This window comes from Lichenostomus cassidix, chromosome 4A, assembly GCF_008360975.1.
Source record: "Lichenostomus cassidix isolate B80296 chromosome 4A, HeHo_3.0, whole genome shotgun sequence".
Taxonomy (NCBI): Eukaryota; Metazoa; Chordata; class Aves; order Passeriformes; family Meliphagidae; genus Lichenostomus; species Lichenostomus cassidix.
The window spans coordinates 317686-454251 of NC_139485.1; the positions used below are offsets into that span (position 1 = coordinate 317686).

Here is a 136566-nt window from a genome sequence, read left to right on the forward strand (position 1 = left end):
GAAGGACATCCTGCCTGCTCCCTGTTTGCTCCCTGGGGTAAAAATAGCCCTGCCTGTCTGCTGCAGCCTGGTTTGTGCTTGACATCTTGCAGGGCCTCAATTTAAACAATGAGGGACCTCAGATCACAACCTGTCACCAAATAAAGGACAAACCTCAGCTGAGCTGGGCTGTATGTCCATTGGCAGTGTCCTGCCCCTGGGAGGCTGCTTGGGAGTATGGCCATCAGGGACAGCATGGAATGGGGCTTTCTCATAGGTGGATGGCTGTCTCCACAGGAGGATGGAATTCCCAGACCCAGACTGGTTCCAGGGCTGTGGCTATGTCAGGGTTGGGTCTGGATTCAGCATTGCTGTTACACACAGGAAGGGCCTTGCCCCCAGGTCTCTGCTCCCATGTTTTGGAGCTGCCGGGTTTTAAGCCCTTGCAATTTCCCAGTGAAGGAAATCCCTTGGGCACCCTGATCTTTAGCACTCCTTTGAGTGCTTGGGGGAGCACCTGGGGAGGGGGGTACCTGGCTGGGAAATGAAGGTGATTTTTCTGTACTGTGTTCCTGTGGGCTCACATAAACCCATGAGGGAGAAGGGCAGAATTCAACCCTACCACCAGAAAGGGCTGTTGCTTGGATACTCTGCCAAGCACCCTCTGGGCTCTTTAGGGGTGGGAAAAATTTGCTTTTCCTTCTCCAGTGCTTCCTCTCCATTAGCATCAAGCTTCAGCAGTGTGCTGGCACTATGAGCTTTGGCTGCTCCTGTCTGGGATACTCCTGTGAATTCCTGCTAAAGCTGAGCTGGAGGGGACTTACTGGCAGAGCCCAGGGACGTGGACACAAGGTGACAGCAGACATCTTGCTGGGTGAGGGCTGCCTTTGGTCAATGTTTATTCAGCACAGATTATTTTGTCCATTAATTGCTGGTGCATAACCAAGGCACACCCAGCATCAGCTGTATCCCACACAAGAGACCTCAGGTGATGCTGATGGACCTGACACATCACATATTGAGCACACCCAGCCTGGTCCCTCTTGCCCCTGGTGATTCTGGTGCACACTTTAGGCATGCCTTCCTGGTCTAGGACTCCTCTTCGCTCTCCCCCATCTTCTGGTGCTGAGGATGGTGTCAAGGGCCATGCTGAAGTGTGGGGACAGACTCCCAATCACCTCTGCCTCAGAGCAATCCCTCGCTGTCGTCAGAGTGCCACTCCAGTGTCCCTGAAGCAGTATACCCCAGGTGTGCCCAGCTCTGGGGGCAGATGCCCCTCAGGGACAAGCTTAGGAGGAAGGACATGGTGATGCCAGGAGGGAGACACCAGCTCGTGCTGCCTGTTGGACACCTCAGTACAGCCAGGACATGGCACCAGCTTCTAGCCCTGTGCTGCTGCCCCATCCTCCGGCTCTGCTCCAGCCATTCCTTACATTGTAACTTTCAGTCTTTTAATTAAATGTCCATGAAACACCAATTTGAGATGCTTAATTTTAAGTGAGAGCAAATTAATTTTATGGGCCTTGGCCACGTCTGTTTAATTTCTGAGTTAATGCCTGGTCTGTGCTGGTGGAGGTGCAGAGAGCAAGGCAGCCTCTGGCTCCTGGGTCTGTCTAGACAGTGCTGGCTGTGAGCGTGGCTGGTGGCCCTGTGTGGGGCTGGTGGCCCTGTACAGGGCTGGTACCTCACTTATCCTCCTTGCCAGGCTGGCTCTCATGCCAGCCCAGCTGAGCAGGAGGCAAACAGGGCTGAGTTGGGCCTTTGTCCCAGCTGGTCCTGCAGTGCTGGAGCCACATTCAAGCACCACATCCCAGGGACAGGCTCTGCTCTACAGTGTCCCTGTTTTTAGGGACTGGCTCAGCATGACATCGCCTCACCCTGCATTTGCCTACCACCTTGCAAGAACCTTTTCCTCCACTTCAGAACAGATTTAGGGCCAAAGCTTTGCTTTCTCATGCTGGCCTCCCCAAGACCTCTGGCACCATTGCAATGACTCCCACGGCCGCGGGAGCTTGCTGGAGCTTCTTCAGCAGCATCTGCTCATCTTGGGGATGCTCAAAGCACTCTGCCCAGCCCTCTCATTCCAGGGTGTCCGTGATTATGATCCCACTGGGAAAAACATAGAGGGGTACCCAGCCTCCACCTGCTGCCCACACCGGCTCCCCACATGGCCACAAAGGAACAGCAGTGGCACATGGCAGAGCCCCTTGCTGTGGGAAGGCTGGGAGCAAGCACATGGGACGGGGAGAGCAAAGCTCCTGCCAGGAGCAGCCCAGGGCTGAATTTGGTGGAATGATGAAGGAAGAGAATTCCCTGCTATAGTTGCCGCCAGCCCTGAGGCATTGGGGGCAGGGGGGGAAGGCGGAGCGGGGTGGGCAGTGTCTGTCTCCTGCTTCAGGTCCACTGGGAAGGGGTTATGGGTGGCTCTGGCAAAGGTCTGCAGGTCTGCGGGTGCTGGGGTCCAGCTGGGCGCCTTGGCACAGTGACCCCATCCCTGCAGAGCTGCGTGCACCACTGCCTGCACCACAGGGAGCCCAGATGGGTTGCTTTTGAGGGCCTGGCAGACCTGCAGTCTCCTGCTTTATGGCTGACTGTAAAGGGCCTGGTATAAACTGTGATTGAAAACATGAATCATCTCACTAATTAAACAGAGTTACTCCATGCCAGGAAATCTGTCTCTTTTGTCAGGATCTTTGTTTTTAAATGGGCATAAATCTCAGGCAAAGCTAAAGATTGGCTCCTGGAACCTTAATCACCAAGTGGCAGTGATTTATCCCGTGATTTACCCTGGCACCAGAGAAGGAATAGAATTAATAATAAATATTCATTTCTAAGCCACAGTATGCCTGGAAGTGTCTAAACACCCACCAGAGCAGCATTACTATTCCACAAACCGAGCTTGCTTTGGCTCTGGGAGCATCTTGCCAAGGCCAGCCTGGCCTGGTGAGGGAGATGGGGACACTTTGGGCACTGTCTGGTAGGCTCAGTCAGTGTGGGGTTGTGTGCTCCCCCCACACCAGCTGGTGAGGATGTACAAGGAGGGCCACAGAGAGACCTATTTGTGCTCCTGGGCTTGTAGCCAAAGCATCAATTGATGTGATACCCCACTCTGCAATGCACTTGTTCCTGCTGAGACCAGTTTGGGCAAGGGGTGGGTGGATGGTCATACCCCTTCTGAATCACCAGGCTCTGGGCATGGCCTGATCCAAGGTTGGAAGGAGGTTCTCTGGATAGCACAGGCTTCAGGAGGGATATGCAGGTGCCCCAAGTCCCATCCTGAACAGATCTTGGTTCACTGTGGCTGTGAGCCCTCTCTCCTCATGCTGTCCCCATCATGGGTTGTGCACCCACGCTCTTTCCAAAGAGGCTGGGCATTTGTGCATGAGAGTAAATCCCTGCAAATGCCACTCGCAAATTTCTTTCAAGCGTTGCGAAAACTGGAGGACCACATCAGGATGTTAATGTCAAAATGGTAATGTCACCATGGATGCAGCACTATCCAGGTACAGTTGCCCAGCATGGGCTCTTCCTGGTGGTATCCCCAGCTCCTGCCAGCCCCCAGCCCTAAGGGGGTCCTTCTGAGTCCTGCTAGCTCCCAGGAACAGCCTCATCCCTGATTCCTGAGCCATTTGCCTGTCATGTCTCACTGGTATTTACAGAAGGTTCCCAGGGAACCTCACATCCACTGATCTGTGGGTCAACATTGACACAGCCTGCATGAGCAGGGGAGCAAGGCACTGGCAAATAGTGCTATGTATTCACCCAGTAAGATCCTCTGAGCTGTATTAGCAGCATCTGCACAAGGCAAGAGAGGACATGGAGCAGCTCAGTGAAGTGGGTGCTGCTGCTGGAGCCAAATGTTCATGTTACTGCTACTACAACTTCAGTGAGGAGGAAGAAACCCCAGCCCTGAAGCTCCTGCTCCTCCTCCTCCTCAGCCTCTTCTCTCTGAGTGGATTTATTTGCATTCATATCTTCATGGCAGCTCAGCCAAACAGCCCACAGCAGCACTTTCACAGTCCTGCAGAATGGTTGCAGCAATGCCAGCAGAAAGGATCATTATGGTGGGGTGTGACCCTAGGATGCCAGAAGAAGCTGCTTGCAGCTGGGGTTGTGGCATAGCTGTTGGGCAACAGATTCCCAGCTTGGCTTTTCCACTGTAGATGTGGCAAGGCTCTCATCTGTGTTTTCAGAGGGTACCAAGTAGGGATGTCACTGCCTCAGGACTGTGGGGTTCACCAGGATATTGGTGGTCCATCCTTGTGCACTGCTGTGCCTGTGTCCATCACTGCTTGAAGGCTGTGGAGTGACCAAATCCCTCTCAGCTCTGTAGGAGGCTCAGGGCTCCATGAAGGAGCTGCAGAGATGGCTGGGGAACATGCTGTGTCTCCCACTACCTGTTTCTCGCGCAGCAAACCAGGTTGGGAACCTCTTCCTCACAGCCTAAAATCCCAGCACTGCCCCAGTTATGTTCTGCTGGCTTCAGGACACAAGTACTGGGAGGGAAGGATGGGGGGTTGTCATTGCCAAGATGTTGTTAAATTGGCTGCTCAGATTTCCTTCTGCAGCCCAGTACCCCTGAGCCGCTCCAGTCCTGACAGAGTTTGCAGGGAAAGTCTGGAACTACCACTCAACCCCTCTTTGGGACCTGGGGTACACCTCCATCCCTATCCCAGAAAGGAAGTGGGGAGCAGCCCCCTCTTGTCACTGCCCTGGGTGTGACTGAGTACCTTGAGGCTCATACTGGGGTCTTATTCACCAGCCAGCACTGGAATCAGGGAAGGGTTAGCACACACATCCACACACACATGAGTGATTTGTGCTGTGACACACCATGCCCAGTGCCAGGGCCAAGTACATGCCGCTGGGCAGAGGGATGAGCATGTCTGGCTGCAGAGCATGGCTGACCCGGGGCTCTGCAAACCGGTTCTGCCATTCCAGACATGCTGGGTTTCCTATGAGTGTCTTTATCCAGCAGCAGCAAACACTGATGGGATAATTTGAGCTGAAACGTGGAGTGCAGCAAGAGAGCAGTGCCCTGTGGTGCTGGGAGCTGTGATGCGTTTGGAGTTGCTCTTCCCACAGAACCAGGAAGATCTCTTGCAATATGTGCTGATATAAAACCTACTCCCTGGGTGATTTTAAGGTAGTGACAGGAAGAAAACAACTTTATTACCTTGAAAAACCACTAGCTCTCATCACTTCTGCTGCAAAGCAGATGGGCACTGCCGAGAGTGAGAACCAGCTCAGGAGCAGGCAGTGGTCAGGGAGAACTGGAGAGAGAGCTGGCAGTGCCCTGGGGCAGCAGAGCTGTCACCACCAGTGCAGGGAGCCAGGGGGCTCAGCCTGTGCCTGGGCTCCCCAAAAACCTTCAACACCTTGCTTCCTTTCAGCTGAACTACTCCCAGTCTTCAGTCCACAGACAATTTGTGTCCCTGCCAGATGTTTTCTCCTGCTTTAAACAAGCGGTTTTCAAGGAGATGAGTTTCAAAACTACACAATTGTGAAGAATAGTAGATGGGAATATCACTGACAGTACAAAAGGGCTGGGGGAGGGTGTGAATGCTGCTGGGAAGGTTTTTTAGGTAAGCGGACACTCAGGATTGCTTTGTCAGTGTTTTCAAGGCATCTACCACTTATCCAGAGGATGCTCTGGGTCATCTGTGATGGTCCTGAAGGGCTCAATTCCTGTCCCCAAAACACACAGAGAGATCTACTAGGGAAAGTTTTAACAAACACTTTTGATGGTTTTAACAATTTCTTGCTGTCTGGTGCAGCAGTTTGGAAAACAACAAACATGGACCTCCGCTCTCTTCTAGCAGGATTTGTCTTTATTACACGCAATTCAGTATTTATATGTTTCCTCTGTGGGAAAGCGCAGCAGGAAAGACAAAATGGCCACACCAAACAAAGCACCTGTAGAGCAGACATTTCTGCTTTTCTTATCGCACATAGAGGCAAACCCACCACCGCCCAGCGTTCTGGGTGATAAAAGAAACATTCACACATAGGTGTTTATGGCTGGAGTCAATCTCTTGGTATGCACTTTTCCCAAGGGAATAGAATTCTTATTGAGGGCGAGATTAGTGTAACAGGCCACTGCTTCTACACAGAGCTCTCATCAAGGTCGGGATGGCTGCAGCTGGCTGGTGCTTCTACATCTGGGAGACCCAGCACAGCCAGGACATCAGAGCGTGTCCTGGCCAGAGCAGTCAGGGAACACAATACACATTTTTTGTTGACCACTACACTAAAATAGCCCAAGAGACAGCTCAAAGGGTCACAGTCACCTGGGGTTCACTTGTGTTGCTCTAACATAGGTCTGGGGTGAAAAGGGAGGTTTGGGGGTGATGATACCCTAGTGTGCCAGTGAGAGCTGTGGGGCCTTATGGAGCCAGGGATAAGTACTGTGCATGGCTGTCAATGATGCTGTGTGCACCCAGGGATGCTGTGCATGGCTGGGGATGATGCTGTTCATCATCAGGGAGGATGCTGTGTGTGGTGCAGGGGGGATGTGGCTGCAGAACCAATGAGGCTGGGCTTCCTGGTCTCAGGGTGCTAGCAGTACAGGCCTACCCGGTATTTTGGGGACTGCCACAGCCCTGTGCTCACTTTCTCCCCTTCTCCACCATCCCATTCTATCGCTGTTCTGATTCTGTCAGTCTCTGGCTGTTTGAAGCTGCTTTTCCAGGGTGGGCTGTCAGGCTGGATGTGGTTTGAAGCAGAAGTTCCTGACACACCATTAGCACATGGTGAATAGTCTGCAGGAGCAGTGGGAGCTTTGGAGAGCTGCTGCAGGGAGCAGCTTTGAGCTGGCAGCGGGCTGGGAGCCCCAGAAGTGAGGAGAGGGCTTGGTGCAAGAGCTCCAGTGGCTCCATCCCCTCAGCACCCTGCCGCAGGAGCCAGCTGCTGGGATACTGAGAGTCTTGGCTGGGGCTTGTGGAGAGAACTACATCATCTGTAAAACGCAGACACTGTCCTTTCTGTTGGTAGGAGCCCTCACCTTTGCCCTCGCCTTCACCCTGCACCCACTTGTACCACCATGGGAGCTGGTGGTAAGTGGGGATAGCTCTACCTTAAGACCAGCCCCAGTTGGAGGCAAAGTTCTTCCACCTGCAGTGCTGGGAATTTTGCCATATTTCTGTGTTCCCAGCAGGCATCATGGGCTCCCTTGAATAAGAAGGGTGGCTAATGTTTCTTCTCATGCTTCTTCCTGCACAAGAGCATGGATCTGGGAAAAGTGGGTCAGTAAACAGGTGAGATGTGCTGGTTCCCCTCTTCTGGGCTGTAGCCCTCAGCAGCTGGGAAGCTACCCGGCATCCTCTAGCAGCCAGAGCTGCCTGTGGCTCCTTATGGGGTGGGGGAGATGGAAGAAGAACAGCAAGTTCCAGATTAATTGCAAGTTCAATGACTGTGTACATGAATATTTAATTATCTACATCTGTCATGAATATGCATGATATGCAGATGCGAGAGGGAGCCAGCAATGAGGTGGGTGTAGGCAGGAGTGCAGAAGAGGGCTGAAGAGGGAGGAAAAAAGTGGCACCAGCAGCACCAGCTCCCAGGGAGCCCACTTGTCCCTGCACTCTGGCACACTGGGACCCCAAATGGAAGGAACTGTGGCACTGCAGGGGACAGCCTGGGGTGGGCAGCGTGGCACCCGGGATGGTGTGTGGCACCTGGGGTGATTTGCAACAGCCGGGGTGGCATGTGACACTCGAGGTGGTGTGTGACACCTGGGATGACGTGTGGCACCTGCAGTGGTGTGTGACACCTGGGGTGGTGTTGGCACCCGGGGTGGTGAGTGCCTGTGCTGGTGAGACCTGCACTGTCCAAGGTGGGTGCATTCTTTTCAGCAGGGAGAAGCGAGAACACATTGAGGACTTTCCTTGTGTCCAAGAATGTATTTCCCAGTATTCCTAAAGGACAGGATCTCTCAAAGAGCTCCAGAGATGCCCCAGGTCACCAACGGCCAATGAAGTCTCCACGAGTCAGGCACCCCAACACCCCAGCTCAAGGCATTGCTGCCAGATATGAATAATCTTCTCATAGGAAGAAATTCTTCCCTGTGATTATAGTGAGGCCCTGGCACAGGTTGCCCAGAGAAGCTGTGGTTGCCCCATCCCTGGAAGTGTTCAAGGCCAGGTTGGACGGGGCTGCAGAGGAATGGATGCAGAGCAAGGTCTGACAGAAAGAACCTTATCTCCAGTTATTGTGGGATTGTTACAGTGATTAGTGTTGCTGGGGCCAGGCTGTCAGAGCCAGGTACTGGGATGCTGTATATCTGTCAGCTCAGAGCTTTTTATTACTTGCAACTACTGCATGAAATAGCTTTTTTTAATTTTGGCATTTAGAAAGCCATTATGATATGGGGACAAGGCTGTTACTCTCCTTAATTTTCTCATAAAGAACACTGTCAGTGGCTGTTGGTGGCTTCTGGGGCATAAGGGCCGTGGTAGAACCACATCTGTCCACTGTCTCCTGCCTCCTCCAAGACTGCACTTGGGCAGCCCTGGGAGGTGGCTCTGTGCCAGCCAGGTCTGTGCCATGGGTCATGCTGCTTCTCCTAAGCTTTCATGAGAACAGCTCAAGAGGAATGAAATATCCTGCCTCACATTTTCTGGAAGGATTATTTTGGCTTAAAACACCATTTCACATCAAAATACAGGAAATATATACTCTGGATTCCTCCCAAGAAAGAAATAAATGTTTCACCCCGCCCAGGCTTTGGTGTGAACATGGTGGTGAAGAGCCAGTGTCTTCCCAGGTTCCTACAGATGGGAATGTGCAGGGAGCAGCTGGCTCTGACACCCTTACAGCCCTCCTGTTGTGGCAGGGGCTGGACAGGTGTTCTTTGTCCATCACCCTGATGTCCTGCAAGCTTTGATGTTGTTGTTCATCAGGCTTCTCCCCAGCTGATGGATCTGTGTCTGCCTCCCCTGGATCACCATTCCCTCCCTCTGGAGATGGCACAGAGGTACCAGGTGTGCAGGCTGAGGGACACACCCAGCACCCCACATGTGCTCCCAGAGCCCGAGACAGAAATTTTCTGGCTGTAACTGAGCACTGATTTTAGAGATGTCAAAGATGGCTCCAAGGTTCTTCCTGATCCATAACCACCAGCTCTAAGCTCATTATCACATACCCCAGCCTTAGGCTGTTTTTCTGTGGGCACAGTCAGAGATAACAGCCAGGGCAGCTGAGATAATGTGATCCACTGTGAGCCCAGTTCAGTGAATCACAGTCTGCTGAGCTGGGAGGGACCTGCAAGAATCATTGAGTCCATCTCCTGGCCCTGCACCTGACATCCAACACCACCATGTGCCCAAGAACCTCGTCCAAATTGCTTCAGCCTCCTCTAATTGATCTGCTGTCATAGGGTGTCTCCAGCAAGTGTGACAGCAAACACAAGCACAAAAAAGTCACTGCCCTTCCTCACTGTGGCATCAGCATCCCCAGTCCCTGTCGCTCCTGAGCCACCATGCTGGGCCTACCAATTCCACCACCTCTCCATTTGGTGCCTTTCCTCTCTTCAATGCTTTATTTCCTATTTTTGTTTGTTTGTTTGTTTTATAACTTACCTCCATTACACATAGTGTTCTCTCCTAAAATTGATTATATGTACATTGGATTTCTTTGTCTGCTCTCTCCTTCTGCAATGTTAAACCCAGTTGTACCCTGATCCGGGTACAGAGCAGTTCCCCCACTGGCACGTCCCAAACCAGATCCAGAGCAGCACCTTTTCTTGGGGAATTTAAGCTATTTTGTTCAAGGATCATCATTTGTGTCAAGAATGTTGCCTTGGCACCACTTTCACCTGTCTGCCCCAACGTGACACAGCCAGATCTACACAGGGGAGCTGTAGTCCCTGCTGTCACCTTCCACTGGAAATTTGCCATTTCTCTAATCCCAGCCAACTTTCAGCCCTATCATTACGACAGGCTGGGATTTTCCCCCAAAGGCATCCTGGTTTCTTTGCTGCCATGGCAAGTGTCCCTCTAGGCTTTCCAGAGGCACTTTCCAGAGCTCTGGCTGCATCCCCCTTCACAGCACACCCATCTGGATCAAGGGCCCTTCCTGCTCCTTCCCAGCATTGCCAGTTTGAATTCTCCTCTCCCCGGGCCTTCCCTGGTGCCAGCTCAGCTTTCCTGGCTCTCTGAACAGAAGAGTCCACAGAATCCTTTGTTCTTCATGCCTTCATCTTTCATCCCTTCATCCTTCATCCTTTCTTTTTAGCATTTCCCACTGATGGCTCCTCTGAGTGAGAGCTTGAGAGTCTACACAGACTTTGAAGTCCTGCACAGTTTGTGATGGAAAAATCCCACGATCTGAAGTGTCCAGGTGTTTAGGTGTTAGAGTGCTGGGCTTATGGGCTTATTAAACACATGTCTGCTTTGAACAGTCCAAAGGGAATGAGTTATCTCCCATTATCTGTCCAGGTGTAGTCACATTGGTTCAGAACGCATTGGTTCAGAAGAAGTCCCAGCTTCCCTGGTAGCCTTGAGGCTGAGCTGTTCCCTCCCACCTCCCTGAAAGGGTTCAGAGAAACAGCATTTATTGACCAGTGAGGACTAAAGCACCCTCTGGGAACACAAATCATCAGTCAAAAGCAGCTGATTCTGAAGGGTTGAGCCCAAATGTTCTAGCTGCAGATGATCTGGGGAAGGTGAGCACTGAGGATAGTGTTTGCAGCCTGAGCAGCTTTTCCATTAATACCGTGGTTGCATCTTGATGAGTCAAAAGTCAGGGGACAGCTGGGGACGTGGGCAGCTGATGACAAGGTCCTGGCCCTGTCCTCTGCCCCAGACTGGCCCACTCCTGTGCATCCAGCTGGACACACCTTGTCCCTACAAGGAGACATGTCTGTGCTTTTCAGCTTCCCTCTCCCCCAAACAGCTTTGTCCTTGTTATTTCTCATCTGGCCAAAGGCTGGAAATGTTGTGGAAGAGCCCTGTTTATGTAGAATTTCCGATTTAAAGGGACTCACACAGATTCTTTCCTTCTGTTGGGCATTGAAGAGACCTAGCCTGGACAGTGGGTCCAGTTTGAGCCTTCTCAGTCACACAAGTGACATTTTCTCAGTCCTTGCCCATGGGAGATAGTCACCCTGCCTCCTGGATGCAGCCCAGGTGCCCGTGGCTGGTGATCCCTGGCAGCTTTCAGGACCTGCCATGGTCCAGGTCCCTCTGGCATTTGTTCTCTGCAGAATTCAGTCACAGGAGCCTTCAGAGTTACAAAATTACTCTGGCTGCCATTTATTACAAAATTGGAGGTGGGCATCCAGCTATTCTTAGGGAAATATGCAGCCTTTTGCAGTGAGAGATTGCATTGGCCATCCACTAATCCTCCTCAGACAGGGATTTGCACATCCCACAGGCACAGAGTGTGTCCCTCCTGGTGATAGAGCCCTTGTGAACAGTGAGATGAGCTCACTGGGAACTGGGAGGGACAGGGTTGTCCCTGAGCTGGTGCTTGTATTGACAGCATCCTGGGATATGCTGAGGCAGCCACAGGAGCTCCAGTCTCACTCCACCAGCCTCATCCTGGCTTTTTACTCCTGCTCTGGTCCTGTGGACAGAGAGGGGATGTGCTGATGTGTTCCCAGAGCTGAAGGAAAAAAACCTCTGTGCGAGCCAGAGTTTTATATCCAAACCACTCCTAGAGGGTGGGAGGGGGCTGGTCTGCCAACACTAAACACTGTGCTGCTTTTCCCTCTCCAGCCCGTTTGAATGGGATTAGCTTAAAACATCAAAAGCACTTACTTTACGTGAGTGTTTGATGTTCTCTCGGGCTGGCTGTATTTGAGCATAAAAAAGAGGGAACACATGTGTGGCATTAGCCCTTCACAGTCCCTCACACCCGGTCCTGCTCAGAAGCATGTTCACTCCATGTTATCGGCTTTGGCCACATCCACTCCCAACCCACAGAGTAACGTGAGCTCAGGGCTCATTGGTGGGCTGCTGCCATGGCAGAGGGTCCCACAGACCCCACCGTGGTCACTCCTGCCATCCTCCAGTCCCTGTCTCTCCCAGTGCTGCTGGGGAAGGCGTCTGACAGATCCTTGTCAAAGGCACTCTTGTATTAGGTCTCCTTTCCCCTCCTGCTTTTGCCAAGATGTAGTAGGCAGAAATGGTGACAAATGCATTTCTTGGATCCTTTTAAGCATTTTGGTCCCCTTCACTATGCAGATTGCAGCAGTAATCCTCTGTTTAATATTTCTGAACCTGCCATTCCCCCAGATTTGGTCTCTGGTGTCCTTGTTCCTCCTGACATCCTGTCACATACATGTAATTTCTGTAGAACAACAATCTTTGAGAAGGAAATAAATTACATCTTTACAGTTCTTCAAATAACAGGAGTTGCTCCATGAATTATGGAATTATATCTCCTCCTTCAAGGTTTATATGCCAAATGCTGTGGCTTAGGGATGGGCACAAAGAGGAAAAGGTGTTTGCCCACAGAGCGAGCCCAGTGGCTCTGGGCTGGCAGCAGCAGCTCACAGGGTGAGGCCCAAAGGCCTCAGGAAGATCCAGCAAACCCAGGGATGGGCCAAGGGCAGGGCCACAGCTGCCAGCAACTCCATCCATCAGCCCTGTGCAGCTACATGAGCCCTGAGTGTCAAAAAGCCTGGAATGCTGCAAAACTCCTCTGCAGAATGATGTGAGGCCACCTTCCCCCAGAGAAGTGTTTATGTGGCCTTGTAAGGACCCAATGCCAAGGAGACACTGGAAGAAGAACTTGCCTTTCTGCTTTGTCCAGTCAGTTTTAACACAAATCCTCCACAGTCTGCTTGGGGACACAGCTGCACACCCATGCTGTAGCAGCAGGTGACATGGAGGAGACGGGCAGGAGATTGAATGGAGTTAGTGACAATGCTCAGGGGGAAACCTCTGGCCTGAACCAAGGGCCTGCAGTTTGCTTCTATGTTTGATCTTCCCTCCAGGGAAGCAGGGAGGAATGGCAGGATTTTGCAGTTTGTCCTGCTTTTGCAGCTTCTCTTCCTACTTTTACAGATCTAGGTTAATAAATAAATCAGTGCAGCTGATTTTCTAGCCCAGATCCTCTGATGCCCTGATTTGCTGCATTTTCCCATCAGTGAGAGGCGATAGGTGAAAGGCAGTGCACCCGTGGGGGACCAGATTCCCTGTGTGCCCAGGACAGCAGAGCCCTTGGGCCAGAGCAGTCACTCAGGATGTGCTCAGGAAAGTGTGACATGAATTAATGGCATGGTGGCACTGGGGTTGTGTCTGGGGCCATGCTGTCCTCTATATCCCTGCCTTGGGAATGAAGGTGTCCATGGAGCCCTCCAGCATCTTGTGAATGCAACAGCATCTCTGGTGCTCAAGCATCACTAAGAGAACAAACACAGGTTCTTTCACCTCTAGAAGATCAGGGAAGAGGAGGACAAATGCTCCTCATGAATCCCTTGAAAGTGGTGGGTGCAAAGCTACCTGCACTGGTGCTGCAAAGAGCCCACATGTAGCACAGGGCCACTCACCCCGAAGCACTCAGGGAGCTCGCCACAGAACCTGGTGCCCCCCACACTGGGGTGCAGGACAATAGGGCTCCCACAGAGTCCAGTGGCTCCCATCCATGTGCCCAGAGCCATGCTTCCAACCCAGTGCCACCAGCCCAGTGGCTCTATGCTAGTTCATAGAGCTCTGGCCCTGGTTGAGCTTGCCCATGAGCCAGAGAGGATTGCACTGAGGTGACACACTGCAAGGGGACCCTCTCCTTGTCTCAGTGCTGTCCCAGTGCTCTGCCAGTGAGCTGGAAGGAAAGAGGCATTTTCAGGGGGGATTTCAGGCTGCTGGAGTTCCAAACATCAGTAGAAACAGGGTAGGTGGACAGTGTGGTGGGGAGCCAGAGGGGAGTGGGACTGGCTGGTGGTGTGGGTGCAGCTCCACTCTGTGAAGAGGATCCAGCTGCTCCTGCCTTTGCTCCAGAGGAGGGTGCCTGTGCATGTCCTGTGCACAGCAAGATGTTGAGGGGTTGGGAGAGGCTTAAAAGCCAGTGACAGGAGGGTGGGCTTGTCAGAAGGACTCACGTCAGTCAGTGAAAGCATGGATGCATGTGGCAGGATTGATGTGCTGGGGCTTAACTGCAGCTTGTCACTGGCTGACCATCTGCATCATCACTTCCAGGCTGCATCCATCGACATTTTCCCTTCGCCTGCTCCTGCGCTCTCAGACTCACCTCCCAGCTTTGTCTCCTCACTGAAGCCATGTGCACAGAGGCGCCCTCGGCTGGAGGAGCCCAAAGCCCAGCTCAGGGACAGCAAGATTCACTGGAAACCCATCGTCCGGAACATAGGAGCTGCAGGTGGGGCAGAACTGCTCCCTGCTCCCAGAAAACATGCCTGGCAGGAAAGACCCAGCAGCCTACAAGACCTTAGTGCAAGGAGAAAGGTTCTGCTGGGTCTACGAAGGGGTTGACATGTGAAAAGTGCATCTCTGGCTCCTGGTAGCATCACGTTCTCTCACAAAGGTCTTTAAGACCTTTTATTCAGAGAGTGGAGTCAGGTGGCTCAGTCCACTGTGCTATCAGGGCAGCCAGCCCGGAGGGGCCAGGAGACAGACACTGGTGCCACTGGTGCCAGGCAGCAATGTGGGCAGCAGAGGAGCTCAGGGTTCAGACAGCTGCCCTGGGGCTGTGCTGTGCTCCTTGTGCCACAGAAGCACAAATGATCTGTCTCTCCTGCTGCTCTCTCAAAGCCAGTCACTGCCATCAGAGCCATCAGCACTGAGAAAATCAAAGGTTTGGAGAACTGCTGGGGTGGGAATGCTGGGGATGCTGACGGGAATGCTGGAGATGATGGTGGGAAGGGTGGGGGATGTTGTGCACCATGATCCTTGCTGCCAGGCTCAGATGCTAACATGCCTGTGGTACCATCCATCAGTGATGAGTGAGGCATTTCAGTGTCAGCTAAAGGCCGAAGTGGATGGGACAGAATGGAGAAGAAGCCCCACGCTGGCCTCTTGTGGGTTAAATCATGCCATGAGTCCTCGGCAAACCTCTGCTCCCACTGAGCATCACAGATGGGGACCTAGGTGAATACATCACTGACCCAACACTGCACATCCCATCACTTTTATTCAGGAGCAAGGAGCAGGTATCTTTTGTGAGAGGCCATGAAGAACCTGTCAATACTAAAATTGTCTCTCCTCACACAGCACATTTGCTTGCAGCTTCTGCTCCAGGACTGACTGCTGGGTGATGTGGTGGCAAGAGGTTACAGATGACCAGGACTGGGCATCTGTAACCCATGAACTGCTCAGATAACTGAGTCCCTTCACAGCTGCCTCTCCCTACAGACAGGGATAGAGGTGACCCTTAGCTCAAGACCTGTGCTGGAGGTTGGCCCAGCTCCAGCCCTTGGGCAGCTCCCGGCTCCAGGCTCCGGGCTGTGAGTGGTCCAGGAAGGGAGAGGACGGGCCCAGCCCAGAACAAGCCCTGCTCACAGTCCCCATCTCCTCCCTATCCTTGGACTGAGCCAGAACAGAATGAACCAAACTGAGAAATCAGACGGCTGAAAAATAACCCCTCTTTCTTGTCTTTTTTTCTTTGGGTTATTTCTCAGCTGGATTTGTCCCTGCTCCGATTCACAATGTTTTGTCCCTGCAGTGGGTCACAAAGGATCGGGGACAGCAGAAGAACAAACTCCTCAAACTGTCCCTGTGGCCACAGGAGGTCTGTCCCAAGCTGTGCCAGGAGGGACAGGGGCGTAGGCTCGGGGCCAGCACGGTCACCCCAGTGCTTTCCAGCCTGGCTGACATCTAGCATGTCCTTCAGACAGCATGGGAATGCATTGGGAAGTTGGGAAGGGATAGGAGGCTCTGGATCCAGGCTGCAGGCAGAGATATAGTTGGTCCTTGGCCGAGGGGCACAGCCAGCAAGCTTTGGCACCCTGGGGTTTGTACCCTGGGGTATTTGAAGCTGTGGCTGTCTCATCCCTGGAAGTCTCCAAGGCCAAGCTGGAAGGGGCTCGGAGCAACCTGGTCTGGAGGAAGGTGTCCCTGCCCATGGCAGGGAGGTGGAACTGGATAAGCTTTAGGGTCCCTCCCAAGCCAAACCAATCTGTGATTCTCTGATTCTATGATTTATATCCTGGGATTTTTACCCTGGGTTATTATTTACCCTGGGGTGTTGCTGTCTGAGTTTTTAGACATCCAGCCTGCAAACAGGAGGAAATTTAAGTGCCCACCATCTGTTACCAGCAGCATCCTTCCCCTCACCAGGCTGTGGTTGGTGCCAGTCACCAATCACCCACTCATCATTGAGTGACTCTAATTTGAATTTGATTATATTTTATGAGCTGAAATAATCCATGTGTGGCTTAATTTTCCATCTGCTTTTGCAGCTCCAGAGACTCAGTCAGGGCTGGGGAAGGTTTGAGGAAGAGTGGCAAACATTGGCCCCTCTCTCCTAGAGCCCATCCTGCCCTGAGCTGAGTCCCCAGGTGGCACAACTACCCACCTCAAACAGCCAGAAGAAAACCAGCTGTTTGTTAGCTGAGCAAGGTGTCTGCTCACTTGGGTATGGGGTGGCTGGGTTTGTCTCCCAGACACAAGCTGACTCCACCAGCCCTGACTGAGAGCTGCTGACCATCCTGCTTCTGCTAGTGCTCTGAGAGTGTGGCCAGGCTGGGGACCATGGGAACCTCTTTCCTTCCAGTGGCACTGTGGAATTCCTGATAGGTTTCCAATGTTTGTATTTTTTCAGAGAATTCTGTGAGGGGGTTATGTGTGAAGAACAGATCTGCCTTGGAAAGGGAGGTGTTACCAGATTGATGATCTAAAAGGAGTCAGCAGAAACATAATCAGAAACCAGACACTGGAATGAAAACGAAATCATTTTGGTTTTAACCCCGAGCACTGGCATTATGGTGCAAAGCAGCTGCTGTGCCTTGGGAAACAAGGAGCCAGCTCTCCTGTATCCTAATGATGAGGGATCACTGCCAGGATCACAGCAGCACCAGTGAAGAGGACTGGTTTTTGGACTCTCACCCCAGCTCATTGATCCCAACTGTTCTGCTAAACCAGGGACATGTAATCTGAAGCCAGGGGCAGCATTCCCAGCGGGCTCCCTGTATGTGGGAAGCTATTCCAGAGGTGCCCTGCCCCGGCCCAGCTCACAATGCAGATGTATGGCATGGTCAGTCTGACATGGCAGCTCTGGGTCTGGCAGCAGCTCTGCATGGCTCCATCTTGCTGTACCAAGGGCCAGTGTACGGGCAAACGAACCCAGCAGCAGAGCCAAGGCCAGCACTCCTGGATTTTGCCTTTGATGTGTGTTTCTTTCTAAAAAACCTGGATTGAAATGAAAATCATGGACAGAGGAGAAAATGTTTTTAATTACAGTGGGTCTGCTCTGTTCTGGTATTACCGTCACTGGCAGAGGTTTGGTCTTCCATGCAGACTGCCCAGCAGACTCAGAGCCCTTCCTGTTCCTCACTGCCATGGGATCTTGCTCTGGTTCCCAGCACCACATGCCAGCCCAGCTCTGTGTCTGGTTACAGTGCTGGGAGCTTTCCTTGGGAACACACGACTGACTCTCTCAGCCCTGGTGGCATTAGCTCCCCCGTCCTCCTCCTTGCAAATATTCATGTTGTCACAAATGAGAGTATTTGAGACCGCTTAAAAATCACTAACAAGGGCATGAGCAAAATTCAGATTTAATATTAAGCAACAAAGCACAAGTTTGTTGGCAAGGTTCACTCTGCTACTTACAGGATAGCCAAGGCACAACAAAGGAGAGCAAGCAACAACAAAACCAAACAAAATCTAGTCAATCAAAACAGAAATCAATTGAGAACTATCTAGGGGAGTGGTGGGAGGGGGGTGTGTGGCCAGTACCAGTGACAAAAGGACAGTCAGGGAAAGGATAAAAAGGAACATGGCATAAGAGCTTAACAACACTCAACAGTATTTAACTTAAGCCTAGTAATTTAACATAGGGAAAACACTTAATTTATACCCAACTTGTGTTAAACTTAACAATCTAATAGAGGCATAACACTTATCAGCATTTAGCCTAACTTATAACTATAACTTTGAAGTTATACTTAGCAACTTAACAGAAGGACACTTAGCAACACTTAGCTTAGTTTATAACTTGTGTTTTAACAACTTAGCAAAAGAACAACACTTAGCAGCATTTAAGGAAGTTTATAACTCAACCTTACTTACAGGGCTAACTTACTTAGTTATGTGAGGTACTTAAACATCTAAGAAAGCAGTATTTTCTCTCAGATTTGCGACAGCATATGCACAGGAGCTTGCACCCAGACAGAAACTGTCAGCGCAAGCAACGTATCTGTGAAAAATTCCCCACAGAGGTTAGTGAAATACTCACTTTGGATGATTTTGCATCTCCCCATGGGTGAAGGGTTGGGCCTCAAGGAGTGAAGGTATCAGCCCCGACCTCAGATCACACTGCAGCCTGGAAAGGAGCAGGGCGAGGGGCTGGGAAATGCACTGCCACATGTGTGTTTTCCCCTCACCTGGGGCTGCCCTGCCTTCCTGCACTCCACTGAGGGCTTCTGAGGGCTTGATGCATTCACAACACACTAATGAGGACATTTTTACCTGGCCCAGCTAAAAACTAGACCTTCCGCCAATTAGCACCAGAGAGGTGACCACAGCCAATCTGGTCTGAGCCCTGAAGGCAGTTTCCCTGCTGGCCCAAGGAGACAGGGGATGCGGGTGCTGGGGAGCCCCCTTCTCTTCCTGCACACCCTGCCCAAGCAGCCCCAGGCCCAGGAGAGAGTTGTGTTCAACCCCTCCCAGCCCACTGGTCACAGCTCCCCTCCCCAGACCTACAAGTCAGGGTGCAATGGACACAAATTCATTTATTATATCAGTTAAAACCCCACTTCCTCGGTTTTTGGCGGGTTTTTTTGTTGTTGTTGTTGTTGTTTGGGTTTTTTTTTGGTTTTTTTTGCTTTTAGAGAAACAACAACAGTGCCAGGAAGGTATGTAATTGTGGCTCATGATGGCAAATTTTACATCCCCGAACTGGAGTGTTTAATTCAATTAGCTGTTATAAAGCTCTCGTTATCCCCTTCAGATGTTAATAAACGACTCCGTGTATTTGTGGCTCTCGCCATCCCAAACTGGTGTTATTTATATTTTTCTAAGCTGTTTCTAAACAGAACAGATTTTTATTACTTTTTGGCCATATGCCCAGAATGAATGGGCAAAATTTGAGGGAAAAAAATTAAAAACTGGAAACTTCTCTTTCTGTTTTTCTTTCCTCTGCCCCTTTCACTGAGGGTTGCATGAGCTGTGCAAAAAAAAACCCAACCCAGGAGGTGTCGCTGAGGGGATTGCGCCTGACATCATCAAGGACTCCTCAGGAATATCAGAGCATCCTGTGAAAGTACAATGGGAGATGCTGCCCTTGCCCCATGTCCCCCTGCACAATACTGCTTTTGGGAGCTTCTTCTGAAAATGCGTTTTCTCTGCTCCCTTTGGGAGATGTGCTGTGGGGTGGCTGCAGGGGTGATAATTGGGAGGGGCACTCAGGTGATGATGGGGTGAGTGCTGGGGTCTGGCAGGCACCAGAGCAGATGATGCTTGTGGTACTTGTCGGATGGAGACATCATCCAGGGAAGCACCAAACCCTCTGGGGTGAGGGCAAGAGGAGCCTTTTCACTAGTGGTGACAGATGGCACAGATAGGACCGAAACTTTCAGAAACACAGTGCTCTCCCCATTGTAATGGGAGGAGCTCTGCAGTGAAGAGGCCATCAGGATTAGGCGTCTGCAAGCAGATGAGCTCAGGCCAAGTGTCACATTCCCAGCAGCTCCACGGTGGGGCCCTGGCTCTGCTGCAATGTGGGAAGGTTTTACATTTTTTTAATCTGAAAATTTCTGCTGATTTTATTAACAACATCCAGACCCTTGTATCAGACAAAAACATGGAATGTCTATAAAACCACAACACCCTTTTAGCTATTCTGATAACATCTAAACAACTGGAATTTGAAGCTTTATCACACTATGTCTATGGTTCAGTTTGATGATTTGGTCACAGCAAATGTCTTCTGGCTGCTGCTTCCTGCGGAGCATGTGTACAGCCAGTGTCCTGAACTGGTTCAGCTGGGAATGCTACAGTAATGGCCTTTTGCTCCCTCAGCCTCCAGCTTCTCAGACCTGATTCCACACCCCACTGCCCAGGTTACCTGGAAGCGGCCAGTTTTTGACTGTCCATTTAGCACTGAACATCTATGAGGCTCACCCACTGCTGGAGTCAGTGTCAGAGGTGTCACTGCCTCTAGCACATGTGACGGGGATGTGGGGATGTCACTGAACATCTACTTGCTGGAAACAACCTTCTGGTTAGCACTCAGTGGTGGAGAGCCACAAGCATCATCACCTGCAGCCCCACTGTGGTCCCTGTTAACAACAGCATCTCCTGCTCTGGGTTCCCCTCTCCTGACACTGGGCTGAGGGGAGGGTGGAGCTCACAGCTCTGCTCCCCATCTGGGCATGGATGAGTCAGGCATGACTGGAACATGCACACCTTGAAAATCTGTTTCTGCGCAATTCTTCTTGGACAAACACAAGGGCAGATTTGGAGCTTGTGCTCAATTCCCAAAAATCGAATTCTGAATTGAGAAACACCCCGCTGCAGCCCCCACTCACTGGCACATCGAGGGGCAAGCGGCGATTCAAGATTGCGAAAACCAGGGAGTTTCTGAAAAACCTACTGCAAAAACCCAGCAGGAGAGGTGAGATCAAAAGAGGAGTTTTATGGTTTTATTGCTAGCTAGCATCTGGGGGAGATCTGCTCATCACATCACCCAGCACTGTTACCTGGGCTGAGGAATTCCTGGAGAGCAGAACCTGTAAGACATGGGAGAGGAGCACCAACCCCCCAAGAGTGTGAAGGAAAGGATCCACGTGAGCCAGAGCCGTGTGCCAGAGCATCAGTGCTGTGAGAACAAGCTGCAGGGAGGGGCAGGGCTCCACAAGAGCAGAGGAATGTGTCAGTCTTGGCGTAGTGAGCACTGAGAGAGTGAGCACAGTGAGACAGGCACTGAGCTTGCCCTGGAAAGCCACTCTCCAAGCAGGAGGCACCTGTGGCACATTTGCACCCATGTTTGAGAGAGGAAAATCTCTGTAAACAAATTTTGACCAGGTTCAGTAGGAGGATTAGAGCTGAGGAAGGGCGTCAGGGCTGGTGATTCGTTCGATGAATTCAGGCAGTGATTCTGTCTGCAAGTTATCAGAAAAAGTGCTTTGATTTGCAGAAATTCCTTCATTATTCTCAATTATTCAGACTGCATCTTGCTGCCTCAGCGCTGCTGAGGGAGAGGTCTGCACGGCACTGGCTGTGACAGTGTCCCCATGTCTCATCACGAGGTCCCAGGTCAGCATGAATTCCAACTGGCCAGGCCAAGGCATCCATGAGGGCTTAAGCCACCTGTCCCAGCTGCCCCACAGAGGGATTGAGCCTGGCCCAACTGCCCCACACATCTTCCCTGAGGGTCAGACTTTTCGGTTGAAGCCCAATCATTATCTATCATTTTTGACACAGCCACAAGGACATTTGAAAATGCTTTTCAATGAAAACAAACCCCAGCATTTTTGTTTAATTTCTTGGTGCTGTCAAAAGCCACTCACTGCTGTATTTTTAGCTCCCCCAGAATAAGCTTCATGAGCTGGTGAAAGGAGCAGCCTGTTGATGAGGGGAGTTATCATATCCCAACCTCCCACTGCTCCCACACACTGGCTGAGCCCAACAGGGCTCTCCAGCTGCCCGCACTGGGCATGTCCCACCCCATAGTGCCCCAAATGGGGGTGTTGATCTCTCCTTGCTGTGAGCATGAAGTTCAAGTTGGCAAAGACTTTGGAGGAGAACTAAGCCCTGTTGGTTCCTCAGTAGCATCCTCCTGTTGGGACAGAGTAGTCCAATGGAGTCCAACATGCCAGGGGATTCATGGACGTGTTCAGTCCCTGCTGAATTGCTTTTGCCTTTGGCTCAGGTTTGAGTTTAGGTGTGCTGGGAGAAATTCCCATTGTGAGCCCTTGTTTGGGAAAGAACTGCTCCATGGAGAGTTTTGTCCCAATGAATCATCCTAGAAGGAGATGACAGTGAAAAACAGCTGGATGTTGGGGAAGGGCAGCACTTTGAGCTCCCTGGAATATGCTACCGAAGAAGGAATAAGCTTGACCCAGATACATGAAATAACACGGTCCCTGACAAAGCACTGCAGCAAGAGCTAGAGTTTCACATTTAATAAAAAACCAACTTACTTGCTGTCCACAGATACACACAGCCCAGAATTAGGGATGTGCTGGAATGAAACGGCATCAGCATAGGCTGAATCCAGCTGATGCAGTGCCATGGCTCTGTGCTCCACCTGCCCTCAGTGGTACCTGCCTGTCTTTTCCTGCCCTCTGAGGTCTCTCTGTGGGTCAGACAGCTCCATTGCTTGTGCTCCAAAAACCAGAGGCATTGCTTTGGGGAACCTTCGCCCCCAGGTACATCAGCTGTGGCAGACTGGAGAGGGCAGATGGGTTGTGTCACACCAGCAGTAGTGTTGGGACACTGGGAAGGGTTTGCTAAACCCCACTGCCAGCTGGAGTAATGGGACCACAGGGATCTTCTGTCAGCACCAGGGCTGGTCCAGCCCTGCCAGCAGCCTGTGCTGGCCCTGCCTGCTGGGACAGATACATATATGCCCTGCCATGTGGGAAGAGGACACCACACTCCACAGGTCACTGCAGAGTGGTGCACGCTGTGTGGGAGGATAGGGAGTACTGGTGGTCCATGGGGGACCCCTTGCCCAGGGTTTACTGGTTACAGGTTACACCATCACTTGCACACTGCTCCCAGCATGGTGGGAGACTATGCCCACTGCCTTCATTGCTTAAGGGCCATATGAGTTTTTCTCCCATGTGCTGCAACTGCATGAGCTGGAACAAGTCTGCTCCCGTGTTTTCTTCATGCCCTGAGGCAGGGAATGTGGACCAAGAAATATAGAGGTCTCTGATCCTCATGCTACGTGCAGAGCATGCCAGGGCTGGCGGAGTTCTGGTAGTCTGGGCTGCCACTGGTGTTGGGCACTGCCCCTCATCCCACCCAGGAGTGTGGGAAGCCCAGTCACTCTCCTGGCACTAAGGGCTGAGCACATGAAGTGCTATCATGGGCAGTCTGAGCATGGAAGTGAGGTAGGAACCCTGGCCAACATTCATTTGGGAAAGACATGGAATTTGTGGAAGGCTGCCCATCCTGCCCACAGCCCAGAGGCAGGTTCCAACAGGATCGGAATGACAGCGCAGTGGCCTGACACCAGCTGTGCTGCTCTCACAGCCATAGCTGGGGTCTGATCCCTCTCTTTTGATGGCACTGCAGCCCTGGGGTGCCTGTGACTCATCCTCTGGCAGCTCTGCCCTGGAACTGGGAGGTCGCAGAGCCTCATCCTACAGCACCTGCCCTCTCTGCTACTTGAGGTGCTCTGCAGGATGTTCCCGAGAGCTCTGCAGCCCAGGGGTTTCTCACACCAGGTTCTCTGCTGCTCACCAATGGTCTGATAGCTGGCATGCAGACCCTGACTCACCCAGCCTGGGGCTCCATGGGCTCGGGACTGCATGTCCTCTGCCCTGCTCAGTGACCAGAAGGGATGCCGGGGATGATGGCAGTGTCATGCCCATCTGCCTTATCCTGCACCCTGCACAGAACATCTGAGCAAGCACATCTCACTGATACCTGGAGAGCAAACACATTCCCTGACCAAACTCAACAGGTGGAACCACTGAAAATTAGTGAGGCAGCTGTGCAGAGCTACTACCTACAAACCTCTCCTATCCACTGAAAAGATATTTGGGGGGAAGAATGTTGTCCCCACTGGAAATGCTCTAGGATTGAAAGACATCAGAGGCTGGAATTAGTGCCCACGAGACATCGTTTAGGAATCCAGGCAGGGAGTGGGCAAAGCTGACAAGTCATAAAGGAGAAAAATCTTCAGCATTTCCAAAGGGCTGAGCAAAGCTGCCTCCTCATGCTTCTATCCCCACAGATGAGAAGGTTTACAGGGTACATGAACATCACTGGTTTACAGAGATGGAATCATGGCGTTAGGTAGAAATGGGATTTGCTAAAAGTGGCATCCAAACATCCTGCCACCAGATAATAAGCTGTTCTCTGAGCATGCCCTACCACGATCACCTCCTGTGCATCCATCAGTGTGTCCAGCTCTAAAGGCGAAGGTCAGGCTTGTGGCTAAAGCACACATTTGGGGAACATTGTATGCCTCAGTCCTGATCCCATTTCTGCTGTGCCATGGGGCAGGGAAAAGGAAGCTCCTGCCCTGCACAGGGAGGAGCAAGAGGACAGCAAAGCAGTGAGGAGGGACCAGACTGAGTCACCTGGGTCACTGTGCACAGGTTACACAAGGTGATGCTTGTGCCAGGAAACCCCAGAGTATTGTTGTTCACTCTTTCCCATACTGCAGACCTCAAAGAATTTGCACAACAGCAAGAAATAAAACTAACTATATAATGGAAGGGGAGTTATCCTGGGAGGCACACAGCAGAAAGGGAAGGCAGTTTGAGGAGGGAAGCACGAGAGCAGCAGCTGTGTTAGCAGGGGCTGAGCAGTTCCCAACTCCAGGTGTTTTGCTGACTAGGGATCAGGCAGAAATTTCTTCCAGAATAAAAGGAACTGGAAAGAAGTTGGCAGTGGCAGCTCTGTGCCCACTCCTTTGGGGTCACCAAGGAGCCTTCTGCATACCAGGTGTGGGGACGTTCAGTGGGAGCCAGGAGTTCAGCTATCAAGTCGGTGTGGACACAGCCTGCTTGTCTTTGCTTTGTGGGGCCCATCCCCTCATCTTCACATCCTGTTGGGATGTGGCTGGTGACCCTCCTGTTGGAGCAGGGGCTCAGTCCCGGTGCAGCCCCATAGCATCGGCAGTTCACCCTGAGCCTGATGATGTGGAGGTGACTTTGGGGTGGTTGCCTTTCTGTGTGCCTCAGGGATTCAGTTGGGTTTTCCTCCCAGCATGGCATCTTTTTTTCCTTTAAGTCCAGTTTGGGTAGGAAGCATGAAAAGCACATGGCATCTCCTGTGCCGGGTACCTGACAGCCCTGGGTTAGTGCTGGGGACACAGACTGTGCACTGGAGCTGCAGACAAAAAATGCCTTAGATTAACTCCTCAAACCCCAGTTCCTGGAGTCTGCAGTGCTGGAATGGTGCTGATAATTCCTGAAGGCTTGTGTTCGAGGTCTGGAAGGGATGGGCTGCCCATAGCACAAAGGATTTCTGAGTGTTACACCCTGGCCATCCATGTCTGATATATCTAACCGCTGCCCACATCCCCGGGACACCAACTTCCCCTGACCTGAGTCTGCCTTTTCTTCTTCTCTGCAACGGCTTTTCCCCTAATTAAGAGCCATAAATATGATTCTACAAAAATTTAGGTTAGGCTCCATGTGTGATGCAGGGAGGACTTTGTACAGACAGATCAGCTTTAAAGCTGCAGAGTGGAAAGGGATCTTTGCAGGGATTTTAATCCTGGAATGTCTCAGTTCTTTTCAAAGAAAGGAGAGGAAAAAAAAGGCAAGGAAAGAACCATCGACACGTGTCTTTTAAAGCCGCTAATGGAAGATTCCCCGAGGCGACCAGTTGAGCTGGCAATCCTCCTGCTTCACTTCTTGACAGCTTCCTGTCTCTGCCTGAGTTGTTAGCCCAGACACTTCTGTATTTTGGCACTCAAGAACTGACAGACACAGCAGGACACGGCCAGGACCCAGTGGAACCCGGGCTCGGGGGCCATGCAGACCCCCCAGCTCTGACCCATCTTTTTCCCAGCTGCGTGTCGGGAAAGGTCTGACTTGCTTGTCTGTGGTTAGTGATGGAGTTAGTCTGACTGAGATCTGTGCTCCACATAACACAGCAGACAGCAGCCATTGGGGCCAGGAGAGATGGGTCTTTGCCATCCCAGGACACTTGAGCTAACACAAAGGCATGTACTATGTCCTAGTCCTGTCTTCCCCTTGCAATGGTTTGTGGGGATGGGCAATGTGCACTGACAGCTCTCCAAATTGCCAGAGGGCTGATTTTATGCCTCTTCTGCATTTCCTTGGAGGGGTGTGTTGGCCTAAAAAAGTGTTTTGATCAAAAGATGTTGGATAAGTTGCAGAGATCGGCTTAGAGCCTTTTTTACTGTGGAACATAGGTCCAGGACAGACCAAACAGTCCCACACTGCACCTGTGGGATATGGGTACGGAACAGACCTGGGAGTACCACCAGAGAAACATCTGGCACACTTAACAGGTGTGTGGGTCCCAGAGCACTCACTGCACCCCAAGCAAGTTCATTAGCAAGCAAGTGACCCATCACTTAGTCACCTGTGTGGTGGCATTGAGCTACTGTCCAGCTGCAGGGAGGGAGGTCACATTGCTTCCAGCACCCTGCTCAGGGGATAGTGTGTTAAGCACTGGGAGTAAGGACTAAAAGACTGTGATTGCTCATCTCGGGCACTGGCAGCCAGACCCGGACAAGCAGCCTGTTGGTTCTTGTCTAAAACCACAAATCTGGATGGAAATCTGAAAGCAAAATACCCCAGCCCTGTAAAACATGCCTGGAAGAGCATCAGAGTATTTCCCTCTCCAAGGCAGCCACTGGGAAACAGGAATAGCAATAACAAATGGAAGCTGTATCCAAAAGAGAAACAGTTGAAGTATCTTTGCCATAGCAGGTCTACCTTATCCCCTTAGGAAGCCGGGACGACCTCATGTGGGGTGGCTGGTGTTACTGACAGGAGATGCCCACAGTCTGCCAGGCCCAAAGGTTGCATAGAACTGGCATGGGAAGAGCCAGTGATGAATAATGCCTCATATTTCATCCCAGAGATGCATACGCCTGCCGTTGGGTGAGTGTTCCAGCACCTTTGGTTTTGGTCTGGCTTTGCTCGTTTCTACGTTGCAGTAAAACTCCAAGAGATGCTCCTGGAGCATCCCTGGCCCTGCTGTACTACTCTGGACTGCATACAGCATGTGCAGGGCTCTTCACCCTGTGGGGAGGCAGCATCTCTGTCTGCCATCAGAATAGAACCAAAAGATGTGTTTCCCAGGTAACTGCCATGGGGAAGGATATCATCTTCCCATATATTTCTGACAGTTCCAAAAAGTAATTCCAGTGAGGTCTTGGCATCACTCTCACTGTGTTTTTGAGGGCTGCCCCAGAACAGGGACCCCTCCACCACGTGCAGCCAGTATGGTGTGACCAAAGGGGTGAGGAGTGGTGACATTCCTTGCTCTCCACAGGCATAGGAACTGCCCTTGGGGACCCCATCCAGCAACTGTGGGAGGTGGTCTATTCTCCTGGTCCCCTTTTCCAAGTGACTGAGCTGATTCCTCTGAGCTGTTGAACACACAGGTTCCTGTTGCCCACAGCTGGTTTTGTGGTATTGCTCCCTGTTCCTGCCCATGCTGGAGCTCTTCAGGGAATCTCACAGCTGCTCTTCAGCATTTTGAGGAGTTGGGGATTTTGGCCAAAGGATTTTAACTGCTGAAAGCAAGTAATCCAAACGAGACCACAGCTTCTGGCCAGGTATCTGCACAAGTGGGAGGAAACAGTGTGTGGCCACAAGTACTGCCTCTGAAACAGAGGCTGTAGAGCATCCTCTGCCCAGAGAGGAACAGAAGGAGGAAGATGCTGTGGAGAGCAGAGTGATGAGCACTGATGGACCTACAGACACTGAATTTAACTCCTACCCAGGGATGTATGGTTTGCTTTCAATGTCCTGGTGTCATTCCTAGAGGTTAATGTGCCCTTCAGGAGGCCACATCTGACACCCGCTCAGTCGGAGGCAAAGCACAGCACTGTTGTTCATGGTGTAGGGCTGCTGGAGACCCTCTGAGCCCCACATACCCCACACACCCAGAGCTGGGAAGGGAGGAGAAGCACAGGACTCACCGTCAAGGCACCAGACTGTGCTGGGGATAGGAGGTGCTGGGGCGGCTGTGGCAACCCATGAGGGTGGTTTCCAGGAAAGAAACTCCCATGGGCTGCAGGCTGCCAGTTTTGAGGCTGGGAGGTGCTGGAGCTCAGCCTGACTTGCCCCACACAAAGCCAGGCAGTGATCCCTACTTGGTTCTCCTCAAACCACCTTTGGTCTGGGATATGAGGGATGTCCAACTCCCCCATTGGGTGCTGAAAGAAGAGATGATCCAGTGCTTCAGAGGCAGCCCAGAACTCCCTGGATTCTGCAGATGATTCACCTCATGTGAGGAAGCCCTTCTCCCACTCCAGCGCCGGGACAGATTGTGCTGCCAAGCCCAGCCAGCCCAGTCAAGGCCATGCAGAGGGACTTCAGACATGCTGAGCAGGTGGAATTGCCCATCCCCACAAGAAGGAGGGGATCCTGTGTAGCTCTGACATGGAATGCCCTGCGCGGGGCTGCCTGGGCTCTGCCTCCCTTGGTACCAGCCCTGACACAGAGCGGCAGCACCAGCTGAGCTTCACCTGCCACATGTGAGTTCCTGAAAGCCCTGGCAGTTCCTGGGGCTCAGTGCTACTGCCTGAGCTGGAGAGATGGCTCCTGCTCTGCCTCTGCTGTGGGGTGCAACAAGATAGGCTCTTTATGGGTGTCCAAATGGAGCCAGGAAAGGCAGCTGTTGCCCAAAAGGATCTGCTCCCTGTGTTCCTGGGTAGTTCCAGCACCATTGCATCCTTCTCCCCTAGAAACAGGGAGCATCGCCTGCACACCCCAATGGCACAACCACAGCCCCAGGGCTGGGAGCCTTGGCAGTGGGGCTGGTCCCAAGAATGGGGAACAGAACCATGGCTGAAGACAGTATCACCACAGGGTCACAGGGGCAGAACTCTGGCTGAATGCTGTCCCATGGCCACTTACATGCTGCATCCGGCCACTGAACAGCAAAATGCCTTGAAAAGGCACTGGCTGAGGACAGGAAAACTATCATGAGGATACATGTGTCATATACCTGGAAAACACAAAGAAAAGTCCCTGCACCCACATTGCTATAACTGGACAAAACAGAGCAAAATTGTCTATAAAGGCTTATCCATGTTTATCCCAAAGTCCCCATGTCTGCCTCTGCTTGTCCTGTGTTGACAATACAGCAGTGTTTAGGGATGCATTGCAGACGTTCCTGAGAGAACACACTTAAAAATCCTAATTTGAGCCTTGTACTCATCTGACCTACTCAGCAGCACATGATCTGTGTAGCAAATCATCCAAATACCGAGTAATTACACCCTGGTGCTAATAAATGAGCAACAAACTCATAATTATCTGCAGAAGTTTTGATGAATGATTTTTGGAAAACCCTCCATGAATCTCAGCAAGTTTGGAAGGACTCAAATCTGTGTGTGCCTGCAGGAATGAGTCAGTGGGAAGGACAATCACTGCTGGCAGTAGCATGGGGCTCTTGCTGATGTCCCACAGAATCTGGGAGGTTCTGTGCCCCATGAGGCCACTGGAAAGCTCCATTTCTCCGTTCCTGTGGAGCAGAGGAGAGAGCCTATGCTCTATGTGCAGGGAGAGCCAGAGTATGTGCAGGGACAGCAGCAGTCAGGCTGGACTCAGGGGGTCTCACACAGGTGATTCTGGTGGCAGCTGTCCCATCCAGTGGGAGTGGGCTGGGCAGGCACCGTGGCCCAGTTCAATGGTGAGGGGCTGGCAGGGAGCTGTCCTGCAATGCCACACGTCCACCCTTGTCCTGCCTGGTTCCCAGCCTGGCTCCTCCCATGGCGCAGGGCCAGGAGAGCTGCCTCTCACCAAGAAAGGGCTTGGCATCACCTGATCCCAGCCACAGATAACAGAAGCACCTGGTGGGAAGCCAACCAAGTTTGATTTTGGGGTAGGCAGCACCTACTGCTGCTGGGGTAGGTGTAGGGGGCTGTGCAGCACTGCTCTGCGGCTGTCCAAGTGCAGCCCCACTGCCTCTGGGGGAGTCTTGCTGGGGCAAATCACACTAGTGACATGGAGGAGGTGAGGCCACCTTCAGCCAGACCTTCTCTTGTAAATATCCACTGTGCAGAAAGAGATGCTCATCCCTGCTCTGCTCAGCACTGGGTTGGGTTCCCTGTTCTGACAAGGTCCCATGGAGGTGACTCCTGGGCTTTGCTCCCCCAGCGCCATCTCTCTCTCTGTGCACAGGGAGGGGGATGAAGGCTGAGGATGAGGCCAAAGCACATATCAGCACAGCTCCATCACCTCGGTCTCCCATTTTATGGTTTGTGCCTGGGCTCAATGCACACCTAGTCCTTTGGGACTCTTCTAGATTGTGCTGCTGCTCCCATCAGGACAGGCAAGCCCTGGGAGCATGTGGCACTGTGTGGTGATGCTCTGCAAAGGCTATGGGCAGCCCAGGAGCTCCCCTGCCCACTGCAGCCCACACAGCAGCACCCTGGGGTTCCCCAGAGGTTCCACACTCCTGCCTCCTGCAGAATGTCTGGGGAGGTGCTGAGCTCTGCCCAACCCACTAAACACCAACCCCTTCTGATAGAAGCATCCCCCCAGGGAAAGCAGCATCCCGTGTGCTAAGCCAGATGTCCAGCCCTCCTGAGCTGGTGGAAATACATTTTTTCAAACCTGTAAACCTTTGTGAGTGGCTATAAAGTTGCAAAAACTCACCTAGTGCACTGCAGCACCTGTGAGGACTGACCTGGGAATTCCCTGGGGGATGCCTGTTGGAGGGGGTGCCAGGCAGCATGGTTCCGAACATTCTGCCCAGTATGAAAATGAGTTGAAATAGATTTTTTCCTCTGTTGAGCGAGCAATGTGCTCTCCAAACACAACTCTCCACTGGCTGATGGGTGTCTCAGAGGGCTCCTTCACTGACAGGGTGAAACACCTGAAGCAGAAGGGCTTTCCAAAAGTCCTTGTAGCCCTGATTTGTGGTGATTTATCCTTGGCAGTGAGGCAGAAGCCATTAGGTTGGATGTGCCTGCGAAGGAGCGCATTTCCCTGCTCCCTGAGAGCTGCAATTACAATAATGAACTCTGTGAGGGTGAGACAACCTTTTTCTACATTAGCACAGTAGCTTCACAAATTCCAGGATGCAACTAGCATGAGGGGACAGTGATGGGAAGGCTACTTCCATCAAACTAGCATCAGATATCCTTAAAACTTTATACCAATGTTCTCTTTGTGTCTGTGAGCTGCTGGGAAGGTGAGAAACTTGCCTTACTTTAAGTAGATGGCAAGGTATGAAAATCCTCCCATTGCTCCAGAAACTGGAGCTTTAAAAATAAAAACGTAAGAGTAAGACAGTTCCCTGCTCTTCAGGAATTTGGCGCTGGCTGGAGACTGAGATGCTTGGATAGCTGCACAGTGGGTTGGTCTAACAGGAGCTTCTCTGGAAAACAAGGAGATAAACCACCTCCATAACAGACTTCAGAGCTCTTAGATGTGAAGTTTGTACCTTTTATCTCCACCCAAATGAAAAATATTTTTGTTTTGCCATGTCAGCTGAATGAACCATCCCCAGGGTGTGGGGGCAGCTGGGATGACCGGGCTGCTCACCAAACAGATCAGCTCAGCTCTGGGTCCCATCTCAAGGGGAATGGAGGTCGGGGTGATGAGCATTCACAGCTGATGGTGGAGATACCACCATAATCCTCAGTAAATGGTTTGAGTAACTTATCGCCCTCCTAACGAGCTGAGTGCATTGTATTTCCCCTCTGAACTGCTGGGTGAGACTCTCAGCTCTGCTCTGTGTTAGGTGAAAGAAGCTTTTCCCACCCAGCGTCAGCTCCCCATGCAGGTTTTCATGGGCTGGACTGGCGTCACCATGGCCTCTGCTACAAGGAGCAGCTGAAATTTTGAAGTCTCACCACAGCTTTTCAGCTTCTCTGCATAGTTTTAGCTCCCATATGGGATGTCCCTTCTCTTCACCAGCCCCAGCAGCAGCTCCAGCAGAGCACTGACCCAGGGCTGCTTCCCAGTCCCTCTCCCTCTTGCAGCAGCCCTTTGAGCCGGGCATAAGGCAAGAGAACCAGTTCAGCACGTCAATCTCAAACCAGGATATCATCAGCACCAAACTCATACACGGTATCCATATGTCCTCTGCGGTTTCTGCAAAACTGGATGATAACATTTATTCCTAGAGTGTCTGGAACAAGTATTTCTTATGGCATGTGATCCAGAGGATACGCACATCCTGACAGTGTTGTAACAGCCCGGAAGGGATTTCAGCAGCACAGCCATTCTTCATGCTCTCTGCCTCTCCCGGTATCCTCTTCCTCTGTGGCTCCCAGCTCTGGTCCTAACAGCCTGACCACAAATGCCACCGGAGAAGCTTCGAGTGTGGGAGTTGCACTGTGCCTGGCTGTGGGTGAGAAGCAAAAACTCAATGATAAAATGTGACTGATCAAAGCTTCAGGAGAAATGCTGTGGGAGCAGCCATGGAACAGCAGTGAGAGAAGGGAGAAATGGAAGAAAAATGAGGTCCAGCTTCTGCAAGAGGAGGAAAAATTTAGGAAGGGCCCTGTGGAGTTCATTCTTCTGAGGGTGTCCTGGCTCTGTCCTGGCACTGAGGTTGGAGATAAGGAGATTTCCTCCTCCCAGGCTAGGCTCAGCATTACTTGAGGGGATGCAAGACCTGAAGAAGCCTGGAAGGAAACCTGGACTCAGCAAGAGGTGGTTTTAATCCCACCCCCAGCATCATGCTGACTGTGCATCAGGGAATGTTACTGACCAGGCTTGGAGTAATGTTTAAAATGAAACGTGGACAAAATCCATTTTATAAGCATGGTCTTGGTTGTCAATTATTTCACCTCTCTTAATCAACTTACTCATTGTAATCATCATGTGATTTACACTAAATATGACCCCTCTAGAGCTTCCCAGCAGAGGTTTGTCCTGTCATCTGAACAGTCTCTGTCATTTTGAGATGCCAGGAAAAACAGCTACTGGTGGCTGTTGAGTTCCTGAGCTCCTCCAGACTCTTTCACTCTGTTTACCCAAACTCACTATTTTAAAATGAGTGTCTGAAAAGTCTATTCCCTGCAGGGCAGAGCACTGGATACCTGTGCACCATCCTGCCGGTGCTGGGGTTTGCTACTGTGGGAGGAATGGAGGGGGCAAGATAGTCACTGTATGTGTGCATGGCTTCATCCTCCATCTCCTCCTCTTCCTTGTCCAGACTTTAATTTCTCATTTAGCCTCACTTTAATTTGGCGCCAGCACATACCTCTTTTCTCCTGAGCCCCACGCCATGCCGAGGGAGGAGCGGAGCAGCCGGCAGTGCACCCTGTTGGACCTGCTGGGCCAGGTGCCTGTTCCACAGGGAATTCCTCTCCTGACACCGTGGAGTCACACGGGGAGCTGCCGGAGGAGGGCTGCGAGTAGGAAGGAGTTGCACCTAAGGAAGGCTTCACTTGAATCTCGCAGGTGAACCTGAGGATTGACGACCTGTGACGAGGTGGCAGCAATACTCACGGGCAGAGTCTTCACCCTCAAGGTTCAGCCACATCTGTCACTGTTCTTGTCACCTTATGCAGCCTCCCTTGCTGTGCTCCTAGCTCTTTCAGCATCAGTTGCTCTCCCATCCACCTCTCACTGAACGGCAGCACATCATGTTACTTTTGAGATGAGCTTCTCTTGGTCTGATTTGCATTTTTTTCTATTCTGCACGGCCTGCCCCAGTCTCATCTGACTGGCTTGCCATAGCAGGGCATAGTGGGGCAAGCTCCACTCTCCAGGCTGCCTAAAAGCTCTTGGCCTCTCTCCCTGCTGGAGATGGACCAACTCCCATCCCAGGGCAGTGGCCAACTCTATCCCTGGGTTTCAGCCGCGAGACAGATGCAGTGCCTATTACTAAGGCTAGCTGCCTCCCAGGAAGCCTGCCTGCTCCCACTGCCTAGATAACCATCTGGATTTCACCATTCCCACTGCCCAGATAAGCATCTGGGCTTCACCCACTGCAGTCTTGCTCATCCCCACACCTGTGCCTTGGCAGCTGCTCTGCCTGTGCCACCTCCGGGAGAGACTCTGGGCAGCCAATCCACGCTGACATCTGAGTCCACGCAGCATCTCATTTCAAAACCTGATTTAGTAAATGCCCTCAGTGTGCTTTTTGCTCCCTCCCCTTCCTCAATAACAAAGACAGTGGTGTTCAGAAGCACGGGTTACTTACTGACTGTGGTCAGTGGGCTCAGTACAGCCCCCTGTGCCTCATACATAGGGATGGGCACCTGCTCATCCAAAACAGGGATCCTGCCCTGGCAACGCTCCGTCCTGTCTCTCCACTTCCCTGCCCAGAACTTGCTCCTGCCCAGAGGTGCTACTGTGAACCCCAAGGGAGGATCTGCTGTCATTTGTCTCTCCTTAAATTCCCTCAAGTTCAGCATTCATTTCTTCTCTCACCTTCCAGCTGATGAGGTGTGAAGAGGGAGGAGGAATCACTTGCTGGGTGCTGCAGGCAAGGGGGTGGGGGAATATATAAGCTGGGAGAGCACATCTTTCCTTATCGGAAAGTCTTTGACGTCGTTTGAGTGCAGATGACGACTGTTGAGGAAATTTTGAGTGCTCTGTTGTGAGCATATTGCTTTTTTGTTGTTATAAGCCTGACCTAGGTCTTACTAAGTACATAATTGCTTTGTTTAATTGCTAAGGTAGCCAAATGCTGGGGTGAAAAAGCTGTAGCAGCTTTTTGACACCTGTTACCTGTCCAAGTGTGAGGCTCAAAGAAAGTGGGAGATCCATGTGAACATGGAAGGGCTGCCTTGAGTGTGTGTGATCTGTGAACTAGGATGGGGGGGGATGCTCCCTGCAGCTTGGTGAGTCAGGGCAGCTCTGGTTATGCCAGCAGCTGGCTGGGGTTGAAGAAAGCTGGTTTGGCTACTGAGAGCTGGTTTCCCTTTTGCATGGCACAGGGGTTAACCTGAAGCATTCCATAAGCAAGCATGGTTGCTGTGGGAGCCTGTGCCCGGTGACAGCAACCTGAGCCATCCTTGGCTGGGAGCTGGGGAATACAGGTGGGGTGTAACTTCCCTTTCCCTTTGTGCTATCACAGGGATGTGTGTGTGCAAGGGGACATTCTCAAATGCAGCTTTGGAAGCGTGTCAGAGAAAGGAGAAATAGTCATAAAAACTCTTTAGAAATCTCTGTGCCTTGAGAGCCAGTGTTCCCCTTGGATGCTCCATTGAGCAGTTCCAGCAGCCTGAAATCGAGTTCATGGGTAACATTCTAGCAGTGCTGCCCTGCTCCTTGCAGTGCATGTCCCACAGAGTGTGGGGCCTTGTTCTGCAGTGCATGACTTTGGGAGTAACTTCTGTATTTCTCTCTAGCTTTATTTACCAACAAATTGATTGTTTTGGGGGTCAAAATTGTGTCCTTGGGTGCACGGCTGGATGGGCTGGGGCCTCTTTCCCATCCAGGGGCTTGTACAGGTACAGCTCAGGATACCACAGCTGGCTTTGTGCATGGGATGTTGTGTGGAGTGCAGAATTACAGATGTGTGCTTCCTCTGAAGCCCATAACTGACCCCTGCGCTTCGCAAGCACCATGTATATTTTTCCAACATGAATATGTGAGAGCAGGGACCCACAGCCCAAGGATGCCAGGGAAAAGCACAGGCAGAGTGTCATCCCTCTGCGTGCCTGACGTGAGGGGCTCAGGATCCTTTTCCTTAGCACAACAGGACTTTGTGAGCAAAACTGCTTCTGGGCTCTGGCATGGGGGAGTGCAAACAGCCTTGGCAGTACAGAGATGTGCAGGAGATGGCTGGAAAGCTGGCTGGATACTTCTCACCTGTCAAAACCTGCCTCCTTTCCCTGTTGTGGGTCTGGGGCGTGGGGAGTGGGGAGCATGGGATTGCTCACAAACAGGGTGCCACAAAATCCTATGACCCTCCTGAAAGAGCTGGGCTGGATTAGGAGAGCATCTGGGGTTGGTTTGAGTGCAGAAAAGGGATGCATTTGGGAGAACAGACTTTCCTCTTCAGAAATCAGCCCTCAGAGTCCGTGGGACAGCTCATCTGGCTGCTGGGGCTTTGACAGGTCTGTGTGAGACCACAGGGACTTAATAAAGGGCCGGACACTGCCACTGAGTCCTTGTGTGAGGATGAGGTGTCGCTCTTATCCAGCAGAGTGAGTTTTTGAGCAGATGAGGACTCCACCTCCCTGGTCATGGGAGAGAGCTGGAGCTGAGATCAGGCTCTGAAATTCCAGGCCTCAACATGAGGTGGTGCACAGCATCCACTTCCATCCTTGCTCTGCCGTTCCCTTCACAGCAGGACTGAGCTAGACTGGAATGCCTTTGGGGAAGAACTGGGGATAAAGGAGGTGCTAATGAGAGCTGGAGGAATGAAATCATCAAAATGTAGAAGAGAATGGAGGAGAAATTCTTCTGGGGGAATTCATCCATCCAGCCCTGTTCATTTCTGCACTGCCTGCCTGGTCCTCAGAAGGAGTGGGAAGAGGAACGCAGAACTTAAAAGGACTTTTTCCTCCTCGGTGCTTTCCACTGGAAGAACAAATTTTCGAAGGAGAATCCTGCTTTATAACCTCGTGTTATTTATTCAGTTAGCATCCCAGGCACACGGCACAACTTGAGTGTTTCCATTCCTATCTGTCCAATGTGGATGTGAGTGCAGACCAGCCTTGGGCAAGAAAATCGCAATTCCCTGAGCCCCAGCAACATGCTCAACCGTGTGATGCAGAAACCAAGATGATCCCTATTCAAAATGTACAGGTTCTAGAAGGGCTGCTGAGCACTTGCCACTCCAACATACCTTTGTGGGCAGATGGAGATGATCTCCCCACCGTGGACTGCTCAGCACATAAGCGTGAGGAGCTCTACCCTCCTGCTGCCCCGCAGCTCATTAAAGTGCCATTTGAACGCTATCCTTTCTGTGTTTTGAGTACATGCACAGACATGACACCACAGTATTGTAAATATTTGCCCAAGGTCATCTCTGACACCTCTACTGATTAATGCAAGATCCCAGCTAATCCTGGCACCTATCAGGCCTCAAGGGGGGCTGGCATCTGCAGTGATCCATGAAGAAACCTGTTTGAGGGACTTAAATATACTGTATCTCTGAGCTATGGTCTGGTGGGTCCCAGCCCACTCTGAGCCTTGTCATTGGGTCTGTTAAGCAGCTGGAGCCACAGCTGCGTACATCCACCACAGTCCCTGCCTTGGGAGTCCCAGCAACAGCCAGATCCCAGAGGGCAGAGGAGGTACTGGGGCTGATCACTGTGTCATCCCAGCAGCTGCTCCAGCCCCATGAGCTGGTTCCCAAAGTGCAGAGGAGACACTAAGGCTGATCTCTGCTGTGTTACCCCAGCAGCTGCTCCAGGCCTCTGTGCTCCCTGGCCCTGCTCACTCTGTGGTGAGGCTGGCACTGGAGCTGGGAGCTAGAGGGACATGGTCACACTATGGAGCTGGCCACCATGTGCAGTGCCACCGTCTGGGGCTATGTGTCCCTGGTTTCTGTGGGAGAAAGGCTGAGGCTCTTGAAGCTCAGGGCTGAGCTGCCACTGGTATCTGCTCCCTAGCACTGCAGTGAGTGCTGGGCAGTCAGGTTGTCACCCAGAGACCCTTGATGGTGGGACTTTGCTGTGACCTCTAGCCATCTGCACATTGTCAGTGGTCTCAGATCTCGGCAGCCTGATGTGCCATGTCGGGGGGCTGTACATCTTTGTTGTTTCCCATCCACCTGCTCCAGCTCTGCTCAGAGCGTGAACCCACCCCTGGCTACCTGCTGTGGGCTACTGGTGGCTCTGAATTCAGAAAAGTGGCTTTACTTTCCTGCCAGTCCAAGGGTCAGAGGATGGGGTTCTGATCTGCCTGTTCACTCACCTCACATCACTCTGCACAGATGCAGAGACATAGGCTGGTCCCAGGACAGCTCTAGATTCTGTGATCTAGCCACAGCTGCCTGGGCGGTGCTTTCAGCGCCAGAAGAGCAGAGATGGGGTTTAATGCAAACAACATGGTGCACATTAACTCCCCTGTTGTCAGACCTTGCTGGGAACAAGCATTTGTGATCCCTCTGCACAATGAACCAGGCCAGCTATGGTGGTGGTGGCAGTCTCAGCTGCTCAGCAGCCCCACATCTGTCCTGTCTCACTGGATATCCACAGCAGGACAGCTGCCATGTGGCCAGTGTCTGCCCAGACCAACAATGCTGCGTGTCTGTGTGCGTGCATGCAGGGATGATGGTGCTCAGGGCACAGAGGAGACGACTGACAGTCCTGGCACACAGCACCTCCTCCAGCAACTGCCAGCAGCTCACCTGGCCTCACCTTAAGACATACCAGGAGCCTCAATGTATTTTTCTTCATGTTTATTTAAAAAAGATGGCTCATTTTACACTCTGGGCAGCCTTCAAACATAAATAACCTTTGCCACATGTCCCCATATTACCAAGGAATAAATTACACTTCTGGCTTCCCCCTCCCATGTTTCCCTTTGATGTTATTGCTGTGGATACATGTATCTGTGCACTTTGCACATAACAATCCAACCTCACCCAGAGCTGGTTTGCTGTATGGAGAACGCTGGGACATCCCTTCATGATGCTGAAGCAGGTGGTGAAAACCCCATTTAATGCATTTTTCATTTTGCAAAAAATAAATGTGTTGAAAGACCTGCTGCCAAGGAACCGAGTCTCACCATAAACACAGGGACATACAGTGCCATCCATCTCATGGGAACACACAGTTCCCCATATCCCATAGGAACACTCACTTCCCCCCGCCCCACAGAAGCACACAGTGTCCTCCATCCCATGGGAACACGTACTAGCCCCGCCCCATAGAGACCCACGATACCCCTCAACCCACAGGAGCACAGAGTGCCCCCCACCCCATGGGAACATGCACTGGACATGCCCACAGTGCCCTCTATCTCATAGGGGCACACGGTGTCCCCGCCCCACGGGCACACGCACTGCCCCCGAAGTCATAGGGCCACACGGTGTCCCCTCCCTACGGACACACGCACTGGCCCCGGTGCCATAGGGGCACACGGTGTCCCCTCCCCACGGACACACGCACTGGCCCCGATGCCATAGGGGCACACGGTGTCCCCTCCCCACGGACACACGCACTGGCCCCGATGCCATAGGGGCACACGGTGTCCCCAGCACTGCCCCCGATGCCATAGGCCGCAGGACCTGCTGCCGGCGGCCCGCGGCCTCACCTGAGGAGGGGCGTGGCCAAGACGGAGGGGCGGGGCCGCGCGCTCCCATTGGCCCCGCCCCGCCCCGCGCGCGCCGCCGCCGCCGTGTCCCTGCGCCTCCAAGATGCCCGGGCAGCGGCGAGGAGGCTTCCGCGGGCCGGCGGTACGTACCGGCAGCGGGGCGGTTGGGGGCACCGGGGCGGGCCGGGAGGGCTCCCGCGGGCCGCCGGTACGTACCGGCAACGGGGCGGGAGGGGGCACCGAGTCGAGGCGGAGGCTGCCGTTGCCCGCCGGTAGATACCGGGGCAGGAAGAAGCACCTTCCCGCGGGTTTGCGGCAAGTGCCGGGGCGGGGGTCCCGCCCTTCCCGGGAGCCGGTGCTCGTGGCGGCTCCCCCCGCTCCCAGTCTCCTCTCCCGGCTGCCGAGTGTTTCTGCCAGCCCGCCCGGGCACCTTCCGCCTCTTGGCGCGGAGATCCGGGTGGCCCGTCCCCGCTCGGGGTTTCCCGCGGCCTTCCCGGTCCCTGGGTTCGCCGGGAGCCGTCCTGCTGGAAAGCGGCGGTGCGTTACGGGCGGAGCGGGTACTAACTCGCCGGTCCCCGGATCCCGGCTCCTTGCCCGCGGCTGTAGGAACCCCGCGCCCACCGCGCCATCCCCCGCCGTTCCCCCTCGCCCGAGTTTTACGGTGGAGAGTGTCGTATCCTTCCCGCCTTCCATCCCGGTGTCCGTACTCCAGATCCCGGCGGTTTGCGGTGCTGGGCTCCCGTCGCTGCCGCAGAGCCGATGCGGGCCCAGCGTGGGCCCGGTGCTGCCCCGATCCTCCTGCTCGCTCCCCCTACCCCACCGCGGCGCGACTGGAATATGATAAGCTCCAGGGCCATGGTAGTGAAATGGTAGCGGGCTCGGTGACCAGCGCTTTGGAAGAAGCAAAGCAGAGACACGTGTGAGGGGTCTGCCAGCGCAGCCACCCCGCTGCACCAGGGGTCGGGAGACATTTCCGGGGTATTGCCCGCGCTTTGTAGTGTCACTGCTGGGCTGGCAGCAGACTGTTTGCTCTCGCCAAGGATCTGTGGAGCTGCTGGGAAACGTGTCCGAGTGACACCTCGTCCTCGCTTTATTTTTGTGTTTTGCCTCAAAAAACGTCCCGGTCGCAGGTTTATTGCCCCTATGTGCGCGGCTAGCGAGGACTGGAGTGCGGCGAAGGGCCGTTCTGCACAGCGGTCTGCAGAGTTTCTGGAGAGGACAGCTGGCTCTGGTTGCTCCGTCATTCCCTCAAGTCCGGACACGCCGGTGTTAATGGCTCCTGCCCTTCCTGGCTGTCGCCCAGGCCTCCCCAGCCAGCCCGGAGGTTTTAGCTCAGCTTTTGTTGTCGGAAGGCGGCTTCAAGGAGACCGGCTCTGCCGGAGGAGCTGCCGCAGCCGGGTGGGAGCTGGCAGCAGTGCCTGGCGGAGCACAAGGCACTGTTGGCTCCCAGGTGGCAAGGGGGCATCGTCGGGCAGTGTTTGGCAAATCCAGGAGGTGCCACAGACCTGTAGGCCTCCTGCGGGACACTGAGTATGGGCTCGAGCTGCTCCTTGACCCTTTTGATGTGGTCAGCAGTGCCCTTCCCTCCTGTATCCGCTGCTGCAGTGGTGCGCGGTGACCCTCGGTCTGTGCCGGAGGGGCTGTGGCAGAGCTGCCTTTGCTCCCGTGGGTGCCATGGGCTCTGCGCTGAGGTTGTTGTCACTGCTGCATTTCACCGTCGAGGAGCAGACTCGAGGCTCCATGCTTGGCTTGTGCCCCTGGCCAAGGGGTAATAAAACCAGCCACAGCACGGAGGGAGGGAGGCTGGGTCAGGCAGTGGTGCTGGAATGCTCTCGCGCCAAGGGGACGTTCCCTGAGGATGTTCCTGAGAAAAGACAGTAAGTGCAATAGGAATGTGAGGAGAAAGGATGAATTGATGGCAACGACAGTAGCAGCTGTCTTGGTTCAGGCAGGTGGTTATAGAGCCCGGTGTGTGCTGGCTGCTGCAATCGGAGCTGGGTCTGTGCCCTGCGCAGCCTTCCATGGTGGCTGGGCGGCTGTGTCTGTGCACAGCCCGCATCCTGCCTGGTTTGGAAATGCTGCTTTGCAAAAGAAATGGAGCTGCAGTGGGTAATAAATCCCTGCCTTGCAGAACAGAGCATGCACTGGGTGATCTGTGCTGGCCTCTGTGGCACAGGCATGGCTCAGGGGTGTGTGTTGGTGTATGTGCATATTTGTGAGCGGGGTGGGATCAGCCCTGGGACCATGCAAGATTGATGAATGACTTACCTTTAAAGCCAGGATTATGTTGTCTCCTGCTCCTTCCCTTTTAGGGATGGATAAGTGTTTCCAGACCCACACTTCAACTCCCCTGGACTCTCTGTGAGTTTCTGAGGCGTTGGTTGGGGCTTCTGTAGTGGGAAGTGGGGCGTTGAGCCTGTTAGCCCTTAGGTCAGCCCTGTCTTCGGGGAGTTGGTATTCTGAAGGCCGGTCACTGGAGAGCCAATGGCTGTCTCATCAGAGATACTGCAACCACAACTGTCTCTGCAGGCTGCACAGCTGGTTCATTAAAGGAAGCTGATGAGCAGTGTGATTGTTTTGTACCTCTGGAGGGAGTTGCTGCTGCTGCTAACAAACACACATTCAGTAACAAGCCCACCTTTCACTGCTCGGAACCCCTCTGAGGATGGTGCTGCCCTCATTGGAGTGAGAGGGTCTGTGGCTGCTCCCCTGAGCTCCCTCCTGGGGAAGGACAAAGCCTTGGGGAGGCTGGAGCCTGTGTTGCTGCATTCCCTTGTTTTTAATGTTCTTTGCCTGGAAAGTGAGTGTGTGTTGCAGCCTAATGAGTTCCTGGCTGTACCGTCATCTTGTGTGAACGAGCAGCTCCATCGGCCCCTCCGATTAGCATCCAGACATGTGGGGATGCTGGTGACTGGCATCATGCTGCTGCTTCCAACACCATCGCTTGCCGCTGTGGAGGCTGAATCCCAAAAATGCCAGGGCAAGGAGGTCAGCAGCAGGAGAATGGTATATCTGTGTGGCTCTAAAAGGTGCCTTGTGCTGTGCAAGGGCAGGGGGCTCCAGCAGGGTGCAGGGAGCGTCTCACTCCTCAGATCCTGGGCGCCTGGCTGTGTTCCTACACAGTGCCAGAAACATCAGGTTGGATCTTCATGCCAGCAGCCCCGGACTTGCCTCTCATCCATGGGTGCAGGGAGAGGGACAGTGCTGAGCCCTGAGCTTGGGAGGATGTGGGACAGAGCTAGGCATGCTGCAGCCCCGGCTTTTGGAGTGCCAGTGGTGGGGCCCTGCCAGCATTGGCAGAATGTTGTGGCTTCAGCATCTGCCCTTCCCCTGTCTTCGTTCCAGGCCCTGGCCCAGGGAGTGTGGCCGGTGGCAGAATTGCCCATTTTGTGCCTCTGGATGTGCTGCACTTTCTCAGGAAACAGCCAGTTGTGCTCCCTGGCAGTTCATCACTGTGTCTGCTCTGGCCCCCTGCCCTGGAGCCGGTCGGGTCCTGTGGCCAGGGTGGTGACACCCTTGCCCTTATTTACTGGGCCTCCCAGCTCACTGCTGGGGGGAAGGCATCCCCCAGCCCCCAGTAATGCCCATCAACATAGCACAGAGAGGAGTGGGTTGCTGGCCCCCAGGACCACTCTAGTGTGGGGACAGGTCTGTGTGACAAAAAGCTGGGGTGCAGCCAGGGCTGGTAGAAGAGTCAGGCTGGAGCATTTTTTATCTCCTTTCCATGCAGTCTCAGCTCTGTGGTGCAGTCAGCCTCCATGCAGCTCACTGGTCCCCCATGTCACTGTGGGCTTGGCTTCCTCCCCCAGCAAACAAACCTGAAGTGCATTGGGTGCTAGGAGGGCAGGCGGTATCTCTCTACTGGGGGAGTTCCCTGTATTTCAATGCTGCTGTCATCCCTCTCCATAGAATCATTGAATAGCCTGAATTGGAAGGGACCCATCAGGATCATCGAGTCAAATTCCTGGCCCTGAGCAGGGTACCCCAAGAATCCTATCACCTGCCTTAAAGCATTGTCCAAGTGCTTCTTGAGCTCTGGCAGCCTTGGGGCCGTGACCACTTCGCTAGGGAGCTTGTCCCGGTGTTCAACCACCCACTGGGTGAAAAAACATTTCCTGATGTCCAACCTAAATATCATGTCCCTGTCTCCCTTTCCCTCCCCCTATATCATGTCCCTTTCTTCTGTGCGTGTTTGCTCATAGGGGATGCTGGCTGTCCCAAATGTCCCCTGGTGTTACACCAGTGGCTGCTCCCAGAGGCCAGGACTGGGAAGGGAACGTTGCAGGTGCCACCACGTCTCCCCTTGCCCAGGTGTGTGGGAAAGCCGAGTGTGTTCTGTGTCTGCTCCCACCTCAGCCAGGGCTGCCCTGGCATGGTCCAGGAGCATTCTGGACTGTGCTGAACTGGGGGAGTCTCTTTAAGTCAAAGTGGAAAAGGGCTGTGGTGATTCTGATGGAAACTGTTTATTATTGAAGCTGCTGGCTGAGAGGTCCCAGTGAGGAGCTGCTGCAGGAGCCCAATACGGCTGCCAGGTCTTCCCGACTGGGTGGTGGCAGCTGGCTTGCTTCCTTTTGGGCTCCCATGGGATTTCCACCCTTGGACAGGAAAAGGGTGCAAATGGGATCTGGTTGGAATGGAATCTCAGCCAGAGCGGCCTGTGAATGAATGGGGATGCTGCTGTCATCGTGTGGGTTAAACTGCTTCTGAATTTTTTACTCTCAAAAGAGTAGAGTGACTGAAAGGAAGTGGGGGAGAGGGAGGGGAGAAATGTGTGGAGATTTTGGTGGTTTCTCTGGGGCAGTTGGAGTTTCTGATTTTTCTGGGATTTTGTAACAGATGTTGCAGTTGGATGCTGCAAGCTCTCAGTTCTCAAAACTGTGTATTTTACAGATCTCACTGTCTGGAAACTCTGCTAGAGGAGGAAAAGGAAAACCCAGAGGCTTGTGAAAAGCCAGTGTGATAAATAAATGGAAACTTGCTGCATCACTGAGACTCTGAGGGCAGATGCAAGGGACATGTGTTGCAGCCATGCAGGAACACATACAGCAGGTCCATGTGCCAGCTGCGTCAGGGGTCCCCCAGCTTCACACACTTTCCGTGGGATTCTGAAATGAAAGGGTTCTACGCCTCTGTGGAAATTCATTATTGTTATGTATAATTGAGATTTGTGTCTAAGAGGGAAATGAATTGCTCAGTCTGTTTGTCTATTGCTCATTTTGCAAATGCAGGAACTAGACCATGTTGGGGTAATGGCCTAAAAATTAAATTTTGCTTCAATACACAAACCCAATTTTGAGTTGGGTGACTGAAGGGGAAAAAGTTACATTCAGGCAGGAGGCAGAGGTCTGGCTGAAGCAGGATTCAGGCCTGGGGTAATCTGTGTTATCTGGAGAAGATCTCTGAGGGCACAGGGGAAGTTGGGATGTGCCAGCTCTCCAAGGTGCAGCCCGCAGCATCCTCCAACAGCAAAGAAGCAATATTGAGGAATAAATTAGCTTTCTGCAGTTTCAAAGAGACACAGAGCAGCTTAAATGCATTTCATGGATGATCCTCAAAGAACCCCACAAACCTGGTTGTGTAACAGGACTGAATGCAGTGAGGCAGGGAAGGGCAGTCTCAGGGATGCTCAGGAGCCCAGAGCAGGAGTGGGCTGGGGCAGTAGCACTAGCCATTGAGCTTGTGGTGTGGGGCTGTGGGGAGCTGCTCTGGTTCACTGCCCCCTGGGCCTCCTGGGAGGGAGGAATTGGAGGAGGTCACAATTGCAGGGTGACCTGGCTCAACACTTCTTTAAGGAGCAGGCCGGGGTTTTGGCTGGATGCTGTGGTGGCTCAGGCTGCCATCCTCACTGTCATGCTGACACTGAGCCCCAACGTGACACTGTGATGGTGGCGCTGGTGGCTGTGGTGCTTTGTGCTGCCTGGGGTGCCCCTGCCCTGGGATTTGCTTTGCCCACTGGGAAATCCAAAGCTCTGGGGTGTGTGGGAGCTACTCTCTGGCCTCTTTCTCAGTGGTTTCTCTTCAGTGCCAGCTGGAGGCAGATGGTGTGGGAGAAGGGGAATATGGCACATGAGGGTGGCAGTCTCTATGCAGTGGGGAAAGAACAGGCACGGGAGCATCACATCCCTCCTGTAAGTCCTCCAGAGCCCCAGAACTGGACCTGCTTCGTGTGCAAGAGAACAGATGTGGATCCAGGCTTTGGCAGTCCTGCACACAGGGTTTTACCCCAGTGGGACAGCCAAGACCAGCCATGGCTGCTGATGATTGCTGCCCTGGTACTGTGGATTTGGGTGAGGTGTCTGCATCTTCTGTTCTTAACTCCTTGCATCTGGCTGAGATCTTATGGGAGAAAATGTGGGGTTTTTTAACTGTGAGATTGGTGAAATGTGAGATTGGAGAGGTGCTTTGGAGTCTCTGTCTGTGGAAGTATTTGGAACCCAGTGGGTCACAGTCCTGGGCAGCCAGCTCCAGGTGACCCCATGTAAGCAGGGCTCAGTCTCCATCCCCAGAGCTCCTTGTGGACCTCAGTGGATTCTCACCTGGGAGTGTGGTGTACCATCACAGTGCTGGTGCTCCCCAGGTGCAGCAGGTATCCAAAAGCTCTGGCCTGTTGCAGAAATACATTGGCTCAGGTCATGTAATGGCATTTTGTTTATCTTAAGCAGCTGATGTTGAAGCCAATGCAGGGGAGGTGCGGGAGCTGCTCTGGCAGCATGTCCCCAGAGCAGCCTCTATGCACGTCGGCATTCACGGAACACACGGCAGCGTTGTATTGCCAGGGATTCTCCCCCTTTGCTGTGCTGTAGCACTGCCAGCGTTCTTGGAGCTGAATGGTGTGTTTGAGGGCTGGAGCACCGAGTGAGTATCCTGGCGGGCTCAGAAACTCCACTGGGACCTGGCCTTGCACTCTCTGCTGGTGTCTCTCACTGCCTGTGTCGATGTTTTCCCCTCCCAGAAACATGCTTTGAGGTTTTTTTTTTAGCTTGGAGGCTTTCCTTGGCAATGGCTCCTCTCTGCTTCCTGGTGCTGGAAGCATTTGTGTGCTTGCAGGAGGGAGAACAGGATAGGGTTTGTCTGGCAAGAGGTGTTGAGTGCTGAGCTGTATGCCTAGGTGAGGAGCAATGCTCCAGAATCTTCTTCCTTTTCATGTTCCTTCTCCTCCATGGGAGGTGGGACATGTCCTCTGGGGATCCCCACGGCCATGGCTGACATTCTCTGGGATCCCTGCTTCTCTGTGCTTTGCCTCTCAGGTTTGTTTTTTTCCTGAGAATTCTCCTGTTTCTCGCTGATGAGGGCTTGCCTCTCCCAGGAGCAGGCTCCCTGTTTTTATCCTCTGTGATATCCTCTCCTTTCTTCTTGGCCCCCAAATCCAGATCAGATCCTTCCTGGCCTCTCTGTTCTCTCGGCCTTTGGGCTGCCTTGTGCCGTGTGTGAGAGCCTGCAAACAGTGCAAAACTGAATTTCTGAGAAGGATGTGGCTCTGGTCAATGGCTTCGTTGTGTTGGGAAGGGAGGAGCCCAACTTTTGGCTGGCATCAGAGAGGGCTATATGGGTGCTAGTGCTGTCACCTTTCTGTCCCCTGTCTCCACGTGTGACATGTTTGTGGTTTTCTGGCATTAAATCTTTCAGCCTTTTCCCATCCCTTTTATCTGATTCCTGAAGTCCTTTAGCAGCTCCATCTCATGAATAATCATTGCAGCATTACAGCCCTGGCCTTACGTGTTGAGAAGTGACTAAAATGATCTGCAGGGTCACTCAGCAATGGCAGGGTGACCTGTGTCATGGAGGGAGGTGCCATATTGGTGGGGACTCCTCACAGCCCCTGGGCCATGCTGGAGCCACTGTGGGACCATATCCAGCTCTGGTGCTGGCTGGGTGTCCTTGCTGCATGTGGGGGTGACTGCGGGCAGGAGAGGAGCCTTGGAAAGCTGCTCAGTGCTCCAGCCCTTGGATGAGGGAGGCCATGGGCCTGCCAGACTGAATATATATCTGTATATGTAACACTATGATTTTTTAAACTTTTGTTACTGTCAATACTTTCCCAAGCCTCTCGCCACTGTTGTGGTCAGTCCCAGAGGACCCTGCAGAGTGCTGTGCTCCCTTCAGCACCCCAGGAATTTGTGTCCACCTGTTATTCCTAAGCGGATGTGAGCTTTGCCTCTGTCTGCAGAGCCACAGCAGCTTCCCGCGGGGAATCAGGAATGTCAGGTGCTCTTGGAGGCAAAGGTGCCTTTGTGTCAGACCCCCAGAGAGGCTCTGTCATTGTCTGTGATTGTGACAAACGCAAAATTCGGAACGTTTTGGGTTTCCTTTCAGATCATTAAAGGACTCATTAGTGTAAGAGGGAAGGTGTTTTCTGTGCTGTGCCTCTTGTCCCCAGAAGCCTCTGGCTCCCTCTGGCAGCCTGCGGGGAGGGAGCGGGGATGGCAGGAGGAAATCACCTTTGTAGAGACCTGCTTCATCTCCTGAATTGCAGCTGAGGAAAGCTGAAAGGGATGGCAGGCAGATCGGCAGCTCCTGCATGCTGCCAACATTACCTTGACTGCCCCTCAGAGCAGGGAGGAGAACTTTGGAGAGATACAGCGTGGTGGAGCCAAGTTGGCTGGGAACAGGGGTGATGGAGGCAACCAGCATGGTCCAAATCCTCTAGGAACCACGTGGGGATGGTGGACTTTGGTGTGCTCTGGGAGGCAGCCTGTGCTGTGTTGAGGGTCATTCCCTGGTCCATTGCTACAGGCTGATCCATGGGGTGATGGGGTGAGCTGCATGGCTCTCCCCTGGTTGTGTGAGCTCCAGGCCTGCCTTCAGCAGTTAATCCCCCTCCTGGCATGAGCCATGGGAATCCACGTCCTGCAGTGGCACAGCTGTGCTGGTGTCTTTGGCCCAGGGAACTGCTCCTGAGTGGCTGGGGAGTGAGCTTGGGCTGATTCTAGAGGGTGCAATGTGGTATTGCTGGTGGAGCATCCTTTGATGCGCCTCATAAAGTGTGCAGGACACCACTGTGGATGTTGGCGACATTCAGAGCAACATGGGATGTGGGGTCAGGCAGTGGCTCTGTCATACCCGTCCCGTCTGCATGCTGGAACCTCCTCCTCTCCAGAGACCCAGCCCCTTGGCACGGGATATTGCAGGTGAGGCCAAGCCAAGGGGAATTGGTGCTTTTTTTGTGTTTTATTTTGAGATGAAGGGCCAAAGCACTCCTGTGCAGCAGTGGTAAGGGTGGAGAGGCTTCCCCAAAGCGATGCTAATGGTTTTGAGTTACCTGGGAGCGCAGAAGCATTTTGTCTTGAAAGGCTTTAAATGACCTGTATAACGCACTGGGAAAGTGTCCAAGGAGTACTGGGTCCCTCGGTCATTCCGCAGCTCCGGGAGGAGGATGGGGAAATCTGGCTGGTCTGCAGAGCACTCCTAAGGGACTGGGGTAGGAAAAAGGATTAAAAATTGCTGTGATTTGAAAACAAGCCCTAATTGGGCCTTCTCTGGAATGAAGAGGAGGTAACTCTAGGAACAGCAGATCACTGGCATCCTCTGGCTGGCTGCAGAGGGAGGCATGGGGTCCCTTCCTGCCATGATGTGGGAGCTCTCCTTGCAGTTTGCTCGTGGCTAATCTGGAACAGCATTGGCATCACTGGCTATGCCATGCTGGAAGTGAAGCACAAGTGGGGCACGGGTGCAAGCTCCATCTCCAAATCTCCTGCACTGGGACCCTCAGTATATGCAGGCCCACAGCCCCCAGCTTGAGCTGGGCTGATTCTGGGAAAAACGTGACTCGGAGACTAGTCTTCGTGTGTCAGCCTCTTGCCCAGGTAAGCCTGGAATGGTAAAGCCCAGGCTGAATCCTCGGCAGCGCCAGCTTCCCTCCTTTTAAATCATTAGTCTCTTTTAGCTGGCCCGGGAGCCCAATTACACGAGTCTGAGTGGCCCAGTCTTGGGAGCCCAATTACACGAGTCTGAGAGCTTCTTTCTGAGCATTGCTGGGGAAGGGGGGGGGGGGTGGGGACGAGAGGAGGGTGTAAAAGGGGAGGAGGATGTAAAAGTCAAAAATACCTGCTACCTGCATTGTTTCTGCACTGAACATTAGCACTAATTATCCCCCCATTGTCTCCAGTTCCTGCAGGAAGTCTAGTTTATCCTTCCAGCCGCCCAGGAATGCAGCCCAAGGAGCTGTGCAGATATATTTAACCTTGCACAGAGCAGCACAATGGCCTTTGGATTTCCTGACTCCATGGTATCTGTCAGAAGTGCAGCCGACCTGTTGTTTTGGGGTGGGGAGGTTGGAGAGGGCGCTGGGTCGGGAAAACGACACGGCTCCAGGCTCAATCCACAGCCTCCATCCACAGCGTGAGGCCGGGATCTGCCAGGGTGTTGGAACTGCGTCTTTCCTGCTGCACTGAGCAGCAAAGTGGGACTGAAGCGGTATCATTGGCAAGGTGTGTTCTCCTGGGCTGGGGGGCTGACATGGTGCTGGGACACATGTGCTCCTTGGAGCTGCATCAGGACACATAGCAGCCCTGAGCCAGTAGGGATGTCACAGAGCCTTTGGTTCAGACAGCAGCTCCCATCCCTTCTGGAGCTGTTCTTGCTCCCATGGTCCATTCAGTTTTCTCCCTTCCCAGCATGGGTGAGGCGGTGCAGAGGGGCAATGCCCAAAACAGGTCAGGAGGCACAGTGTTGGGATGCCCCTCTCAGGATCTGTGCTTTTGCTGGGGTGGGATTGTACTGTGCTGGGGAATCTCCCCTTCTTTGGTTGAGGATCTGTTGTTATTCCATCCCCCAGAAAACATCCCTGCAGCAGAGCTTTAACTTTTGTGTGGCATGAAGGGCCCTGGGGAGCACTGGTGAGGGGCCAGCTCCTTGCAGTGTCACACTCACGTGGCTGCAGCACCAGTATCTTCCCAGGTATGGGTCTGTGTCTCCTGGCTGTTTCTCATGGTGGGCTTTGCCATGAGCCCAACCTTGCCTTCGCTGCGGTCATGTCTCTGCACCTCTTTGAACTCTGTACCTCTGTCAGTGAGTAGTGCCAGTGTCCTGCGCTGGAGCTTGGTGTCCTGTAGGAAGCACTGGAATGGGGATAACCCTGGTGTGCCTCGTGGGGTGCAGACCCTGAAGGATGCTGGTCCCCTAGTACCACACCGGGGCTGTGAGCACTGGAGCCAGCTGCTGCTGCTTCAGCCTCTGGAGAGACCAAGGAGTTTGCCTTGATATACGCTCCTCCTCAGCAAGACGGATCTCTGTGCAGAGTTGGATGATCTCTGCAGCATCCATCTGAGGGGTAAGAGCCATGACTTGCTGTGGAGCCCAAAGGTTACTCCAGAGCACCAGCTGCCACTGCAGCCATGCCCCCTCCCTCATCCTTGTTGGGCCAGGGGCTGTTGGCTGTGGTAGGGATGAGGCTGGGCTGGAGCTGCATTGCAAGCAGTGGCTGGGGAAGAGCAGAAGGATGCGGATCCACAGGGTGCTCCTGAAGAAAGGCTCAGATCAAAAGGCTGCTGCCATGTGTGGTCTGGCAGGAGCCAGCTGGGATCGGGGCTGTGTTCAGGAGCTGCTGGTGCAGACATGAGTGTTGGGTTTACTTGTCTGCTGTACAGCCTCAGCTGGAGAGGCCGGCCAGGGCAGGGAGGGGGTGGTGAGACCTGGAGCAGTGGAGTCCTGTGGCAGGAGGACAGGGACAATTTGCCAGGGGGAGAGTGGGGCCAGGGGATGGCAGGGCTGCCAGGGCCATGTGAGTGCTGGACATTCCAGTTTGGTGGCATGCTCAGTCCCCAGCTGCTTTTCTCAAGGGCCACGCTGGAAGGGGGTCATTCATATCTGCGATGCCCTTCGAAAGGTAGGGCTGCTCCCACTAAAGCCAAGTGTCTGCCGATGTCTGGCAGTGTCACAGTCCCCCCCTCCAAGCTCTTGGCATCACTGTGAACCCCCAGCTTCAGCCAGGGTTTCAGTCCCCGAGCTGTGGTGGCAGCAGCTGGCAGACGCAGGGGCTGTGAGTTTTGGCATTGCAGGGGGAGTTGGATTGATGGATGGATGGATGGATGGATGGATATGCAGTGGGGAAGAGGGTTGCCATGGGTTGTGGCCTGCCAGAGGCTGAGTCTGGCTGCTGCAGTCCCTGGTTTCACGGATGAGGGAGAGGAGTGCTAGGGACCCTGGGGAGCTGCTGACTTCCCCAGGAACTGGAAGCAACTGTGCTGTGCTCCAGGGACCTGCCACATGGGAGAGGGCTGGAGAGGTGCCCCGGGCCTTTTATGTCCTGTCAACCCTCAGGCCACTGATGGAGATGGCAGGGGAAGTTTCCCACACTGTGTCAGTGGGAATTGCCCCATAATGTCCTAGAGGACAGTGTACACCATTGCTGCCTGGCGTGTCTTCAAACCACTCCAGCTGATGGGGAATCCACATGGCATGATTCCTGTTATATGGCTGCAGGAGCTGGGGAGCAAACTGCAGGGAATCCCTTCCTGATCCACCCTGCAGCTCAAGGGCTCCAAATGCCACATCCCCTGGGAGCCCTTGGTGGACACATGCTGTACTGAGGTCCTGTGGGAGCACTCCAGGAGCTGTCAGCTCCCTGGGCACTGTTTGTAGAAAAGAGGTAAGATCTTCCTTTGTACCAGGTTATCACTGGAGATCAGACAGAGGATCACTGTTTTGTGCTTGCCTTTCTGACATCATGGAGGTAAATGAGGTGGAGACCTCATAGGTTTTAGCCGGAGCATCCTTGTCCTGTGCAGGAAACCCAAGATGTTCCTGGGGCTACTGCTGCTCTCTGGTCAAGATTTCTATGAAATTCCAATAATGTGCTACAAGGCTGGCACTGGCATGGGAGAATGAGGATCATGGCTCAGCAATGGCTTGTGTCTGTTTGCAGTCATGACCCACTCAAATAACAGCACATTTTTACCTCACCCTATGCTACAATCCTGTTGGGATGGACAAGTGTGATGTCAGTATCTGATGTTTAACACTGGGCCCAAAAACTGCTCCTATTACCCAGGACCCTCCCCATATCCCACACCCTGGCCCACAGGAGCAGAGCTCATTGTTCCTCATTGGAAGTGGATGCAGGGAGGAAGGTTTTGTGGCATTGCCAGAACCAGTGGATGATCCATGGATTTCTGCCAGCTGTGAGTGGATTATTAGCCATTTACGCCAATGTGAAGTGTTGAGCTGCAGGGCTGGCAGGAGGGAATGGTCGGCAGCACAGGCTGGGCGTGGGCAGCATCTTTAGAATGCTGGGGAGAGTGTGCTGGGGCGAGGGCTCCTGGGGTGTATGGAAACCACTGGAATCCCTGCAGAAGTGGGGGTTCTGAAGCTGCTGCATGACCAGACAGATGTTATCAGGAGAGGGAGAGAAGTGGGGGTAGGAAATGCAGCACCTCAAACCAGAGTAGCAGCACCCAGGATGGATGGGATTGGGGATGCAGGGACCTGCTGCTGGAGGGAGGGGAGCACTGGCTGGGGGGTTGTGCTGGACCGGGTTGTTGATGTGGGACTGGAGCACCCCAACTTGGATCTGTGCCTGCATATTAGTAACTGAGGCTGGTGTGGAGTTCACAGATTGGAAATAAGCCCTTTTGTGGGATGAGGGGGAGAAAAACCCCATCCAAAGCTAGTTGTGCTAGCAGTGAGGGCAGAGATGATCAGGGCATCTAGTAGCATGTGGGGGTCCTTCCCAACCTTGGAGCCTGATAGGAGACATTTGGGAGTAAGGGGATTTTGTGATGGATCAAAATGGTCTTATCCCGTTGGTGAAGGCAGCGATGAAGGTGAAATTCCCAGAGGGAGTGAGGTGCTGTGCAAATGGAGGAGTTAAAGAGAACAAATGGTGAGTGCCTGGTGGGCTCTGGTGGCTCTTCTGGAGGGTTTAAGAATGAAGCAGCTGAACTGCCAGCCAACAGGGATCTCTCACTGAAGGGAAACTGCTACGTGGGAACGCAGCCTCTTGGCTCTGTCCTTCATTTAAGAGATGCAGGGAAAGCAGTAGGAATTATGTGGAGCAACTTTGCTTTAGCACCAAGCAAATTGGCTTGGAAAATAATTAAAGCTGGTATGGAAATGCTGCTTCAGATTAATGGATTAGGGACAGCAACACTGGCTTTTATAGGAGAAATCCAGTTTAACTGTGGCAGGGGATGTTCTTTTTCTAGTATGGCAATAAAGTGATTGGGGAGGGCAGCTGGGAGATTGGATCATTGGGATTTTCAGAAAGCCTCAGACAAATTTGTGGAGTTATTAAGGCAGAAGTGGTGGGAGGAAAAGCCAAGTTCTAGCTCTGTGTGGTGTGTTCAGGTGTGCTGGGAGGGAGGAACAGGGGCAGTGGTGTGGCCAAGGGGTGTTCTGTGCTGGTTGCTGGCTTTGAGCTTCAAAATTGGTGTTAAATATGCACAGCTGATAAATAAAGCACAGAAAAATTAGGTAAGGCTGGATGTGAATTGGCTGGAGGAGCCTGCCAGCCTCCCCTCTCCCTGGGGTGCCTTCCTTAGGCTGGAAGCTGTTGCTGGTGACGAGCTGGGGACTGCGTTCCCCCCTAGGGCCCTGTTTCTCCTGGATAGGCCCACCCAAGGGCAGGTTCAGGGAAGTTGGTTGGGAAGGCTGATGCTGGCAGGAGTGCAGGGTCATCAACAGGGCTGGGAGAGTGGAGGAGGGACCTCTCCCCTCAAGTAGCAGAATGGGTCCCTGCTGCCCTGGGAGCTGCACTGGGCTCAGCACAGGCTGTTCTATCCTCCTCTCAACAGTGAGCCAGTTTTGAACTAATTTTCCCGAGGACAACAAAAAGCATAGAGACAACTGCTGCCCAGATTTTGTATCCTGCTGTCACTGAGCCAATTAAGGAAAGGTTTACCATATTTCATTACTTTTTTGTTAGTGCACGGGTGGAGCAGCATAACTCATCTGTAGCATCATTCTTGGAAGGGTCTGAGTAATCTCGGCTGGAGCTTTTTGGGGGGGAGGGGAAATAAATATATAATCACACTTGTTGTGGAAAATACCAACCTGCAGAATTAACATTTGTCTGAACAGGTCTGGATATCTTGATGTGGGAGTCTGAAGGCTGGCCAAGCTCTGCCCAGGGTTGGTGCTGGGGAGACCAGAGGAAATTTTGTGTGGACTTGGAAAACATGGGTAAAAATGGGGGCTGTATGTTGTTCAAGGGGAAGTGTGAATTTTGAGGTGGTTGCCTGTGGCCTCAGGTGATGTACACCAGGACATACCCCCCTCCCAGGTATGGATGGGGTGATATGGGCAGCATCCCTCCTTCCATGTCTCTTCTTCCTTCTTTTCTTGGTCTCAAACCTCTGCAACGCTCCTGACGAACCTCAGCATGAAATGGTAATAAAATGCATTTGGCTTTGATCTTGTGAAAATAATAATTTGGGAGAAGAGGTGGGGGAGCCTTTGTATCCAAGAACTCTTGGTGTAATTTACCACAGGTAACCCCTCCACACTCCTGCTGCTCCAGGTTGGCACATGTGTTTTGGAGCCCATCCAGACTGGAAGTGAAAGCAGTGGTCACTGTGTCCCAGAGGACCTGGCACTGGCTGTGCACTGGCCCTGCAGCACCCTCAGCTCTGCCCACCCCAGGGTTTGCTGCCATTCCCTATCTCTTCTTTTGTTAGTCATTGAGGTTTTTTTCCCCCTTCTCTTTTCCCTGGGTTTTGGGCAAAGCTCAAATCAACACAAAAAAATGTTTGGTTTGTTGTCATGTGTCATTAACCTGCTGCTGCTACACGTCATCATTGCAGGCCAGCATGGACAGGGCCACTGACCCTTGGGCACAAGTGATGCGGGGCTGTCTGTAAACAGTGTTAGTATTTTATAACTTTTGTATTTAGGGAGTTAATGACTCTAAAGAAAGCAGATTTTAATCTAATCAGCTATTCCTTGTGCTGTGTCAATTCTGGACATCAAAGAGAACATCAAAGTGAGAGGCATAAAAGGCTCTGATGGCAGCATGGCTGCTTTGCCAGGTGCAGCACCTTGGAGCAGGGCTCCCCTGCGTTCTCCAAGGGGCTCCTGCACCTCCAGGCAGGCTCCTGTACCTGCTGCAGTACTGCCTTCCAACAGGCTTCTGTGCCACCTCCACACCTCCTGCTCCTGTCCCAGCCTGAGGCTTCTCTTCAGTACGTCACAGGTAAAAGCTGTTGTCCCAGCAAGGAAAACAAGATGAATATGCAAATGTCCCTCAGTAAACAAAATCAAAGGTTGTTTGAAACTTTCTGCATTGTTTTCCTTGGATAGCAGTGGAGCTGCATGTGAGCTAGGTGTCAGATGTGGGAGCTTGCGGGAGTGTGAGATGTTGCTCTGTGGGACAGGTGGCTCTGGCAAGGTGTTGGGGAGCCTCTCACACCAATCCTGATTTTTAAGTTCTTTTCCCAACCTTATTCAAGCTATGAAACAAATCCTGTTCTTGTCCTTTCTGTTTTTTTAATGTTTGTGTTTGCTGATGGGAGAGAATGCATGGATGACGTGGGGAGGCGGGAGGGGCTGTGCCCCCACAGTGGGGTCATGTGCAGCAGCATGTTGGGCTCTTAGGGCAAGGCAGCCGCTGTGTCTGGAGCATCCAGCACAGTGAGGGACCAGTGTGGGAGGTGTTCCAGCTCAAGTGCCCAAGGGCAGTGCCGGGAGGTGCCTGGAGCACTGGTGATGGCCGTGTCATGGGACCCCTTGCATTGAGACCCCTTGTCTGGCCAGGCCCGGGGCGCGGAGGAGCCCAGTGGATCCAGGCGCAGGCGCGGCAGAGTGCAAGCAGCCAGGCAGAGGGCCAGCAGCATTTCCTCCCCTCTGGTTTCCCATGGCTGCGGCAGCTCCGAGGCTTGAGAAGCCCTCCAGGGCTGTGGAGAGGAAGCTGCTGGGAGCCCTTGTGCTCCTCTGCTTGTTTGGATGCAGCTACTTCTCCCCTGTCTCTCTTGGGGAAAAGAAAAATATTTTAAAGGAAGTGTGTACATGTGTGTGCAAGGCTGCATTTGGCTAGCATGAGCTGCTGCAGCATGAACGTATCAAAATATCCAACAGATTTATTTATTTTATAAACCCCTTGAGCTGCTGCAGGGAAGAGCTTAAGGTTTCCTTAGGGCACTTGAAAATCCCACTGCAGTTGGGAAGAGATGGTGTGATGGGGGGGTGTGATTGAACTGATGCTTATGATGGGATGGGGGTGGGCAGGTCCCAGCGTGGCCCCTGAGCAATTTGCCATTTGCAGATTCTGGCAGCAGCCTGGGGCTTCCAGCAGCCAGACCTTCTGCTGCTGGGTCATTCCCCCACCCTTTGGTTACAGCCCTTTTTCACAGAATCCTGGACTGGTTTGGGTTGGAAGGACCTTAAAGCTCATTCAGTTCCACCCCCTGCTGGGGGTAGGGACACCTTCTGCTAGACTGGGTTGCTCCAAGCCCCGTCCAACCTGGCCTTAAACACTTCATAAGATGGGACAGCCACAGCTTCTCTGGGCAGCCTGTGCCAGGGTCTCACCATGCTCACAGGGAGGGGTTCTTCCTCCCCAGGCAGAGCCCATGTACCACCCCACGGTGCTCCTGGGATGGAAACAGGGCTCGCCTGGGCACTGCGTTGCTTCTCATAGGGTGAGTTCCCACAGCAGTGCCAGGCTGAGGGGGTCCCTGTGACTTAGCAGGGCTCTCCCCACATCCATGATGAGGGACATCACAGTGGGCATCACTCGGAGCCTGCCTCAACGTGGCTGAGAAGACGAGGAGGAACCACTTGTGCACTGGGTGGTGGGTGAGAAAGGAGAGGCTGGATCTGGTTCCGTGTCACTACGTGACTGTTTGGGAACCTGCTGGGATGCTGGCAGAGGCTGGGCAGCACTTGGGGTGCAGCTCCTGGTGCTCTACAAACTGGAGTTAGAAGCAGCAGGTTGAGTTCCCTGCTGGGAGCTGTTTTCCAGCCTCGTGCAAGGGAAGGGAGCTAAAAATACAGCTTGTTTGCCTCCAGCTGGAGTTGATTTAGGCATCCCAGGCTGTTGTGGAGTGCAGCGGAGGACAGTCAGTGGTGGAAGTTTGCCGACTATAGTTGCACTGCTCTGCCCTCCCCACCCAGCTCTAAAAAGCGATGGCCGGGAAAAGCAGGGAGCTGGACAGAGTGTTAAGAGCTCTCGACTTGCTCTGCTCAGAGTTTCCGTGACATGATTCACCTTTTCCCCTTCACCAGCAGCAGGCAGGCCTGGAGCTGCTGGAGGGGATGTTCAGAGGTTTGTCTCTGCCATGCAGAGCAGCCCTTCTGCATGGAATGCCAGCATGGCCCTGCCCTGGTCTCGGCAGTGCTCACCAACACAAATATGAAATCATGTAGTTTCTCCTGGGTTTGTCTCCAGCATTATGGTCCAGGTCTTGCCCTAGCTGGGCTGGAAGGTGTCAGAGGAGCTGCTGCTCCACCTCTCCCATCCCATCCAAATGGCTTCTGTCCTGCTGCAACTGTGGGCTCTCCATGTGGGATGAGACACCTCAGTGAGAGGCTTCAGCCTGTGCTTGCAGGGGCCCAGCTGGGCTGGAGTGACCGCGTTAAGAGTGCAAAGAGTGTCAGGGTGTTGTGGGGGTGGCATGTCCAGGCCCCCAGGCACGTGCTGCTGGAGGAGAGGAGCAGCCCAGGAGTGCAGCTGTAGCTGCTGTCTCACATCTATGCTCTCCTTCCTTGCAGGTTCCTGACCACCTCCCCTGGTTTTTGATGCTGAATCAGGATTGTTTTAACTAAAGATGGAAACATTGGAGTCAGAATTGACCTGTCCAATCTGTCTGGAGTTATTCGAGGACCCCCTCCTGCTGCCCTGTGCCCACAGCCTCTGCTTCAGCTGTGCCCACCGCATCCTGGTGTCCAGCTGCTCCTCCAGCGAGTCCATCGAGCCCATCACCGCCTTCCAGTGCCCCACCTGCCGCTATGTCATCTCCCTCAACCACCGGGGCCTGGAGGGCCTCAAGAGGAATGTGACCTTGCAGAACATTATTGACCGCTTCCAGAAGGCATCCCTGAGCGGCCCCAACTCCCCCAGTGAGAGCCGCCGCGAGAGGACCTATCGCAACAGCCCTACCATGTCCGTGGCCGGCGAGAGGATCGCCTGCCAGTTCTGCGAGCAGGATCCGCCGCGCGATGCCGTCAAGACCTGCATCACCTGTGAGGTGTCCTACTGCGACCGCTGCCTGCGGGCCACCCACCCCAACAAGAAGCCCTTCACCAGCCACCGGCTGGTGGAGCCGGTGCCCGACACGCACTTCCGTGGACTCACATGCCTGGAGCACGAGAACGAGAAGGTGAACATGTACTGTGTTGCTGATGACCAGCTCATCTGTGCCTTATGTAAACTGGTGGGTCGCCACCGAGACCACCAAGTGGCATCTCTCAGTGATCGCTTTGAGAAGCTGAAGGTAAGGAGCTGGTGGGGCTGTGGCAGAGCAGTCATCCGTAAGGGCTGTGTCTGCCAGCAGCAGTGCTCAGAGCAGGGGCTGGTTCCAGATGCCCCAACTAGCACCTTGTATTTAAGCCAAACAGCTCCTGAAGGATCTGGGGGATGCAGCTGGTGGGCTCTTCTGGGACCCTGGTACTGGGAGACTGAGCTGGATCTTGGTAGTGCTGTTAGAGCAAAGTCTTTTCTGTTTTTTTTGTTTTCTCCTGCTGGCATGTGTGTGCCGAGTCTGGACATTAGACCTTCTCCCCAAATGCCAGCGGGCTCCAAGGTGCCAGTGTTGCTCTCCCCAAGTTTTGGCTTGTCATGTGGGAGAGCTGGGATGGCAGAGTGTCCTGACAAACCTGTGACGCTACACCCCAATGCCACAGCCCTCAGGCTGTGCCTGCTCAGCCCCCTCAGAGGATGGGAGCAGGACAGGTTGGACTGTGGGCATTTCCTTTTGCAAAGGTGTTCCACAGGCTCCCAGCTTGTGGGCTTCAGTGCACGGAAACCTCCCACTGTCTGTAAATCCTCCCCTGTGGACTCTCCCCTGCCTGAGAACCATGTAACCCTGCAAAGTGCTCTGAGAATGCCTCTGTGTCCCCCTTGAGCCAGCTTGCTCAGAATTTCTCTGCTGTGAGAGGAAAGGGAAGGCTCTGGGAAGTAATGGGGATAGATGGGTTGGTAGCAGCCCTGTGGAGAAGGATTTGGGAGTGCTGGTGGGTGAAAAACTGGACATGAGCCTGCAATGTGTGCTTGCAGCCTGGAAAACCAACAGTGTTTTGGGATCATCCCCAGCAGCATGGAGGGTATGGGTTCTCCCATTCTGCTCTGGAGAGACCCCCCTGGAGCACTGACTCCAGCTCTGGAGCCCCCAGCACATGGAGCTGTTGGAGCAGGTCTCTAGGAGTCCACAGAGATGCTCCAAGGACTGGAGCTCCTCTGCTCTGGAAACAGGCTGGGGTAGCTAGGGGTGTTCACCTGGAGAAGAGAAGGCTCTGAGGAGAATTTAGAGTTGCTTGCAGTGTTTAAAGGGGCTTCAAGGGAGCTAGAAAGGGACTTGGGACAAGGGATGGAAGAACAGGACAAGGGAGAATGGCTTCCTGCTCATAGAAGGCAGGTTCAGAACAGAGATCAGGGAGAAATTCCTTCCTGTGAGGGTGATGAGGCCCTGGCACAGGTTGCCCAGAGAAACTGTGGCTGCCATATTCCTGGAAGTGCTTAAGGACAAGTAGGATGGGGCTTGGAGCAACCTGGGATAGTAGAAGGTGTCCCTGCCCATGGCAGGGGGTGGAACTGGATGGTCTCTGAATGTCACTCCCAACCCAAATCTTTCTGTGATCCTAAGAGGCAATGACAGAGCTCCCCAAGTGCCTCGAAGTCCCCTTCTGCCCTTCACCCTCCCATGGGATCTCAGAACTTTGGTTCTTTGCAGGTGCCATCCCTGGGGGGACTGGCCTGACTGCTTCTGTATCTCCTAGAAGGACTTTCCCAGGGAGGAGAAGGTGGCTGGAGGCTGACTGGAATTTAGAAGCTTCTGAAGATCCTCCCAGGACCCCTTTGTCTGGGGTCTTGCTTCCACTGAAGCTTTTCCAACAGCAGGAGCTCCTGTGACAGGGAGCCTTTTCCCTAGGACAGCCCACCTTTTCATCCTAATCCTGCTGGGCTGCAGCGGCAGAAGTGGATGATGCATCTCCAGTCCCTTCACTCATGCCACAGATTGAACAGCAGTTACTGTTCTGCTCTTCAGGTGGGAGCTAACAAACTGCCCGGGATCCCTCCAGAGCACTTTGAAGCTCAGTCTTTATGTGGGAGCTGAGGTTGTAGTGAATGTGCTATGAGCCCGCATGGATGATGTTTGACCTATGTAAAGTTTGAAATCCCTCTCCATCCCCTGTGCATTCTGGATGAGCCTGAAAAATACTTCTAATTCCTTTTTTTTTTAATGAAAAAAAACTACAGTAGGTCCCATCTGAGGTCACACTGTTGAGGCTATGGCTGTGGCAGCAGTCATGTTCCCATTAGAACCCTTCTCATGCCTTTCTCTACTGCTGCTTCCTCTGGCCTTTCTCCCTTCATGTTCCAGGCTCATTTTGCCCCAAAAGTGCTTTTCTTGGCTCTTTGACCCATTGTTCAGAACAAAACCACTCTCTCTGCTCTCATGTATTTTGAGGGCAGAAAGAATACTTCATTGCTCCAGCAAAAACACAGAATGCTTGGGTTTTTTTGTGCAGACCAGATTATTTTTTTCCTCCTTGTTTTTAAATAAATTGATACCTGGAGAGAAATCTTCTTAGATGTCTAGTTTCCTGGGCTGGTTTCCCACCTACCCATCTCTAAACTCTGGTAAACCTGCTACGAGGTGCCCAGTGTCATGGCTAAACACCCTAGATGGCACAGGGAATGAGCGGTGGGATGTCCTGGGTGTTTCTTTATGTTCCAGCCACCAGGGTTGGCTTTGGGTTAGTGCTGCCAAAAGGGGCCTGGGGAAGCTGGGCTTTGCCTGCCCATCTCCCATCTCATCATGTCTCACTGAAGCTTCCCCAGTGCACAGAGCTGTGCCAGCAGCCCTGTCTGTAGTCCAAGACATTCTTTTTCTGTGAGGAAATGTCTCAATTAGCAAATTGGAAACCCTAGAAAGCAATGACCATGTATGTTTGCATGCAATAAAACCTGGGCAGAGAAATTAAAACCTTGGAATATTCCTCCCCAGTCCAGCCTGTGCCAGTCAGGCAAATCCATCTGAGGAAGCCTCGCAGGTTGCCAGAACACTTATTTTTTCCCTTTCAAGTAAGAGTCTGAAGTGATTTTGCCCGTGGAGGGAAGCTCTCCTCCACTGGAGGCATTCTTCCTGTGCTGTTCATCCAGCCCAGCTCCCCAGTCTCTGCAGGGATAGAGCTGCTTGGGGAGCAGGAGTGAGGGTGGCCACAGCTACCTGGGGAGGACCTCAGTGTGTGTCCTTCCTCTGGCTCATCCTCTAGCACATCTCTGCCTCTGGCTGTGCATTGGTTGGCCTGGTTTTGGGTGTCTCTTTTCCTAACAGTTTACCTCCACTGCAGGATTTGCTCGGGATTGATGCCAGGTTTCACCAGAAGAGCCAGTATTTGCTTTAGCATCTTGCACCATCTCCTCACATGGCCTCAGCTCCATCCACCATGTGCTCCCTAATAGTGCTGACAATCCTGACAAGTACCTGCAATAGCTGAAATCCTTAAATATGTGCTGGTAGGATGCTGCTGCCTGGGAATCTGCAGCCAGTGGAGCAGCTGCTGCCTTCCATGGGCCTGCCCTGTTTCCCATGGCAGGGCTCTGCCCCTCTGTTCCCTCCTCAGGATGTTGGTGGTGAGCTCAGTGGCTGCTCCCAGAGCTCTGCAACGCTCTGAGACAGCCAGCAGTGAGCAGATGTACTTAATCCCTGACTTTGATCCCGCAGCTTGAGCGAGCTGGGAACGCCTTTCAAGTTAGATTTTTTTGATGGAAAATTGGGTTTTTGAAGTGAGTAACTTCCTGTTGTCAGAAGGACTGTGCTTTCCACAGAAATCTTTGGTGGGGAATTTTTTGTCTTTTTAGAAGAGCTGAGTGCCTGAAACTGGCCTGCTGTGTGTAAATGAGAAACCTCCTCCCAGTGCTCCCCCTTCCTTCAGGCTGGTTTTACATCTAAAGTCTCCAGCATGTGCCAGCAGCCTGACTTCCCTGTGGATGCTCTGCAATGATCTATCCAGACTGTATTATACACCTCCAGATGTTTTAGGAACCATCTTTAATCCCTTTAATGCATGTGATGGGTTTATTTTGTGCATCTTCAACTCCATTTGTTTATGTTGCAAATTGTGATTCTGACCAGTGTGAGCAGTTTTTTTGGATTTAAGCAGGGACCACGTGGATGCCAGGCAGGATGGGGCAGAGATCAGAGTGCTGGATCATGTCCAGGAACTTTCTGAAGCTGGGAGGCCTTGGATGGATGCACTGACATTCTGTTTCCCTGGGAAGGTTTGTGTCAAGGGTTATCAGCTGCAGAGGCCTTGAGGGAAGGGAAAAAGCTTTTGGGGCAGGAAAGTGTCTGCAATGGAGCATCCGTTTCACAGTGCTGTGCTGGCACACTTAGAGAGCAGTGGAGAGAATGGATGATGAAGTACTGATGCTATTTTGCTGCAGGTGATGGCAGGCATGGTGCGATGTGAGGATGAGGTAAGGGGTGCAAAGGTGCCCTCAGGAAGTTCTGCTGAGTTAACATGCCCCATTAAAGGCATTGTTGTACCTCTTACCCTCCTGCAGACCACCCTCAAGGTTGCTACCTGCCCTGATCCCCCCCACTGTGAGCTCAGAGGTCCGGGGTGCCACCTTTGTCTTTTGTGGCGGACCCTGCTCCACATGTCATTGCTCAGCCGTGCAGTGCCCGTCCTGCTGTCCCCTGCAGTCCCTCATGTGGTGGGTGAAGCATCCCTCAGCAGCATGGATTGGGCTGGCTCCTTGGTGGGGTTGGCCTCTACTTCCCAAAAGTTTTCTATGATGAGGGCTGTGAGGCCCTGGCACAGGTTGCCCAGAGAAGCAATGGCTGCCCCATCCCTGGAAGTGTTCAAGGAGAGGTTGGATGGGCCTTGGAGCAACCTGGTCTTAATGGAAGGTGTCCTTGCCAATTGCAGGGCCGTGGGACTGGATGTTTTTTGAGGTCTGTTCCAACCCACACCATTCCATGGTTCTCTGATTCCCCAGTCCAACAGGCAACGCTGACGCTCCAGCTGCCTGAGCTTGGCTGGGAGTAGTCCGAGTACATCAGGATGTTGGTGCTTGTTTTCCCTCTCTGTGGGTTCAGGAGGGGTTGAGATGTTGAGCGCAATTAGTGACAAAGTCATTTGCTGGCTCAGCTCACTGGCTGGAAGTTGACATGAAAGATGAAATTAAAACTGTGTGTAGATTAAGAGCAAAACTAATGGCTTGACCTAGATACAGCAAGTGCCCAGGACAGCAGTGCATTATCTGCCAAGTGAAATCTCAGCCAATTAGAAATTCAGATTGCTTGAAACTCGTAATTACCATCCTCTCTGCGGTGCCTGCCTGAGTCCTGCCTGCGCTGCGGTTCTGCTGCCATGCTGGGGCTGGGGCAGAGTTACATGGAAGGATACAGCAAGAAGGGGTCTGTGTGCAGAGCTCCAACTGGCTCCTCCATCAATGATTTCTGATGGAAGGAGTGTTTGAAGAAAGGATTTTGCCTTAATTACTGGCTGCTGTCCGTGGCTTTTCCATGAACTCTGCTCCCTTTAAAGAGACAGAGAAGGGCCAGCTCTGGGGATGCTTTTCCTTTGCTGCTGCTGAGGCTTCTGTAGATTGGCAGGCTGGAAATATGCAAAAGGAAAAGTGGTGTTTTGTAACACATTTGCTCTCTGCTGGAGAAAGAGCCATGAGCCAGGTGGAAAACCCATCCTCTGTTACCTGTCAGAGCAGCACTGCCTCCCATGGGGCTGTGGGAGGGAGACCAGGATTTACAAAGCCTCCCTGTGCTGACAAATTGTGCAGATAGCTGGTAGCATTTCCAAGGCTTTCAGGAAAGTGGTAGGGTAGAAAATTGAGGAAAACCCTCCATCACGCTTCCATGTGGGACTTGTTCAGCTGGGAGCTGCAAGTGCATTCCCACTAGTGCGGGGTGAGTCGCAGATTGCTGCTTGATTCATAACTTACTGCACTGCTATGGAGCCCTGAGACATTTTGGTGTGTGTATCTCTATTTCTTCATGCCAAGAAGAGTCAGCCGAGGACAAGGGCTGCAGTTGTGATTGCTGAGACTCCCACACAGCAGATGGGGGCTGTTCCTGGCAGGAGCAGAGTTCTGGTGGTGCTGGAGCTGTTGGCCCCTGAGCCATGAAGCAGAGATGGTTTTGTTGCTTTATTTCCAGAAGGGGAGAGAAGGGGATGCAGCCCTAGTCAAGACTCGCTCCAGGTCGGTGGTGGTGGAGGCTGGAACCCCCCACTGCTGTGGGGACCCTGGGAGGGGACACATGGTTCCTGCAGGTGCCGCAGCCTCATTTGTGCAGGCAAGCTCAGCCATGAACTTCTCCACAGCTCCAGGTGTTTTTAATGTTATCTGAGGGCTAGTTTGTCATCTAGTGACCTCACTGAACAGGGGAACCTGTGCCACACACCAGGGTCCCCACCACAGGGTTCTCATCCCCATTGCTTCCTTGAGTGGCAGAGCAGCAAGTGCTCAGCTGACATTGAACACCCAGAAGATCATCCTCATCCCTGCTTAAATATTGACCAATCAGAGGTCAGAGAGGCCAGGAATCAGCACTAAGGTATGGGTTCTTTGATAATTTGCTTTTCTCCCCAGAAATCTTTTGGGGGAGGGTTTGCCTTTTTTTTCTTATTAATAGCTAAGCTATTATGGATGTTGAGATATCAGAGCTGCAAAACTGCATTGGTTAGATTAATCTCTCGCTTTTTCCAAACCTGCATTCACATCTGAGACGATTTCAATGTTGCTATCTCAAGAGCAGCTTGAGCTGGAAAATGAAAGCGTAAAACTGTGTGAAAATCACTTGGTGACACCATATTTGGGATGTGGCTGGAGGATTCTCTCTAGCCTTTGTATTTTGGGAGATGGCTGGCCAGAACTGGAGTCCAAGGTCTCTGGAGGGAAAAAGATGGTTGGCAGATGAGGTTTTTTATAAGTAACAGGTGTCACCTTCTTTGATCAAAGTCTCCCTCTAAAAACACCCTGGTTTCAGAAAGTGGCTGGTATCAATCTGTTCACCTTAAGCAGTAGGAAGAGGTGAAGGTGATGATTAAGGATGGGAATGAATTCCACCCTTGTTAGGCTTGATAAACCAAAATTTGTGATTCTTATCAGCTCTGTGCGTGTGGAAACAGTGAGGTGCAAGAGCTCAGGGGCAGGTGAGGCTGCTGTGGGCTGTTGGGCTTAGAGGGTTGACTTGTTCTGGGAAGATGAAGGCACCAAGGAAGGCGCTAATGAGCCTCTGTCCTTGGTCTAGTGGTGTTGGGTCTGGACCCCTGGATTAAGGGGTGGGGAGAAGGTAAGTGGCCAAGCCCAAGAGAGCAATGTCACAGGAGCTTGGGAAGGGCAGGTGTGGGGTGTAAACCCTGGCCTGCAGCCCCTCACTCTGGGAGACCTCTTGCTTGTAAAGTTGCCATTGTTTGATTGGAGAGGGACTCTTGAGAAGATTGGGGAGTGAATTCCATGTGCTGTCTCTCGGGGTGGGTTTTGGAGTACGCAGTTGACTGGAATGCCACATCCTTGCAGTCGTGCCTCTGGCTGATGCCAATGCCTGCCGCAGTCTCCCAGCTTTCCCCAGTGTGAGGGCTTCTCCAGGCCTCCAGTGAGCAACAGTGGAGCATCAGAAGAGCCTTGAAAAGCACAAAGAGGAAGGATGAAAGTCTCTGAACCTTCTGCCGTGACCATCAGCAGCACACTCATGGTGATCCTGCGGCTCTGTTCAGCCCTGGTGAGGCCACACCTGGGCTGCTGTGTGCAGCTCTGGACTCCACAGTACGTGAGACGTATGGAGCTCCTGGAGGAGCTGGGGATGTTGTGAGGGAAGAAGATTTCTTGCTGTAAGCCACAACCTGAGCTTTGTGGTTCTTTGGAGGGGCTTGAAAACTGCCAGAAAAATTAGCAATGAACAGAACAAAGTCTCCTGTCCTCGCTTCCCTGGAAAAGGGTCTGTCCGTGGGCTGTACGAGGAGGGAGGCATGGAAGAAACAGGAAGCTGTTGGGGAGCAGCCTGGGTCCTGCTCAGGAGCCAGGCCCTGTGCTGGGACATTGCTGCTGCCCTTCCCTGGCCAGGGTGCCCTGCCAAGGCCCCTGGCAGTGCTGGAAACATGATCACCAGGACCTGGGTCTGGCATCCTCAGCTTGGCACTGGGCTTGGGAGGTCCTGCCCTGCTGCTGCTCAGATGGTTTAGTTCCCAGTGCCTCTGGACACACCTGTGGCATCCCAGTACTGCAACAACTAAGGCTGGAAACATCTGCGCAGTCCAGCTGTGCCTCTTTCACAGCTGATGCAGTGCTCGTCCCAAGGGCTTGGGCGAGGTGGCAGATTCAGTGCTGAGGTTTCAGAGTTGTTTCTGGAGAACTGGAACAATCTAACACTTAACAGCATTAACACGGTTAAGCTCTAACACTTAACTCCACTTTCCAGCATAAACAAATCCATGACAGTCCTTCAGGCCCCAGAGTTTTTCAAATCAATGTGTGATCCCATCAACCATAATCTACTCATCCCTTGGTGTATGATTTTGCAGATTATTGTATTTTTTTCCTCTCTGTTAACAGACTTGTGAACAGTACAGACACTATTATGTTAGTTTTCTTTGTAACATCTCTCTGGATGCCTCAAATCTGTGTTATCCTTTGCAGTTTCTATATTTCCATTCAGTCCTGAATCTTCTCTCCATGGTTTTTCTGCAATAGAAACTCTTGGAGGGAGAACATACCCTCATGCATGCTATTTCCTTCCTGGAATGGGAATTTCTGCTTCCTAGAACCACTGCAAGCCATGTTCTTTTCAAGGCTTTGTAGTGTTTGAAGAGTGTGAGCTGAGCTTCAGTTCTTTCACTTCTGCATTTTTAAATTAATTAAATAAAATAATAATTGAAAGGATTAGTGGAACTCCAGGTCTCGTGGGAAGTCAGAGCGGTGTTGGGTTCCTGGTGTGGGAGGTGATGCTCAACCAGCTCAGCTGTACCTAGTGGTCCATCTCTGGGGAGCTGCTTTTTGAGGTCCTTGGGTACACATTTTGCTCCTGGGGTTCCTGTAAGCTGGGTTTGCTCTTTGCATATCTGCTCTTTGCCCAAGGGCAGGACATTGTTCAAGGGTGTTCATCCTCAGTTCCTCTGCAGTGCTTCTGCTTCCAGGAAGCTTGTTCTACCTGTGCCCTTTTTTCACTATTTTTTTTCTTATTTTTCAGAGTTTTTACTCAGAATTTTCCATTTCTGGACTTGTAGGTGTGTTTCCCTTGCAACACTTTTAACCCAAAATGTGTCCACGTGTTTCTGCAGCAGGGTCTGGTTACCTGTCTGCTTCTCCCTTCTCTAGCTGCAGGTTGTTGAGCTGTTCGGAAAGGCCTACCTGCAGGTGACCCTCTTGCACCGAGGGGCTGTGGAGGGTGTGAGTCTCCATTCTTCCCTGTCCAGTGGCTGTGTTTCTGGAGAGCTCATTGCTGCTGCATTTTCTACTTTATTTGGATTTTTTCCTCTTTCTGCACATGGCATTTTAGCCATGTCAGTGACAAGCTCTGCCTGAAGCCAGACTCAATGGGCAGAGCTCAATAGGATGGGACGAGGGGTCTCAGGCTGCTTGTGTTGGAAGGTGCCACCCTGTAAACACCCTCATTTGGGGAAAACAAAATCTATTTTTGCTTTTAAAAAATGCTTAGCCGGCAGTTTTGGAGAGCATAGCCCTACCTGGAGGCTGGGTAGCACCGCTGCCCTGGGAGCAGCACTAGGATGGCAGGGCTGAGTGGAGTGGATCGTGCTGCCTGCTGTGCTCCCACCTGCATGCACTGGGCTGTGGGGCTGTGTGCCCTTGCAGCTCCTGAGGTGCAGAGTGGCTGCTGTGAGGCCCCCAGCCCCACTCATACAGCATCACCTCCCTTGGAGATGGAGAAGCAGCAGTGCTGTCCCTTTCCCCCCACCTGGCAGCCCTCCATTCCCAAAACAGCTGGCAGCTTTGCCAAAGGATTGATATGCCTGCCCTGAGTAGCTGTTGTTTAATATTCAGGATATATTGCATTTGGGCACAATGAATATTCAAGGATGGGAATGAGCAGAGCTCAGCTGACGCTGCTGGCTGAGCGCTGGGGGTGAAGCTGGCTCTCCTCAGGCTCTGCTTAGCAATTCCTGGTGTGTGCATCCCTGGAACATGGGTACCAGCAACATTCAGTAGCTTTCAGTAATTTGGAAAGTCGACTACGTGCAGTTGAGTGTCAGATGAATTTTTCAGCAGGCTTAAAGCCTTGCTCTGCAATACTGAATATTGCTATTATTATCACATTAGCCCCTGAAACACCTTACAGGTATAATTAAGTGATTTTACCTTGACAGCTGATGTACTTTTTTAAAAGAACAACTTTGAATATCCAATCTGAATAGTTTGATGTGCCCTTTTGTAGAAATCAATATGCAGTAGCAGCACATTTGCTGATAAATCCTCCTGTGTCAGGAGTCGAGATGGATCTCAAGGAACTTGAGAAGGAGGAGTGGGGCGTTACCTTACCAGCTGCAGGCTGGTCCCAGGGAGTGTCCCAGCTCCTGCTTTGTGCATTCAGGATCTCCAGGGAAACCATCCACTTGCTGGAAGGTGCTTGTTGGCTACTGCAGAGCTGAACATGTCCCACAGAACTGACAGACTCTGCTCCCCAAGTGAGCTGTGACCCTTCACTTGATCTCAAAGGTCTTTTCCACCCCAAAGGATTCTGTGAGCAGTGGCAGATCAGCCCACCTGGGTTTGATCTTTGTCAACAAATGGGTAGGTCTGTGATGAGGAAAGCAAAGGTGTGTCCCCAAAATTTCCTGAGCTAGCTTGCAGATGACTATTGCACCTCTGATTTTGTTTTCAAACTCTTGGCTGGGTGGTCTGTTGTAGGGCACATCTGGAGCAGCTGGAGAGCCCTCACCTTGCAGGGTGTCATGACACTGTGGTGCTGTATGATGTGCAACGGGAGCATATGATGTCTATACATGTGAGATAGAGCATTGTGTCAGGGGTGGAAGGGGGTGCTCTGCAGCCAGGCTGGATGGCAGCACTGGAATGGCACCAAGTATGAATTCCTGTTGACTTGTTGCACTAATGAGGTGCTCAGACCCCCTGACTTGCCGGTCCCCTGCAATGGCCTCTGGCCATGCACAGCAGGATTAGGGTTGCCTTCATGTTTTCACAGTGTCTGTGGGAGCCAGGTGCCCCTTTTGGGGCATAGATCAATGTCCTTGGCTCTGTTGCTTGGAGGAAATGGAGTCTCAGAAATGAGGAGCAGGGATATTTCCAACCATCTTCCTCTCTGTGGCATGGATGAGGCATTTCCCAGTCCTGCCTCTTGCCTTCCTTTTATTTGGTTAGCTTGGCACCACTGCCGGCACGAGCTCCCCTTGTCTCTGACCCTGTCAGCTCCGTGCATGTCAGCTCCATGCTTCACCGAATTAATTGCAGGATGGAGAGACCTGGGCAGCTGAGAGCAGGATGGGCTCCTGCTCCATGGCCAGAGGTGTGAGTGGCCACAGTGGCCAGGGAAGGTATGGGATGTTCCAGCAGGAAGCACCCTTTTCCTCTTGAGAAAGCTATTGGATAAATCTGCATCCTGCTATCCCCTGTGCCCTGCCATCTCCTCTGAGCATGGCCCTTTTGGAGCCCATTTTGACCACTTTAGCTTTTCCAAGTGTTCACATCTGCTTGTGAAGGGCTGGGATTTGGGCATTTGAGTGTTCAAAATCATCATGATATGCAGCCAAATCCTTGTAAGCCAGCTGAACCCTTTTGTGCTCTTTGGGCATCTCTGATTTATGGGATAAGCTCAGCAAATAACATGCAAAAAGGTGTGTGTTGTGTGGGATGTGCCAAAACAATAAATCCAGATTTCTGCCTTGTTTCTTCAAAGGGCTTTTGGGAACCAGACATCCGGTATCCAAAAGAAAACACGCATGGGTTGTCTTCTAGCATGAATTCTTTGGCTTTGTTTATTTATTTTTCTGATGACAGTGATTGGAAACTAAAGGTCGAGAGACGAGAGAGCCTGATAAATGTGCATGCCGCAGCTCTGTGTCCTGGCTGGAGTCTGATGCTTGGGGTAGAGTGATCCATAAAAATCCAGCCTATAATGGAAAACATCAAAGAAACAAGCCCCTTCTTTGGCCTCCCAAGGAAGGAGCTCTGTCCTGCCTGAACCTCTCTCAGTACTATGAAGAAGGAGAGGTTTCCAAGTGGTTCGGGGGTAATGGAGCTACAGCATGACTCCTGACAAAATCCGAACCTTTTTCTGAAGTGTGTTTGTAAAGTTTCATCTCAAAATAACTCACCATGAGTATTTCCATACCACTCAAAATGGTGTTTTTCCTGGATAAGTGGTGCATGGAACCATTTTTTATTAATACTGGCTGGATGTTTGTGGGTTTATTGGGTGTGGAAGTTGAAAGCTGGCTATTCCGTGAGGGCATCTGCAGGCGTGAAGCCGGGTGAGGATTTCAGGAAGCTGTGAGCCTATGGTGGGGTCAAGAATGTTGACATTTTGGGAGATTAATCACTAGGTTAAAGGCAGGCTGAATTACTCTTCAGCCCCATCTGGCTTCCAACAGCCTTTGTTAGCAAAGATGCCTGCAGTCAAAACCAGCAGGAAGCCGCACAGGCTGGAAAATGCAAGGGATGCTTAGAGAGGGTGTTGTGGAGAAAGGAGCTGGAGCAGGGGGTGTTTAGGAATGTGTTTTAGGAATTCTGTTAGCAACGTGCACTTGCTGGTTTTGTTTGGAATGTGCTAGGCAAGGACAGGGCAGGTTATTTATGCATTGGAGGGGTGGAGGTGGGACACGCATGGTGGCTTTCGTTGCATTCTCCTCCCAGATGCTCTCAGGCATCAGCACAGGGACCATGAGGTGTTGTCCTCCAGTGGCAGGGCTGGAGACGAGGATGTAGTGGCAGCAGTTGGTAATTGCTGAGACCTACACCCTCTCTGCTTCCGGGGAAGAGATGTATTTCTCACGAATCCTTAGCACTGCTGGCTTGGCTGCTGGAACTTGCACCTTGGCTAAGGCCTCTTCCCAGGCTTTGCTGAAGCTGCTGAGACATCCCGCAGCGAGATCAAGACCCGCCAAGCAAAAGTTGCAAGAGATTCTTTTTTTTCTGGGAGACCCGTCTCTGTTGGCTCTGGAGGCCATGAGTTGAGCTCAGCCCTTTTCACATGAAGGGAGGACTCACAAGTCTCAGCTGAAGCTCCATCATGGAAAAAATCCTAACTGCCACTTGTTCCATTTGCTGGTGACGTGACTGGTGTTGGCAGAGGATGAGAAGAGGTGGTGTTGGATCTGCGTGTGTGTGTTGATGCTACCTGGGCAGGGGGGCTTGGAGCATGAAGCGTGAGGTGTGAGGACCTGCTGTCTTAGGCGTGCTGTGGGGAGGGGGCTGCAGCCCCTCTGGTGTGGCTCCTCATGCACTGGCCTAGGCCCTTCTCGTCTGGGACTGATTTCTCCTCAGTGAGCAGAGGTGCTGCTAGGAGCAGGGGTGGGTGCTGGAGTTTTGTCTGGACTCCTGGAGACCACCTTCTGGGATGGCAGCCTGGAGAAATTCTCCATCCCCTTTTTCTTCCTGTGACTTGAAGGCCATATTTGGAAAAATTATCTGATCTTTGCCCAGACTGATTAAATTGATTTCTTACAACAGCAGGTGTGGATGCTGCCCTTGTCCCTAACATGAGCCCACTCCCAGGGCACATAGTCCCTCCCGTGCTGGCTGGACAGGCTGTCCTCCTCCCGCTCTGCTTTGGGCTGTTGCCCCCCAGACAGCTCATTAGAATTCAGCTCCTGCTCCCTGCTTGCCTGTAGCAGATTCTTAATTGCTCTGCCTCAGTTTCCCATCGTTAAGTCAATGCTCTGTGCGCTTGGCTGTGGGGAGGCAGTGGATGGCTCAGAGGAGCTCCAGCCGCACGCCATGGCCAGCTCCAGGACTCAGAGTTCAGCTGGTGAAGGGAACAGCTATCGATTTTTCTCTGCCTTGTTTTCTAGCAGAGTTGTCATTTTCCAACCAAATGTTACATGCTGTTAATGATTTGCTGTCAAAACTTTTGTTTTAAGGTCTTGCTGTTCACCTTTCTTGAGGTGAAGTGTGTAGAAGTCAGCACTCTGGAGGCAAGATGGGAAGCAAGATACTTTCCACCTCTTTGGGTCATTTGTTGTCAGATCAAAGAGAGAACAATATTGTGCAGGGAGGCAAAGAGGGGCTTCGTTTGCTGGTTGGGCACAGAGAGCGTCGGGGTTGTGTCCTGCCTTGCTGTCTCTGGAGAGGACTGGCAAAACTGGAGATGCTCCACCTGCCCCAGAGCACAGGTGTGTCCCCACATGGCTGGGGATAGATGTGTCCCACCCTTGGCCATGCTCCATCTACTCTTCCAGGGCTGTTAATTGAGCTCAATTAATTCATCATTCACTAAGGAGAGGGAGAGTCTTGCCTTCTCCTTCTGTTGGTGCATCTTTTACCCCATCTCCTGTATCTCTAGTCCAGCTTATAAATCGAGGCTGATTCAGATGTGTCTGATGCAGCAGTGAGAGGACTATTGGGTTGAATGGGGTGAGTACCTAGCCACCCTGCAGCAGCTCAGACAAAGCCAGCACACACTTGGCAGACGTTCCAAGAGCCCCTTGGTTCTTCCATGGGGTTTTATATGCCTGGAGAAATGATGACTTTTCCTCTGCTGTCTCCAGAAGAGCTGATGCTCCTGCCTGGAGGAGGAAGGGAGAGTGCCCTGATCTCTCCTATGTGGGTGAGGCTGCTGCTGGCACTGGCTGGAACTTCACTTCTGCTTGATTTGCCCTCTGTCATGGCCGAGCTCTTCCCCAGCCCCTCAGGAAGTGTCAGTCTGCCGACAAAAGCCAAGGGGTTGCAATTTCTGCTGTACTCAGCCACTGCCTCCACCTCAGGAGGCTCTGGAAGTGGTGGGACATAGGCAAACTGAGTAAACCAAGGACTCAGCCCATATCCAGGGGCCATGGAACAGGACATGGGATGCGGTGTCCTCTCACCCCGCAAAGGCAGGCTCTGCCCACTCCCACAGCCTGTGTATATCTGCAGTGTGGCTCCCACATGCCATCACACTGCTGTGGGCCTCAGCTAGTCCCTGCTCTGATGCCATCCCAGTGGCAGATTGCCCCTGGGATGCTAGTGGGCTTCCTGCACCTTCAGAAGGCCAGCTCTGAGCAGTGCACCAGAGGCAGGGGAGATTCCCAGCTGCTGTGGGTCCCTTCGCAGTGCCAGGGGCTCTAAGGGAGCTGGTGCTATTCCATCGGAGGAGTCCTGGGGTTTTGTTTTAATCTTACGTGTCATGAGAAGAAAGGGTGAATTTTTAGGATTTTGCCAGCAGAGCCGCGCTACAGGTGACGTGTGCGAGGCTGAAGGTTCCCACTGCCCAGCAGTTTGTCCAGCGCCAGATGTGAGTTGCACTGTGCGAGCTTCTCCTCCCAAGGGGTCAGAGCAGTTCCCACAGGAATGCCCTCTCCCTTTCCTTAAGAGCATGCTCTCGGGCAGGGCTAGGCTTGCTAATGCCGAGTGCCAGTTGCTGGGGACCAGAGCAGTGCTCAGAGAGGAATCTGCTGTTGGTCCTTTGGCTGACGCTTCCGCTGGAGACAAAGTGCTGGTTATTTATTGCTGGGTCTGCTCTGTGTTTTGGCTTTCCTTGGGCACATCTCCCACACACCCCTCTGGGGAAGCCCACCCTGCAGGCAGCATTCCCAGCAGCACATCCCCATGGCTCTGCCAGCAGTTTTGGGGGTGGCAAGTGCTGCCAGGACCCGCAGTTTGGGCGTCTGTGTTCCTCCTTCACCTCATCACCATCTCTGAGCCTTGCAACGTACCTCAGGTGTAGTGTGGTTGTTATGCCCTGGAAGAAGAAAAATTATTGTCAGGAGCTCATTTTTATCTGTTTTTCCGGATGAAATGGGATGGAAATTTCTTGTTTCCCTTCCACACAGTGATAGTGTGGCCACTGGAAAAAGATCCATATTAAAGTTTAGGACTGGGAGGAGGGTGAAGGAGGGTGGCACAGCCCTGGAGCACATCCCAGGGAGGCTAAGGGCTCCATCCTCAGTAGGCACCCCCTTCACCCGGTGCAATGTCCCTGCCTTGGGAAGCCCAGGCCTCTGCCTGGGACAATATTTGCTCAACCCCTTCTGCATCATCCCTTGTTCAAACCCAGCATTTCCATTTCATCTGATGCCACTCAGTTCTTAAAACTGTGATTCTGAATTTCGCAGTGTTCCTTGTCAGTCCCAGTGGGAAATACGTTTGGGACTGGTTGGGAAACAGAAGGGAAAAAAAATTATCAGAAGGGGTTTCTTTCACTCCTTTGATCAGTCTTTATTTATTTATTTATTAGCAAAAAGTGCAGTGAGAGCACAACTCGTCTCCTGCAATCTGTTTGCTGCTTGCTGGGTATTAGAGGATGACACCAGCTGGGCTGGTAAAAAAGTCTTAAAAAAAGAATAATCCCAAAGCCACATTAACAGTTAAACATGTCTCTCCCTGAACTCTGGAGTTTAATCCATTTTCTTCCCCCTTTTTCTCTTCTTCTGGCTTTTTTTTTTTCCCCCTCTTGTTTTGTTTCTGGGTTCTAGTCAGAGGCCATGCCAGGTGGGGGTTGTGCCTCAGACTGATGCTGAGTTATTTTATATTCCACTCAGGATTAATTAACTCAATGCGTGAGTGACTCCTGGGTGATGGCTCCACTCTGAAGGGGCATGGGGTGAGTGCTGCCTCTCTGGGTCAAAACTCTGAGTGCAGGGTTTGATATGCTGAATCGTGGACTTGTTAAGGTTGGGAATGACCTAGAGGATCACCAAGTCCAACCATCAACCAACACCATCACCTCGTTCACCCCTAACCCACATCCTCCCAAACTATTCCATGGTTCTAATACAGCAGCATGGATACAGCCCCTTCTGCGTGGCACCAGAGCCTTGAGAAAGAGACATGGGAAGCTGATGTCTTGATGATACCCTTCCCCCATTGCAGGGCAGCAGGAGGATAGGAGGGCTGGGCTGCAGGGGCCAGGCTGGGGGGTTTCCTATCCTTTCATCCAAACTCAGTGTGAGCAGAATGGGACAGGGCGAATGCTGGGTGCTTGGGCAGTCCCACCAGAGAGACAGCTCTGGCACTGACCTCCATTCACTGCTGGGCTGAGGCACAGAGAGAGCGGGGAAAATTAAGGAGAATAGAGAGTAATAAACGTGACGGTTTGGGAATAATTTACATCCAAGTCATGCCCAGCCAGGGACTTTATCGTTCAGGTTGCCCACAGCTGAGCTTTGTGTAACCTTGGGTAAGCGAAAGGATCCTCTATATCTCTAGTACAATCTGTGGTGAGTTATTTAGTGCCCAAAATCTACTTTTTAACTGTTGTAAAACACTGCGATTGAAAAATAGAAATTAAATTCTGATGGGGCTGTTCCAGAGCCCAGGCCGAGGCCTCTCATGGAAGCTGTTGCTCATAGCAGCCCTGCCAGCACATAAATCCATGGCGTCAGAGGGAACAAAAAGTTCCCATTGGCAAAGATCAGCTCTAAAGAAAGATGAAGGGACTGATGGGGGAATAAAGGGAAGAAAAGCAAATTAGATCAAGGTTCAGTGAGTGACCCTCAGGGTGGGGGTCTGCCAGGGGGATCAGTGTGGGAGGGTTATTCTTGTGCCTTGACACTGTTCAATGTTGAAAGAGTCTTTTGACCCATCGGTGGATGAGCAGGAAAGGGGCTGTTGGAGCAGGATGGGACCAGGAGCAGGCGGGGTACCCTGGGTGCTGTCTGAAACACTGCTCTGGTTGTGGTCAGTGTGGAGCAGAGCTGGTCTTGGTGGTGCCCAGGCTCAGCTGGACTTTTTTGATGGCTACCATGCCCATAGTGCCAGAACAAGGATGCCAGGCATCATTAAACATACCTGTGTTACCCAAATCAGCACTGCTGGGGGTAATCTGTAGGTGGTGGGGGCTTCCCCGTAGCAGGACCTCTGGTGCATCATGTTCTACTTGCTACATTTCAGGGCATCTGTTATCCTTAATTTTGCAGGTATAGGAATCCCAGGGCTGTAGGACTTCAGTCTGGCCTTTAAATACCAGCTTTTTGCCCTTTAGAGACTCAGAAGGCCAGAAGCAGAGAACACCAACACTAGTTTTCCGCAAATCTCGTGGTTTTCTGTAAAAAAAAGCCATGGAGCCTCGCGGTTGAGGGGATAGTTGGATGATCAAGTGCAAGGGCTGGGGAATGGGGGAGAAGGGTGCGAGAACGTGACACTTAATCCAGTAGTGGTACCTTGCACGCAGGGCTGTGAGGAGATGGCAGGCAGAGAGGGGGCTTTGTGCACGGGGGACACTGCTGGGGGTTCACATCCTGGGGGCTCCCATCTGCCTCTTGTTCTTCTAGAGTCACCATAGCTGCACAGAAAACCACAAGCTTTTCCCTGCTGTACCTGACAAGGTTTTGTGCTTCTCAAAGCTGCCCATAGCCATTGAATGCTTCCACGGGCTTTTACTGAGGAGTTCAAGGACTGTTTATTTCACTACCATGTTCTATGAGGCCAGCTGAGGGTCTAAGTGCAGGATTTGATCTATGGTTATTCTGGATGCTCACCTGCCCCTCAGTGAACACTTGGCTGCATTGTGGAGCTTCAGCAGCATTACAGGATGCTCTGAATCATAGCTCCGCAGCTCTGCTCCAGCTGCACTCTGGGCAGGAGACGTTTGACCCCTGTACAGAGTCATTTGCCTTTTCCATGTGCCCCTGGCCAGTTGCTGCCACGTGCCTTTAGTTGATGGTGTCCTCAGTAATTTCAGCAGATCCCTGCTCTTTAGGGTGCAAAAGCCCATTTTAAAAGGGCTTTGCCCAGGGCAGTGGTGGAGTCCCCATCCCTGGGGATATTCAACAGATGTGTGGATGTGGCACCTGGGGACATTAGTTAGTGGTGGCCTTGACAGGACTGGAGGAACAATTGGACTCAATGATCTTAGAGGGCTTTTCCAACCTAAACAATTCTGTGATTCTGTGTGGGCTTTTGAATTCTTGGGGTTGTTTGGGGTTTTTTGGAAAGGAGAAAAGGGTGAGCTAAGAGTAGCTGGGGAGCTTGGTGGAGTGGCACCATCATGGGGCTCCTGTATTTGAGATGAGTTGTCCAGTACGGCTCTGGGAATGCTCCAAGACCTCACCCCACTCGACACTTTGGTACATTTGGGCTCTTTCCAGAGCAGCTCACCCTTCCCGCAAACTTCAACCCTGGCTGAGCCCACTGAGTTTTCTGGGGAAATAACTGGAGCTTTACGGCTTTCCCTCCTAGTGTAGAGGAGAGAAGGGCATTTTTCCTTATATCAGAAATGAATGGTTTTTTTCTTGAGAAGTGAACAAGGGGTGATGGAAGCTTTGCACTTCACTGGGTGCAGCTTTAGCCAAGTTTGAAGCAGCTGGAGCAGGTTTTGGCAAGAGCACTTACCCTGTGCTCAGCACGAAGGCTCCAGTGGTCCCTCCCCTCCACTCTTCCCTGATGTTGTAATTTCTGGAAAAGTCTGCCTTGAGTTGGTTCCTGGCCTCATTCCTCAAGGTGGTTTGCAGAGAGGCTTGGGCAGCCCCTGTCCGGTGGCACAGCATGGGGTAGGGAGTTCCTGGGATGCTTGGCGCCACTGGACAGCATAAGATTATGGTTTTGGAGAGACAAGGAGGGTAACAGGGCTGGCTGAAGGCAGGGCTGGGCACATGAGCTCCCTCTGCACTGCCCAAACCCACTGCTTTCGGGCGCTTTGGGGCACTTGCCAGCAGCATGCCATGTCCCTGGCCCCAGGGCAGCCACAACGGGCAGGGCTCTTTGCTCCAGGAGGGAAAACCTGTTCAGGCATTTTCTCTTTTGCCCATTGCCGTAAGACGTTGGAGGTTGAGTAATCCGTGGGGCTGGTACCCAAGATCTTCTGGATAAGCTGGCACTGGCATTGTGCTGGGGCAGCCCAGGAGTGTGTTGGGATGTGCTGAAGAAGTCTGTGGGCTCAGACCCCTGCACTGATGTGGGCCTCTGTCGCTGTTGAGCAGCTAGCAGAGTAATGAAAGCACCAGGTCTCAGTGGCAAGAAGGAATGACCTTTATTGTTTTGATTTCATCACATATATAGAGTTCTCAAAAATCACCCAGATTGGTCAGTCAGAAGCCTTCCCCCAGGCCTGATTGGCCAGGCCTGCACTGTCCAAGCTCTGGGACACTGCTCCAACAACACCCAAACTTTATCTTTATTTACAAAACACAAGAAGAGTTCCCGTGGGAAAAACCTGTGCTAGCCACAGGCCTCAACCTGTCGGAGTCACCAGTGGTGCCCTGGCTGTGCTGGGGGAAGTGCCCAGGCTTTGCTTGCCCAGGATTTCTGTGGCAGGCACGGTGCCAGTTGGTCTGGTGGGACTCTGGGATACGAAGGCTTTGGAAGTGTAGTGTCCCCTCCACAACTCTGCCATGTCCCCTATGATACCCCATGCATTGCAGGATCAAAGGGGGTCCCCAAGCAGCATCGAGGCTCTGGCTACAGAAGAAACTCCAAAAGTGCTGTTGGTGCTATTGCTCGGTGACGTTTTCGGTGGGTTTAGGCATTTTGTTTACTTTTCCAGAAGCAAAACAGCAAAGGGAAAAAGGCAGAAGGACTGAGACTCTCTGTTCGCGTGTGCACAAGGAGTTAAAGGCTTCTCCAGCACTGGCGCGTTCACCCCGAGGCTCAGTTTGTACTGTGTGCGTCTATCTCAGCATCTCCAGCACTGGTTTGAACAGTCTCACCGTGCCTTTACATAAGCAACAAATCAGCCAAAATAAGCCCCATTCCAGGCAGATGCTGGCACATTGATTCTACTTCCAAGAGAAACCCAAGGGTTTGCGTCCTCCTTTGTGCTTTGGCAGCACCCACACTGTGAGCTGCGAGCCCAGGCAGGGCTGGGCTGGCCGGGTGGGAGCAGGGAGCGCACCCCGTGCCGGCTTTTGGCGTTCCCAGGATCCTGCCTGCTGCCCCCACAGCCAGGTGCTGGGGCAGGGAGCCTGGAGCAGCCTCAGAGCTCACCCAGACAAGTGGTTCCCACTCCCCTCAGTGTGGCTCAGAGCCAGACAGGGAGAAACTCAGGGCAGGTTCCCCGAGAAATGTGGGATGGCTCAGCTGGATGTGGGGGTGAGCATGCCCCCGGCGGCTCTCACATGCTGCTGCTGGGAAGGTGGAAAAGTTGGTTCAGCACAGGCACGTCCCACAGGAAGAAGGAGTTCGGGAGATGGTTATTGAGGCAGCAGCAGTCTCTATGGGCTTTGCACTTCATAGGATCACAGAATACCCTGAGTTGGAAGGGACCCACTCTTTCTGGCCAACTCCTCCACTTTTTCCATCCAAATTTGTTTTCCTGCTAGGGAAGGTGAGGAGGGGAGACCCTGGTTGTGGTGTCACCCTCCAGCCCATGCCTGGTGCTGCTCTGTGCCAGCCTCTCATGAGCAGCCCCATAGCAGGAGACAGCTGTGGATGAGAGGGAAGGTCTCCCGAGGAGCCCACTTGGCTTAATTGTCCCCATTTATTCCTGTCCAGCCTTTCCCAGCACTAGGATATGGGTTTCTAAACTGCCCTTGGAGGCTCTTCTTGCTCCCATGGGCAGGGAGTTGGCAAGACTCCAATGGAAGGATGTTTTCCTCAATGGCTCCCAATGCTATTCTCATCTGTCTTCAAGGTATTAAGGGAAAGTAGCAGGTTGTTTCCTTCAGACAGGCTGTTCCCTTGTCAATCCAGAGCAAATCAGATTGCCAGGGCTACATGGGGACATGCTCCAGACTCATTCTGGCAGTCCCTGGAGTGTTCAGGCATCTTTGGGAGGAGGAGGACTTTGTATCACTCAGTGCTGGGCTGTGCCTTCCTGCTGCTGCTGCCTGCCTCATGCCAGCTCCCTCCATCGGGGTCAGGTTCCACCAGGTGCCACCAGCTGTGACCAGGAGCCTCTGGGTACTGCCAGGTGTTACCAGGTGCAACCAGGAGTCTCTGGGTGCCATTGATGCTGGGCACTGTCTCTCACAGCCCTGGTGCCTGAGTGCTGACAAAAAGTGCAAGGTTGTGGCTGCCATTCAAACCCTGGCACTGATGTTTTGTGACAATTAATCTTGCTATTTATATTAGTCTAATTAGCAGCATTATTAATATTATTGAGGCGCCACAGTGGTAATTATATGTCTGCTTAACATGTGCTATCAGTGCTGTTCCAATCCAGTGTGATTTCGCCTGACATTATCCCACCATTAGCATTGTTTATTGTGTGCTGTGGAAGATAATTTGATGCTCCTAATCACTGCTATCCTCATTAGCAAACTGTCCCCATGTGCCCAAGCTTTTGAGAGTGATGCCACCAAGTGGTGCAGCTTTTTTAGGGATGTTTCTCTGGGAAGTATTCCCCATTTTGGGGCTTTCCTGTCTATCAGATTCTCCCTCAGAAGAGAGGGAATCCTTGGAAGATCCTGCCCCCCAAAAATGAAGGAAGTAGATCTTTGCTCAGGCCTTTGCAGGAGCTTCTCTGGTCTTTTGCCTCTCATTCTTCCCCTGCCAAGAGCTTAAATATTTAAAATTTGAGGAAACATATAGCTGAAGTGTAGGGAACTTGGCTTTAAGGAAGCTTTTCCATCTTTTATCCTACAGCCTTGTCCACTGACAGGGCTATCCTGCTTTCCCAGAGGCAGCTGGGCCTGGAGCCGGTGACTGTGACAGCCAGGCTGTGGGAAGCAGAGACCATCCTCCCTCCTCCTGCTGTTTATTGTGTCCTTGGGGGTGAGGGAAGGTGGACACAGGGGATTGATGCTCGTGGGGGTCTCTGCTTGCTCCCATGTACCTTCCATCACCACCTGCCATGTTGGAAGATCCTCTCCCATTGCTAAAGCCAGGGGTTTGCCAGTCTAAATGTGGAACAAGGTGCCTTCATATCTAATTTGGGACTAAAATTATGGTATAAATACCAGGGTAGGTTTCCAGCCTTCCCCACTGTGGTTTGTCTGACGCTGATGTGCCATGGAGTGATGCCCATGGTGGGCACGGACACCTCAGGTCCCACCAGTGATCACTGCAAGACCCTGCAAACCTTTTCCTCATCCTGGACATGTCTCCTGTGGCTTTACCTCTTGGGAAGCCACATGGCAGGAGATCACCTGGGGAAACACTGGGGTTTCCGTCCCTTGCAAACGAGCATCCTCCTCTGGGTGACAAGGACCTGAGGGCTAGGTCCCCACAAGCATTTATTTCTGCCCCAAGGCCAGCCCATCCATGCTGATCTTCCATCCAGCTCCTGGAAAAGGTTTTAAACTGAGAGGAATCCTTCAATATGGGACAGGTGAAGAGATGCGTGTGATTCCTGACATTCTCCCGCCTGCTGTTCTGCCTCAGCTGACTATCCCGCAGCTCCAGCTCCTCTGGCTGCTGCTGCAGAGATGGGGGAAGGAAAAAAGAAGGCTCCTGAGTGTGCGCAGGAGTTGGATCAACAGGGAATTAAAACCCAGCTGCTGGAGCGTTTGATCAGCTTGTTTGATCATCAGAGCTGGAAGATAAATTTTCAGGGCACGCCGGGAGAGGGAAGGCTCTGGAGTGCAGGCTCTGTATTCCGTTATCAGACGTTGGCAGCCAGCTCAGTGCCCCCTCTCCAGCACGAGCCCCTGACGGGGTGTGTGAGGGGGAAAGGGTATGAGAAAGAGGGGCTGAGGGATTAATATTTCACAAGCCTTGCCAATGACTCACCTGTCCTGTGTCCTGCTGGGAGGGGGCTCAGAGGGGGCTCCCTTGGGCAGGTGGTTCTGGAGCTTCTGACTGCCAAACTCAGGGATGCTAAGCCCCAGTTCCTGCTGGTGGGATGCACCCCAGAGATGGGATGTGTATCACAGCCCTGGAGATGGGTGTTGCAGCCTCAGAGATGGCTGTAACAGCTCCCAGACAGGTGTTTCAGCCCCAGAGATGGTGTAAAAGCCCTGAGATGGCTGTTGCAGCCCCAGAGATGGGTGTCACAGCTCTCAGATGGGATTAACAGCCCCAGAGATGAGTGTAGGCAGGGTGGTTTCCTTCCTTTTTGGTTTCTCATTGAGCTTTTCCTATCGGACAGTCTCTCTCCATCCTTGGTCATTGTCACCCAGCACAACATACTCCTCTTCCTCCTCCTCCTCAGCCCTCATTCCCTGTTCACCTCCAGCTTTCATCCTTTCCAGCGTGGATTGTCTGATTTCAGGCTCTGCCTGTATACTCAGCTCTGGGATGGAGGAACTGAGAAATAATCCATAGGGACAGGAGGTGGATGCTAGTGCCATGGCAGGTAACAGTAAGGTGGTGATAGAGATAGGAGAAGCGTGAGGAGGATGAGACACCAAATAAACCCTCAGGCTGGGACAAACAGGCGGGCTGGAGCCTGAGCCATTTGCAGATGTAATTTATGCATTTATTGCCAATTAATATTTTGGATTAAAACCATGTTCTGCAGTGTTTTGGCTCAGTAAAGCTGAATCCTGTGTCGTACTCACAGCACAAGTCAGGCTTGGTGTCACCGCTGTCACTTTTCACCAACCTCTGGTGCCTGGTCTCTGCAGAAATCTATGTCTCCTGCTGTAATTTAAAATGCAAGAGCTTTAGCTTCACTCTCCAGCTAATTTTGTACTTGTAATTCAAACCATTTCTTCCCAGTGTTTAGGCATGAATTCTGCTTTGCAGCCACTTTATGTGTTCCCTATTCGGTGTGGGAGCAGCCAGATCTCAATCTTGACGTGCAGCCCGGGCAGTGAGGAGGTGGGGAACAGGTACCTTCTTCAGCATTCTTCCTCTCTTTTTGCTTGAATTTTGCTAATTTGGTTTGGGAGGTGAGATAGGAATTGAATGAAGTGATTAGTGAATCTTTGATAAACGCGTTATCTGGTGAAAATCACAAAGTGGCTTTTTTGATGTTGAATGGAACCAGATGTTATTTGGGAATGTATGAATCTTCCATGAGTTTCTCTCTAGCACTTAACTCCCTGCTCAGTGCATTCCCTTTGAATTCCATCTCTTCATTTCTGCCACAGACAGTTGGTTGTTTATTAAGTGCAAACAAGAATTTGTGTAAATGACTTGCCAAATCCTATATTTCCTTTAGCAGCCTCAGATAGGTGTTTGTACTCCTGAGATGATATCGCTGCTTGGAAAGGCTGTTGGAGCCTGTGAAACCCAAGCCATGCCCTGAGCTAGGTGTCACAGGTGTCCACAGGATGGTGCCTTGGCTCCCGAGGACACATCAAGTCACAAGGTTTTGCCTAATGAAACTTTCCTGATTGTGAATCACACAGAGAGCCTCAGAGGGTGAGGAGGAAACTTTAATGGAAAAAGTGTTTGTTGATGCTCTTTCAGGTAGTTTGTCCTCTTCTGCCTTTAGTAATCGTTGGTGACACTGAGCCTCCTGCTATTCAGACACGCCTGTGTACCTCACATCAGTATCTGTCAGGCTTTTCCCTGGAAATTCCATATCTGAATTCTCACACACGCTATGAGCATTCCAAAGGGCTCTTCACAGCCAGACAGTTACCTGCAGCAAGAGCAGTTAACATGATTGCAGTGTCGTTAGAGCACCTCTGGAGACTGCTGTTCACTGGGGTTAGTGTGATTTTCTGCCCTGCCCTGCCCTGCCCTGCCCTGCCCTGCCTTTCCCTGCCCTGCCCTTCCCTGCCCTGCCTTTCCCTGCCCTTCCCTTTACCTGCCCTGCCCTTCCTTCCTTTTTCCTGCCCTTCTCTTCCCTCCCCTACCCTCCTCTCTCCTCCCCTACCCTCCTCTCCCCTCCACCCGTCTCTTCTCTTTTGAGAAAAACTTTGATGCTGTTCTTTATTTACCATGTATTCATAGAACTCCTTCAAAAGATGCATCTTCTTTCCACCAGTCGGCTCTTCCATGAGGGTATACGTGTTTATGGAATGGAGCATTATCTATCTTTTATACTTTGGAAGGATTTTTTTCACTTTGGCTTCAAAGCCAGCAGTGCCAGGGTGCTGGCTCATTCCTGACAGCCCATCCTCACCTGTGGGGCTCTCAGGATCTGTTTCCTCATGGTCTGATCTCTCCTCAAGCTGTGTTGTTGTTTTGTTCTCTGGTTATCCCTCTACCTTCCAACAGCTCCACCAGGCACTCAGTGTGTTCTGGTTTCTAATCCTTCCCCATGCCTGAGATTGTTGCTCTGTGTTTCAGGCTGTGGATTGTGCCTGTCCTTTGGAATCTCTGCCTTCCCAGGGTTGTGGGTGACTCCTGCTTGACCTTGCCCTAGGGCTTGTTGGCCTCCCCCATCAGGCTCCTGAGGTGCTGCTGGTGGAGCTCTCTGGACATGGTGAGCCACCTACCCATGGGGGTCTTGCAGACCCCAGATCTGGCAGGATGTGCAACAGGGATTTGTGCACCTGGATGTCTTTAGGACACTGAGGATCTTGGGAAGGATCTGCACTGCTGCCAACACTCGGATCCTCCAGCTCCAACACAGGACCTGCAGCAGGATCCCCCTGCAAGGGGTGGAAGGAACTTGTTCCTTTGCAGCCTCCTGTGCAAGGAGGGCTTTGGGCATCAGGCACAAGGCCACAGTGACCCAAAAGAGTGACAAACGAGTCCCCTTTGCTGCAGGGGAGAGACAGGAACCCGAGAGGATGGAAGGCTGGAAGGTTGAGACTGAAGGAGCAGGTGGACATCTGCAGTGTCTTCTTTCTTTTTTTTTTCTCTATCTCCTCAATTTTAGTGGTTTCATCACTGTGGCGGAATAGAATAGGATCATTATTAATGGCTTACTTTTCTGACAGAAGGGATTTTTCAGGGAAGCAGGAGCTCCAGTGACTCTTGACTCCCATGGGGACAACAGAGCTGCTTCCTGGGTTTCTCCCAAAATGAGCCCTGGGGATTTCTGGGGCTGGTGTGACAGGATCATGGCTGGTGGGGAGTCTGGGGCTGCTGCCAGCAACTGGCTTCTTTTGCTCACCATCACCCATTGTGCAGTGAGCTAAGAGGGGGGAAGGTGGGGGGCTGTTCCCCAGCCCTTCCACCCCTCAGGCTGTGCAGCTGCAGTGGTTCCTACAGCAGAGCAGCAGAAAATGACCCCTCTATACCTCCTGGTTTGGAAGGAACTGGGAATTACTCAGTAGAGAAAAATTCCCGGAAAAAGGCATTGCTTGGAGCAGTGGAAATCTGTTCCTTTTTCCACTCTGTCTTTTTAAAGGAATAAATAAAAATAGCGGGAAATGTGCAAATACACTCAGAGCTCACTGTAGTTTGGGAATTTTTTTATAGCAAAAGCAGCACATCTAATAAGAAAATCACATTCTTTAAGCTGAAAAACACACTGCCTGAACTGGGGAGTAAAATCTCAGTGTTCAGCTAGGACAGCTCCAACAAGCAGATCATGCTTAGATGATTTCAGAAATGAGAACTGGCTTGTCACAGTCAGGATGAATTTAATAAAAATATTTAAACAATTTTCAACACTTCTGTAATGATGCAGAAAACCAGGATAATATCCAAGCAGAGGAGAATTGCTTTAGAGAGATTAAAGGATGTAAAGACTGAAGGATCTAAATCAGCCATATGAGTTTCTGCCAGGATGAACCTCTTTGATGCCCAGTGGCTGCCCCATCCCTGGAAGTGTTCAAGGCCTGGGGCTTGGAGCAACCTGGTCTTGTAGAAGGTGTCCCTGCCTATGGCAGGGGGTGGAACTGGATGAGCTTTAACCTCCCAACCCAAACCATTCTGGGATTCACTGATTCTGGTGAGTGCTCGGAGACCTGCCCAGATGCAAAGAGCTGCCTTGGGTGCTGCTGGCACCATCTGCTCATCATACCCATTGAGACAGCAGATAGTGCAAGGTGGCATTAAGATGTCCCCTCAGGCTGTTGGATGTCCTGTGAGACCTGCTGCCACATGGCTTGCTCACAGGAGTTACCCACCCGTGGGTTGGTAGGATGCTCCAGCAGCCATGTGCCTCACGTGTGCCTTCTGAGTGCTGGAGGGGCTGGGGCCTGGGGACTGAACTGCCACATGTCCTGCCTCTCCATGGCCTGGAAGTGGGTGTCAAGATCTACCTCAGAATGTCTTGGTTGATAATGAAGGATGCAGGAGAGAGAACACCGAAAAGCTACTATGCTGTGCCCTGTCACAGGAATGAAGGGGACCAACTTCTGCTGGAAGTGTATTTGGTGTAAGTGTGGAAGCTGAATTTGCCTTTGGGCAGCTCCTGGTTTTTCCCTCCAGCTCCAGGAGCTGCAGGAATGTGCTGTGCTTTGCTGGGCTTCCGCCTTATGCTGATGTCTTGGTTTGAAAACAAACCAGTGGGAGATCACAAGTCAAGATTGAAATTAAAAATAAATTAAATAATACAAGGAAAAGCACTGACAAAGTCAGATACAACCTAACGCCCTGTTAGGGTGGTAGTAGCAGTCCAACTGAAGTAGTCCAGTTGAAGTGGTGATCCTGTGAAGGTCTAGTCTCCAGCTGAAGATCCAGTGGTAGCTCTGGTCCTCTGGGAACCCAGTAGACAGGGCTAGCTCAGGCAGTTCCAAGGCCAGGTTATATCCCGGTGGGAACACCTGGTTCCTCCCTCCTGGGCAGAGCATCGCACAATGGGATGAGATAAGTCCATGAGTCACACGGTGGGTCCCTGATGGCCCATTGCCTGTCATGCGGGGTGGGTCATTAGCAGCTGGTAATAGCTAACGGATGGCCCATTGCTTGTCATCCGGAGAGGGTCATTAGCAGGTGATAGCAGCTAACGGCCCACAGCTGGTGGTAATAGAATACTTAACTACATCTATATTGCAACCTAGGACAGCTGACTTTCTGATGGAGCCACACACTTGTGATGATGTAGGAGAAGGTGTAGTCACTCAGTAACAGGGAGGGTGTTAGCTGCCTTATTCCCATCCTTTTTCTCATCTTAGCTGGGAAAACAACTGTTGGGAAGAAAGGGTTAAAACTGGAAGATTTGGTGAGGAGGAATACTTTCACTCAAAGTGACCTTGCAGCTGGGAATGCTAAGAACATCAGTGTAGGAAAACTCCATTTATTATGCCTAGTGTTGTTCATCCTCTGCCTATTTTGAGAAATAGAATTCCTGTGTAGAGGTAACACACTCTGACAGACATGCTGGAGCCTCCTGCTGCGGGAGAGAGAGAGATCATAAAAACACCGCCTTGTGATAAACTGCATGTGCCCAAAGCCTTCTGATATATTGGGGCAGGCAGCTGGGGTGAGCTGAGCGTAACAGAGCAGTGTCCCCTTGTGTCTCTGCCCCTGGGATGAGCTGAGCCTGATGAAGCGATGTCTCCATGTGTCTCTGCTGCCCAGCAATATTAGCAAGGTAATGAAATTAATATCCTCTTTGCATTTCCACTGTGGTTTGGTGTCACCGTGGTTACCTGTGTGTGTTGATTCACACAACAGCCCAGTGTGGCTTGCCAAGGAACAGCTCGTTCCATGGGAGACACGCGTGCGTGGCTAAGCACCAGCAGCAGAGGTTCTCTACCACTGCCAGCCATTCTTCTTCTCCCTGCAGTGAGGAGGACAGTCTGTGCCAAGGACTTCCAGGTGTTCAGGCTCTGACAGTGTTTTGCGTGAAAGAATATTTTTGGAAGCAAAGCCCCTGTTGCTGTTAAGTAGCACAGGAACAGGAGCAAACGGGGAACAGCTGGTGTGCACCCTGGAGCTGCACCAGGCAGCCCGACACAAACCTTGCCAAAACAATCCTCAGACTAAGTCTGCAACTAGTCAGCAACTTTGGAGAAACAACATTAAACTAGTTCATGTGACTCTTCCCCCTTGGAACTGTGCAGGACAGCTTTGATTTACAGGAGAATTAGCGGCACTCCCCAGTCCTCAGGTTGTCTACAGGACCAAGAGGATTTGGTCACATTTCTGGGTAACAGAGGCCAAAGAGTGAGGCATTGGGAGGAGGTGAGTGGGACCCTGGGTTGCCCCATCGACAGACAATGGAGCAAGTTTTACCCACAGCCATTTCTGTTGCTCTCATTTCTTTAGTTGAGATGTACCGCAGGAAGGCAGGAGCTCTGTGTACACGTGTGTCTGGAGAAGCTGAGATCTCCACCATGGTTGAGGATGTGCTTCAGTTGTGTCCCTGGGGTGCGCAAGGTTGTGCCACAGGGACAGGGTGGTGCTGGGGACAGTCCCAGACCTGGCAGTAGTGTGACTGTGCAAAGCCTGGCCATGTGCCATGTCCAGAGGGCTGAGCAATGCTGGAGATGGTCCCAGACCTGGCAGCAGTGTGACTGTGTGAAGCTCTGGCTGTGTGCTGTGTCCAGAGGGCTGAGCTCCAGGAATGTGTTGAGCTTCAGAGAGGTTATGTCAGTGCAGCTGTGCAGCTGGACCCTTGGGCTGTCCCTACCTTGTCCTCCAGACAAGAACTGCTACAGGCAGCGGGCAGAGCGGGACCCTGTGGGCAGAGCTGCTGTACTGTGGGAGATCTCCTAGCTGCCTCCACAGCTTTGCTGTAGCTCTCTTGTGAGTGGTGTCAATACTGTTCCCATCCTTCCTCTCGTCCTGCCAAAATCCATTTAGAGCCTGTCTAAAATGTTAGGAGGAATTTCATGAGAAGGATAAACAAGATGTTCTCACTGTTCTGAAAGTGGTTTCCCCACTCCCCAACCCAGTAGCCCCTCACCACTGAGGTGGTGTTGGTGGCCATGGACCAGTGACAGGGCAGTGGGACACCTGGGCAGAGCCTGGGGAGAAGCCTTGGCTGCTCCTCTTGCTTCCTCTGGTCCCTTGGTGTATCCAAAGGGAGGCCTGGCTGCTGCCATCATATCTTCATTATTAACTCTGTAACTCTTTGCATCAAATCTCTTGCCCTAATAAAGTTATTTGCTTGCTGCTGCAGTTGCATCTTGGCTTGGGTGACTGTGTGCACACAGGTTGAGGACCTGTCACCTCATGTCCAGTCAATGGTTCATTTCAATGAGGCACCAACAGTGTGTGATGGATCATAGCGAAGGGACGAGGTGAGGCCTGGGACATGTGGACTGCACTGGGATCTTCCCCTGACACTGCAGGGCAGGGGATGGGATGGGGACAGCAGGCTGGGAAGTAGCAGCAGTCTGCAGCAGTAATGCTTCGGGGTCACTGTCCCCATGTTGCTGCAGCCCTGCACCTGCTGCAGGGACACACCGGGCTTTGAACAGGCTCAGCAGATTTCTGCCCAGTTCTCTCTGCTCATTAGGCTGGTTTTAGAATTGTCCAGTAATTAAGTGCTGGACCTGCTGGAAGTGTGTGGTGCTGGTAAAGGTGTCCCACTGGAGTGCAGGTATGAGTGACACCTCACCATGTGTGAGGTGGCTGCATGACAGAGCTGGAGTGTGCTTTAAGCTCATGTGGTGGGACAGGTAACAGGTCTGCTCCCTGAAATCAGGCAGGTTCAGGCAATGCTAGTTGGCTCAGCCCAGGAGAAGATGCTCCAGAAGAGCCGACAAGACACAAATCCAGTATGTGCTGATTTGGCAGCAGCACATGCAGCGGCTGCAAATCCCACATTCAGCTCACCCTGTTTACTCGGGGTTTTGTGCTTTCATTTTTCTCTCCTCAATTTAAATTCCCAAGGAGACACAAGACACAGTACGTGATGATGCAGCCTGCACTGGAATGCTGTGTGGAGGAGCATGGATCCCACCTGCCTGCCTCTGCCCCCCAGTCCCTGCTCAGCCCGACACAGCTGCTTCTACAGGTTCTTGACAGTTCCTTCCTTTCTTTCATCCCTTTTACAAATTGGAGCATGGCCACTGAAATGGTGGATTTACCGCACTATGATTTACCCCACTAGGATCCAGCCCTAGGTATTGCCAGGCTGGGATTACCCTGTGCTTTCTGTGTATGAGGTGAAGGGGGGATGGGCTGGGGCCACCCCCAGGCTGGGCACTGGGGGCATGGCTGGAGTGCTGTGTGCCCGGGTAGCATGGGTGCCTCCCACCACAGTGCTCATGATGGGTGTGGCTGGGAGCCCTGGCTATGACAAACCTAGCCCCGTGTCACTTGCATCTCCAGCCCCACTCCCCATAGTGAGCTTCCATCCAGAGCTGCTTCCCAAGTTAAGGTGAGCGTAGAAAGAGTCAGTCAGGGTCTAAACCCAATAAATCATCAGGGATTAAACCCCATGAATGGATTTGGAGCTGCTCTTTTATTACTCAGACTGATCAGGGGACATGGGGCATGTTGCTGCACCCTCAGGTGTGTGTTGGTGGAGTGCATCCCCTTGGTCCCCTTCCCCTCCATGCCAGGGGATCACTGCCAGTGCCCTGTTGCCTGGCTCAGGCTCTGGCTCTTGACTCTTCAGCACCACCAGAGTCCCCCCCAGCCCCATGCTGTGTTGAGCTGCTCGGTTTCTAGGTCAGCTCTGCTGTGGGGCGACAGCATCCCCAAATGCTGGCAGAGGTTTCAGCTCTTGCTCAGTCTGTTTTGCTTCAAAGTGACACAAAATGCATTAGTGTCACATGCGGCAGCTCAGTCCTGTCTCTTTGTCACTTGTCCCATTGTCTAGGGACATTTTCTGAGCAAAACCCAGTAGCTGACTGGCTTTGCATATTTTTCCCCAAAGTTTTTTTCCTTGGTGGTGGGAATTGATTCTAAACATAGAATTGTGGAATCACAGAATGGTTTGGGTTAAAAGGAACTTTAAGCTCATCTCCTTCCACCCCTGTTCCTGGGGAGGGACACCTTCCACTGTCCCAGGTTGCTCCAAGCCCTGTCCAACCTGGCCTTGGACACTTGCAGGCATGGGGCAGCCACAGCTTTTCTGAGCACCCTGTGCCAGGGCCTCACCACCATCACAGGGAAAGAATTTCTTCCATATATCTGATTTCCCCTCTTTCAGTTTGAATCCCCTGGATGTGCTGCTGCTAGGGCTGGTGGTGGGTAGTGCCATGTTCAGCCCTCCATGCAGCCTGTGGGGAGGGGAGGTGGGAGTGGGAGCCTCCACTGGTGTGGGAGCAGTGCCAGGCTCTGGACCTGCTGTGGCCACTGAGAGGAGGAGCCTGATCTGTGCAGTGCTGTCAGTGCATTGGAAGTGTCCAAGGCCAGGTTGAATGGGGCTTGGAGCAACCTGGTCTAGTAGGAGATGTCCCTGCCCATGCAAAGGGGTTGGATGAGATGAGCTTTACAGTCCCTTCCAAACCATTCTGTGATTTTAGTTTGGCAGTGCAGAGACAGCTGCTGCTGGAGTGGGAGGATGCTGTACCACCCCACCATCAGCATCCTGCTCCAAAACCTCCTCAGAGCAGATGGGGTTTGACTGACCCAGGTGGGAGCTACCTGCAGGTCACTCTGTCCAGCTGGTGCTTCCCTGGAAAGCCAGCATTCCTGAGACAAACCATGTCAGTTCCATCATCCCCAAAGTCAGTGGGTTTCTGGGGCAGGAGCTCAGTGCAGAGCAGCATTTTGGCCAGGAACAGGGACATGGGTGGACGTTCCCACGGCACCAGTGCAATTGCAGCTGCCTCATGCTATCAACAGTTTTGTGGTTTTAAAAAATGAGCAGCTCCCTCAGGAGCTTGGTGGCAGACTCCAGATGCCCTGGGCAGTGTCCTGGTGACATCTGGCTTCCCTGTTATGCTCCAAATAAGTGAGAGGACACCCAGTAGCAGTCCTGCCCTGTGCTGGGCCCTAGTAGCACATCCTCAGCCTCGAGGGCTGTGTGTCCTCAGCCTGGCAGCAATGCCAGATGGCTGCTGCAGGTGCTCGTCCCCTGCCCCATCCAGGTGAGGCTGGTGAATGGTGCTGGCTTCTGGGAACTGATTTTCCTGCTGTTTTGGCATGCAGGGAGCATTTTGGAGTGGGTTTCATTTGGTGCCTGTGTGCCTGCATGTGGGTTTGTGGATGCACACATGATTTGTGTTTTTGGTGTGCAGGAGGATCAGGGCAAGGATCCACCTCCATTATTGGAAGAGATTATAGATAAACAGGGCCAATGAGAAAAGCCCTGAGTAAATCACTGGAAGTATCACTCTCTCTAGTTTTGGCTGCCTTCCCATGAAGATACATGCAGAAACCACTCCGTGATAAGGCAGAGCCAAAGGACACCCTCTGTGCCATCGTGCCAGGCTGAGTCTCTTGCCCCTCAGAACAGCTCTGAGGGATGGCAGCACCGACCAGCAGCCACCCACAACCACTGCATTCCTGCCTCTAGGGCTTTCCCAGCTCCAGGGTTCTCCAGGTCCTCCCATCCCACACCCACAGGTGTCAGTGCTGCTGGATGAGACCAGAGGCTCATGTGGCCCAAATCCCTAGGGATTCAGAGCCCCCTCAGCCACAGGTCTGTGTGATGTGTGGGGACCCTGTCCTTTGGCCACATGCTTGGGGCTCAGAGCCTTCTCTGCTCCATCCCTCAGCTGGTTTTAGCCACAAAGCTAATGGCCTTTCCCAGTGTGAACCAGTTTCCAGACTGGTGGATGGGCTGGGGACTGGCCGTGGAGAGCAATTCTGGCCAGGCACAGGCAGGGTTGTATTTGATGAAGCACAGGGACCAGGGGCACACCGCATATTTATCGTACCTGAAGTTGTCTTGAGCCTGCAACCTTGATACCTTCTTCAAACAGAGAAATCCGTGTTTAGTCCAACTGCTTGTTTGGTTTTTGGAGAAAAAGGAAAATCAAGTTGTTGCCCATTGTGCCCATAACTGACCAAATGAGCATTGGTGCTCACAGGTTAGTGCTGGGTAATTCCACTCCTCTGGCTGGGTGGGAATGGGTTTATTGTGCATCTGGTCACTGGCAGGTAAAGAGGTGCAGGTGCTGAGCTCCTCTGTTGGAGTTATGGGAGGATTTGATCCCATGGGTCCTTGACACTTGGGATGGGGGAAATTCAGCCCTTGTTCCACGCTGTCTGAGCACTTCCCTCTCTGGTCCCACTGTCCTTGGATGACCCAGCCCCTTCACCCCATGAAGCACCAGTGACTCCTGCTCAAGGCACTTTTTATCACTTCTTCTCACTTCTCTCCCCAGTTGTAGAGAAATCACCCATTTGTATTTCAGGACAGAAGGTGGAGGTTTGGGCAAGTGATGGGCATTTTATAAAGCAATTAAAACCCAAGTCCTGTAATTGCTGTAATTTATATACACCTACAAAATAACCAGCTGGTGGGATCTAGGCGTCAAGCCTGTTTTATTTGTGTCAGCACATCAAACAGATGGAAACATTCCATCTGTGTTTTCCTGGGATGGAGAAGGGTTGGCAGCGAGAGTCTGTGGGTGCAGCGAGTGGCTGGGGGAGCAGCAAAGGGCTGTGGAGCCATCGCAGACATCAGTAAAACACCACCGATTGCCTCAGCATTGCCACCGAGGATGCATGATGAAGGGCTGATGCTCAGGGGCAGGATTTGTGTGTGTTTATGGATGGGACGAGTGATGCCATCCCCCAGAAAACTTGGGTTGCTGCAAATGGGGTTTAGGCTTGTGTGCTTCAAAGCTGTACCACCAGCCCCCCGCCCTGCCCTCAATCACACCCCTGAAGATTAAAGCAGATCAGTATGAGTTCAAAGCTGCAACCTCAGTGCAGCCAAGCTGGTGATGAGGGAGGTAATTAGCAAGTAAAATGTTCAGTGCTGTAGTGAAATGATGTTTATAAAATTGGGGCTTTGAGGAGAGGAGGGCGGGAGCAGCTGGCTTTTCCATTATCCATACAGTCCCACTCTGTGAACCCTTCCGGCATAACGAAGGTTCCCTGGGTTTTATTCCATTTCTCCAGCCTGTTCCTGTGTTCTGCCTTACTTGCCCTTGGCCAGCAATTTTCAGGGTTGCAAACAAGCTTGGAGTATTTTAGGAGCCAGTGTTTTTTTCAGGAATGAGTGCTCTGTGCCTGTGATTCAAGTTCTCCTGGCTCAGTAGCCCCCAGTTACCCATCTGTGCAGAAAGGGGCCATGTTTATGGGTCTGCTGGCGTCAGATGAAAGCCTCAGACTGCAGTTCTTACCCAAGGATGAATGAACCACCTCAGGGACCTTCTTCCAGCCCTGGAGTTTAAAATATTAATAGGATATCACTTCACAACAAGTGCTGCAACAGGTAGCGAGTGCTTTGTTATAAAACAGATGAGATGTTGGCAGATGAGATGTCCTTCTCCCATGGCTCGTCAGGTGCTTGTTCATCTCCCCTACCCTGTGCAGAACAAAACTGGTGATGAAAATAGCCAAAATTTGCTCTCTAAAGGGGTGGCAAAGGGCAGACACCCACACTGTCCTCTTCAGCTGGTGACACTCCAGGGTTAGCACAGTGCTGGGCTTGGTGTCTCCCTCCCAACACAGCCCACTGGCACGGGCAGGAGCTGTCAAGGACAACCAGAACCTTTGCCCAAAGTTATCCCAATGTCTCTCCCGCAGGCAGTATACTGGGTGGCAGAGGGTCTCAGTTGCTGGCAGGGGACTGGGGATACTCCAGCTTTGCTGATCTCTATATTTTTCTTCTTTCCCCCATTTCTGGATGCACAGCAAACCCTGGAGACAAATCTCACCAACCTGGTTAAACGCAACAGTGAACTGGAGAACCAGATGGCCAAGCTGATACAGATCTGCCAGCAAGTGGAGGTGGGTCAGGGCCAGGAGGGGGCTGGGGAAGGTGCTTGGGGCAGCTCCTGGCTCACGGGAGGGAATGCATGGATCACACCAGAGTCCCTTCCTGGTGATTACCCTGGGAGCAGAGATGAGTGTGGGGGGAAGCATCACTCAGGACTTTGGGGGGCTGTATTGTTTTGAAGAGTTTAGTCCCAAGCGATGGAGGACGCAGGGATGGTTGCCAGAGGTCTGTAGGGTCTGAAGGAGTTGGCATGATTGGGAGCCAGTGAGAAGAGACATGGGCTGCTGAGCTGGCTCCAGGCAGGAGAACCTGCCTGCTGCTCTGTGCTGGGGGCAGCAAGTGCTTTTGGTGGAAGACTGAGTGAAACTAAGCATGGAAACAGGGTGACACTGAGCCTGTAAGAAGGCTCATCAACTGGGTAACACTGAACCTGCAAAGAGGGCTCAGCTGGGTGACACCGAGCATGCAGCAATTCCTTGAACCACCACCTTCCCACAGGACAAAACCCCAGACTGCTGCCGGGATTGCAGCTGTGGATTTAGGGGGAGTTTGCCAGTGTCTGAGAGAGCACAACAGTTGTTTTACTTCACTCTCGGGCACCCCAGGCCTTGTGGGGGATGCAAGTCCTGTGCCTCCCCTGCACCTCCCCCAAGCCATCCCATGGGCCCAGCAGCCAGCAGGATGCAGGAATGCCACGGTGGGATGTGGGGATATTGCTTCAGGGTGTTGCAAGTGAGATGGAGGGATGCTGTGGCAGGATGCAGGGATGCTGCAGTGAGATGGGGGGATGCTGTGGTGGGATGCAACACAGTATGCAAGGATGCTGCAGTAGGATGGAAGGATGCTACACTAGGATGCAGGGATGGTACAGTGGGATACAGGGATGATGCAGCAGTTGTGGGGATGCTGTGGCAGGATGCAGGGATGCTGCAGCAGGACAAGGGATGCTGCATGTGCTGGCTGGAGCCATTTGCACACTGCAAAGCACCTGGGATACGTTTACTCCAGGAGCTGCAGCTTGTCCTTCACCACCTGCGTCTCAGAGCAGCCAGAGCTTTGGGGCCAAGAAGGTGCTTCCAAACCCCCATGGTTTTTGCAGGCAGCATCAGTGCTTTGTTCTTCACTCCCTCAGTACTGTCCTGATGATCTGGCAAGAGGAAGTGAGTGCAGAAGCCCTTTTTGTGAGTGCCAGCAGGGCCAAGTGTGCCGCCAGTAGCTGGCAGCCACTGTCACAATGTGCAAAGAGAAGGAGGAGGGGGCTGAGATGCTCTGAACTTCCAGCCAAAATAAGGAGCAGCACTTGGCTCTGCAGCACTGCTGGCCTTCCGCACCAATGCTCTGTGTTACTGGTGTTGTCCTGCTTCTCTCTGCCTGTGCATCACTCTGCAGTAGAAATGGCTTTGTTGGAGCTGTCTCCCCTGGGCTTCCTCTTCCCCAGGTCTCAGTGGGCTTGGAGTGAGTCTGGGAAAACAGATAGCAAATAGATGTTTGGCAGAGAGAGAAGGAGCGAGGATGCCCTTGCAGAGCTCTGGTGACAGCCTCCAGCCCTTGCTGCACTGATGGGCCACGCTTTGGCTCTGAGAACCCACCAGGGATGGAGCAGGGATGTGGTGGGATGTCCTTCTGAACATCTTCCTTTGAATTCAGCTCCAATGTCTTAATGACCTGCCCCAGGATGAATCAAAAGATATTTGGTATTTCTGTCTGATCCTTGGAGTCTCAGACCTCTAAGCTGTCATTTTTGACAGAGTTTGGGAATTTTCAGCTTTGTCAGACACTCTTCTTAAAATAACAGATCAAATACCATTTCTCAGCCATGCTGAATGTGTAGCCACGCCCTTGGAGGCACCTTTGCAAAGAAAACAGTAAACTGTGAAGCACAAAATTTATGTGCTCCTCATCAATCTGATTCCAGGGAATTTCGCTTTCGAGCTATTTGTGGACATGGCACCTAGGCAGGCACATGCAATCCCTGTGTACTCTGCCCCTCAGACATGTTGAGTGTAAATCCCATGGCATGTCCAGAGAATGGTGCCACCAACACCTTGAGAGGTTCATTCCGGAGAAGGGGGCTGTAAGTGTCCTCAGGGCACTGAGCCTGTGGCTCAGAGTGACTCTGGTGCTTGGGGGCTGCACTAAGAGAGGTTGAAATGGCCAGATCCTGTGGCAGTGATGGAAATGTTGACCCAGGAGAGCAGATAACAACCCTGTGGAGAAGCTTAGTTCATAAAATAGAGATGGTACCAGCCCAATGTCCCCATTGCTGGGAGAGCAGGAGAAGCAGAGTGTGCACCATGGAGCTATGGCCTCTGTGTCACAGCAGCCTTACTGCGAGCTCATGGTGTCCCCATGGCACAGCTGCTACACAGCCAAAAGCCTGTTGAGGATTGTGGAGGTGGGATGGGGTGCTCTGCTGCAACCCCAAGCTGCTGGCACACGGGGGAGGAGGTTAGCCTGTGTGTGAGTCAGGCTGTGGGCTGAGATGCTGTTCCTCATTCCCATGAGCTGCAGGCAAGCTTTTCCTAGAGATGAGTTTATTCCAGGACTGTTGTCCTTAGCACATTCTCCCCCAACACTGAGATGGGTGAAGTATTTTTTCTCTCCCTTCTTACTACTAAAACCTGCCCAGCTTTCTTGCAGCCATAGCACCTGTTGAGTCTTCACCCCCAAATCCAGCATTTACCTGGGAACTGGTTTATCCATACAGAGTGGTTTGGCCAGTATCCAGGTGTTCTTGAGCCAGGGATTTGCCAGTGGAACAGTGCTGGTCTGCAGTACCCCCTCCATGCTCTGGTGGCCCTTTGCAGTGACCCCAGCCTAAAAAGTGCTTCCTTTTGGGCAGAAGGCAACTGGGAAAGGGACTGTGGTGTCCTCTGCAACTTCACCTGCATTCAGCCCCCCAGAACATGAACCTGGTTGAGGGCAGATTTCTTGCCCTGGGCAGGTTTTGAGATTTAGGCTGTGGATGGCTACAGATTTACATTGTCCTGTAGCCATCCTGGAAGGGGAACGCTTCAGGCCTGAGCTCTGGGACCACCGTTGGGTGGCAGCTGGTTGGAGGGATGGACCTAGGGCCAAGCTGAGGTGCCCCAACTCCCCTCCTGTCCCTTGGCCCAACATTTCTTTCCTGCCCTTTGCTGTGCACAGCCTTCAGCCTCACCATCCCTCACCTTCATGTGACCCAGAAGCTGAATGACAGGGGGAGTCCAGGTTTGTGCTCCTGGGAAGTTGGGGTGACAGCCATCCCTGTGGGCACACAACTTTGAGCGTCCAGGGTGCTGCCAGCTCACCGCAGCTGGGCAGCATGACAGCACTGCCACAGCAGCTTGCTGCAGGCTCCAAATGCTAGGGCTGTTTCCCCCTCCCACTACATGCAGCAGATGGGAAAATTTTCTGCTGTTTTTCCTCCATGGAGCTCTCTTTGCAGACCATCAGCTGTCTCCCACTCCAGTGTTGCATAATCTGCTGGCCAGGTTTAAAAAAAGATCCTGTAGCAAAAATGTGGTTCACTCAAGGCTGTGTTTGGACTGCTCTGTGTTTCAGAGGGATTTAGGAGTATGAAACAAGGAAAGCTTATTTCTGTCCTGTAGTGTGCTTTAATGAAGTGCTAGGGCTTAATCGCTCTTCTATGAAGTGCATTTCCCCCTGTCCTCTCCTGTCCATTCTCCCATGGATCTGGTCTTCCCTGGAGGCAGAGGACTGGAACCTCTGCCTGCACCCCCACTGCACTCTGTGTGTGCACCACTGTTAACACAGCCATGAGAGTGAGTGTGTCCCTCCTAAACACCTGTGTGTCTCTCCCAACACCTGTGGATTGTATATCCCTCTTAAAATCTCTGACTTGTCTGTTCCTCCCAGCACATGGGCTGTATCCCTCCAACATGTGTGTTATGTGTCCCTCCCAACACCTGTGATTTGTGTGTCCCTCCCAACACGCTGTTGCTGTTCCTGGCCAGGTGAACACAGCCATGCATGAGGCCAAGCTGATGGAGGAGTGCGATGAGCTGATGGAGATCATCCGCCAGCGCAAGCAGGTCATCGCCGTCAAGATCAAGGAGACAAAGGTGAGGGGGCCCAGCTCATGAGTCCCTGGTCACAGGTCCCCTCTTGTGCTTATGGGGTGGCTGCTGCAGGGTGTGCCCCTCCTCTCTAGGAGCAGCACTCTGCAGCCAGTGACGCTGGGATGTGCCAGCCCTGGGCAGAGGAGATGCAGTAGCATGTGTTGCCTTGCCATGAAGGGTTTGCTTTGGGCAGCCACCAGTGCCAAACCATCCAAAATCTGGATGTCCCTTGCTGCTGCTGCCCTCCATGCCAGGTGTCTATCACTGCTGCTCCCCCAGGGCTCCTCTGACAAGCATGTGCTGGCTGAGGCTGGAGCAGGAACAGTGTTCTGGTTAGCATGACAAGTTGGTGCAAAGGCTTGGATCACTCCAGACAGCTTCCTCGGGGCTCTTCACCACTGTGGTTCTAATAGAATGATATGGAATTAATATTGAAGGACCATAGTCCAGTGCTGCAGAGAGAGCAGAGGCTGCACGCTCTGCATTGCAGCACAGCTGGGGGGGAGCTGCTTCTCACCCTGGTCTCTGTGGGAGTGTTTGCACACTTTCTCCAGTGGTTCTAGATGTTTCCCAGTAGTTTCTAGGTGTAGCATCCTACCCCAAAGGGAAAGGGAGCACCCAAGATTCACAGATGCTCATGGCTGAAAGAAAAAACAAAAGTAAGAGGGTCAGCAAAAGCTTTTATTAGTAAATTGCAAATAATTTATTTGGCATGGCAATTTTTATATACTGATCTCCCAGTATAAGGACACAGTACTGAGTTTTGGATAAAGCAGTAGGGTAAAAGGGAAGAGAGAGAGGGAGATGGATTAAAGCGGAAGAGAGAGCAAGAAAGAATGGACATCATCAGTCCTGGTTCCAGTGTCAATCCAGTTAACAGGGTGTCCAAGGTGCTGGGGTCACTGCCTGGGCTTCATGGAGGGACCTTTGTATAGATAAGTTTTCCCCATCCTGGAGAGTTCTCACTTTCTCTGCAAATCGTTTCTCATGCACAGTCCATTCTTCCAGACCTTTCTGAAAATGGGTCAGAGGCTTTGGGGGTCTTTGGTGGTCTTGATTCCCCCTACAGTTCATGCCACTTCTCCATCTCACTCCTGCACCTGCTCTATGCTGTGTTGTGCTTATCTCCAGGAGCCACAACAAGGATGTGTGTCCTGGGAGTGTGCTGCCCTACCTCCGTATGGCCCTTTCTCCAGCTCCAAAAACCCTCGGCTGGCTCTGCAGCTATCCAGCTGTTGGTGTTTGTGACATCAGCCCTCACTTTCTGAGCTCTCCACATGCAGCAGCGAGGGGCTGGAGGGCTGAGCTGTAGCTCTGAGGATGCACAGGGGAGCCTGCATGACCCCATTGCTGTTCTCATTGAGCTTGGGTGTGCACTGGGACCCCACCATGGTACCTGTGGCCCTAATGCAGGTGTTCCCCAGGCAAAGTTTTGCAGTGGGTTCCATTGCATGTGTACACAGAAGAGCCACTGGCACGGCTCCAGGACACCCTGGCAGCAGTGGGAGCTTTGAAATCCTGCTTCTACCCCGAGCACTCCAGAGAAGATATTTTATGTAACGGTGCCGTCTGCTGGTCCATCTGTCTGTCTGCTTGCTCTTCCCACCCTCATCCTTGACTGTTCCAGTCTCTGCTGTCTAGTTCCAGCCATGCTTGGGAGGACCTGGAAGCTCCAAAATATTGTTTTCGTACAATTGGCAGCTGGACAGAGGCAAGGGGCACAGAATAGTACCCAAACCCTCTGCAGAAGCAGTGGAGAAAGGAGTAAGCTTTAGAGCTGTGGCTGGTTTGAAGTGCTCCAGCTACGGTGCAAGGAATTCTGCTTTCCTGCTGGATTGCCATTTGGTTTTCCATTTGTTCTGCCCTGCTTTTTCTCACAAATGGCCCAATGGATGTATGCAGCCACCTGATCACAGTGGCACATGGTGCTGGGAAGAGCGGCAGCCCCAGGGCCTGAAAAGGGAAGTCTGTGGAGGCAAAAATGCTGGAATGTGGTCCCAGGAGGAACTGACAGCTCCATCCCAGGACCTCTGTGGGAGATGGAGCTCCTCCATCTCCTCCAGGCAGCGAGAAGTGCAAGGACCAGAGCAGGAGTCTGTGCATGGTTCTGGGTGGGAACAAGGAACACTGGACAAGGGCACCCAGAGGATGACAACTGCCACACTCCCAGATGTGAGGAAACCATGCCCAGCCTTTAGGAATGTTTTATTCCTAATCCTAGAAATGGAGCTCTTCCGGGACGTGTGTCTTTGGAAACTCACTGGAGATGAGATGTTGAGGAGCCATGTGCTGAGTTTGCAGGGGCTTGGGTACTCCTGTCATGAGCCTGGGCAGCACCCTGTGATGACGTGGCACTGAAGTGGTGGGGACTCAGGATGGAGCCAGGAGGCAGCAAAGGATTATTGGGAAGGATGCAAGAGGAGGAGTGGGAGGAAGGAGGCAGCTGCACTGCTCTGGAGAGCTCTGTGCCCAGCGTGGATCCAGACAGTGAGTGCCAGCGCCTGCAACACCTGCTCAGGGCACTGCAGGTGCCAGTGCCACAGCCCAGCTCAGCTGGCCTGAGCCGGGGCATCTGTGCCACGGACACTTTGTCAGGGATTGGTGCTGGCATGCCAGCAGCTCCAGCAGTGAAGGCAGGGGCTCTCTGCCCTCTCCCTGCCTGTGCTGGCAGCTGTCCCAGAGCTCCCTGAGTCTTCCCTCTAAACAAAAATAATCTTATTTCTCTTCCTTATTATCCTTTTGGTAACTGTTTTCTGATGAGTGTGGTTATAAAGTGGACTGTCCCTGAGCCTATTGAGCCTCAGCAGGAGAATTGCTCCCTCTGCAAACAGCCGCAGGATCTGTGCCTGCCAGCTGCTCATGGACTGGGGGGACTTCAGGGGTCCCTCCCAGCCCAAAACCTGATGGGGTCCTGTGTGTGCCCCCAGCCTCTCACCCGAGGGAGCCAGGGGGATGCTGCTGGGGCCATGGGAGCAAGGTGAGGTTCCTTAGGAACACACTGGCTCTGTGGCAGCTGAGGATGGCCTGGCTGGATGTTGTGCATGTGAGTGTTAAGGCAGCAGCAAGTTGGAGTCCAGGATGCCTGCATGTCTGCTGCATGTCTGGTCCTGGTAACAGTGGTGGCAGCAACCCCAGGTGCTATGTAGTGTGACAAGCATGACCTGCCTCACCTGGTCATGCTGCCAGCCCTCCAGGTGTAGGTGCCTGTGTGCCAAGGACCAGCAAGCCTCCCCTGGTGAAGCGGGGTGGACTAACCATGGGGATGTTCCCTCTGCCTCTGCTCTCTACCCACTCTTCTGCTTTCCCCACTGTCCAGGTGCCTCTGGGCTGCTGGCTGTGCACTGGGACCCACAGTGGGCACCTCAGTGAGGTCTGAGTGGGCACCAGAGGATGCTGGAGCCCAGCATCACACTGTGGGGATACAGGGCTGGGGCTGATGTCCTCCAAAAGCCTGGGAGAAGGGAGGGGGAGAACATGCAGATTCCCTCATACCTTGGTCACCCAGCAGTTCAGTTCAGCAGCTGTGAATGTAATGTTTTCCAGCAGCTCTGTAAACGGTTCCCCTGTTCCTGAGGTTCCCTTGCCCTGAGCTGAGTGACTGGCAGGGCTCTCTTCAGGCTGGCATGAGAGAGGAATTTGCATGGGAGGAGTGGAGAGAGGATGCATTGGTCTCCTGTGTCCATCACATGTGGGACCTCCAGAGCAGGCACAGGCTGCTCCCTGGGGCTTTCCCACTCCCAGCAAAATTTAACATGGAAAGTGCTTTGTTGTACTCACTCCCCAGAGCCATTGGGACACTCCCGTGCCATTTCACTGCTCCTTGCTCCTCGGGATCAGCTCCTGGCTCAGGATGGGGTTCCCTCTGTGCCTCTCAAGCTCCTGAGCACCTCTGTCTCTGTCTGCTCCCCTGACAGGTGATGAAGCTGCGGAAGTTGGCCCAGCAGGTTGCCAACTGCCGGCAGTGCCTGGAGCGCTCCACGGTCCTCATCAACCAGGCTGAGCACATCCTCAAGGAGAACGACCACGCACGCTTCCTGCAGACTGCCAGGAATGTGGCTGAGAGGTGGGCTGGGCTTGGGACACTGATGCTGGAACTGGCCCTTGGTTGTAGGTCCCCCCCAGTCACTTCCCCAGAGATCCCCAGCCACCCCTGCAGCCTCCCACTGTGCTGTCCTCAGATAAACCCCAGGGTCATGTTCCCATCACTCACAGAACAGGTGTTGCATGGTAGGTCCTTACAATGCTGTGGAAGCAAGCCCCCTTCCCTGGGGTAGGAAAGTGGTGGAAATGCCAATCCAAAGGGAGCTCAGGGGCCAGTCAAAGCTGGGAGTCCCAGGGATGGAACCCCCCCCAGTTCTCAGGGGATCTGTCCCTGGGCTAGGCCACCCTCCTGGGTAGGGGCAGTAGTCTGTAGGTGCAAGCTGGTTTCCTGACAGCAGATGAGTCTCAATGAGGCTGTCCCCATCCCTGTGCCCCCCTTGCCACGGTGTTGGGATCTGTGTGCACCCTGGTGCATACTGATGGTCCCTTCTTTCCTTCCAGGGTCGCCATGGCAACTGCATCCTCGCAAGTCCTGATACCAGATATCAATTTTAATGATGCCTTTGAAAACTTTGCTTTAGATTTTTCCAGAGAGAAGAAGCTGCTGGAGGGGCTGGATTATCTAACAGGTGAGTGCACAGGTGTGCTCCCATCTGTATCATCCCCTCAGGCCCCTGCCCTGCACCCTGCCAAGGGGTGGCAGACCTATTTTAAAGCTTAAGTGGTGACTAGGGCCAGGTCAGCTGTGGCAGGGCAGAGGCTGTGCTGTCCTCAGGACAGTGACATGTCCCCATCCTCCCATTTCACCCTGCCCCTCCAGGAGGACCCATGGAAAAGTTCAGTAAGCTTAAAAATTATGGTCTCCATGACCTGGGGAGGAGGCTGATGTCCATATGGATGTGAGAAAGATATGTAAGGGTCCATATGGATTACAGAGGGGGAACGATGAATTAATTAATTATTATACTTCTAATACACTCTGTGCTTTACCATTTCCCTTTTTCTGCTCTTTTTGTGGGTCACTTGGTCCTAAATTATGAACCCTGGTGGGCAGGACCTTGCTGGGCCCCTCAGTGTTGCCCTGATACCACAGCACAGACTGGTCACTGCCCTCAGGGGTCTGGGAGCAGCAATGGCTGCTGGACCAGCCTGTGCTGGAGTACTGGAGGGATGACAGCTCCAGGGATACGAGGATATCCTCACTCATCCAAATCCAATTTTATCATCATGAAGCAGATCAGCTTTCAGTGAAAGATTAGCACAAGCATGTCCGGATCAGTTATGGGGTAAAATACTTATTCCACAACCAGTGCAGGGAAATAGGTGGATTGGGAAGTGGATTCTCAGCATGTTTCAGGGTGGGTGTGTCAGCCTTGATGGAGCAGCAGCAAAAGCCCTGTGCTCTGACCTCTGTATGCCTTGTTAAACTAAAAAGTTTAGTTCAGTGGGAAACACAATGACAGTTAAAATGAGGGAGATTTTGGTGTTGAGAGACTCTACTCCTGCTGTGAGCCCATCTCAGTTCTTACAGGAGCAGAAGAGCCCTGGGGTTTTAAGGAAGGAAAGCCCAAACTGACCAAAATCTGTGGTCTCTGCTATCCCACAGCACCAAACCCACCATCGGTCCGTGAGGAGCTCTGCACAGCCTCCCATGACACCATCACTGTGCACTGGATCTCAGAGGATGAGTTCAGCGTCAGCTCCTATGAGCTCCAGTACACCATCTTCACCGGCCAGGCCAACTTCATCAGTAAGTCATAGCACTCCCCTTCGGGAAGGAATCCCATGTTGCCCAGAGAATCTGTGGCTGCCCCATCCCTGGAAGTGTCCAACCCAGGTTGGATGGGGCTTGGAGCAACCTGGGATAGTGGAAGGTGCCCCTGCCCATGGCAGGATGTGAAACTGGGTCAGCTTTAAGGTGCTTTCCAACCCAAACTATTTTGGGATTCTGTAAGGAAAAAGTTCTCAGGTTCATCCGAGTTTAAAGGCTGTGGAGGAAACAGCAGCAAATGATCCACCAAGGGCTGGTGGATCAGAGCAATAGACATCTCCCATGCTGGGGACAATCCCTGAGGTGCTCTGCCATGCACTTGGTGTCATCAGCCCCGACTTGGTGAAGCATTGGGAATGTTGGAGGCTGTCATCCATCTCACAGCTCCTAGATCCATATACCTGGGATCATACACAGGTACCTGCATACACATATACCTGCTCAATGGCTGATAACTCAGGTGGTTTATAAACCCTCTGTAACAGCTCTGAGGCATGGCTCCAGGTAATTTTTTGTGAAAACCACTGCCATACCTAATTGTTCTTCCACACTGCCACAAATTTGTCCAACAGGAATGGGGTTTGAGGACTGAGGAGGGATCTCACTGATGGTCCATGGCTTGTGAGAAAGTTTTATTCCTGGCTTTCCCTAGCAGCACTTGCCATTGTGAGAAGTGCTGACAGGGTGCATCAGAGTGGCTGTTTTGGGCTGTTGTCAGTCTGTCCTGCTGGCTGGGAGGATGTTGGTGCTGGCAGCACTGTGTCACAGCTCCAGAAGGCTGTTCAGTGCACTCTGAAATGTGCAGGAAGCTGCCAGAGAAAGTTTCCTGTGACTTTCCAAGCTGGATCTCACCTTCCCAGCCGTGGCCCAGCCTTCTCCCTTGTTCTGGGAAACAAGAGCGTGCTGTCTCCAGCAGTTTGTCCTCTGGAAGCCTGGAGAGCTCAGCCACCTCTCTGGCGCCACTCTTGGATGGCCACCAGCTCCATGTCCCCTGTACTTCCAGCTGCAGACAGGATGTGGACTTGGTGGTGTCAGCGAGAGGAGGGACATCTGAAGGTCCCTGTGCCAGTTCTGTGCAAGCTGGGCTGACAGGTTGCTCGGGGCTTGCTCCTTGAGGAGCAAGGACTGACCAGGGATGGAGCATCTGGTGCTTCTTCACCCCCAGCTAGAAGGATTTGGCTCTCTTCCAGTCAGGATTTCCCCTGCTGCAGCTTGTGCCCTTGCCATGGGACCATGCCAGGGAAGGATCTGGCTCTCACCTTTCCCCACACGCCACTTTGGACACACATCGCTTGGAGTCCCATACACCAAGGGACTTGGGAATGAGTCACCTGCCCACCTCTGGGGTCTGGCACAGGCACTGGGAAAGGAGGAGCTGTGGAGACTGCGGGAGTGAAGAACAGTGAGGGCAGTGGTGGAGGAGAGCCCTGAGGGTCACATGTCAGAAGTGTCCTTCTTGGCCAGCCAGCAACCTCCAGGTTGCTCTTCCTAGGAGGAATGAAGAAAACATCAGTTAAATCCCTGAGGAGAAAATGAATAACATAGTGACACTTGGAACAGTGCAGTTTGGGTGACGGGACCATGTGAGCCCTGGCTGAGCTCATGCATGAAGACACAGGAACACTGAGCAGGAGCTGGGAGGCTGACCAGAAGAGGAAATACCTTTCCAACATGAACACAGTTGGCCTGTGGAACCATCCCTTTCATGCTTCTATCAAAGCCAAGACCTTGGCAAGAGCCAGATGTTTTTATGGATGACAAATGCTGCAATAGAAGGGATTGTTTTTAAGCTTTGGTGAGGGTAGGAGCAAGGAGGTTGGTCTTCAAGGCCAAGCTCTTTGAGGTTGTTTTGGGAAAGAAACTTGATTAGAAGGCCAAGTCCTTCTCAGTGTTGTCTCTCAGCCACCTTTTTCTTCCTGATGGAGCATCCCCAGCTGGTCCTTCCTGCAGGAAGGTGACATCGACCAGTACGGGGCTGGAAGCTGTGTGCTCCAACAAGAGCAGCTCTGTGTGCAGGCTGCAATCAGGATCACATCTGTTTTATTTTCTGCTTCACATCACATTGCTCTGTGCCCCTTGGCCATTCCCACATGTATCCCAAACCAAATTCAGGCTGACAGGGACTGCAGCCTGCCCTTGTCCTGCAGCTGAGCCAGCCACTGGAGATAAATAAAGTGGAAGTCATTGCAGATGTGTGGAGTGTTCCCAGCTCCTGCCTCCCAGCTCTGCATACATTGAAACCTCCCCCCCTTCAGTTACCCAAATTCACAATGTGTTCCTCACCTCTCACCAGGTCCAGGAATCCTCCAGCTGCTTCTTCCAAGCCTCTTTATTCTTCTTTCGGCTCAAAGCCCTTGCCCTGTGCTGTGATAGCTGCCCTGAGCCCCACAGCATCCTTGTCCCCCAGTTCCAGCTGCTCAGGTGCTCATGACATCTGCAGGTGATCCTCATCCCAGTCATGCTGTGGCAAGAACAGCCTCAGTGACACCATGTAGGGCTTCTCCCCTATCCTGGAATGCTGTGTCACCCCACATGAGGTACAGCACTACATTTCTATACATGCAGCAGCTCAAACACTGCATTTCCATTGCAGAAGTCAGCTTGGCACCTGCATGGTCTTGGATTCTTCATTTCTTCCCATTTTCAGAAAGAGTTCAGCCTCCTGAATGATTTCCAAACATCTGGATGCCTTCACTGGGAGCTCATTTGCTTTGAACCACTTTGCAGACCAGTCTACTCAGGGAGCCAAGCATCAGCATCCCTTGGCCATGGATTATTACTTCCCACCCTGTAGCACTAAGGACTGGGCAGGAGCAAGATTCAGTTGTAAACACGTCAATCTGGGTGCAAATGCAAAAATCCTTTCTGCTGCTGGAATTGCATATTGTGGCCCCAGAGCAGGAGGGAGGCTGTCCTGTGGGAGTGGAGACATGGGAGAGAGCAATGGTGGGGTGATGGTGGGGTGATGGTGGGATGATGGTGGGGTGATAGTGGGATGATGGTAGGAGGATGGTGGGGTGATGGTAGGGTGATGGTGGCCATCACCCCCTCCCAGGCACCAGCAGCTGCTGCTGCCCTGGCTGGAAAGTACTGCTGGTAGAACTTCCTTTTCTCTGCACCCTTTCCCCATCACTTCCAATGTCAGCATCCTAAGATGCCAGCACTGCAGCCCTGGCTCTGCCTTACCATCACTGCCTTTATGTGATGACAGTAGAAAAGACTCTGAGTTCTTGGGATTTATCATCTCTGGAAATTTCCCTGCAGATGCTCTGAACTCCCAGGCAGGCAGTAAATCCTCCCACAGTTGTGAGATCTGCATTAACAGCACAGGGGCTTTGTATTCTGTCCTTCCCTGGGAATAAATGTCTCTTCCTCTCCCACGCTGCAGGTCTCTACAACTCCATGGACAGCTGGATGATTGTCCCCAACATCAAGCAGAACCACTACACAGTTCATGGGCTCCAGAGTGGCACCCGCTACATCTTCCTGGTGAAGGCGATCAACCAGGCAGGCAGCCGGAACAGTGAGCCTGCCCGCCTCAAGACCAACAGTAGGTGCCCAGGCACTCATCCCTGCCTCAGGGATGGTCTTCTGATACCCCATGAGGTGCCAGGGGCTTCCATCAGCCCTCTGCTTCTGTCAGTGCCCATCCCTGGGGTCTTAGGTCATGATGGTCCATCCTTCTGTTGGCTTTACATCCCTGGGCTTTTTGGGGCCAATGCAAGGAGTCAGAGAGCAATTGTGTTCTTGTGTGTAGCTTAGCTTGCAGAGGGTTGTGATTTGGAGAGCCATTAGGTTGAAAAGTGTCTCCATGGTGTCAAACAGGGTTTTGCAGCTGCACACAAAGCAGAAGTTGTCCTTTCCAATGTCCAAGGGATGCCATGGAATGTAAAATGTGTCTAGCAAAGACTGAACTCTGCCCTGCAGTGGAGTGAGACCTGTCCTGGCACAGACAGAGCTCCTGGGTTTGTGGTGGGAAACCTTTTCCCATTGAACGACAGCAAAGACAGCAGCAGCACTGGCACCTATGGCCTGGTGGGTGACACGGGAGGGACAATATGAGGTGTTGGGGGAGGAATGAATTTGCTCTCCAGGCTCCTGCCTGCTCCATGCCCATGCCTTTCCAGTGCTCCCATATCTCTGCGTGGTCCTGGTGAGCACAGCCGTCCCATCTGTTCCCTTTCCCAACAATCACTTCTGCCTGGATGAGGTTTTCATGGTGATTTATCACCTCTGCCTCATTCTTCTCTTTGTGCAACATTAAACTGAATAAAACAACATCAAGGCAGTGAGGCTGAGGGAGATGTTGAGAAGCAAACTCCAACCCAATCCGCCTGCTCATTAAAATTTATCCTTCCTGTGGCTGCTGCTTTTCAGTGCTTCCCCAGCTTTGAAAGGCGCTCGCTCTGGGAATGAAGAATGGGCGGCTTGGGAAGCTGGGAACGAGGGCAGTTGGCTGTGGCATCAGCTCCCCTTGGACATAGTTTGCTCTCTGGGATTGTAACTGAGTGTCAGTCACCAGAGCTGCCAGAACAGCTCTGAAGGCTCCTGCTTGGGGATGGACTGGGTTTGATAAGAGTCCAGTCAGGTGCTGAGCCCCCCTTGCTGCAGGGATGTGTCTGCAGCAGCTTCTTGCATGTTTGAAACCTTGAGAAGCCCCACCTGAGACGCTGCACAGGTTATGTGTGATGGTGGTTTTGTGTGTGCCAAAGCCCCTCCCACAAGGACCTATCCCTCACTTCCCGCTCAGGTGTTGGGCAGGAGAGGCCTGTGGCACTGATGGGCACATCCCTCTCTGCCACTGGTTTGGTGTTCTCTGCCATCTGTGTTTGTGGAAACCTCTGAATTCCTGAAGGTTTGATTTAGCCACATATATGGACATAATATATATTGATTTATTTTCTTCTGTGGCCAGTCTTGGGAGACAAAGGCTCCTTTGGGTGTCCAGTAGTGCTGCAGCCCTGCACTGCAGCCCCAGCACATCCCCACTGGCTGTTCATCCTGCCATATTTGGGACCAGGGTTTCTCTTTTTCCAGTGGGCAATATGCAGAGGATATCACACCCATGCTTTCTCACTGCTGTAACCTTGGTGAAAATGTCAGCAGCTCAACACAGAAATGGTCCATTAGCATATTGCACAGCCCGTTTTGTTCCTGAAGTGATGTCTGAAGAGATCTCTCCATCGCCAGAAGGTCAGTGTCAGGACACATCGATTTCCACAGCATTGGCGCTGTCAGTGCTGGCACTAAATCTGTGTTCCTGAACAGAAAAGCTTGGGAGAACAGTTTGTTTTAGTGACAGAGACCATTCTCTGCTGAGGCTGGGCCTGAGCAGGACTTACTTGGGAGCAAGTGTCCCAAAGTTGCTGAAAGTGACAGAATGTAGGGACAGGTCCAGCTCTGGCCATAAATAAAGTGCAGGGAAATGGGTTTTACAGTCTTGCCTTGGCCAGTGCATCCTGGCGTTATTTTCTGTTGCAGTTCTGGCTTTTCCTGATTTTTTCATCTCTTGGCGAGACCTTGGTGTGCTACAGGATGGCTCTATCCACATCCCATCCAGGATGTCACAGGTGGATTTGATGCCTGAGCAGTGGGCTGCTGGGTCACTGTTACTGACTGAACCGTGTTAGTGCAGGTGTTTTTAAGGAGCAGGATGATCCCTACAGAAACGTCCCAGCAGGGAATCTGTGGAAAGATTCATAGATTTGGATGGATTTATGGCTTTCCTATGACTTGATGACTCAGCATTATGGTGCTGCATCTTTGTTTCTTCCTTTGCAGAAAGTGATGTCTGCAGGGAGGGCAGGATGGTGTTGGCAGACATGTTCTGTGAGTGTCCTGTGCCCCACAGGTGGCTTCTTGGATGGCTGGTGGGAGCAGGGACACTGCCATTGTAGGCAGAGAGGAGGGACAGAAGCAGGAAGGGCTGGCTTTGTGTCACTGTGTCCCTGCAGCTTAGTTTGCTCTCTGGGCAGAACGTGGTGGATGCCTGCAGCCAGGACAGGGATGGTTCCTTGGGAGCAGAGTGCATATCCATCCCTCCTTTCTCTCCACACATTTTCAGCCAAATGCAGCCACCAGCTGTCTGCTGTCTCTGCTCTGCCCGATCCCTGTGCCCCTGCAGCCAGAGGAGCTGCTGTGCTGCAGGACACTGGTGGCACCAGTGGCACCCCTGCACTGACCCCGCGATGGGGTGGGCTGCTGCTCCCCAGATTTGGCTGTGTGCCAGATGTTGTCTCCTGCTCCTGGGGATCTCATTCCAGTTACTTCCATAGCTCTTATGTAAGGCAGCAGGCTGCCTGTCCTCGCTGTCCCTAGCTGGTGAGCCCCCTGCTCACCGTGATGGTTGCAGGAGCCCTGTGGGGTCCAGGGGCGTGGGGTGGGTTTCTGGGGTCCTGCAGGGTGGGGATGCAGCTCCAGCACACACTTCCCTCTGCCTGACTCCATCCCTGCATACTACTGACCTTGACCATGTTCTTGGCTGCCTCCTCTCTGCTCCCACACACCCAGTGCCAGACAGGATTTCCTCTGCTCTACTCACTCTGGCTCTGAAAGGAAGGGAGGGATAATCCAGCTGATAAATGCCCCAGGGGTGCAGCTGGCTGTGTCCAGCCCTGAAGCTGGCTGCTACCCCACAGCTCATGAGCCTCGGGTGGGGATGACCAGCAAAAGGCTATCAGGAATATCCCAGCAAGCTGAATTTGTGTGATAAAAGGTTATGTGAGTGAGCAACCCAGGATGTACACATTAATGATGAGAGGGATCGTTACTGGTAGGAGGAATTGTCACAATCCTTGGCTCTCTGCTGGGCAGGGCTTGGGGGCTGGAGAGCAGTGACTGGGGGGCACAGAGGATGGTGATGGTGGGGGGGCAGGGAGTGAAGACTGCTCTGCCCTCTCATGCAGTCAGAACACTCACTGCCTCTAGCAGCTCCCATGCCGGGGGTTGAGGTTGTGACCATCATGACCTCTGTGAAGTCTGTGTTGTTTCCCAGTGCCAGAGTGATATTTTGGGAAGGGGGTTAATGGTAGCAGGTGCCTGGCTGTGTTCTCTGAAATACCCTCTGACCCATCCCAGCCCATGTGCTGTTGCCTCCCAGCCTACCCATCACAGACACTGCCTGTGGATGCGGCTCAAGTGCTTCCTCCAGGACATGCCAGCCCAAAACAGTAACAAGGGCTGGGCTCCAGTTCTTCACACTGACCTTAGCAAGGGGTCGCCTTTGGAAACAGGGCTGTGACTGTTTCTCTCCTGATGGAGCCAAGAATTTTTACACCTCACTTCCTCAGAGCTTGTCTCTTCGCATTACTGCCAAGAAAAGATATGGCAGAAAGATCAGAGCTGCCAGAGGAAGGAGAGGGTAGGTCACTCTCAATTTGCAGCTTTACTTTCAGGCTTCTCAACTCAATTTTCCAGCAAATTGGGCTCTGAGGAAAAGCAGCATAAGCTACCATCAGGTATCTGAGCATGGCACGGATGAGCTGTTTTGCAGGTGCGCCTTGTCACTGATGTTGCAGCTCCTTGCAGAGATTCCCAGCTGGCCTGGGCTTCTCTTTGTGTGTCTGTTTGCAGGGGTTCTCAGCTGTTCTGGGGGTCCCCAGCTCTGCCCAGATGTTTGCAGGGGTGCCTGGCTGTTCTGGGGGTTCCCAGCCTTGCCCAGATGTTTGCAGGGATTCTCAACTGTTCTGGGGGTCCCCAGCCTTGCCCAGATGTTTGCAGGGATTCTCAACTGTTCTGGGGGTCCCCAGCCTTGCCCAGCTAATTGGCAGAGGTTCCCAGCCCAGGCTCAGGATCTCATTGCCAAGTCAGTGTTTCTCCTTGCTGGGACTCAGTGTCTGTAGCCAAAAATAGGAGTGTGGAGGAGGACACAGCTCGTCATGCCCCAAGTCAGGTACCAAAACGTGAGGCTGAAGGTATTGGCAGGACTTGGGATGTTCTCTGCAGCTGTCATTTGCTTTGTACTGAAGCAGGTGAATCCCTATGGAAATGCTCTCTGGTATCTGTGTGCTCTTTAGTGCATCTTGCATGAAAATACAGTGGCAAAACCCACCTGAACTCAATTCGCTTCTTTGCAGCATCTTGGGGTTTTGTTTGCAAATCCAGGGATAGCCTGAGGACTTCCAGAGGGAAATCATTGACAAACAAGGAGGTTGGTTGAAGCTCTGGGACACCACCCAGACCTGGTCTGGCTTTGGGGAAATCACCCAAGCAAACCACCGTTAAATATGCAAAGCCAAGAACATGGGATGTAAAAGCACCAGAATTTGGTTGCATGTGGAATTTATTGTGATGCCTGCTGTGCCTACTTTGTGCAGACATCTGGGACACTCCCCTGGTTCTCTGCAGGTGCCAGCAGCCAGGGGCTGTGGTGGGACCCACTCCTCACTGTCTCCACCAGCCTTGTTGGCTCCTGCCACAGCCCCTCACAGTCACACCAGTTATCACCAGTGTCACTAGCATGGACTGTCACAGAAAGGCTGGTTAGGCATTTCGAGCCCTGCTCAGACCCCTCATAGGCAAACCCATTGCTCTCGTGGGACCCCATGCTCAGCCCCTTCCTGGGGATGTACCATGCGTGGAGCAGCTGCCTCCCAGAGTGGCTTTTCTTTTACAGCAGCAGCCAGGAAGGATCAGCCACCAGCCCTCAGCACCATTGGGTGCTCCAGTGTTATACAGACAGGTAGACTGAGGCACAGACTGCACCCAAAGCCTGTGACAGTGCAGAGATGGATCAGGAGATCCTCAGGGGCAGGCAGTCTCCTTTAGCTGTGCCAAAATCATGATGCCGTACAGGAAAGCCAAAGTCTGACTTAATCCAAAAGCAAAGAGAGATGGTAGAACAGTGGAGTATGGAGCAATGAGGCTCCACAGGCACCCTGTCTCTCTCCCCTCACCACTCCAAAATGGAAGGCTTTGTTTTGGGCTTCTCAAAGCACAACCTTCTGGCTTCTCCTTTCCACATCTGGTCTTAAAATGACCCTAAATTGTGAAAGGAAAGAGGGGAAAAAGCGTTGAAGCAAAAGGGATTGTAAACTTTGCTTTCTCCCCTGCTGAAAAAAAAAAAGCCCAGCATGGCTTAGCAGAGTGGCTCTGGCAGAGCAGGGTGGGGGCATGGGCTGGGCAGAGTGCATGGGCAGTAATGCACCAACCCCGCAACCCTCCAGGCTGAGGACACCTGTGCAGATGTTTTCCTGACCCCATACCTGCCCTGGTGCCCCAGTGAGGCTGCACCAGAACCTGGAGCCTGTGGAGAAACCCTGATGGTGGAGTGTGGAGGAGCTGCTGCCCAGAGTGATGGTGCTTATTGACACGAGGGAGGGCAGATGCTCTTGGGGCTGCCAGGGGGCTTATCCATTCAAGCAGGACAGCCAGCTCGTGTCTGTTGGGAAGCAGTTTGGCTTTGTGGGCTGGTAATCTTACAGAGGAATCATAGTTGAGTTTCAGGTCAGCATCAGGGATCTGCAGAATCCATCAGCCTCAGTTCTGTTAATAGTGGAGGAAACCTGGGGCGTGTGCTCACTGCCAGCCCAGTGCTCTCACCTCCCTTCCAGCTCTGCTGGACATGGTCTGGATTGGTGCCTTGGATGTGCTTCCACACCCTAGGCTGTTGTTTCTGAGCAGTGACACTGGCAGCAGAGAAGCACAGATTGACCTCAGCTGTGTATCCCATCACATATAACCATGGCCTGAGCCTGTGTCAGCAGCTGATGGGATTCAGGGCCGGGCCCAGTGCTGCAGGGCTGCTTCAGTGGTGTTACCCCAGTGCTTACGGCTCTGTCCTGTCCCTACACTTACGTCACCCTTATTACTGCTAATAGCCTGCAGATCCATTCAGGAATTCAGGCTGTATACCCTGCCCAGGTTTGGCTCTCAGTGCATCCATCCCGATGGCATCCACAGTGCCATTCATGTTACTGGGAAACAACCCTGTTTCTGCCACATTTTATGTCATTAGCAGAGGACAAAAGGGAACGTCTTGAGAGGGAAATAAGACACTCAAAGTGAGTAATGCCTGGTAAGGAGTTCCTGGATGTCCCGAGCCCCTCACTTGGGGATTTCTGCCAGGACAATGCAGCATTTCCCAATGATGCTGCCTATCCCACCCAGCTGCTCACCAGTCTGGATCCTCCCCCAGGAGCAGAAAGCTCATTCTCTGCATTTTCAAGTTTTACCTCCTTTCCCTCTGTTTAGCCCAGGAAGGTCATTGAACATGCTGTCTATGTCCCTGCTGAATATCTGTAATGGAGAGTTCTCAGAGAGTTCTAGAGAGTTTGGAGAACTTGTGGCTCCACAAAAAACCTGTGGCTCCATGAAAACCTTTTCTGCACAGTGATGCTAAAAACACAACTCCTAATCCATGTGTCTCCTCCTTACAGGTCAGCCGTTCAAGCTGGATCCCAAGATGGCTCACAAGAAGCTGAAGATCTCCAATGATGGGCTGCAGATGGAGAAGGACGAGAGCTCCTTGAAGAAGAGCCACACACCAGAGAGGTTCAGTGGGACAGGCTGCTATGGCGCAGCCGGCAACGTCTTCATCGACAGCGGCTGCCACTACTGGGAGGTGGTGGTAGGATCCTCCACCTGGTAAGGCACCACCGGTGTGAGAGGGGATGCTTTCCCAGTCTAGCCTCTGCCAGAGATGCCCACCCTATGCCCCTTTCAGAGGCAGATGGGCTCTGAAAGCATGGGGTGCCGTAGCCATCGGGTCTGGGCTTGGTCCTTTGCCAGGGCTTGAGGGTGCTGAGCAAGTCTCCTCTCCTGCAGGTATGCCATTGGCGTGGCTTACAAGTCAGCCCCCAAAAACGAGTGGATTGGGAAGAACTCCTCTTCTTGGGTCTTCTCCCGCTGCAACAACAACTTTGTGGTGCGGCACAACAACAAGGAAATGCTGGTGGAGGTGCACCCACAGATGAAGCGCCTCGGTGTCCTCTTGGACTATGACAACAATGCACTCTCCTTCTATGACCCAGCCAACTCCCTCCACCTCCACACCTTCGAAGTCTCCTTCATTCTGCCAGTGTGTCCCACCTTCACCATCTGGAACAAATCCCTAATGATCCTCTCAGGGCTGCCTGCCCCGGATTTCATCGATTACCCCGAGCAGCAGGAGTGTAACTGCCGGCCCCAGGAGTCCCCATACGTGTCAGGAATGAAAGCCTGTCACTAGGCTGCCAAGGCCTGCCTGTGCCCCATGGCCCCATGGTGGGTCCCGGTGGTCGGAGCTGCCCGCTGGGAGCCTCCTGGCAGCCATGCCAGAGAGCCACTGTGATGCCTGAGCAACCGAGCTCTGTCCACACCCAGCTCCATCTTATTTTAGTGGAAAAGTGGAAGAACCTTAAACCACAGCTGGAAAAAAACTGCTTTTGGTGAGCTCCAGAGTGCATAAGAGCATCTAGAGCAGCTCCGTGGCAGTGGTTCCCATCCCTCCCCAAGCAGATTGTCACCTGGATGGTTCTGTCTTCCCTTGGGGGATGAAAAGGCCAGGGTGAGTTTCAGGGTGACCTGAGATGCCATGGTGGTCAGGGAATGGCTCATGTGTTTCATGAGGTGCAGGTTGGGACAGGAGGAATGGGCTCTGGAGCCCACTGCCAGCTGGCATGGGGAACTTGAGCACTGAGCAGCACTGTGCAGGGAGGACTTTTCATGTGGCTGAGGCTCGGTAGCTTCCCTGGTGGGGTGGATAAGGCATGGAGCCCTTGGGCTCAGTGAGCACTGGCGGTGGTTGTGTGATGGATGGTGGTCCCGTGGAAGGTGGGTGGTGGTCTGTGGGAGCCAAAACAGCACTGAGGATGTTCTCACTGGCTGTCCATGCTGCAGCTGGCATGGTCTTGATGCATTTTCAGGGTCCCACAGTGGAGAGCCATGGATCCCCATGGACCCCACCATGTCTCCTCCTTTGAGAGCTTCCCAGTAAGGAGGGCGGTCTGCATCCTTGAGGAGCTTTAGCCCCTGGCACAGAGGTTTGGCAGCTGCTCCATCCTGACATGGGGTCTGGCCAGCAGTGCCCTGCTCCACATAGGCCTCCATTAGCATTCTGTCTGGTGTCCCAGCAGCAAAACTTCATCTTCCTGCTCAGAGCCCACAATAGAGTCCTGTCCCAAGATCACCTCTGTGCTCTATGACCCAAAATCTCAATTTATGACCCCAAATCTTGACTCCTGATTTATTCTCCACCATGGCAGGGGATTGGACTGGATGAATTTTAAAGATCCCTTCCAGCCCAAACTATTCCATGATTCTGTGGTGGTGTGAGTGCAGGGCGATGCTGTTTACTCTATGGCAAAGGACTGAGTCCATCCCAGAGGCTTGAGACCCTGGTTACTTGGAGCTCCTTGGCTGTCACCAGTATTCCCACTAACCACAAGCATCAACTCCCCTGGCCAAGCTCCAGTGTCCAGATTTAAGAGGCCAGGAGGAGCTGGGCTGGCACACACACCCTGTGTCACAGTGGGGATCAGTGGCACAGTTTGGGGCCAGTGGGCATGTGAGTGGCTGGGACACTGTGGGGGCAAGGTGTTCAGGCATTGTGGTGGTTCAAGGCAGCTGGTGTTTGAGCTTTCCTCTGTGACATTTGAAACCCCTTTTCCTCCTCTGGATGTGGTGCCTCAGTGGGATTGGGGACCACTGAGCTGGGACCACCCAGCTGTGCCAGCCTTTCCCTTCCTTTGGAGCTTGCTGCTAGGGAACTGCCCCTGCTTATCAAACCTGATTTCCTTCTATGAGAGAGTAACCCACCTGGTTGATCTAGGAAAGCCTGTAGATGGAATCTTCTCGGACTTCAGCAAGCTTTTTATAGTCTCTCACAGGATCCTTCTGGACAAAATGTCCAGCCCACAGATGGATAAACACATCATAGAGTGGGTGAGCAACTGACTCACGGGTCAGGCACAAAGGGTGACGTCAGGCTGGCACTGGTCACTAGTGGGATTCTGCAGGGTTCCATCCTTGGCCCTGTGTTCTTCAATATATTAACAACCTGGATGCAGCATTGGAAGGAATACTAAGTCAGTTTGCTGACAGCACTAAACTGGAAGGAGCTGTAGGCTCCCTCGAGGGCAGAGAGGCCCTGCAGAGAGATGCAGACAAATCACAGAGATGGGGAATCACCAACTGTGTGAAGTTTAACAAGGGAAGGTGCTGGGTTCTGTGCCTGGGATGGGGCAACCCTGATTGTGTGTATGGAGTGGGGAATGAGAGGCTGGAGAGCAATTGCAGGAAGGGACGTGGGGGTCTTGGTCAGTGGCCAGTTGGATCTCAGCAGTGCCCTGGAGCCAGGAGGGAAATTCCTCTTCTGGGGGTATCAGACACAGCATCAGCCAGGGAGGGGATTGTCCAGCTCTGTTCTGGGCTGGAGCAGCCTTACCTCAAGTCCTGAGTGCAGTTTTGGACACCACAATGTAAAAAAGGCATTAAGCTATTGGAGAGTGATCAAAGAATGACCACGAGGATGGAGAAGGGTCTGGAGCAGTCTTATGAGGAGTGGCTGAGGTCACTTGGTTTGTCCAGCTGGAGAAGTGGAGAGCGGAGACCTCTTTGTCTTCAGCTCCCCAGGGGCAGTGGAGGGGCAGGTACCCATCTCTTCACTCTTGTGACCAGTGACAGGACTGAAGGAAATGGCTGGAGCTGGGTCAGGGGAAGTTTAGTTTGGATATCAAGGAAAGATTTTTCCCTCAGAGGGTGCTGGGGCATTGAACAGGCTCCTCAGGGAATGGGCACAGCCCCAAGGCTGCCAGAGCTCAAGGGGCATTTGGACAACACTCTCAGGGATGCACAGGGTGAGATTGTTGGGGTGTTCTGTGCAGGGCCAGGAGCTGGACTTGATGATCCTGATGGGCCCCTTCCAACTCAGCCTATTCCATGATTCTAAAGCCCAGGCACTGGGAGTGAGTGGCTGGCTTGGACAGGGCGAGAGCCCCTTGAGGCTCATCCCATGAGGGGTGTGGAAGAGACTGGCTGAATTCATCTGGAGCCAATTCAGAATTCTTCTGGTGACCCCTGCCAGTGGCCTGGCCAAGGGGATGTACATCATTGAGTCTGGTGGTGACAGCTTTGCCCAGGAGAGTGTACGAAAGAGCCTATTCCCCAGCATGCCATCCCTCCATGTGTCTGGGTTGTGGCCCTGGGATGTGGGAGCACAGGTGAGGGTGCAGCAGGGGCACATCTGCTATCCCCACAGTGTGGCACATGGCCCTGGTTTACTTTGGGAGGTTAAGTCACCCTTTTAAGTTGGCTGTTTTTCATGGGAAAGTCTCATGGAAGTCCCTTCCCCGTGTGCCAGTCCCATCTAGAGCTGCTCATCCAGTGTCACCCTAAGATGAATACCAAGCACTGGAGGTGGATGTTGGTGCTGGCAATGCTGAGCTTCCTGACAGCACTGGCACTGCTGGGATGGGCTCAAGGAGGACTTGGCATCCTCAGCTCAAAGAAAGACCACGAGCTCTTAACATGACATTTGCACCTGATAAAATTGCACTAATTATGGGACACCCTGGCCCCCACACCCATCTCATACCTGGCCAGGCAGGGGCTGGGGGTGCCCTGCTTCCCAGTCACCCACATTGTCCTCTGGAAGCAGAACCCACCCATGGTGTCACCATGATTTGAGGAGCAGTAGCCGCATCCCTGTGCCCTGCTCAGGACATGATGCAGGGGCAGGACATGGAGGGAGGCCAGAGTGCTGCTGCTGGTTCCTCTGCTCGTGGTGACACCAGTGTACAGGTTCAGGATGTGTGAACTGCTGGCTCACCTCAGCCTCCCCTTCCACGTGTAACATTCCTGCTTCAGTTTTGTTTGGGGAAAGGGTTGTTCTTCCTGTTGGGTTTTTTCCCTTTTTGTTGGATTTTTTGCAACTTCTTTGTTAATGTGTGTGTATATATATATATAAAAATATATAAAAATATATAATATAATATAATATAATATATATACATTACTGGGTATGTCTGTGTGTGGGGAGGCCATGAGGTGAGGACAGCCTTGGGATTCTCTTGTTGGCCATCACAATGTTCCCCAAACCTGGCAAAACCTGGCCGTGCATCCACAGGAGCAGAAGGGATACGTGGTACACATATGGTACCACAGGGGATATGTGATACCATCCAGCAGCAGCTTTCCATCTGCTGGGCTCAGCCCAGCCTGCAGAGCCTGTGGGGTGGCTGGGCACACGGGATGCTAAAGCTCCATCCAAAAACATCCAGACACATAAATATTGAGCACCCTGCTGCCAGCCCCTGGATGATGTCTCATTATCCAGGACACTGAGTGTGCCAGCCTGCCCTTTCCCCAGTCTGGATGGCCACAGGTATTCTGGACATCTCTGAGTGCCAGCCAGGTCCTGCTGGAGCCCACCAGTGCCCTGGAGAGGGCGAGGATGGAGCTGGTGGTGGGGCCAAGCTGGTGCTGAGGCTGAGCACCAATCATGACATCCCCCCTCCGCAGAGTCCGTGCCATGCACAGGAGCTGGCAGCCAGCAAGGAGGAACTCAGGAGTTCCCCTCTCGGCCACAGCCCTGGGCTCCCACATCCCTCAGCCCCAGCTGTACTGTGCCCCTTTGGCTCGGGGCCCTGGGAGAGGCTGGGCTAGCCAACTGGAGTGCACATCCCTCAGGGTCTCGCAGGGGATCCACTGAGCAGCATTGGCCTGGGATGGGATGGGACTCGCTGTCCTGGAATGGACCCACTGGGCAGAGACTGCCCCGATGGGAGAAGGGGCACTGGGGCAGTCTCATGAGGGGAGCACAGACACAGACACCTGCACAAGACAGAGCCCATTTTTGGAGCACAAGTGCCTGAAATATTTACTAAGTGGAAAACTTACAGTGCACACTGACACTGTGGAATTAAATATTTCTTACTTTATGCCTTTGCTCCAGGCTTTTTCCTGTTTAACATTAACCACCAGCACATGGAACCTGCCTGGAGAATGAGTTGCTGCTTCCATTATGGACAAATGGGTGGCATTTGTGTTGCTCAGAGCCGTGCCCTTGCTGTGAAGTGTCAGTGACACACACAGCAGTGATGGGCCACAAGACAGGTCTGGTGCTGATGCTCCTGCTTCTGCCACGAGGACTCCACTGCTCAAAACTCCACACTGAAGAGTGGGAAGCTGCAGTCCCCAGGGCTCACAGCCTCCATTTCCAGACCCGATATTCCCAGGTCCAGAGCCTGGCAGCGTAGCCCCAGACCACTGCAGCTTGCTAGGGGGGTGTCCCAACCCCATCCCCTTCATCCATCCAACCACTCTGCTCAGCACGGTTTGCTGCATGTCCTGGGACAAGTGTGTGGGATCTGACAGGGATCTGCAGGCACGCCTGAGCTCTGGCCACTTGTCAAACACAGGTCCCAAAAGCCAGAGATACCCTGGCAGTGAGAAGCCCCCATGGTGGGAGGGAGTGTGAACCCTGGCACCCAGCCTGCCATGAGCCCAGTGACCACCCAGTGAGCAGCAAGGACACAATAAAACCAAAAATCTGGCTATTCCCAGAGTCTACACAAGGGGACACAGATCCTTTCCACAGATCGTGGACAGTCACACACAGAAGTGTGTACAAGTACCATCCTGCCTCAGCTGCCTCCTAAATCAGTCACTCTCATTTATGCCTTCCAGATTTCCAGTGCTTTGTCTCAACCGACTGGTGTGAGAGTGGTGTGGAGAGGGGAGGGAGAGAGGGAATTCCTTTGCAAAGGATGGGAGCATTGCAAAGTTGGAACTAAGGACATTCTAGGTCTGGGTGTCCCCACAGTGGCTCCTTTCCACATGGGATGGTCCTCGCTAGGAGAGGACCTGCTCCCCCCTCCATGGGATTGACGCAGCGTGGGGACCTTCTTTTCTTTTAAACTGAAAAATAAAACCTTCCAAAGCAGAAACATTCCCCAAATGGCCACAAATGAGCACTTGAACAGCAGAGCCTCGGCGTGGAGAGGTGAGGCACTGCTTGGCTCTGCCATCAGCCCACTCCGAAACTACTGTGCAAACACTCCCCGTGCATCCCATCAGTCTCGGATGAGCCTCTGGACCCTCTGGAGGCTAATCTGCGGGGGCTCACCCCGGCTGTCACAACAGCTCAACAGCATGGACCGTCTGCTCAGTGCAGCCAGAGCTTCCAGAGGGGCCCTGCGCTGGCAGAAAGGCAAGAATTCTCTGCGTGGATGTGTCTGACACGCTGCTCTCGCCGTGCTGCTGGCAGGATTCCTGCCTCGGTTGCTCAGGCTAGGAGTGGGTGTTGCTGTGAATCACCAGGATGGATGTTAGCCCTGTGCCTGGAGAGCTGGCGGGGCTGGGAGCAGCACACTTTGGCAAAGCAGGGTCCCAAGGGTACCAGGAATCGCACCCACCCCGTCCTTCCTCCCTCCACCTCCATGGAATGAGAGGAAGCTCCACACCGTGGCTCCGGAGATTGCTTCATTATTCATGGAAGGCCGTGTTAAGTGGGAAAATGAGTCCTGGAAGGGGAGGACGCATTTTCCTTTGAGGCTTTCCATAGCTACACTTCATTACCACAACCCTGAAACCCATCTCCAGAACAAACCACAGCCCAAGGGAAGGCCCAAAGGAGCGCTGGGCACTGGGATAGCAGCGCCGGGAGTTCATCGCTGCTGGGGCTGCTCAGGCTGGCTTGGCTCAGAGGCCACTTGGTGCCGGCCAGGGGGACAGGCATGACTGGGGGGTGCTGGGCAAGGGGAGAGCAGACGGCAAGCCTGTGCTGAGATGGTGCAGGGGGAGGCACATGGCAGTGTCACCTCAGTGTCCTCTGGCTGTGCCCAAAACCCGGATAGCCATCACCGCCATGGGACTCCTCCCACTCTTCCCTTCAGCCAGTGCAGAGCACAGCCAGCCTCTCCAGCTCTCGGGAATGCTGGGGGTGGCCCAGGGCTCTCTGTCACAACTCCTGGAAACCAGGGGAAGCTGTTTGAAGGGTGTTAATCCCCGATCACCTATTTTTCTGAAACAGACAGTGCCAGCACAAGCCCAGGCAGGAGCTTTTCCATTTCTCTTCCTGCTTTATCTGGTGCCTTTCCCTGTCAACCTCAGGTTTCTAGGAAACAGCATCCCTTGTTGTGAAAGCCAATTTAAAACCATCACTCACATGGCAGATTGCTTCATAGAAAGGGAAAGGCTGCGCTGAGATGATGGAATGAGCTTTGCCACTGCTTTCCAGGAATGTGCTTTAAACACAAGAATCTTCAGTGTCACAAATACCTGAAAATCAAACCAGAAATAGAATCCTCAAGTCAACCAGGAGGGGGGAAAACAGAGTGTGGCATAGCCTTGGGAAGGCTAATGGCAGGTTTTGGGGGGCTGTGGGGAAGGTTGGTGTTGGGTCTTTTTGTTTCCTCTGTAGTTAATGAATTAGGAAATTTAAAAAATCCCTGGAGCTTCCCCCCTGCTCTGGGGAGCTGCAAAATGAAGAGATAAGAGTAATCACTGAGTTTATATAGCTAGTGACATCAAGATGTCTCATCTGTCCCTGTCTGCAGCAGCAGTGGCTTGCACTGGGATGGCATGGCATGGCATGGCATGGCATGGCATGGCATGGCATGGCATGGCATGGCATGGGATAATCCTCACTGGGAATACACACTACAGCCCTCCCATCCAGGAATGGAATGAAAATCCCTTTAACTGGTGATTTCACTCCAGGTTAGAAAAAAAAAACCCCAGTAGTTAAATAAATGGCCAGGAAAGGACACCCTGAGCTGCTCATAGACTGCACACGGCAAACGAGTTACAGTCTGAGCTGGCCAGAATTAATCCCTAATAAAACTTGAGATTTTAAATACTCATCTGAATAACCAGCTCCTAAAACTGAGTGTTCTTGATCAGTTGACACAGCTGAGCATCGCTTAATATCTTGCAGGAATATTCTTGGTCTGGCTATGGGGTGGAGTGAGACAAGAAGCCTTTATTGAAGAATTTCTTGATTTTAAGACATGTGAAGGGGAGGGAGGGAGGCAGGAGGGAGGTGGTGAGGATATCAGTGCTTGTGTCTCAGATGAACAGTGACTGCAAGGGAAACCTCGGGAATTCTCCTGAGCTGCAGGAACTCATCCTGAGCTGCAGGAACTATCTTGAGCTCCAGGAGCCCATCCTGAGCTCCAGGAGCCTGTCCTGAGTTGCAGAAATTATCCTGACCCACCTGGAGCAGGCAGCCAGAAACTCCAGCCCTTCACTGGCCCTTGCAAATCCCACCTGGCCTCTCTCCTGAGAACATCCCATCCAGGCTCAGCACTGCATCTTCCAAGCTTTGGATCTGAGCAGGAGCAGCACAGGGACTGTTAATGGAATTGAGTCCAGTTCTCCATGGCAACAAGCAAGAACTGGGTCAGTGCAGGATGCGAGGAGCCAAGCACTCCCAGGAGTTTTAAAAGTAAACACCAGCCAGAAAATAAGGCACAAGGAGCCGGGAGGGCAAAGGGACCCTGGGACAACCAGAGCCAAACCGGAGCTCCCATCACATGTCACAGGGAGCAGTGGGGTCCCAGTCCTGCCCAGGGAGAGGGGGCACTGGTACCACAGAAGCCCCTGTCGGTACTTCTGCACGAGACAGTGGATCCAGGGCTGCACAGAGTGAGGGCTGCCTGATCCCCAAGGCACACACAGCCCTCTACAGCTACAGGCTGCAACTGAGCCTCAGAAATGTGTCCTGGCCCCTATTTCCCACCACTTCGAGCCAAGTGCCTTCTCTCCACGTGGCACCTGCTCTCCTGCCTCCCTGGCTCTAATTTGTCCCTGTCCCTCAGGTGAGCAGGCTGACATCCATCACCAGGATTCTCTGTGCAGAGGCCATCTGCATGAAAATCCTCATTACGGCTCCTCTCTGACAGGAACTCTGCCGGGCTCAGTGCCTTTGATCAGCCAGATGCTTGGATGGAGCCTGGATCTGGGTGATGCAGCCGCTGCTTTTGCTCAGAAGCCTCATGGCAGAGATTTCATTACTATCCCACTGCCAGCACTCAGGTGCTTCTGCCGTGACAGCCTGTCGGTAATTTCCTGAGTGATGGGGTCAGTGCTGAGCCATCAGGGCAGCAGTGATGGGTGAGGTGATTTGAGGGGGCTGCAGGGCAGAGTGGGAGGAACTGGGTGGAACTGGAAGATGGAACTGGGTAATTTTTAAGGTCCCTTCCAACCCAAACCATTCCGTGATTCTAGGAAGCTCAACACCAGAAAAATGAGAGAATGACCTGCAGTTTCCTCAAGGCCCATCAGAGCCACAAATTCAGCTGCTGTGTTTACTGATGGTCACGAGGAACCATCACCACCTTCAGCCAGTTTGCTGATTTACTTGATATCTGGGCTCTGAGCTTTCACATACCGAAATATATGTCCACCATTTGGCAGACCTTTGTCCTTCATTTGTCATTAAAATCCCTCTGTTCTGTTCCCAGGGTGTCACCCTGATGTGAATAACTTCTCTCGAGTGGTGTCTTCATTTGTAAAATGGGCTTTTTAATCCTGCTTCACCTGATACTGAATTAAACAAGCTCTTAACATTCACACAGCACCTGGAGGACAGAGAGAAGTGCTATTGATGACAAAATTATGGTGTGATTTTATTTCACTCACTGCACAAATACACAGCAGCATCCTCTGAGCCCATTGAGCACCTTCATCCTCATGCCGTGATAGAGCCTGAGCCCTGTCCCCTGCACAGCCACACACTGACCCAACTCACAGCCACAGGCACTTCCCAACCCAGTCATTGCCACAGAGGTCTAAGCTGGCCAGCATGGAGCTGGCCAAAGCCCTGCATGTCCTGGGAAGGTGGGCAAGGGGAGAAGTGGCCCGATCGGGATTCTCCCTCAGTGTCACTGCATCTCTTACCTGCCCAGGACAGGCAGCACTGGAGCAATCTGGGGCTGGTTAGTGGCACGGGAGCCTTTTATCCCTGATGACATGGATACATCAGATGCCACTTATGGAACACCCATATTCTAAGGGCTCCTAAGCCAGGTGGGATTTTCCCGAGTTGGTCAAGGTAATGTAAAAAAATCCTGCCATGCATGGTTCCATGGGAGCTGGGATCTACCCCCTGTGCCCTCTGCACAGCCCTCCCCGTGGATCTTGGCCTGCCCCTGCACTGTATTTAACCTGGATTTCCCCTCAATCCCCTTAGAATCATAGAATCATGCAGTATCCTGAGCTGGAAGGGACCTCGAAGGATTATCCAGTCCAACTCCTGTCCCTGCACGGACACCCCAACAGTCCCACCCTGTGCATCCCTGAAAGCATTGTCCAAATGCTCCTGGCAGCCTTGGGGCCATGACCAGCCCTGGGGAGCCTGTTCAGCACCCCACCACCCTCTGGGAGATGAACCTTTCCCTGAGGTCCAGCCTAACCCTCCCTGACACAGCTCCACCCATTCCTTCAGGTGGAGATACAAAAGGAGGAGCCTCATAAGAAGTCCCTTCTGTCCTCACTGGCCTCACATTCTCTTTGGCTGCCTGTTAAACACGAGCTGCTGCATCCAGAAAGACTTTGAGGAACAAAAGCTGTTGTTTTTTCTGAGGAAGGTGCCAAGGTACAAGTGAGGCTGGGTCAGCTGGTCACAGTTCATTGCTGTGGTCCCAGGGCTGAGCACAGCTTAGGGTTGTCACACTGCAACAGGAGGGACAGAGAGCTCTGGGTACTAGATCTGGAGCTCTGTGACTTCTCAACCTCAGCCCAGCTCAGCTAGGGTTGGTCTGGGAAGAAGAGGGCTAGGGTGTGGGTGTACCAGCTCAGAGCAAGCAGGTTGGTGCTTCAGAGCAACGCCTGTGAAAGTAAAGGGTGTTTGGGAGCTAAAAATGGGGTCACAGGAAAAATGGAGTCCCTGGGGGCTGCGGGTAGGGGAGGAGGGAGGATCTGCCCAGCCATCAGTCAGAGCCATGGCATAGCTTGAGGAGTCCAGGGGTTCACAGTCAAGTCTCAGTATGGCATGAAGAGATCAGAAAACTCTTTGAAACAAAGCAGAAATTAGGAGCCTTCACCAACAGGTTTTGAGCTGGACCTTGTGGTGTACCTGCAAGCAAGTTCACTAAATGACATCTCCAAAGTTCCCAGTGGGATGTTCCTCAGCATCATATTTCCACCTGGGATAGATCAGCATCATCTCAGGTGTCAGGGTGTCACCCCATGGTCCAGCCCTGCCCTTGCTTTGCTCACACCCACACCAGCTGTTACCTCCTCCAAAGGCAGCTCCCATGGGATTTTTTGGGCTTTGAGAAGCATCAGTGTGACAAGTCCCTGCCCCTCTGGGCAGGCTCTTACCTGGCTCGGCAGCAGCTAGGTGGGAGGGAACCACTTCCTGGACCTCCTTTCCAGAAATCTCTTCTCCATGCCCAGCTCCAGCCCAGTGCTGCCAGATGACACTCAGCAGAGCCCAAGAGCTGCCCAGTCAAGCCACAAACCCAAGCAACCGGAAACCAGGGTAGTGGAGGGATTTGTAATTAAATTGCCATTAGATAGGTAACAGATTGTCTGGCAGCTGACAGTGAGTGAAAATGCTCCGTTCTGTCATGTTTTATCAGCATGAAAACCATTTGCAAGTGCTCTAATTACATTCCTAATTGCCAATGTGATTAGGGACCTGCAGCTGTTCATTAAGCGTGTGTCACCCTCAGCCAGCAATCTGGAAGAGAGAATATTTAATTAATTGAACATTGGATGAGGAGATGGCCAGAGCTGGAAGCTGGGAGCCTTGTGCCAAACAGAGCTGGTGGGCAGCAGACACCTCCTTGCAGCTCTGGGAACAGGGTCACACAGCCACTGTCAGGAATCTAGTAATCATAAAAACCACAGGTTTCTGTCCCCATTATTCCCAGGAGCTCTTCTGCCCTGATGTCCAGCCAGATTTTTATTTTAGCAGGTCATGCTTCTCGTTGGTGGGACAGTGTGATCCGTATGGCTGCTGCTGTTGTAACGTGTGTCCTTCCTGTCCCTGACCCCGCCCCCCTGACCCCTTCTGACTGGATGTGAGTCAGGACCGCGTCCCATCCCTAGAGATAAAAACCCCAGCAAGATGCGGAACGGGTCTCTTTGGTTCTGGGCTCGTATGGAACCTGTACCCTCCCTTGTCTTCCCTTCCCCCTCCTCAGTCTCCCCACTCCTCCCCTGTTTTCCACAATAAAAACACCATGGAGACCAGGAACAAAACAGCTGCCTTTCTAAACCTGCGACGCTTCTACAAGGACCGCGTCTGACCAGTCCCACAGCTCGTGGCCATGGAATGACCATCCTGCGTGTTCCGGTTCTGGGGCAGCCCTCCCCCCGCAGCAAGGGAGAGCTGCCGTTAGGTTCTGCACTGCTGCATGCTGCTCCAGTGATCAGCGCTCAGCCACAGAGAGGGAGGGGACCTTCAAGGTGCCCTATTCAGCTCCTTTCCCTGACACTCCATCCCTCCTGGACTCTTCCCAGCCTTCTCTTTGTCTGTTCTTTCTCCTTCCTCAAACACAGTTATAGCTCACATCAGGATTTCCCTTTGGCACAGGTGCCCAGAGAAGCTGTGGCTGCCCCTGGATCCCTGGAAGTGTCCAAGGCCAGGCTGGAGTAGGCTCTGAGCAAGCTGGTATAGTGGAAGGTGTCCCTGCCCATGTTAGGGGGTGGAAGAGGATGTTTTTTAAGGTCCCTTCCAATTCAAACCATTCCACGATTCCATGTGTCCATAGTTCTACTTCCAGCTCTCCCTGCTTGCCTGAGCAACCACACAGAGAGAGGGAGAAACTCGAGTGCATCCAGATCAGCTAATTTCTTCACATCTAACATACTCCAGTGCCTTAAAATATTCCTGGTCACAACAGGGACAGTCTTAGGAGGCTTCACCTTAATCCCTGTTTAATTTCCACTTAAGAAAATGTCACTGTGGATGTTTAATAACAATTAATTCCAGGTTTTGCACAGTTACTTTCAATTAAATAGCCCCAAGTGTTTCGTGACTCTTCAGACACTAAAGCACATTGAATCCTGTTCCCCATCCATTAACTCCACTGCTTCTGTCCCTGCAGCCTTGAGTTCCCAGTCCTGCAGTCACTCCAGTGCTGAGGGATGATGAGGGGCTGCAGCTCCAGGCTGGCTCTGCCCTGCTAGGTGTCCATTTGGGATGATGCCAGGGTCCCTCTTAGCCTGGACATCATTTTATCCCAAATGTTTGAGCTTTCTCTGGAGGGTGGGGTCTACCTGTATTCATAGCTGGGCTGTGAAATCATTCATGTGAGGGAGAGAAGAGCCTGGTATTGGGTCAAGGTGCTGGCACAAGGAGCAATGGACACCCAGGAGTTGTCCCAGCCCCTCTACATCCCCCCTGGGCTCCTCACATGTGACCAAACCTGCCTCTGGCCCTGCTGCCCCAGTCCGGAGAAGTTGCTTTAACAAAAAATGGGCAGTAAACTAATAAACAAATAGGGAATCCACTGCAGAGCCAATTATTCCTCCTTTCATCTTCTTGCACGTTTTTTCCCCTGCCTAAGTGCAATGCTTTGCACTTGTTATTATTGACTTTTCTATGATTGATTTTGGGCTATTTTTTCAGCACGTAGAGATTATCCTGAATTCCAAGCCTGCTTCTCCCCCTGCAAGTCTGCAACACATAGGAACGTGGAATCATTTAGATTGGAAAAGTCCTCTGAGACTATCAATCCAAATGGTTCCCCCAAAATTGCCCAGCCCAGCACTAACCCATGTCCCCAGCTGCCACATCCACAGGATCCATCCTCCAGGCAGTGCCTCTCACCTCTGCCAGGAAATGACCCCATTTCACTTTCATCCACTTTTGGTGTGCAAGTGCTTACAGTGATGCTGGTCCCTGCCCAAACTGTTCCATTTGGCAGCTGTAGCCCCAAATCCCAGAAAACTGCCCCCTTCAGCCCCCATCCATCTCCACCAAATATACCCATGGAAATCTGGGCCTCCCAAGGAACCAATTCTCCAAGCTGCCATGCTTCACTGTGTGAGTGGCAGCAGGAACACGTGACAGACAGGAGAGGAAGAAAAAAGCAGGCTAATCAGGACAAAAACAATTTTTATATCAACTGGTGAAAACGGGTTCAATAAATATCTGCCCACCACAGCTGCCAAAGCCATTTCCCACAACAAAGGCTGCCCTTCTCCCCCACTGCCCCTCCCCATGCTGGGAGGATGTGGGTGCTGAGAGCCACAGCTCTCTGAAACCTTGGCCGTGGAAGAAAAACACCTAAAGTCACCTTTTCTGCTCATCCCTTTCCCCTCACAAGTAAATCCTGGGAGCTTGATCTGTGGAGCTCTCACTGCAGCCTCAAAGCATGGGGCAAGGCACGAGACTCACAGACAAAAACACCAGAGGAGAGGGAGGTGGGAACATACAGTGTGGGTTTGGCTGCCTTACCTTGGATGTCTCCTTTCGAAGAGGCCTAACTGGGCTTGGGCACCAGGCTTTGGACCCAGGGAGCCCTTGCTCTAACAATCACCTCCAGGACACACGACAAGGAAAGGAAAATGGTAATTCAGGTGTTCAGACCATCCTTGATCCTATTGCTCCATGGAACAGGCTCTTCTCCATTGCTTCTTTTACCCTCCCCACCCCCCCCCCCCCACTCCCTGCTCCCAATTCCTCTCTCTCTTCTCCCTTGCTTCCTGCTCCCAGTCTCTCTCTTTGCTCCTGGTCCCTCTCCCTGCTCCCAGTACCTCTCCCTGCTCCTGGTCCTTCTTCCTCCTTTCCATCACCCCTCGTATCCTCACTCGGTCTCTGCTCCCTGTCCCTCTCCCTTCTTGTCCCTCTCAGTCCCCCCCATGACCTCTCAAACCCTCATTCATTCCCGGTTCCTGGTCCTCTCCTTGCTCCCAATGGCTCGAGCACCCTTTGCCTGGGAGTTGCCATGTGCTCCCTTTGCTCCATCTCCCTTTCCATCCCTCTTCCCTCGCAGCTCCTGTGTGGAGCTAAGCAGCTCCCTGCCGTGCCCCAAACACAGGATGAAGCTCAGAGATGTGGTGTGTGTCAGACACTGCCTTGCACGGGTGTCCCGATTTCCCACCTCACTGTAGGCACAGGGGCTCTCCAGAGCCAATTCCCAGGTGACAGGACGCCACTCCCCGCCCACTCCTCTTCCTCTCCGGAAACGCTAATTAACGCTAGGCAAAGCCCAGCTCTCGTGAGTGCGGATTGCATCATCCCCGCCCGTGGGTCACTGGATGAATTCATCCACTGGATGAATTCATCACAACCGGAGGGTTGAACGAGGCAGCCTGAAGCCTCCGGCTCCAGTCAGTCCCATCTTCTCCAGGGCTGGGACCCAATTAGAGCCAAGTGCCGCAGGCATCTGTCCACCAGCGCCACGCTAAATGACTGCTCCTGTTCACATTAGAGCGACTGGAGAGACACTGAGCAACGATTACTCCCTCTAATTAATGGCCAGTTTAAAACAGGGCTCAGTTCTACCCAGTAATTTGAAAATGAGAGACTCCATAACCATCCCCAGCACATGAGAGCATCATCCTCATAAAGAACTTTAAATTAAGATCTTTGAGCTACTGTTACACAGAGGCTGTGAATTACTGTCTGTGCTTAAAACAGACACATTATTTATTGAACTCATGGAATTAAGCCTTTCTAGTCTGCTGGAGATGACCTCAAGCAGACATGATTCAGAGCCCAGCGCTGGCAGCCCTGGCCGTGGCACGCAGCTCACCAGGGCCAGGCAGCACCAGGCTAATTCACAGCTCCAGGTTGCTGCAGCGCGATACATTATTAACCAGTCCAACGTTAGGAAATCCAGATTTATATTGGTTTTATTAGTCTGGTCTCTTTTTAATCTCCAAGTGCACGCAGGACTAATGGTACATGGTGACACACAGAGAGGGGGTGTTACCTCCTCCTCACTCAGACCCACCTCACAGGTTGCAATTAAGATTCACACCCACAATGACACCACCAAGCACATTCCTCGTTCCTCCCAAGTCATCAGCAGGACCTTTGGAATGATTTTGAGAAGATAAACACAAGGCTATTAGAGAAAAGACCTTGAACTGAACACATCAGAGGCTCTGCAGCATGTTTGGTATGCAGCATCCATGCTGGAGAGGGAACATTCCTGTGCTAGAAAATGAGTCCAGAAGAGGAATGAGGCATTTGGAATATGTGATCAGCCATTGCCTCCCTCAAAGCAGGGAGGATGAGCACAGGCTGGCCCTGTCCCACAGAGTGAGAAAGAGGAGAGCTTCAGGGGCAGTGATAGCTCGAGGGATGTCCAACACATCCACAGCATCAGGGCCTGGGAATGAAATTCTGCAGAAGAAAACAGATGATGGTAAAATAGTTCAGAACAGCATTGGGCTGATAAATAGAACAGGACTACATAAATGGCGGAGCCAGAGAAATGTCCTCTTTGTGTTATTATCCTTCCCCTTTTCTAAACAGACTATGAGGCTGCAGCATGCCATACTGGCTGCCAGAGAAGAAATGTGATTTAAAGAGATACAAACCACCAAAGAGGGTCTTTTGGGGGGGTGGAAAAAAGTTCACATTCTCACGTTTAGCTCACCATAACATGTGGAACTTAATTCCCTCTGTCACCAAAGGTGCTTGACCTAAGCAAGTAACAGTGTGAAGTGGGAGCAATGGCGACAGGGAGGGGAGGCATGCCCACAGCATCCCTGTGCCATTCCCACAGCATCCCCCAGCATGGGGAGGCGTGAGCCACATGGTGCACAACACAGGGAAAGAAACCAGAGTGTTGGTGACACAGAGGAGCCACGGAGACAATGAGCAGGAGCAGCTGCCTTTTTCCCTACACAACATCCCAAGCTTAGTTCCTCTAGTTCCAGATCTGCCATCACTGCAGGACACTGTTACACTACATCCAAAGATGCTTGTGTTGACTCAAGTCTTGAAAATTAAGCAGAAACTGCTGTCTGGCCAAAAAATAAAGTCCCCCTCCAGTCCCCAAAGGCAGTCTTGGGTGGTGGTTCCCTGCCCTGTAAGGCTCAAACAGTTCAACCCAGGCCCAGTGGCCATGGGCAGCAGGGAGGGAGAGCCCAGCTCAGCCCCAGAGTCAGCACTGTGCAGTAAATTACAACACAACTACCCAGAGTGGCCTGTGGATCATTTATCATCCTGCATGCACAGGAGGGCAGCAAGGGGATGATAAAAGTCTGTTCAGATTAATGGCTTGAGGAATTAGAGAGGAAGGAAATTGCATCAGCACTGGAATTCTTCAGTGCTGTGCTAGAAAACAGCTCCGTGATGGTGGTAATTGCATGAGCCACATAATCACACCTTTACCGAGTAACCTGCAGTTTGGATGCTGTGTAACCCTTTAGCACAGATACACTCATAGTGCACAAAGCTCTTCCTTTCTTCCCTAACACCTAGCGCAGGCACTTTCCATCACTGCCATCCTTAGGACACATCAAGGTTTAGTGCCAGTCTCCTTCCCTGCTCGCCAGGCTGCTGATGAGCAGAGAGAGAGCCGTATCCTGATCCCAGCAACATCTCCAAGAAAATTAAAAGTAAAAAGTATGACTCTTATTACAAAACTAGATGAAAAGCTGAAATAAAATTAATATACCTGAGGCAAAAAGGAAACAGTTGAAACCAGAATTCCCCCTTTCTCCCTTTTTTCCCCTGTGTGCATATCCTTATACACATATTTAGAGAACTTCAAACAATTTCCATTCCATTTCAGCTGATCTTTTAACTAATTTCCAAGCACTTTGTAAAATGAAAAGATGTGGGAACTCCTCCTCCTGGAAATACCAAGACCCAGTTTCTGCATCAACCATTTCAAACCATTTATCCATTCAGCAGCTTTTTGGACCGAGGAGTCACTGAAGCTGCACATGCATCTGCAGGCAGCTGGATTTTAAATTTAAAAAAGGGGGAGAAGAAAAATCCAGGGCTTCCGGGGGTGCTGCCCATGACAGAGATGGCCAAGATGTGGCTGTGACGTGCAGAAGGGCCAGGCTGGGGTGATGAGCTCCAGTGGGGTGATGGACTTCCCTTCTGCTGCATCCTTCCCAGTCCTGGTGAACCAGCCCTGCGGTCTCCAGCACACCTGGCTGTGACACACCTCTGATTTAATCCCTTTGGATACAGAAGGAATTCACCCCTTCAGCCCCAGCACACAGCCCCCTGCACCCTGCTGCTGTTGCTTGAGTGTTTATTTCAGCCCTAAAAAAAAAAGGGAAGAAAAAAGGAGGATAGAGGATTTATTTACTTGCAGAAAAGGCAGCTTTGGGGCTGTGTTCTCTCCATAACCACAAGGAATATAAATAGCACAGAGAGAGAAAGGAAATCCAGGAGCTGTTCTCAAGAATCATGGCTTGGATGGATTTAACAACCCTGGCTCCTTCTGATGGCATTGTACTGGGACATCACATTAAACCAAAAAAGCACAGATTAGGAAGCACTGCTTCTGCCCAGGAATCATTAGGAGACTTTTTTTTGCATATGAGCTATAACTGTAACTTCCCTCACTAAGATACATGGATAGTCATGAAGTTCTGGGACATTCAGTCAATATTTCCATCTTTTATGGCAACAGTTGCTATTAAATAAAAATTTTCTCTCTTGTATTCCCAGACTGGTGACAGCCCTGGCTGCCACAAACAGACATGGACACATCCATGGATTTCCAAACCTCTGTGAGTGTCCTGTGCATTAAGTAACCATGAGAGATCCGTTATTGAAAATAATGGAGTAGTGGTACACCATGAGAAAAGCAGCTGCTGTGATACTGAAGGGTGCAAAGTAGCTAAAAATTGTCTGATATAAAAACACCAGAAGCCCTATAGGTGAAGGCTGAGTTGATATAAGCAGGTAAGAGAGTTTGTGTGATGCTTCACAGTAGAATCCTAGGGAAAGCAAAAGCCATTTCCTGGCCAAGAAGTCAGGCTTGAAAAAACACTGTGTGTAACCCAGAGGGGGCATCCCTGGATGAAAAGGGGCACTGAGGAAAAAACAACAAAGATAGATGTCCAGAAACATTCTGTTGTGGAGCTTCTGAAAGAGCTGGTTGTTTCCTTCCAAGGGAGACAGATGAGGAAGGTCTGGAGAAGATCCAATGAGACCCTGTACTGCCTGGGAAAGGGAGATCAGGAGTTGATATATCTGATGCAGCAGTTCTGCTCCTGGTATCATTCCATGGACTCCTCTGGTGTGCAAATGGAGGATGCCATTCCAGGCCAGAATTCCTGCTATTTTAACTGAGTTTTGGTTCTATTTTGAAACACATGAGCATAATTGTATGATTCAGCAAGGGCAGTGCCCTCTCAGTGATGCCTGTACATTGCAGAGAAGATCACCACTTTCCCAAAATTCATGAACCCTTCCCATGCACAGCCAGGTCCTTGCTCAGCCCTGAGCTTCAGACCAGGTCGTATCCTGGATTTACTGGCAGGTTAAAGCGTTGCCTTCATCTTTGAGGTCAACAGCAATGTCTTATCCCACATTTTCCAGTACAAACACATCTTTGGGGGTGGGATGAGGTGACCATTAAAGGTCCCTTTCATCCCAAACTATTCTGTGATTCTCTGATCCTTTTCAAACCACCAGATCTTGAAGGATTGCACTGTGACTGACAGCACTTTACAACCACAGTACACAGCAAGGCAGCAGCTTATCAAATCATCCAGAACCCTGTGTTCAGCAGCTTGTGCTGTGATGGGGAACCTGACAGGGCAATGGAAGTGACGCTCTTAAACCAGGGCTGGTGTTGGGATTATTTCCAAGTGGAAAAGCTGTGGTGGTGGATATTCCCTGCAGAGCAGAATGTTCATGCTTGAACTGCTTCCCCTTATAAAACATGGAGCAATTACAGGTATTAACCCTGTCTCATAGGGCAAAGCCTAAGCTGACATGTCTGGCATCTGCATGATGAAAACCAGAGCAACTGCAAAATACCATTCAGCAGCAGATCCACTCCCAAAACCAGTCCACTTGACACCAGCCCCAAGTTGTGTGGCAAGCCTTAAATGAACCAGCACCCCAAAATAAATCCTGTTGGGCCCTAGAGGCCACCTTACCTCCAAGGAAACCCCAGGTGCAGGTGTCCTGTGCCATCATGGAAGCTTAATGATAACCTCTCCATTTCCATGGGCTCCATGGGAGACTCAAAGGCTTCTGGAAAGGCAGCGAATGCTTCCAGATAATGTCAAACAACATCAAATTTGTATGTTCCTACACACAGCTCTCCCCCTGGATGTTTGTGGAAGGAGGTGGGTTCTGGAAAGGTCCTCTAAGACCCTCACTAGGATGCTCATTGCAAGCACCACTGCAAACTCCAACACACTGGGCCATGCCCAAGAGCCATGTGACATTTCCTGTGAAGGTTTGAACATTCTCTGACTGCCCCACAATGATTTATGCTGCATGCTTTGCAAATCTTTAAAGACAACATTATCATGTAGGCACACAATGCCCAACGCACCATGGGCATTCGCTGAGCCCCACATGCTCCAGCAGCAACGATTAAAGTGCCACATCTGAGACATCTCTGAGGGTGGGTGGATGTACGTGGAACCAAAATCCTCTTGGCTGGAGATGAGCTCACCACCTGCAGATTTTTTTTTATTTATTTTAACGAAAGGGAACAAGGATGGAGATCCACAATTAATCAAAATTAAATGCAAGGAAAATTGTTGCCATGTAGATCCAGACAATCACAACATCAGTTAGAGCTGTCAAAAGGCTCTGCTCATTTCAACATCAATGCATGTTTGAGGCAAAATGTGGAAAAGAACAGAAACAAAGGTCGAGAGAGCAAAGGGAGTCACAGCCCCCAAGCCCAACTGACTCCAGAAAACAATACCACAGTCACCTTCTAACCCAGGGCAGCCACATACTCCAGAGCTGTGTCACCGCAGACACCTTCTAATCCTGGAGTCACCATGGGCGTTCCCTGACACAAGAGAGGTGCTGCCTTCCTGCTGTCACTATCCCCTCTGGAGGCTGTTTTCTGTTGTGCTTGGAAAGCTATAAGCTTTCCCATCTCCTGCATTGCCAGC

At 52.3% G+C, this 136566-nt stretch overlaps 1 protein-coding gene across 3 annotated transcripts; it reads left to right on the forward strand.

The window, feature by feature from the left end:
- The first annotated feature begins 39126 nt into the window (after nt 1–39126).
- On the forward strand, nt 39127–118738 carry MID2 (midline 2). Of its 3 annotated transcripts, none has more exons than XM_085060810.1 (10): nt 39127–39254; nt 57755–58476; nt 94662–94757; nt 98703–98810; nt 102722–102870; nt 103350–103477; nt 104455–104598; nt 108008–108169; nt 114996–115203; nt 115384–118738. In XM_085060810.1, exons 2-10 carry the CDS (start codon nt 57811–57813, stop codon nt 115784–115786), a joined length of 2064 nt encoding a protein of 687 aa, XP_084916936.1. In that variant the 5' UTR covers nt 39127–39254; nt 57755–57810; the 3' UTR covers nt 115787–118738. The 3 variants fall into 3 exon arrangements, with proteins under 3 accessions (XP_084916936.1, XP_084916938.1, XP_084916937.1); XM_085060811.1 differs by having other exon boundaries at nt 39201–39320; XM_085060812.1 differs by lacking the exon at nt 94662–94757.
- The last annotated feature ends 17828 nt before the right edge of the window (nt 118739–136566 follow it).

Bases quoted from the DNA above. Each gene is read 5' to 3' on its own strand.
- MID2 (XM_085060810.1), top strand. From the start codon at position 57,811: ATGGAAACATTGGAGTCAGAATTGACCTGTCCAATCTGTCTGGAGTTA. The intron at 103,478-104,454 runs GTGAGTGCACAG...GCTATCCCACAG, and splicing joins GGGGCTGGATTATCTAACAG to CACCAAACCCACCATCGGTC. The intron at 115,204-115,383 runs GTAAGGCACCAC...CCTCTCCTGCAG, and splicing joins GTGGTAGGATCCTCCACCTG to GTATGCCATTGGCGTGGCTT.